We start from the raw sequence: 130974 nt of genomic DNA, 5'->3' as shown, positions 1-130974 counted from the left end.
CCCCCCCCCTCTCTGCAACAGTACCACCATCTTCTCCCCAAATCACTCCACCATCTTCTCCACAAATCACTCATCCAACACCATTCGAGCCATCATTCCCCTACTCCTCTAGCTTTCTATAACATCAATTCCTCGATCTTTTCCTCTCACAGGAACCCTAGGTTAGGGGTTGATGAAATAGATGAGCTAGAAAAGCAATTAGGGCATGGGAAGAACAAGAGAAGCATCAGGAGAAGGATTGGAGGCATGGGTCGACACTTTGGAGCAGTTGTCAGAGATTAGGTGAGTCAATTTTGGATATTTGGTAAACCCTAATTTTTCTGATTTGGGAACTTTTTGGGGAAATTGATTGTACGTCTAATTGAATCATGGGTTAGTCTATTAGGGTTGTTATCATAGTTAGGTAGGATCTTTTTTTGATTTATTTTGTATTTTTACCAACCCCTAATTGGACTGATGTGGTCCTGTTTTGGGGATTTTTCTTATATGTATAAATAAGGGATGTATGTGAAGAGGGGATGCTCTCTGGACTAGCCAGTAGAAACTTGAAACAAAATTTATGCAATTCCAAATTTCAGTCTTCTTATGCAGTTACAGTTGATTGTTGTGTGTATGTTATGTTTGAATTATTTTGCATGATGAATGCTTGTGTTTGTAACATGTGTAGTATGAGCTAATTAGCAACAAGCTGAGGCTCTGATGAAGCCTTGGTGCACTGTCAAATGGTAAATTGCTAGGATAGGATGCCATATGCTTGTTTTTCTTGTGCATTGGGAAGAAAGCAGTGCTATGATTGCTTGTGATTGATTGTGCTGTCAAAAGACAGTCAATACTAGGGGTATTTCTGTTAGCAAGCTGTTTTTCTTTCCTTTCTATTGTATGCATTGGACTCAACTCAACCTAGGAATATGCTATCTGATTAGGACACCAGGTGGAATCTAATCCTTAGCTTAGCCACAATTCCTTTTTTTTTTCCAGTCACTCAAGTTCAGTTCTGTGTGCTTTCAGTTCAGTTTATTTTCTTGCCTTTTTTTCTTGCATTTTGAAGCCTTTTGTGCACTGAAGTCAGTGCACAAACTCACCTCTGCCCTTGGCTTCCAAGCCTTGGTTCTTAGCTGCTCTACCTTGCTGTTTTCTTAGCTGTTTTCTTTGCTTTACCTTGCAGCCTTGGTTCATGCCATTTGCCTTCTTTGTTTCACTGCCACTATAACATTGTGAAATTGTATCTTGTTTTACATCATTTGCTAGCTTAGGAAAACTTCTTGTATGCTCCCACTCCCTGTGGACTTTCCCCTGCTTTCCTTCTATTCTATAAACTTGACCTTGTATACTTGCAAGCTTCTGTGTGTTTTCCATTGGCACACCAAGTTTTTGGCGCCGCTGCCGGGGAGTGGTGCTGCCATCTGCTGATTTCCTTTGCTGTCTTTCATCTACCACCGCATAATCTGCTGAAAGTGCATCTTACCTTGCTGTGCTTGAAGCTGTCTCCTGATATCATTGCACTCTTGTTCACTTGCAGGTGCCACTGAGTTGCTGCTGCTGTTGCTGAGTTGCTGCAGAGCTGTGTTGCTAGGCCACCTGAGCTGCTGCTGCTGCTGCCAAGCCTGCTGCCAAGCCAAAGCACCTGGGCTGCTACCTGCTGCTGCTGGGCTCTGTTCCAACCTTTGTTGCTGGGCTTCGCTGCAGATTCTGCTGGGCTTCGCTGCAGACTCTGCTGGGCCTGTGTTGCTGAGTCACTTCAATTGCTGCTGGGCTTGAGCGTGAGCTGCTTAGGACGATCCTAAAGCCCAACTGGGCTGTGCAACTAAAAGGGGACTAAAAGCCTATTTTTGGGCTTCCCTCCAAAAACCAAGTAAGCCTAACCCATGAGTTAACCCACTTGGGCCTCATTTAAATTCAAATTCGGGCTTGTAATAATTAATTTAATTATTTATCTGGGGATTGTAATAATTTTTATTTATTTTCTTTTTCTTTTTTTTTTTATATTTGGGACTGTAATTATTTTTTTGTTTTTTTATTTTTCTTTTATTTTTCTTTTTTCTTTTATGGGCTTGTCTTAGTTATTATTATTGTTTTTATTTTCTTTTATGAGTTATGCTAATTTATGCTAGATTTAGTTCAAAAAATTTTCCAAAGCCCAACTTTAAACCAAAAACCAAAATCCCTTGTTAGTCCAACACCCATTCAAAACCAAATCTTCATAACCCTTGTGGGCCAAAACTGTTTCCGATTGCTCTGACTAAAATGTTAGTTAAGGTACCTACTAGGACATGATTGTGACCTACAGAGACCAAACAAACAGACTTGTTAGAATTAACCCAGACGAACCTATCGAAATTCTAAGTTCTGAGGGAGACAGTCCAGATCAACCAGAAACAATGGGAGAACCCCGTACCCTCAAGGATTATATGTACCCAACTAGAGCCAGTCAACCTTCTTGTATTGTGCTACCCGAGGCTAATGGCCATTATGAGCTGAAATCAAGCACAATACAGATGCTTCCTATTTTTAGAGGTGTTGAGAATGAAAACCCGTACCACCACGTGAGAGAATTCGAGGAAATTTGTGGAACTCTGCGTTTCACTCAAATGTCCGACGAAACCCTAAAGTTAAGGCTTTTTCCTTTCTCCCTGAAAGATAAGGCAAAGGCCTGGCTCTATGCTTTACAGCCTCAATCCATCATGACATGGGATGACCTCATAAAGGAGTTTTTCAAAAAGTTTTTCCCGAATCACAAGACTGCGACAATTCGTTAAAGTCTGAATAGCTTTGTGCAATTAGAAGGTGAGACCTTAGCTAGATACTTGGAGAGATTCAATGAATTATTGCTCCAATGTCCCCATCATGGTTTTGAAAAATGGAGACTTGTGCAAATTTTGTATGAAGGTCTAGATGTGTCCACCCGAACAACGGTTGAGTCGATGTGTAATGGTTTATTCGTAGACAAAACTGCTGATGCGTCTTGGGACTTCTTGATTGAAGTAGCTGAAAAGACGCAACAGTGGGAATCCATCCGTGAACCCAGAAAGACTACATCCGAAGCGAAGGCTTTTAGGATTGAAGCGGATTTCGAGGGAAGAGCAAACATGGCATCAATAGTTAGGAGATTAGAAGAGTTAGAACTACATAAAAATTCAAAACCTTCCACCACTACTCTCCGAGAACATGTCGCTTCGTCTGTTTGTGCTGCTTGTAACGACCCCAACCATCAATTCCAAAATTGTCCCGATTTGCTTGCAGTCCAGGAATCTAGGCTTGAACAGGCACATGCCATGTTTCAAAAACCAGAGCATAACCCTTATTCACAGACCTACAATCCAGGATGGAGAAACCACCCTAACTTTTCATGGTCAAAAGGACCCACTCAGGGAGGACCATCTCAACCCAATCAGAGCTATCAAAACAATCAGGGATATCAGAACAATCAAGGTTATCAACACCCGAGAAACCCTCAACAACAATCAAACTCTCAACAACAATCATATCCTCAACACAATACCGACAAGAGATTATCCTCCCTAGAGGAAATGTTTCAGAGTTTGATGCAAAGTCAGAAAAATCTAGATCAAAAGATGGATCAAATGTGTGAGAGAGAAAAGGGTAAACTTCCGAGCCAACCCCAACAAAATCCAAAGAGGATATTTCAAACAGGCACAACATCCTGCACTGAAACCTCACCCGATCAAATCCATGCCATTACCACCCTCCGAAGTGGTAAAGTCATCGAGAACAACGTGGGCGAACCTAATGAATCTGATACAAATTCCACGCTGTCTCCACAACCCCAGAAAACCAAAGAACCTGAGCAAGTTGGAAAATCTGACAATTCTACTGCTGTGAATGTCCCTTTGCCAACTCATTCTCCTGTTGCCCCATTTCCTCAAAGATTGATCTATCAACAGAAAAGTACCCATTACAATGAGATGTTAGATCTGTTCAAGAGAGTCAACATCAACATTCCTTTTCTTGAAGCAATCAAGCAAATCCCTTCTTATGCCAAATTCCTCAAAGACTTGTGTACTCAAAAGCGCAAGCTCAATGTGCAAAAACGTGCTTTCTTAGCTGAGCAGGTGAGTTCCATCATTCTGAACAAAACTCCACCCAAATTTAGGGATCCAGGATGTCCAACAATTTCTTGCACTATAGGAGAACACACGGTCAATAAAGCGTTATTAGACCTAGGTGCAAGTGTTAACCTACTGCCATATTCTGTTTATGAGCAGTTAGGTCTTGGGGAGTTGAAACCAACATCTATCACTCTACAACTGGCAGCCCGATCTGTCAAGATTCCTCGTGGAGTGGTCGAAGACGTTTTGATCAAGGTTGACAAATTCTATTTTCCCGTAGACTTCATTGTCTTAGACACTCAACCTGTACAAAACCCAGACTGTCACATTCCTGTCATCTTAGGACGTCCTTTCTTGGCTACGTCCAACGCGATCATTAATTGTCGTAATGGAGTGTTGAAACTGTCTTTTGGTAACATGACGGTAGAATTGAATGTGTTCGATATTAGTCAACAACCTGTGAATCTTGATGATGATGATGTGCATGAAGTCAATATGATTGAAGGATTAATGCAAGATTCGTTGACTAACATTCTATCCGTCGACCCCTTTCAAGCATGTATGGAGAACTTTAACCCAGATTCCTATGATGATGCATACTGTAGTGACGTCCTATCTCTGCTCGAATCTGTACCTCAAATGGACATCACTGAAAGGAAATATGAAGTGGAACCACCCTTACTCTCTGTTGAGCCACCCAAGCTTGAATTGAAAACATTGCCTAGTACGTTGAAGTACGCATTCCTAGGTTCTTCTGATACTTTACCTGTCATTATTTCTTCATGTTTAGACACGGAACAGGAAAGTAAGCTTTTAGAAGTACTTAAGGAACACAGGGAGGCCTTAGGATGGACCATCTCAGATCTCAAAGGAATTAGTCCCACCATTTGCATGCACCACATTAACCTTGAAGAGAATGCCAAACCATCTAGGGAAATGCAAAGGATACTTAATCCTAACATGAGAGATGTAGTCAAAGGAGAGATCCTGAAACTACTTGATGCAGGTATCATATACCCAATTCCCGATAGCAAATGGGTTAGTCCCATTCAAGTTGTGCCTAAGAAGTCAGGCATTACTGTAGTTCAGAACGACAAGAATGAATTAGTCCCTACTCGTACAACCACAGGATGGCGAGTATGCATCGACTACAGGAAGTTGAACACAGTAACAAGGAAGGATCACTTCCCGCTCCCTTTCATTGACCAAATGCTAGAACGTGTGTCTGGACACAGTCACTACTGTTTTCTAGATGGCTTTTCCGGTTATAACCAAATTCACATTGCTCCGGAAGATCAGGAAAAAACTACATTCACGTGTCCATTTGGGACGTTTGCTTATAGACGTATGCCCTTCGGGTTGTGTAATGCACCTGCTACTTTTCAGCGTTGCATGATGAGCATTTTTTCTGACATGATAGATAGTTTTCTCGAGATCTTTATGGATGATTTCTCTGTTTTTGGTTCCTCGTTTGACGAATGTTTGAAGCATCTTGCCCTCGTGATATCCAGATGTAAAGAAAAGAACCTTGTTCTAAATTGGGAAAAATGCCATTTTATGGTGAATTCAGGAATAGTTCTAGGACACATCATCTCAGAAAAAGGAATTAAAGTGGATAAAGCTAAAGTTGACCTCATTCAACATCTACCACAACCTTGCTCTGTGAAGGAGATCAGATCATTTCTAGGTCATGCTGGTTTTTACCGGCGATTCATCAAAGATTTCAGCAAAATCTCCAGACCTCTGTGCAGTCTTCTCTCCAAAGATGTTGCCTTCAATTTCGATGCTGCTTGTGTGAAGGAATGGGAGGAATTAAATACCCTTCTCACCACCGCTCCTATAGTCCGACCACCCGATTGGAAGCTTCCATTCGAACTTATGTGTGATGCCTCTGATTATGCTGTTGGTGCTGTTTTAGGACAGCGAGTTGATAGACTGCCATATGTGATATACTATGCTAGCAAAACCCTTAATGATGCCCAACTCAATTATTCAACTACCGAGAAGGAATTGCTTGCCGTCGTTTTCGCATTAGACAAGTTTAGATCTTATCTGATAGGGTCTAAGATCATCATATACACAGACCATGCGGCTTTGAAGTATCTTCTTTCCAAGAAGGATGCTAAAGCTCGCCTTATTCGATGGATACTCTTATTACAGGAATTCGATCTCGAAATCCGTGATAAGAAAGGTTGTGAGAATGTGGTTGCTGATCATTTGTCTAGATTAACTTTAGAGTCTATTGATGAATGTGAGCTGATTAGAGAATCATTCCCAGATGAACAGCTGATGTCTATCTCATACCTCCCTTGGTTTGCTGATATTGTTAACTACCTCGTTACAGGTAGGATGCCCTCACGTTGGTCGAGACAAGACCGCTCTAAATTCCTGGCTGAAGTCAAACATTTCCTTTGGGATGACCCATATTTGTTTAAGTACTGCCCAGACCAAATCATTAGGAGATGTGTCCCCAACACTGAACAGAAAGATGTGATATCTTTCTGTCATGACCAAGCATGTGGAGGCCATTTCAGTGCCAAGAAAACCGCTGCAAAGATCTTGCAGTGTGGATTCTATTGGCCATCATTGTTCAAGGATTGCCATGATTATTGTGTTGCTTGTGAACGCTGTCAAAAGCTAGGAAGCATTTCGAGGAGAAACATGATGCCATTGAACCCCATTTTGATTGTGGAGATTTTTGATGTTTGGGGGATAGACTTCATGGGTCCATTCCCTATTTCTGACGGTAGATTGTACATCCTAGTCGCAGTTGATTACGTTTCTAAGTGGGTAGAAGCCATAGCAACCAGAACAAATGACCACAAGGTGGTCCTTTTATTTCTAAAGGAAAACATATTTGCACGTTTTGGTACCCCTAGAGCTATCATCAGTGACGGCGGTTCACATTTTCGTAACAAGTACTTTGAGTCTTTAGTACGCAAGTATGGCATAACTCACAAGGTTGCTACTCCGTACCACCCTCAGTCCAGTGGACAAGTAGAAGTTTCTAATAGGGAAATTAAGCACATTCTCGAGAAGACAGTTAACCCGTCCAGGAAAGATTGGTCATTGAGATTGAATGATGCTTTGTGGGCCTATAGAACAGCTTATAAGACACCAATTGGCATGTCCCCCTATCGTCTAGTGTATGTAAAGCCGTGCCATCTACCTGTGGAATTAGAACATCGTGCTTATTGGGCAATCAAGCAACTGAACTTTTCTCTGGACGAAGCTGGAATTCAAAGGAAACTTCAACTCAACGAGTTGGAAGAATTGAGAAATGAGGCTTATGATAGTGCCAAGTTATATAAGCAGAAGATGAAGATGTTTCATGACAAGCGTATTCTACGCAAATCCTTCACTCCTGGTCAGAAAGTCTTGCTGTATGACTCCCGATTACATCTTTTTCCAGGAAAACTGCGTTCCAGATGGAAGGGTCCGTACCTAGTACGCACAGTTTTTCCTCATGGAGCTGTAGAGCTGGAGGATGTCTCCAACAAGAACGTTTTCAAAGTCAACGGGCAGAGATTAAAGCCATTCCTTGAGCCATTTCCACCCGACATTGAAACAACCAACCTGGAGGACCCAGTCTATGTGGACTAAACTGGTCCACTCTTTCCCTAAATAACCAAAAAGTTTTCCAAATCTTTCCCTAAAAACCAAAAAATTTTCGTTTTCCCATCAAAACCAAATGTTTCCCAACAAAACCAAATTTTTTTCCAAAAAGTCCAATCCCATTAAAAACCAAATTTTCTTGTAGATAATGTGTTAGTTAAATTTCCTTTTGTATATATTTTGTGCTCATCCATTGTGACTCCTAATATGATGGATTTTTGCCTTGAATAACGGAGTTTTAATCGAGCTGCCGCCGTACAATCGGGTATTCTCTCTCCTTTTACTCTACTCAGCATGTTCCTCTTCATATATTGTTTTATAATTCTTTCCATATTTTGAAACATTGAGGACAATGTTTAGTTTAGGTTTGGGGGTATAGAGTAGATACCATGATAATTTTCCATAATTGAAAACGAACTCCTTCTTTTTTTGAAAAAATTGAAAAATTCGAAAAAAAAATTGAAAAATCAAAATTGAAAAAAAAAAAATAAAAAATGAAAAATCATAAAAATGGAGCTCATTTACCTTGAAATGTTGACTCTTGTGCAAATATGTATTTTATTTAGGAGTCTTAGTCTAGATATTTAGGCACCCTGATTCTAGCACAATTCACATTGTGATAAGAAATTTGCACGCGCACGATCTACCAATACATGTTTGGCCTCGATCTTCAAGGTGTTTGATAGGAAGTTACGATTGCCAATCACTTTAGAATACTGAACGAAACTTGACTAGCTTGTTCTTTGGTTGGTTGGGATAGAAGGTGGAGGTTACATTAAGAAAGACAACCATCGAATTTAACTGGGTGCATCAAAAAGGGCTACCTCTTGCAAAGTGTCATGTAATCTTTTGTTTCCTTTTGTATTTGTATCAAAAGTGTTTCCTTGTTCTTAAAAAAAAAACGATGTATACATTCAGAAAAATACAAAAAAAAATAAATAAATAAATAAAAAAAAATCAAGTATTTATCAATTCCATCCTCTCTTATTCCAAAAATAAAAAGAGAGTAATCAATGTAAATAAGAGTCATGTAAAGAGTCATTTTGTTGTTTCATTGTAATAAGCAAGGAGGGTGTATGCCGTTGATGTACAACGCGAGTAATTGTGAAATACCTCCAACTCATTCACAATTCTCGTAAAGTCCGGACAGCTAGCTAGATTTCGACCTTGGTTCTTAGCCTGAGAAACTATCTCTTGGTGATTAGTAGTCATAACTTCAGATCTTTCTTTACACATGTGTAGATACACTTTACACTCTTATCACATGTCTTTATTTGTTATCAGTGCTAGGATTGTGCCTTCGATAGCTAGATTGACATCTCCATTTTGCTGTGAGCTTAACTGACTTGCACATGTCACATTTGATGGAATCTGAGCTTATATTTTGACCTAGAACTTTGTAGGTACGTTCTAAGCAAACCTTCACGAGACTTCAACTCGTCCACTAGGGACACTTAGTGGTTTAAAAGGCTTAGTGCATACGCTAAATGCATTCGAGAGACCAGCGACAGTGGTATAGGTAGGATTTCCTTAGTTTTGTTTTACTTGAGGACAAGTAAAATTCAGGTTTGGGGGTATTTGATGAGTGCCAAATATTGTATATATTTATCCCTTTTTGTTGGCATTTAACTCATCTTTTGTGCAGTAATTCTACATTTTATCCCATATTCTGTATTTTCATTGTTTTCAAGAATAAATATTTTTCTTACTTAGTTTTGCATTTTTAGGTAATAAATAAAGTTTGGATGAATAGCAGAGCGGAAAAGAGCAGAAAAGTAGTGAAAAGCCGGGAGGAATTACACAAGGAAGTCGCGAAGAATGTTGTGCACAAGACCAAAAGGCTAGAAGTGGGCTTGAAGAAGAAGAATTGTCCTTAAAGAAGATATGGGCTTGGCATACCCAAGGCCCAAAACCCTTACTCAAACACATTTCCACTATCCAAGCCCGTCTCGGATTTCAGCCGTCAGATCGAAGCATTTCAGCATCCTACGGTCGCTCCATCATCGCACATCAAACTCCGAAGCCCCCGCTTTACATCACAACGCCCATCTCCATCTTGGGTCGTCCGTTTTGCTACATCCCTTCATCCGACGGTCGCTACACGCTTACCTCCGTATCGCCGTTGGATCCACCTACCATCTTCCCATCCATCGCTCCTTGTCGCAGATCATCAAACCTCGCTGAACCCGCTCAACACCCTAATACCCCATTCTATACCCATTAGCCAAACATGCCTTAACCCTAAAACCATCGACTCCATCTTCTCTTCCCCCCCCTCTCTGCAACAGTACCACCATCTTCTCCCCAAATCACTCCACCATCTTCTCCCCAAATCACTCATCCAACACCATTCGAGCCATCATTCCCCTACTCCTCTAGCTTTCTATAACATCAATTCCTCGATCTTTTCCTCTCACAGGAACCCTAGGTTAGGGGTTGATGAAATAGATGAGCTAGAAAAGCAATTAGGGCATGGGAAGAACAAGAGAAGCATCAGGAGAAGGATTGGAGGCATGGGTCGACACTTTGGAGCAGTTGTCAGAGATTAGGTGAGTCAATTTTGGATATTTGGTAAACCCTAATTTTTCTGATTTGGGAACTTTTTGGGGAAATTGATTGTACGTCTAATTGAAGCATGGGTTAGTCTATTAGGGTTGTTATCATAGTTAGGTAGGATCTTTTTTTGATTTATTTTGTATTTTTACCAACCCCTAATTGGACTGATGTGGTCCTGTTTTGGGGATTTTTCTTATATGTATAAATAGGGGATGTATGTGAAGAGGGGATGCTCTCTGGACTAGCCAGTAGAAACTTGAAACAAAATTTATGCAATTCCAAATTTCAGTCTTCTTATGCAGTTACAGTTGATTGTTGTGTGTATGTTATGTTTGAATTATTTTGCATGATGAATGCTTGTGTTTGTAACATGTGTAGTATGAGCTAATTAGCAACAAGCTGAGGCTCTGATGAAGCCTTGGTGCACTGTCAAATGGTAAATTGCTAGGATAGGATGCCATATGCTTGTTTTTCTTGTGCATTGGGAAGAAAGCAGTGCTATGATTGCTTGTGATTGATTGTGCTGTCAAAAGACAGTCAATACTAGGGGTATTTCTGTTAGCAAGCTGTTTTTCTTTCCTTTCTATTGTATGCATTGGACTCAACTCAACCTAGGAATATGCTATCTGATTAGGACACCAGGTGGAATCTAAGCCTTAGCTTAGCCACAATTCCTTTTTTTTTTCAGTCACTCAAGTTCAGTTCTGTGTGCTTTCAGTTCAGTTTATTTTCTTGCCTTTTTTTCTTGCATTTTGAAGCCTTTTGTGCACTGAAGTCAGTGCACAAACTCACCTCTGCCCTTGGCTTCCAAGCCTTGGTTCTTAGCTGCTCTACCTTGCTGTTTTCTTAGCTGTTTTCTTTGCTTTACCTTGCAGCCTTGGTTCATGCCATTTGCCTTCTTTGTTTCACTGCCACTATAACATTGTGAAATTGTATCTTGTTTTACATCAATTGCTAGCTTAGGAAAACTTCTTGTATGCTCCCACTCCCTGTGGACTTTCCCCTGCTTTCCTTCTATTCTATAAACTTGACCTTGTATACTTGCAAGCTTCTGTGTGTTTTCCATTGGCACACCAGACACTGATAGATGGAAATCTAGGTTCGAACCGTTACCAGTTTCTGAGACTACCTTAATTCCTTCTTTAGAAGATCCCCCAAAGTTGGACCTTAAACCACTACCCGATACTCTAAAGTATGTGTTTTTAGGCCCATCTGAGTCTTTACCTGTGATTGTAGCTTCCGATTTGGATAGTGATCAGGAAACTAGGCTAGTAAAAGTACTTCAAGACAATAAGGAAGCTTTAGGGTGGACTATAGAAGACATTAAGGTTATAAGTCCTACTGTGTGTATGTATCAGATTCATTTAGAGGAAGACTCCAAACCTTCTAGGGAAATGCAACGTCGACTGAACCCTAACATGAAAGAGGTAGTTCGAAAAGAGGTGCTTAAGTTGTTAGATGCGGGTATTATTTACCCAATTTCAGACAGTAAGTGGGTCAGCCCTGTTCAGGTTGTCCCCAAGAAATCAGGTATCACTGTAGTCCATAATGATAATAATGAATTAATCTCGAACCGAGTGACCACGGGATGGCGTGTGTGTATTGACTATAGGAAATTGAACAAGGTCACAAGGAAGGATCACTTTCTCGTTCCTTTTATCGACCAAATGCTAGAGCGATTAGTTGGACATAGTCACTATTGCTTCTTAGATGGCTACTCCGGTTATAATCAGATCGTTATTACCCTAGAAGACCAAGAGAAAACCACTTTTACCTCCCTTTGGTACCTTTGCGTATAGACGCATGCCTTTCAGGTTATGTAATGCCCTGCGACTTTTCAGCGTTGTATGATGAGCATATTTTCTGATATGGTAGAACGGTTTTTAGAGGTCTTTATGGATGATTTTTCAGTATTTGGTTCATCTTTTGATGAGTGCTTGCATCATTTGACATTAGTTTTGACTAGGTGTAAGGAAAAGAATTTAGTGCTTAATTGGGAAATGCCATTTCATGGTTGAATCAGGAATTTTCTTAGGGCACATCGTTTCTTCAAAGAGTATAGAGGTAGACAAAGCCAAAATTGACCTTATTAAGACTCTACAGGTCCCAAAAACCGTAAAAGATATTAGGTCATTCTTAAGGCATGCAGGTTTTTACCGTCGATTCATTAAGGATTTTAGATTGATTTTTAGACCTCTTTGCAACTTGCTTGCAAAAGATGTTAAGTTTGTCTTTGATGATGCTTGCTTAAACGCTTTTGATAAGCTTAAAACTTTACTCACTACTGCCCCGATAGTCCAGGCACCTAACTGGAACCTACCCTTTGAAATTATGTGTGATGCTTCAGATTATGCTATAGGCGTTGTGCTAGGTCAGCGAGAAAACAAATTACTCCATGTGATTTACTATGCTAGCAAAACTCCGAATGATGCCCAAATGAACTATACAACTACCGAGAAGGAATTGCTAGCCATCGTGTTTGCCTTGGATAAGTTTAGATCCTATTTATTAGGTTCTAAGATCGTACTCTATACTGATCATGCTGCTTTGAAATACCTTTTGTCTAAGAAGGATACCAAACCTATATTGATTAGATGGATCCTTTTGTTACAATAGGTACGCATACTGTGTTGTATCCAAACAACGTTTTTGTTCTAAACTCCTATTTCAATCATTGATAGATCTGATTGATTAGTTGCGTGAGATCTACATTCTCTATATTTCTCGTTGAGATCTATATTGATTGAGTGCCAATCTATACTTGACTATTTCGGTAGTTATTGTTTCGATTGATCTAACCAGAAAAAGGAGTTTATTATATTAAACATAAGAGTCTTTGTCAACGACTCATCTTATCTTGTAGCAAGATTGATTAGAGTGGTTACCAAACAGATTCTTCCTTTGTTGTTTGGAATACGATCCAAAGGACTTGCTATTCACGTGCGTGACTCTAGAAGTCGAAGGGGCAGGGATACTGAGGGAACTAAGTAACTAGGGGTAGTCTGCTTGGTCTCAACTATACGAAGTTGGTATTAGATTTTGTATAGCGGTTTAATTCTGAGAGTATTCAAAACTGGACCACGTCACGGGGTTCTTATGTATTTGTAGTTTCCTGGTTAACAAAATCTTGTTGTGCCATTTACTTTACTTTTCCACATTATAATTATTTTATTATAATTAAAGTAAATTGCATTTTATGTTAACTTAGTAATACTTGATAGTGATCCTATAGAGTTTCGGTTTTCGGAACCTATTATCAAGTACAAACTTTGTTGTCATATTGCCTCGATCTTGTAACCATTGTCAATTACAAAAGTTGTTTGTTGTTGTATTGTCTCGATCTTGTATCCATAGACGATCACATTCGGTATAGGACTTATAGGTTTAAATAAAAAGATTATGGTATATTTGGGTACCCTCGTCTTTTCACGGGACCTCATTTCTTTCCACCGAAACAACTTTCTACTTCTACACATGAGGGGACATCTTCCCCATTTTCCCACTAGACTTGTGAAAAGACGAGGGTGCCCAAAAACACCACAATCTTTTATTTCAACCTATAAGTCTGATACCAAGTGTGATCGTCTATGGACAAAGTCGAGACAATACGACAACTTGATATTCACTTGATAATAGTTACGGTACAAGACTGATTGACTATAAGATTAAATTCAAGTGATTCAGATTAACGCACAAATGTAATTTACTTTATTATAATAAGATAATTATAATGCGGAAGTAAAGTAAATGACACAACAATATTTTGTTAACGAGGAAACCGCAAATGCAGAAAACACTGGGACCTAGACCAGTTTTGAATATTCTCAGAATTAAGCCGCTATACAAAGAAGAAAAGCCAACTTAGTGTAGTTGAGACCAATTAAACTATCCCTAGTTACTTAGTTCCCTCATCATCCCCGCGTCTTCGACCTTTTGGTCACGCACTTGAATCTCAAGACAGAAGTCACTATCTCAAGTTGCTTTACCAAGTAAAGTCTTATGTACTCAACTCCTTTTGAGCGTATTTGATACATGTGTATCTTCCTCTTTCCGGGAACTAGTGATCCTCAAAACGGATTGAGGGAACAATCCTATATTAGGAAGGAATCCTTATTTGGGAAGAATTCCTAGTTAGGAAAGAGTTTTGTTTTAAGCAACACCCTTAGTTTAGGAAATAGATTCCTAAGAGGTATGGGAAACCAAACCAAAGTAAGGAAGTATACCTAGATAAGGAAATACTTCCTAGACAAGGTAATATACCTAGATAAGGAAATAAGGAAATATACCTAGAAAAGTTATTATTCCTAGATAAGGAAATAGATTCCTGGAAGGTTTTGGGAAACCGTTAAAGCTATATATAGAGATGTTTAGCTCATAGCTAAGACAATCTAGACAGTGTGGTTTGACACCTAGAAAAGGAAGTTTAACATACGTACCTATAGAGAAGTTTGTGAGGCAATTGATTATTACAAAATCAAGCTTAGAAAACAGCTTAAGGTTGATACACTGTTGTTGATGGTGGTTTTTAGTTCAAGGGATAAAATCGTAAACCCTATATTTAATGCGTTATCATCCTGCAAAGGAACATAAGCCATTTAAAAGAAATGACTGCTTAAGCCTCTTCGCTCACATATGTATTGGGCAATTCAATATATCTGTATATATAAAATTTACTCAGAATGGTGCGTGCAACATCAATACCAAAATATTCGGTGAATTTTACCTTCCACCTGCATTATTCACTAATGCATGACCTGCCTAGTATTTTCCTATGCTATGTTCCCAGCCTAAATCTCAATATTGACATGACATGACGATTGAATGTTCGCTCTCAGCAGAGTAGCACGAATCTCCCGAAGTGTTAGTATTGAGATCTGCATGGAAGTACTCACACAGGCTGCATCACTCTCTGACAAAGAGAATTTTGTATCGACGTGCTTTTAAGTTAGCTCGAACGAACATGCTTAAATTCCTTAAGGAAAATCTAGACTGTTAATATCAGTCTCAAAAATAATCACGGCCGCACGATTTGGCCGCGTGATTCAATAGGCCTAGCCTGCTCCTAACAAAATTAGACAATCATCACGATGATCACAGGAGGGCCCACTAACTCCCTAGCCGAATGGTTTTCGCCTAATACATCTGTAGCGCTTCGAACGATCAACCCTAACATGGGTGATCATGTTGTTTAAAAAGAGCTCAAACGAGCTGAGACCGACCAAAGCGGTCTCAATTGCATCACATCCGTCCAACTTCGCCAGCCTAGTTAGACGGCTTAGATCTTCCCTCGAATGATCAAAAGTGTACTAGCGTGATCACCAACGATCCAACTACATTCTTGGTCGATCGACCTTCCCACTGTAAACCAGAAACCCGTTGAATCACACGCCCAAAGAAGGGTGATCGTGTAGCCTTTAAAACCCTAAATTGAATAAGCGGCGTTATACAACTGTCGCAAATCAATCGTGTCCGTCCAACTTCGCCAGCCTAATTGGATGGCTTATATCGTGTTTCAAACGACCAAGGAGATGCCAACGTTTTCACCATCGAACCAACTCCACACGTGGTCGATCGACTTTCTCATAGCAAGACCAAAGCGCATCAAATCGCCGGCCCAAAGTAGGGTGCACGCGCTGTTCGAAAACCCTAAAAAACGCTTTGCGGAAACACACTTTTGTCGCAAATTGATCGTGATCACTCATCTTCGCCAGCCGATTTGAGTGGCTTAGATCTAACTTTAGACGGCCCGAGAGATGTCTGCATGCACACCGGTGGCTCGTCTTTGCACATGGCCAATCGGCCTGTTCGAATCAGCGCCCAGCGCTTTGATTCGACTAACCAAAATAGGGATGGTCGCATGGATTCCAAATACTAAATACGACAACGGCAATATACAACTGCCGCAAATCATCTCGTCCATCTAACTTCGCCAGCCTAGTTGGTTAGTGTAGATTTGTTTTCAGAAATCTAACAAAGTAGCATTGTGATCACCGGCCATCTCTTCCCCACAGGGAGCGATCGACCAAGTGATATCTCGCCCATAGGGTTCTCAAACGAACACCCAAAGAGGGCCGACCGTGTTGCTTTTAAGATGCTTGATTCGTGACTGAGTCGATCGAGCTCAAAAAACAACAATGCTTTTAGCACATCAATTATTTTAAGCTGCTTATTCGAAAGTGATGCTTCACATATATCGATTATAAGCAATGCTTTATAAATATCGGTTTTATGAATAATTTATTATTTAACCTAAAAGCACTACGTGCTTCTTTCAGCAACGAGTCCCACGACTCGACCCACTTACTCGAAACATCAAACATGTCACAAACTGGGGGATGCTCACTAGGGTATTGGTCTGGCGATTTACAATGTGCGGCGTGCAATGCGCCTATTACGAGAAAATGTCAGGAAATACGGACGGTTAACAGTAATGAGAGTAATGGGTGAACGTGTGATCAGTCTTCCCTCATAATGGAAACACGATGATCATTACCTTCCTCACAACTCCACTTCTCCATTACTAAACTTCCTCCACTTCCTATGTGAGCAGGGTGCGCTCAACGACTTGTATAAATATGTTTTCAATCTATTTCGACAAGAGGAGAACACAAGTGTTATCAACACAAGTATCCAGAAACCATTTTCTGATACACAAGTCATAAACAACCACACCTTCATAATTCTGATATAAAACACCTTCTTCGCTTCCCTCCCTAAGATAAAGCCTTCTCCTTCACCTTGTGACCGAATTGAATATGGAACGACCATTTCTTGGTTTAGGCCAGTGTCTTACAGATTGATCTCTCGAATATAAAAGTACTCCCGTGCAGTGCATTTGTTAAGGGTTTGAATTTGTTTCTCATCAACACATCCAAATTTACCAAAAACAATAGAATCAGTTTTTGCCCCCAAATAACTGGCGACCACAGTGGGAGATTAATCTCTCGGTTGCAAGATCATTTTTCAGTTTCATTTCAATTTTCTCAAAATTCAAGATGGTGGATCTTAGGTCTGAATCAATGATGAATCCCGACGTTACTGGCGCTGACAACACCCCCGGTGTCCACATTCCTGCCGGTGACACCAATGTACCGCCTACCAGCACGATCAACACATCTCGCGGTACTACATCCTCAACCAGCAACACCAGCGGCGCAGAAGACACTCCCTTAGGCGTGACACCTCCAATCACCTGAGCCAGAGTCGCTGCCGCCACCAATATCTCTCCGAGAGTAACGCCCCCGGTCGTTACTAGAGCTACTGCCACTTCCAATCAGGATGAGAGACCGGAGGAGATAGAGGAGGCTAACCCCCTATCACCATTGTTGATTTGATGGAAAGACGATAAGTTCTCGCTAAGGCTCAGACGGACATAGCTACAACTCAGAAAGAGGTACTCACTTTCCTCAAGACGCTAATGGAGCGACTATCACAGGAGCCACGTCAGCCCATAAACTAATGATGAGTACTTTCAACACTTTTGGCGCAAACACTTCAACAAGGCGTGCATTCATAGATGAAGAAGTTCGTGTTGCTCCTAATCGCTCAAGGGAAAGGAATCAGCCGTTCAATTTCATCACGCGTGAGGATCTAGAACGACTTCTCCAGCATCGAGGCAAGGAATACCCGGTAGACCTGCACCAGCATCAGTCTCCTTATCCTCCTGATGTGCAAAGAGTTCCACTTCCGAGAGGATACTCCTCTCCTCAATTTTCCCTTTATGGCGGAACTGGTGATGCTCGTGAACACATCTCTCGTTTTCTGGAGTCATTAGGAGAGCACGAGTACAATCATGTCCTCCGCTTGAAAGAGTTCCCAAAGTCACTTACCGGGAGAGCGTACACCTGGTACAACAACAATGCACCAAACAGCGTATCCAACTGGTATGAGATGGTAACCGCTTTCTACAAGAAGTATTTCTTTGTATCCGAGCAAATCACCTTTTCAGATTTTTGGGAGGATGTTCCAACGAAACAATGAGCATCCAAATGATTATGTCAAGAGGTTCAAAATCCAGGCACTGGATTGTCACGATCGAAATATGATTGAACAACGATTGGTGGAATTATGCATTAATAGGATGGTACCCATCTATCGTGTTATGCTAGAGAATCTGCAATTTCAGACATCCTCTGAACTTCGTGAAGCTGTTAAATGCTCGGCTACAACAGCACCTGCCCTGCTAGAAAGAACCAGGCCTGCCAGGAATGAAGAGCCTCATGATATTCGTGGAAGCATACATCTCACCAACAAGCAATATAACCTTAATCCCTATGTAAGCATCTTCACTGAAGCAGCAAGAGGAAAACCACCAAGATACAACATTCTACGCGTCCAAAACCGCCAACTCCAACCTCAGTACCACATGCACGACTATCACAATGATAAAACAACATCCGAGATATACCATATCTGGATTGACGGCAGCAAAATCGGTGAGAGGCGCTTTCAGAATTTCGTCTTCGTAGAAGAAGTAGTTGCATTACCGAAGGAGGTCGCACCCGGGACTTGAGAGGTACATACGAACTTTCCATGTCAAGATCTTTTTCATATTTGCACAACCTGTGAGTTAAGTCATCCGTATGAGGAAACTTCCCTACTCCTCAAAGACACGATCCAAAGATGATAAAGGCAAATGAGTGTAGTCGGGGACTGCTCAACACTACCCATCTCAAAGATGCAAGCAAGCTATCATTATGATTCCAAGATGTCCAAAAACGACGACATACTCAAGAGAGAATACGTATTGTAAAATACCAGCGATATGTCTGGACGTCTATGAAACGCAACGTAGACGCAAAGACGGTCTCATGATCAACAACCCGTACGATCTTCATCAACATTGGGTTCAACTCAAACTCTTTTCCAAAGTATTTCTTCAGAAACCCAACGCATCTATCAAGTTGAAAGCTCAATAGATACTCATGGGCAGGGGACTGTCTCCCTCTTCTCCATTCCATGAGAAAACTTCAAGAAAGCTATCGATTCCATCATCAGCTTCTCCCTCTAATAACGAGACGATATCTACCATTATATGAAGACTGCAAAGTTCGCGCAAGTAGCTACCACGCCTATCCTTGCCAGTTTCTTCTGATCATAGCTGCTGCCAAAACTCGTTGTTGCTCGCCAGATCTTAACCATAGCAACAACCACTACGGACAGAGAATCCATTCACTGTCAAGGAATTCTTCAACACAAGAGATACGGTCAATCAAGAAGCATGTAATTTGCAAAGGAAAATCAAACCAAAGGTCGGTCGAATCCTTAACCATTATTGTTATCTCCCCTATTTCGAATTACCGGAAGAGAGCGTTGCATGCGTTGAGATGTTATAATAGAAACGGTATTATTTCCCATGAGGAGAAAAGACGACTTGCCGGCCAGCACTATTTGTGTGTCGTCTTCCCATCTTCCATATCGTATCGCCTCAGAAGAATTGAAAGAACTCATTTTTCGAAATCAAGGGTTAAGGGCGCCCTCACTGGAGTTCTCTCCAGAAGCCGATTCAACGCACACTCTCTCCTGAAGCCGCTTCAACGCTCTCTCCAGAAGAAGCTGCTTCAATGCACGCTCTCTCCTGAAGCCGGTTCAACGCTCTCTCCAGAAGAGCCGCTTCAACGCACACTCCAGAAGCCGCTTCAACGCACGCTCTCTCCTGAAGCCGCTTCAACGCTCTCTCCAGAAGAAGCCGCTTCAACGCACGCTCCAAAAGACGCTTCAACGCACACTCCAGAAGCCGCTTCAATGCACGCTCTCTCCTGAAGCCGCTTCAACGCTCTCTCCAGAAGAAGCCGCTTCAACGCATGCTCCAGAAGCCTCTTCAACGCATGCTCTCTCCCGAAGCCGCTTCATCGCCCTCTCTCCCGAAGCCGCATCAACACTCTTTCCCGAAGCCACTTCAGCGCTCTCTTCAGAGGCCGAAGCCGCTTCAATACTTACCAGTAAATGCAATGGAAATACGTCTTTCAAGAGAAAATAAGCTCGGGATAATTACACCTGGGGACTGCTAGCACAGGATGACTTCACGTCCCTCAACCAGTTTATTTCTAATATCAGCAATCATCATTGTTGAAGCTTAACGAGCCGCAGAAAATTCTCAACATAAAGACGTACATATGCATCAAAGACTCCAAAGTACAAAACGGAGATGTTTTCACGTGTCCAGCCACGCCGTCGATTCTGAAGTGTAACTGGGGACTGATCATCGCATCTCATTCCATACAACCATCCAAGATTCAGAAGATGGTTCAAAAGATGTTGTTTGGAACGAAGTCCTTGAAGATTCGCGACACGGCGTCCATCCTTCTACCTACCTAGTCGGCACGCCCCAAATCTTCAAGAAGCGTGTAGTCTGTAAGGGTAATATCAAACAAAAGAATGGGAGAGATCATATTGCAAAATTATGTACAGAGGTTGTACTCCAACCTTATCTAGGAGCGCTACGTCTAAAGTTTCAAGCACGAATGAGGGATTTTTATTCGGTCAAGCCATGGCTCCAGCCACATGAAACAAAGACTACTAAACATCAAAGAAGTTTCATCAACGCCAGGTCCAATGGAACCTTCACTAGAGTATTCTCTGGATCTGCTTCAACATCCTCTCAAGAAGCCGTTTCAACATCCTCTCAAGCCGCTTCAACATCCTCTTGAGCTGCCTTCAACATCTTTTTCAGAAATTGCTTCAGCAGCCTTTTAAGGATATTCTTCATGATAGGGATCGTCCACATCAGTGTCAAGGATTATGACGTCATCATGAAAAGAGTATTCATGTTTATCTAGAAGTTCATGTTATGCTCCACCCTCCTTCACTTTATCCAGGCAGCAAACCTTTCAGCCCTAGCACTTGTTAGCTGAGATGCTTCATCGCGCCTCCACTTTTCCTCCATGATAACCGAATCCAAGAAAGTTTGGACGCGCTCTCGAACGAAACTCAGATGTACAAGGGACTTGGAATGCAGTTTGAGATCCCAACCAACATTATGCCTAATCTACCTGGGGCCAACCGATATCATGTTAGGGGAATGCTTACCTGGACGCCTCTTGAACGTGATATGTTCCAAGGATAGGCCGACCCATCTCTCCTGGTAACATCTAACTTTGTCTCATAAGTTTTACCTTTATTTGTCACCATCTAGTGCATACCCTGCAACAATGTCACTGTTACGTACTAAGAAGGGGACTTAATGTTGATGGTGGTTTTTAGTTCAAGGGATAAAATTGTAAACCCTGTATTTAATGAGCTGTCATCCTGCAAAGGAACATAATACATTTAAAATCAATGAGTGCTTAAGCCTCTTCGCTCATATATGTATTGAGCAATTCAATATATCTGTATATATGAAATTTACTCAAAATGGTGCGTGCAACAGCAATCCCAAAATATTCTGTGAATTTTACCTTCCACCAGCATTATTTACTAATGCATGACTTGCCTAGTATTTTCCTACGCTATGTTCCCAGCCGAACTCTCAATATTGACATGACATGACGATTGAATGTTCGCTCTCAGCAAAGTAACATGAATCTCCCGAAGTGTCAGTATTGAGACCCGCATGGATGTACTCACACAGGCTGCATCACTCTCTGACAAAGAGAATTTTGTATCGACGCGCTTTTAAGTTAGCTCGAACGAACACGCTTAAATTCCTTAAGGAAAATCTAGACTGTTAATATCAGTCTCAAAAATAATCACGGCCACACGATTTGGACGCGTGATTCAATAGGCCTATTATGCTCCTAACAGAATTAGGAAATCATCACGATGACCACAGGCGGGTCCACTAACTCCCTAGCCGAACGGTTTTCACCTAATACATCTGTAGCGCTTCGAACGATCAACCCTAACATGGGTGATCGCGCTGTTTAAGAAGAGCTCAAACGAGCTGAGACCGACCAAAGTGGTCTCAAATACATCACATCCGTCCAACTTCGCCAGCCCAGTTGGATGACTTAGATCTTCCCTCAAATGATCGAAAGGGTACCAGCGTGATCACCAACGACCCAACTACATTCTTGGTCGATCGACCTGTCCACTGCAAACCAGAAACGCATTGAATCACACGCCCAAAGAAGGGTGATCGCGCAGCCCTTAAAACCTTAAATTGAATAAGTGGCGTTATACAACTGTCGCAGATCAATCGTGTCCGTCCAACTTCGCCAGACTAGTTGGACGGCTTAGATCATGTTTCAAACGATCAAGAAGATGCCAACGCGTTCACCATCGAACCAAATCCACATGTGGTCGATCGACTTGCTTATAGCAAGACTAAAGCGCATCAAATCGTCAGACCAAAGTAGGGTGAATGCGTTGTTGGAAAAAACTAAAAAACGCTTTGCGGCAACACACTTCTGTCGCAAATTGATCGTGACCACTCATCTTCGTCGGCCGATTTGAGTGGCTTAGATCTAACTTTAGACGGCCTGAGAGATGTCCGCTTGCACACCGGTGGCTTGTCTTTGCATATGGCTAATTGGCCTGTTCGAATCAGCACCCAACGCTTTTATTAAACTAACCAAAACAGGGATGGCCGCACGGCTTCCAAACCCTAAATACGACAACGGCAATGTACAACTGCCGCAAATCATCTCGTCCATCTAACTTCGCCAGTCTAGTTGGATAGTGTAGATTTGTTTTCAGAAATCTAACAAAGTAGCATTGTGATCACCGGCCATCTCTTCCCCACAGGGAGCGATCGACCAAGTGATAGCTCGCCCATAGGGTTCTCAAACGAACACCCAAAGAGGGCCGACCGTGCTGCTTTTAAGACGCTTGATTCGTGACTGATTCGATCGATCTCAAAAAACAAAGATGCTTCTAGCGCATCAATTATTTTCAGCTGCTTATTCGAAAGTGATGCTTCACATACATCGATTATAAGCAATGCTTTATAAATATCGGTTTTACAGATAATTTGTTATTTGACCTAAAAGCATTATGTGATGCTTTCAGCAACGAGTCCCACGACTCGACCCACTTACTCGAAACATCAAACATGTCACAAACTGGGGGATGCTCACTAGGGTATTGGTCTGGCAGTTTATAACGTGCAGCGTGCAATGCGCCTATTACAAGAAAGTGTCAGGAAAGAAGGACGGTTAATAGTAATGAGAGTAGTGGGTGAACGTGTGATCATTCCTCCCTCATAAACGAAACATGATAATCATTACCTTCCGCAGAACTCCACTTATCCATTACTTAACTTCCTCCGCTTCCTATAAGATCAGGGTGCTCTCAACGACTCATATAAATATGTTTTCAATCTATTTCGATAAGAGGAGAACACAAGTGTTATCAACACAAGTAGCCCAGAAACCATTTTATGATACACAAGTCATAAACAGCCACAACTTCATAATTCTGATCTAAAACACCTTCTTAGATTCCCTCCCTAAGATCAACCCTTCTCATTCACCTTGTCACCGAATTGAATCTGGAACGACCATTTCTTAGTGTTAGGCCAGAGTCTTACCGATTGATCTCTCGAATCTAAAAGTACTCATGTGCAGTGCATTTGTTTAGGGTTAAATTTATCAAAAACAGCAGAATCAGTTTTTGCCCTCAAACAACTGTTTAGAGAGATTGTGAGCGTAACAAAGAGAGAATTATAATAGTTTTCTTATTCATAATCTAGAGAAGATATTTTTATTCAAATTACTTTCTTGTGTCTTTGTTTCCCAAGTCTTTTCGTCTATTATTATTATGAATTCCGCCTTTATAATAATAGTCACCAAGGTACAAAGATCATTCATATCAAGTTGGTATCAGAGCAAGGTTCATTTATTTAAGGAAGATTCCTGTGGTTTATGGTCTTCACTAGATCTCTCTACAAACAACTTGGTGAGTTACTCGAAAATTGGAATACGTTAGAAGAACAAGATGACCATGGTATGGTTGAAGTTATATAAGGAACGATCGAATGGGAAAAGAATGTTCTCGGTTATTGATGACTAACACTTGAAGTTGTTTGATCCACCGCTACAAGATGATGGTGAGGATGACAAGATGATTTTGCCACGTATAGGAGACTTGTGGTTTGATAGAGAAGAACCAATCAAAGAAGATTAAATTATGGAGCAAAGAGTGACTAAGAAAATAGGAGGGGATATGGACATTTTCCAAATTAGACGTCGAGGTCAAGTTTCTAGCAAAGAGAGATGGTTCAGCAGGGTGAAAGGAACTCTCGGATTCCCTAACCTCAAAATATAACTTTCAAAGGAGTTCAAGTTCTTAAGGGGGGAGGGGGGTGCATGATACATGTATCTTCCTCTCTCCAGGAACTAGTGATCCTCAAGACGGATTGAGGGAAGAATCCTATATTAGGAAGCAATCCTTATTTGGGCAGAATTCCTAGTTAGAAAAGTGTTTTGTTTTAAGCAGCACTCTTAGTTTAGGAAACAGATTCCTAGGAGGTTTGGGAAACCAAACCAAATTAAGGATGTATACCTAGATAAGGAAATACTTCCTAGACAAGGTAATATACCTAGATAGGGAAATATACCTAGAAAATGTATTATTCCTATATAAGGAAATAGATTCCTAGAAGGTTTTGGGAAACCGTTAAAGCTATAAATAGAGATGTTTAGCTCATAGCCAAGACAATCTACAGAGTGTGGTTTGACACCTAGAAAAGGACGTTTAACACACATACCTAGAGAGAAGTTTGTGAGGTAATTGATTATTGCAAAAGCAAGCTTAGAAAACAGTTTAAGGTTGATCCACTGTTTAGAGAGATTGTGAGCGTAACAAGAGAGAATTGTAATATTTTTCTTGTTCATAAAGATATTTTCTTTGAATCTGGTTTCTAGTGTGTTCTGTTTTCTAGTTTTTATCTATTATTATTCTGAATTCCGCTTATATAATAATAGTCGCCAAGGTACAGAGATCAACACATATCATTATTCCAAACAGTAAATGAACAAATCTGTTTGGTAACCATTCTATTTAATCTTTAAGAAAAGATATGTTGAGTCGTTGACAAAGGCTCTTATGTTTAATCTAATAAACTTTTTCTAGTTAGATCACTCTGAATCTTAATTACCGAAATAATGAATTTCTGATTTGCAATCAAATACCATAAAACTCAAAGAGAAACTATAAAGTGATGCCGATATTTTCAATTAGATAATCACAAGTCTATCAAAGATAAACAAGATCTAGTTGGATCCCAGCCGATCAAGATGTGTGCATAAATTCACCAGATACAAAAACTAATTAGATAAATCTTATTAGTTTTCAAATGTTCAATTGCCTTCTTAAATAAGTTGCACAACACAAACTTTAATCCTCTTGTGATTAATCACGCACAAAATGGAGTCTGTTAAGAATGGATTCTCACAAGATATCTTTAGATCTAAAAACAGTTCTAAAGATCTCGTCGATACTTTGATTTAGTTTGAGTGACCCTTATGACAGAAGATAAGTCTCTCAAGAATAATCAAACTAGGTGCAATCAAAGTTTCAACAATGGTAAGTCAATCAAATCAATAATCGAAAACTAAAATAACAATGTAATTATCTAGTTTCCCACCAATGGTACTCGTAGAGCTTCTTGATCCCGCAAAAGTCTTTAAACGAGCGATCATAGGAGATTTCACCTAATTAGGGTACTCTCCTCTCCAAATAGACGGCTCCACCAGAAACAACACGAATGAAGTTTGTGTGGATCTTAAGATAGTTTGCAAGAAATTAAAACTCAAGTACTTATAGACCAAGGTTGTTTGGACAACAAGAAAATTCCAAAGTCGAAAATATTCTCAAGATATGCAATAAAGTACTTAATTTCGGTTTTTCTGTTTCCAATTAATATTAAACAATATTTCTGAAATCTCTCTTAGAAAATTTATATTATTAGTTTAGCATATTAATTAATAATCCTTTTCTAGAGTATATGCTTTAATTATTGGTAATTAAAACATATAAAATCGAAAATCATAATTAAATGCTTTTCAATATTTCGATTTGGGATCACCTTGAGCATCAAGGAATATCTTTGAAAAATAAATGATAAGAGTTATGTACATGTTCAAATAATGTCGACATCTATAAGTTTTCTATCTTAGCAAACCCTAATTCCAAATTCACACACAACATAAAGAAATATGTGAATATTATAAACTCGGTTTTGCTCTTGGGACTGGTTCGACCATGAATCCCAAACAAAGTTAGGATCGGTTATACCATGACTCCCAGTATAGGTTATGCCTTGCTTCCCAAAACTAGTTAGGGTCGGTTATACCATGTCACTAGATATAGGTTATGGCCGGTTTTATCTTATCTCCCAAAACTAGTTAGGATCGGTTATACCTTGTCACACAATATATGCTATGACCTGTTCTACCTTGATTCTCAACATAAGTTAAGATAGGTTCAACCTTGTCATCTTGCATTGGTCATCCAAATATTCTTCAATGAAAAACCGGACAAACATACATATTGATTTTCCTTTGGATTATGAAACAAGTTCATACATCTACTTCCTTAACCAATGTAATAATGCATAGTTTTATAGGATGAAACTACACCTATATCCCACAAATAATCAAGAAACTAAATACATAGATTATGTTGATGTCGTATTTACTAAGTTCTAAAGATAAGTGTTATACTTCGTAATTCAATATAATTCCTTGATACTTCGATCATAATAACATTACCAAGTCTAATCACTAGAGTGTTATAAATATAGCTTCGCATGTTATGTTTTCAATATAAAGCGACTTGAAAGATACATTAGGAATGGAAACAAGTCAAGTCAGTTATATGAACCTCAAATGGAAGGATGATGTCTTCGTTATAGTCGTTACTTCTTCATATTCTTCAGGTCATCAAAGTAATACTTGTAAGTCTCAATATTCCTAGACTTTACAGTCTTACCTAAACGAAGTTGACTATATTAATTAATCAAGCGACTCTACATGAGTTTTGATACTAAAATATGACAACCAAACTTGACATACCAACGCTTGGTGGGTTCAACCGAGCAATGCTTTAACAACTTGGACGGCGCGGCATCGTCCTTCACTTTGAAACTATCACCCTCCTTTTCAGGGACATCATTTTTCTTCTTCATCGGCTCTTTTTGCTAGTCATCTTTGTAATCGATCAAATAACTCCATAAAGCCCTATCTGACGGCTTCATAGCTTTAAAAATGGTCGCCTCATGATAAAGAAGAGAACCATGAATCAAAAACTCCATAAGAGCGACAACATCTTCCAAAACAAGAAGTTGTTTCCCCCCACGCGAAGAAGAAGGTATGAACATGAGGTTCCCAGAGCGAATAAATCCGGAGAAGCTCAAGCTTACACATGGCTATATCACAATGAAGAGACGTGATCCCCAAATACTGAATTATAGCCGTGTGTCTAAGATTGAAAATAATGTACTCCACCCAACGTGGCCAGAGAGCATGAGTCTCCGTTGTGGAACATGAATCCACAATGAAGAGGTAGTAATTACCACGATGAATGGCTATGTGTGAAACTTTATTGAAAGAAAATAATTCAATTTCATATGGCTCGGGACACAGTAGCCATCCAGAACATGAATATGGTGGGATATACATATTAAGTAGATGATCTGCGAGATTGTCATCGGTACGAGGTATCCTATGACCGTTGTTAAGAGTCTCAGGTCTCAACGCGCGCTTTAAATATGGATTACTGGTGAAAGCAACTCCATCAGTAGAATCGGGTAGTGGCTCCTCGTCGGATTTACCGCTCGACTCTGCTTCACTTTCCGCTTTTTCTTCTTCTATTCTGACTTCTCTTTTAGCTCCTTATATTCTCACTTCTCCCTCCACTTTTTCTTCTACTTGTCCACTTATAGGTGAATTGGTCGAAATTGGAAGGGAAAGAGGTAAATACTTGGTAAAAGATTAAAACAGTAAAGAAATATCCTGGTATATATAGACGTTATTTGATAGAGGGTTGAAAGAAGTGGTTACGTAAAAAATATAACTGCAAAAATTTGAAAGGTCGTGGGACACGTAAAAGAAGGCCAGTCGTCCCAAGGGATGCACGTGATTAAAATGTGTTCTAGGGGCTTAGTTTGAAATATCAGAAAATGAGAGAAGTACATGAGTAAAACTAGGTGACTATTAGACCATCTGATGATTTACCCAATAGCCAGGGAACTAATGTAGATACCTAGAATATTATTACCCATTTATAGGGGAGACCATGCTTAGGAATGGTCCATACTCATGAATATATGGAGGGACAAAGTTGAAATTAGAGAGAAATCTAAGGTTATTTTGAAAGGAATGGCAGTATTGGTAATTAAAGGAATATCAAAAACATATATCATGATGTCATGAAAGGGAAGAGTTTTAGAAAAGTACATAAAAGAGAAAAAAAATAATACTATGGAAAAGGGCTTCTCTCACTCACTTCTTTAGGAAAAGGAGTAGTACTTGTTGCTACTAGGCTAGGTTAGCCTAATACAAAATTATACCTAAAACACATTTGAATAACTTGTCTGATAAATATTAGTGCTTTCTTCAAGTGAAATTAATTTTTGATAACAATAGGTCATTTGGTAGAAAAAAAATCATGTTTTAGCGATTGCAATGTTTGTTGACATTATGAGGCGTAATGAAGTGTTACATCAAGCGAAATATTTTAAGGTTATTGATAACATGGGAGTGAATGATGATTTTATTTATTGAATGAATAACATGTGTAGTGATTTTATGCCTTCACCAAACTTCTTCTTCCTATATATGTTCCTTACCCTCTTATGGAATGAACTTGTTGTTACTATTATACTTTAATCCATTTTTAAGTAAGAAATTTGATTAATATTGACCGGATATGGCACAAATGGTTTACCAACTTTGAACAATTGATTTTTTTTGAGGGGACATATCAAGTATTTTTTTTAATGGTTTTCCTAGCGTGACAATTGATTTTGAATCCTTGCTTGCTAGTGATATCTAGTGTGTTTCAACTTTGATAGTTGATACTTGTGCCGTAGTTTTCTATTAAATCCTAGTTTTTTGTTTATTCGGTGGATTGGGAATAAGTAAATGACAATAGTTCTTCATTCTTTGTGACTTGGTGAGAGTTTGTGAACTAATTAATAGTGGATTCGACATATCTTCATACAATAGGGTATACTTTCTTGGATCTCCCTTGAATTATCAAAAAGTAAACACTTGATTTTGTCACCAATACTGCATTGGATTTTTGATTCCAAGTATAATATTGGTTTGCTTACAAAATGCATCTTCTGGACTTAATGGAAAGAAAAAAGGGACGCAATAGTACAATCTCAATTAGGAGCCCTTGATAAGTTTATCGTTAGAAACCCGTCAACAGGGAATAAAAGGATTTATAATGTAGGTCATGAGAATGCTATATATGAAAATGAAGATGCTCAAGATGATGTATGCCACAGAGAAAATGAAAGGATTTTGATACTATGAGCAATAGATAAGGACATGAAGAACTACCAAGTCAATTTGTTCCTTATACCATGAATATTTATTACTCAAAAAATTGGGATAACCTTGACAAAAATCGATGGATATTCTAGCATATAAAAGTTTGTCTCGAAACTACTTGTTGAATAAAGGTCTCTATTAAAACATTGCTCGGTTGAACCCACCAAGCGTTGGTATGTCAAGGTTGGTTGTCATATTTTAGTACATTATATGCAACAGAGTGAAATTGACCCAATATTTGTACTTGTTAACGGTATTAAAAACCCTTAACAATTGAATATATTGAGCATTCACCTTGCTTCCAGTCAGTTCGGGAAACGTATCCCTGCCAAGAGTATATAACAAATACGCAGTTGCACTTTTCTTGACTTTTTCCTCGTCTGTTACTAACTCATCTTTTGCAAATTTCTCTTTTATATCACAAAATCCTTTTTCAAATTAGTAAACTTGAACTTGCTGAACTTCTTTGCTTTTTTACTGCTAACATGAAATCCTCACTTTTCATCTCTTTAGCGGCCCAATAGAACTCTAATTCGGTCTCCAACCAAGAGTTTCTTTAGATAATTTGTACATCTCTTCCCAAGTCATTTGATAAAACCCAACATCCACGCTTTTCACAGTCACTTTAAGGCCAGTAATCTACTTCGCATTATCAGGAGTGATTGTCATCCCGCCGAAGGGGAGATGAAATGTGTATGTCTCTGGAAAAAATCTTTCACCAAAGGTGAAGGTTATCACTTTAACTTATTCCTTATATCCGTGGTTAATCGCATGCCATAATCCAGAGGCTTGTACTAAAGCCTCCACCACATGGGCCTCTCTGAAAAAAGTCCAATGTGCAGCCCTCTGGTGTTTCAACACTCGGGTCGCATCCTTGTGATCAGGAGTCTTATAGATTGTATTTTTTGAAGAATTTTTGTAACCAATCAACACATTTTATATATCTTTTAGAAGACCATCGGGTTGGATATCCCCGGAGGAGGTATCATATTATCCTCACTCGGATTATGATAGCATGTTTTCCTAGGTGTAACAAGCTTCTTCTCTACCTGGGGGGTTGTTGTTGTTGTTGTTGTGGTTTTTATTCTTCTTCATTATCATTCTCCGCGTCTTCATCATCTCCGCCTCTCCTAATTCTCCTCGTTCTTCGTTTTTTTGTTCTTTTTTTCCCCTCCACCTCTTCATCTCTTTGTATATAAACCGGCGGTTCACGAATTACCAAGGAAGTTAAAGGGCCATCTTCGTTAATTCCCATGTTACCTGCTTCCAATTTTTTGGTGTCGCCTCCTCGAGGATCAAGAGTTTTAGAAGTATAAAACGTTACCTTCATGGTCATCCTTTTACCTTTACCCTTGTTTGTTCCTAAGACAAAGTCGAAAACTTAACTAATACTTCAAATTGCAAATATTTGGCTAAAAATCATAAAAAGTTTTCCCAAAAATATAAGTTCGGCTGAAAAATTTTAGCAACATCAAAATGTTTGGATGTCTCGAAATAAAAAATTTGAGTCGAACCTTATAACTTTCAGGGTATTGCTTTCAACAGAGAAAATTTCGACTACTGTTAGGAAAAATATTAGCAGCTGAACTTTACAACTTGTGTGTAGTGCTAGCAATATAGGAAAGTTCGGCTATTCTTCGAAAAAATATTATCATCCAAACTTCACAACTTTTGTGTAATGCTAGCAACAGAGAAAAATTTGACTATTATTTAAAAAACATTATCAACCGAACTTCATAAATTGTGTCATTTATGAATAAGAATCATAAAATTCTGATATTATTTATAAACGAATTTTCAGACGAACTGTTCATTATGAATAAGAACCATAAAATTCTGATATCATTTATAAAATGAAGAATAATAAACGAATTATTAGCCGACACAATCTTTAACTTCCCAAAACCCATAATTTTTCTGATTTGAACTCAATGTAACAATCAAACGGAACGAAATAAGAGACGAGTTTGTGGGATATACCTTCTAATGTACAATTGAGGAGTTGGTTCTTTACTCGATTGAATTTGCTTCAATTTAAGTTTCAACTGCTCCTCCTCCTTGTTTTTTTTTCTTCTTGTTGTTTTCCAATTGGCGGATTAGAACGTCTATCTTTTGCAAGAAGCTTGGTGCGAATCATTTTATGGTTGTGTTTAATGACGATCAAAGTTTTACGGACCGACGGTTAATTTTTGGCGATGAAAAATTAAATTCAACGATTTTGGAAGAGAAGTTCGGCCGAAAATGGAAAAGAAGGAAATAATGAAACTAATTTTGATTTTTTGGTTTAGATAAAGAGTATTATTACAAGAAACTAGTTGGAAGCCTGACAAGCTAAGATCCAACAACGTACTACTACATTAGTTGAACAGGTTGTCATGCTAGCATACCAGCGAGTCTCATGTGGAACCGTCCAAGGGAGCCGAAGCGGATAGTGGGGTTAATTATGTCGCAAATGGGGCAAGTTAACTCTACTTTCCATGTCAAATTTCTGTAATATTGCGCCATCGACAAATTTCTGTAATATTGCGCCATCGGGGACTCGAACCAGGGACCTCTTGGAGTGCATCAACTTTTGAGGAACGGAGATGACCAGCTGAGCTAGCTACCCGTTTTTATATTAGTGGAAAGACATTTTCGTAATTAGAAAAAAAAAGGATACCAAAATAATTTAACTACCCATTTGACACCCCTTATTACCCCGTACTAAGGTTATCACCGGGTATCCCTACTTAGCTCCTTACCTCTTTATGTAAGTAGGGCTGGTTATTTGTAATTCTAGCTTTGTTGCTTGAAAAAAAAAGGGTCATTATTAGGGGTGAGCATCGGTATGGACCGGTTTTCACCTCATCCGCATCCAATCCAATACACTACGGATTTCAAATTTAGCATCCGCATCCAATTCAATATCCAATGGATTTGCATCCAATGGATACACAGATGAACGGATTGGATATAGATAACAATGGATTTGTTTTAGTTAATATTTATGATAAAGAAATAAAGCCAACATAAGTAACTTCTTATAGAACATACATGTCCTATATATAAGTGCTACGGAAAACACCCCAAGTAAACATATTAAAAATTCCTAATTTATCTATAGTGTTTTCTAAAATTTATATATAAATCAACGGATATGGATGCCCGGCGGATTTTCAAGGTTGCATCCGGACCCCACCCGTCATCCGTTGGATTTCAAAAATTCTATCCGCGTCCAACCCATTAGCGAACGGTTCGGGTATCCGTCCGCAAATACACGGTTGGTCCCAGTTAAATCCACGGATTATGGGCCAAATTCTTTTATGCGTTGGAGTTTTATGTATACCTTAAGTTAGGGTTCTTTGTTTAACAACCATAAGAATAAAATTAGGGAAAATTAGGCATAGGCCCAAAAAAATAATATTCTCATTGTCAGGCCCACAATTAATTTTAGGTACCGTGACACCCATAATTATTTCCGCGACACCCATAATTATATGAAATTATTAAAAATGTCTGCATGACGGATTATGCACCCGCGTGACGGGTTATGCATCAGGGGTATAATTGACAATGCAACTTGGATATAACATATCTAAAAATCTGCGCCTTGGAATTTTACAAATTTTATATCGTTGGAAATCTTTTTAAGAGAGCTACGCAACGACTACAAACAAAAATATCAAATTTTTATTTTCCACGAAAAAATCGTAGGTGATCATCATTTTAGGCAAAATTTCAAAAACTGACTAAATAACCATTATGCAGCCACCAAAAAAGATGCATAACACATTCTGCAGACGCATAACGAATTATGCAACCATTTTCTCGACTGCATAACAAAGTTATGCATCTATAACAAGTTATGTAGCCATTGTTTTGGTTTATTTTAGTGCGTACATAAAAAATTGATGCATAAGGCATTATGCAAACATATTTTCGAATGCATAACAGGTTATGCATCAATTTTCTCGATGCATAAAAAATTGTGCAACAAATTTCTCGATGCATAATGCATTATGCAACCATATTTTCGGATGCATAATAGGTTATGCATCCATTTTCACGACTGCATAGCATGTTATGCAGATATTATTATAGATGCATGACAAGTTATGTAGTCTTTGTTTTTATTGGTTTCAATAGTGACGAAAAGGTTGATGCATAATGTGCTATGCAACCGTTTTCTTGACTGCATAACAAGTTATGCAACAAATTTTGTAGATGTATAATAGGTTATGCAACCATTGTTTCCTTCAAAAAAAAAAAAAATCAAGCACCAAGGACAGAAAACTACAAACCCAAACGAAAAACTTCTTGGATATGTTTCGTGGCACATGCATATGCACATGTGACATGCCAAAGAATAATAGACATGTCAAGTACCAAAAGTGTAAACTGCTCTCTCCCAACACCCCACTCAGTCTCTATCTTATCTTCTTATCACCATATCTCAAAGAAGCGTATAACAACCCTGACTACCACCAAACAAGGAGAAGTAATCGAGTGAACAATATCGCCGCCGCTACAGCTGTGTTTACCTCTCAGTCGACAACTTTCATGTAAACCCCAATTTCAAACCCTATTTATTTATTTCTCGATTGTCATTACATCTTATTTCTCTACATCAAATAGTGAATGAATTTTCTCTTCTCTCTTCCAAGACATAGAATTAGAGATCTTTTTTAAGAGAAGGACGATGGGATTCAAGCAGCTGCTGCGTTCTTGGCTGCAGAGATCGATTGGAGCAATTTTGGAGATGGTCACCACTGTCAATTAATTGAAGAAGACGTTGTTTTTGTGAGAATAAAAGGGATCTGAAGTTAATGACATGAGAAATATGAATCATACGGTAGATAAGATCCAGAAACAGCATCAACAGATCTAGAAGCACAGATCAAGGGAGCTGTTAATAATCTTTTTCTCCCCTATCACTATGATCTCTCAGTTACAAATTTCATATTCAGAAAATACTTAAGGGTTTCTCTCGACTATCTCTTGAAGAAAATCACCCGAAAAACATAACTAGAAAAGAGAAAAATCAACAATAGAAGGTTAGACCATTACGAGAAAACGAAAACAAAAAATTTAAAAATATGGGCCTGTGAATTATTTTTATCGAAGAAATGGGTGTGAGCATGAGTTTTCCCATCCGTGGGTTTCACGGTGGAAAAAAATGAAAAAACGGGTGTGACGGTAGTTTTCACGTAAAAATTACCAGGCCGTAAACTTCTTCAGAAAGTATCTGGCCCAGACATTGAAAGACTCCAATAAAGCCCAACAAGGATGCTTAACGACGCACAATAAGATGCATCGGAAACCTCAATATTATCTCAGTCAGCGTAGACGCTTCAATACACTAAACGACAAATATTTGATGAGATACAGACCGTTAGATCATCTCAATTGAAGAAGAAGCTCATGTTTAAAAGCCCTTTTTGTTCCCGAGGAAAAAGCTGTGACTTAATTATTTTTCTTTTTATTCTTCCTTGGTTTTGTTGGTGCTGCAGCAGTAAACCAGTGGGAAGACGAATTCTAAAGGAAAGTTTTGTATCTGTGAGAAGAAGGATAAACCCTAAAAATGTCAGGTGTTACAAACCAACAAGAGGAAGAGAAGAAACCCAATGATGCCGCTGGAGGAGCACACATCAACCTTAAGGTCAAGGGTCAGGTCTGTATTTCTCCGTCGTCTTCTTCTCCTGTTCTCTGTTTTTGATCCTGTATCTACTGCTATGTTGTTTGATTTTTAGGGTTTTTCCGTCCACGTATTTTAGCCTTTTTTTCTATTTTCTATTTTGATTTCATGATGATTTAGGGTTTCTGAAGTTTGATTACCTAGTTGGTTTTTGCCTGTAGTTATGGGGTTGTACGGATATCTAGGGTTTACTGGATTTTGAGTGTTTGTGGTTAATGGTGTTTTTAGATTACTTTACTTTTATAACTTAAAGAGTCTAGCTACTACTATGTCCGGTCTGTTGAATGCAAGTTGGGTTGTAGGGCTGCTGTGAAACGTCAAAGGTGGATCCACAATGTTCTTGGGTGCTCGTTTGTTTTATGATATAGGATCTTCCTCAAATTTGGTGTGTCTAAGAAGGTTAAGCTGTGTCACTTAATTTTAAGTTTTATTATCTGTAGCTTCATTTGCTATATTTTGGTATTGTTATAGATCGTCACGTAGTTGTTGTACTTTTGTTATCTTCATTGGAGGTGTTTGACTTTGAATTGAGAAATTGCTTTCTAGTTGCTGCTTTTAGTTTATTTATGGTCAGTTCTGTGGTTCATATCCAAATGTCACTTGTATGCTATCCTTTGTGTTACTTTTGGCCTAGATTTCTCGAGGCTAGCATGTTATTAATCATGTTTTGGAACAGGGAACTGCCACATGTATCTATTTTTTCTTGAGTTTAAAAGCAACATAACCTCTCTATAGTAATTTTAATGGTTCTCACTCTGCTATTTTTCTCTTTTAAGTAAGTTAGCTTATTTTTCGAGGGAGTATGCAAATTGGGTAATTGTAGGTTATGGATACAATTATAACTGTGTCTTCTAGTGAGAGTAGTGTTTCTTCTTTTTTATCATGTTATATTTACCCATAGTAGGTGGTTAAATAAATGAGTTGCTTACTCCACTGAAAGGGAATGTACCCTCTCCCTGGAGAGGGTGATATCGCTGAAACTTCATGCGAATGGGACAGCATACAACTGTACCCTATGTTTGACACTGATATTTAGATGTGGTTAGAAGAAAACTTGCATCTAGAGTGAAAAAGATAAGTTAAGTCTAGCAGCATAGTTATGTCTCTTGTACTTGTTTTTGATTATTTGAAACAGCAGATCAAGTTTTGGAGTTTGCAATTGATTTTTTTACCAAAACATCCATCATATTTTTGTTCTTGTTTGCATTCTAAATACCCAAGTTTTTGTTGCTGTTTTTGTATTATAGGATGGAAATGAAGTGTTTTTCAGGATCAAGAGAAGCACTCAATTGAGGAAGCTCATGAATGCTTATTGTGATCGCCAGTCTGTGGATTTTAACTCGATTGCCTTTCTCTTTGATGGGCGCCGTCTCCGAGGGGAGCAGACTCCTGATGAAGTACTCTCTCCCTCTATCTATCTCTATCTCTATCTCTCTCCCTCTCCCTCTCCCTCTCCCTCTCTTTGTTATAACATTATTCTTTTGATAGTTTCTAATTCTATCTCACACTTTACAGCTTGAAATGGAGGATGGGGATGAAATTGATGCTATGCTGCACCAAACTGGTGGCAGCCCTTTCTAGTTCCGACTGTAACTGTAAAAAAGAAGAGCGAAGCTGAAAGTCGTACCTTGATGGCTCTACTAGGTTTGGAGATAGAATTATATATGTAGGATTATGAGAAATATTTTCCTTGTCTTTAACATCAGATTGTGGCCCTGACAGACTATATAATACCTGGATTGGGCAAATGCTGGTTCCCTAAATGTATTAGAATGTTTGCAATCTCTCTTTTCTTGGATTTACAAATTAGTGTTTTAGATTTATGAAGCAGTCATATCCTCATCACTGTTCATAGATTTCTTTTTTAGCAGTTTGTTATAGATTTCTTTTTATCTACTATTATAGCTGCAGTTCTGAATTGCCATCCCCACCCTGGTGGATGTTGTTATAACAAGTCCCAAAGTATTTGCTGTTTTTTTTGTCTAATAACAGCTGCTGTGTTTGCACGTTAAAGACTTGAAGTATGGCAGACAGAGAACTTCCTGTTCTTGCTGTGGAAATTGGGAGATTGGCATGATGTTTCTTCGGTGTTCTGTTTGTTGTGCATCTGACAGTGCAGAAACTCGTATCTTTTTAAGCTCTGAAAAAAATCGGTGCAGAGACCATTACTAAACAAAGCCAAAGACTTGAGAGAAGGGGTGAGGATTGGAGTTTTACAAACTGTAACTTAAATATTTACAGTTAAACAAAGAAAAGGGAAAAGAAGGGTCATAGCTTAAATATTTACAGTTAAGTGAAAGAAAAGGGAAAAGAAGGGTCGAAAGAGCTGTGAAGAAGATTGAGTCTAACTCATCTATCCTCGATCCCGGTATCCTAGTTGTCTTTTGAAAAATTTCTTGTTGCGTCTCGTATCTGTGTATCTATATAATCCTATTAGGTTCTCTTTATGTACACTTAGTTGCACTGTCACTACAGTTTCCATTGAAAACTCGAACTGAAGAATACCATCCACAACACCTAATCATCATGAGCTTTTCTGTTATATTCCAACTGTCCAGTCTGCAAACATGACCAACGAGGCTTGTAACTATATAAACAAGCAAACATGACCAAAACAGATGAAATGTCTATAAGCTGCATTTCTGATATGAATTTCTAGTTATAGTTTATACGAGGCTGACCAGAATCAGTAAATACACTAGGCACAATGAATGAAACATACCACACTTTCAACTCTGCTTCTTCTGCTGCAATTACCAGAATCCTGTGAAAGCGTTGTGGCGGAAGGGTAGGATACCCGTCTCAAGTACTGTTGTGTGTGATTATAAATGCTGCATACCACCATTTTCAACAAAGATGCGAGTTACTATTAAATAGTCTTGGCTAAACCTATTAGGCAAACAACAGAATGCATGAAAGAAAAAATATCCATGATCAACCTTCCATCCTGACACATCCTCCAGGCAAGTTCACAACAGTTAGATTGATCAGTTTGATTAGTTCAACAGTTGGATCTTTAAAGTATGCACATGAGGGCAGACATACATGTTCATATAAATACCTTAGACGATGTCGGTTGCAGGCTGCAAAGAAGGCAACAAATCCGTGTATAATACTTTTTGTCGCACGGAAAATCTGCAAGAAAGGATGTATGATTATGATTAAAATAGGACAAATAATCAAGTAAATTTCTGTCATGTAAAGTACGTGCAGAAGGAAACCTGCGAGAAAAGGTCATTCCAGAGCGAACGCCACATTGAAACTTCATAGGTACTTATTGTAGACTCTGAAGCTGATGCTAACTGGATCATACTACTAACAGACAACCAAATCTCTCTCAGCACTTCAAATGTAGAGGAGAATGCACTAGCTGAGAATTTTGCAAATGCAAGAACCACGCGAAGAGGAGCATATAGTATTTCATAGAGTGCCACAAATATTGGCCATATAACAGATGATGCTGGGGGACAGAAAGGGTGATACACAATGTCAAACAACACTAATAACGCAAGAGATGACTCGTACATGATTTGGGCAGCTACATTATTTTAAATGAACTGCGGGATCACAATGACACATACCTGTGCTCCATATAATGGAAAGGATAGACCACATCGGCATGAAAACAACTTCTAAAAGATTTACAATTAGGCTATATGAAGAGTCAATTGCCAGCCAAATAACTGAATAGATGCCTTCCCCTGTTTGCATAAATGTATTCCAAAAGGGAAAAAAGATGTCCAAAATCTCCAGCACAGGTCCTGCCATTGGCTGGGTAAGAACTGAAATGAACGATCTTATAGCACGAGTGAATATCAGGAACCACTTCACGGCTATTTCAAAGTTATGCAGAAAAAGCATTGTCCCCAAGTACTTTATCCTGGATATCATCTCCCAAGTTTCTATCCAGTCAAAAAGGGGTCCACAAAGACGTGATGCGGTTGCCTTTAGAACAGGAACATTCTTGTATAGATCATAAAACCCAATCATAACAGTGACTATTGAGATCAGCACATATAGTGTCCTTACTAGAGGGCACATCCAAGGCCGATATAGATGACAAAATAATGGGTATGATTGCAGAAAAATAACCCAAGATGGAAGCCCCGCCTCTAACAGCGTAAGTAGTCGTAGGTTATGCATAATTATATCTCTCAGCTTAAACGGAAGGTCACGGTCGTTGAACCTAAACAAAATCAAGACATCTTTGTAATGGGCAGGTTCAACAATATTTTGAGCTTCAGTTGTGCAGGCAGAAGCCACATTTTCTGAATATCTCGGTGTCCCAAAAGTTTCGTTAACAGTGTCATCGGAAGATGCACCATTTTCACCTCCAAAACTTAGGGACTTCCGTAGTATCCTTTCATAGACACCATTTGAAGGAGGTGGGTTGTGCAACAAACTCTTGTACTCCATTCCTGCAGAATATTCAGAGAAGTTGCAAGGAACGCTACTATCGTGTTTATCTTCCATACCCTCGTCACTGCTACATGCAGTTTCACCATCACCAGTACTATCACTTATTGGGAAATCTTCATCAGCATCGTAGAAAACTTCACCTGGATTTATTGCGTGGAGAACTGTCAGTCACTAAATCCAAAAACATGATGCCTAACAATCAAATGCATAGAAAATTCCAGAATGAGGAAGAAAATGTACCTTCTATTAGATCCAAACACTCTTGGAAGATTACATGCTCGTTTTTGGTCCCCGAAAACCATGAAGAAATGCCGCTTGAAGCTTCTTCTATGCTCTCAAATTCCCATCTTTTCATAAATTTAGTCTCTAGTGCAAAAGATGTATCCGTCTGCATATAACATAGAATTTAAATGTTAAAACTCTTTGAGGAAACAAACAAAACAAAGTATGCAGCTTAGAGAAGATGGAGATACCTGGAGCTCATTAAGATAATTGATTCCCCGGACATCATTCCATGCAACTTCAAACACAATAAACCCATACAAGGTCCGACGCAACTCAATGATCAAGAGCATTGATTTCTTTAAATTCTTTACATCGAGTAACGCTTTCTTCTGAGATAATGCCGCAACGTTAACCAATGTAGTCCATCTCTTAGACTTGTTCGGTTTACTAATATCAGGTGACGTAGTATTCGAAGTATCTTTTGAATCAAGTTTCTTTTCACCATCCTTCTTTTCTCGTCTACTTCTAGTGTTAGCAAAAGGAGACAACCTGGACTGCAGGGTATCCAAATGAATGTTGTAATGTCGAAAATATCATCTTAAAAGCTATTAACTTGACAATAGAAAGACAACTTCTCACCTTGGTAATCATCAAGTGCCATAGGTGCGCCACCCGTGAATCCAAGTCTATCAACCAAGGCCGATTATCCACCAAAATAAACAGTTTGTTACTCTCACAAGCCAAAAAAAGGCTTAGAGATGATCGATATGATTGCAAATCCCTGCACAATATGAAATCAGTTTATGTATGAAACTAGCATGTAACACAAAATAACGACTAACAAACAACACCCACCCGACAATTTCTAGGACCTTGTAAAGGGTTTATCTCTGAAGATGAATCCTAATATTCATGTAATTACAATCTCCTAATCTCAAAGATACCACTAAATTCAACAACCTTCATAATCCCATAACTACCAATTCTGAGTCCAAGGATCATGACTTTGCAATGAATGTCATAACCAATTTGATATCACATTTTCAATTAAAATGACATTTTTTTCATGATCAACTAATCATAATTTAATTTTACCAATTCCATGAAAAAATTCGATTACAGAAAAGGTCACCCTTGAAATTTTGTTAATGTTTGAAATTTCACTTACCCAATTTGCAAACTTGTTAGAGGGAAGAAACATTGATGGGTTTCACCAGTCCCCATTATAATTCCGTCGAGCACTGCACAAACTTGAATTATCTGCAAAAAATCAATCGGAAGAACCAATACGAATAAAAAATTACAATATCATGAAAAAGTAAGCACTTTTTGTATTCGAAATTTTAATGAGACCAAGTAATAAAGAATTTAAATTACAATTACATACCGTTGAACTTCATAACAAAATCGTTTCAGTTTTCTTGAAAAGACACGTCAAAAGAAATGGATTTCTATTGTAAATGAAAAAAAAAACGAAACTGAAAGAATTAGGTTTGGTGGTTTTGCTTAATTCGTAAGGAATATATATAATTAAAACGTCATTAATAACAACAATTTACAGCTTTTATTAATCTCTCTCTCTTTAACAATTTAGAGGGGGGAACAACAGAGACAGCGATGGTGAAGAAAGAAGGAAGGGTAAAATCGTGAAAAAAATTACTCTCTCTCTATAAATGGTTATCCAAGGATTCTAAAGAGATCTTCTGATTATGCTTTCCGAAATTGTTGTGTTTCTATTTTACAAGACAAAGATTAACGCGGGAAGGAATTTTCTTTTACATTACTTCTTTTGATCAGAGCCGTTGATCAGATATCTACGGTTTTCTATTCTAATTTCTTTTTACTTGGATGGACTAATGATGAGGATAACGTATTCAATTTACCAGATTTGATGTGGGACCCGTCAATCATTTATTTTGTGGGGACCGGCTGTGGGCCTACCGACGCCGTATCTGTGAGCTATATGACGAAGGAATAAGACAGACTAGACTAGATAATTGATGATTGATGAAGGTTTTTGGACTCGGGACAAATGCACATGAACAAGATGGAAGATGCAATAATGCAGAAAATCTCACAAATGGATGTCAGTACTCTGAACTCGGAAATACATCAAAGAGTTGGCTCCGGATCTTCTACACCAAATTTCCTCCCCAACTTTGCACCAGCAAATAAATAGCTGCCACGTGTTCACTTTTAATATACCAAATCGTGATTTTTCGAGCTATACTATAAAAAAGGAAAACGTTTAAATTGAAAGATTTTCAAAGAGATAAAAAAGAAAAACGTTTGCCCTCCCTTACTTATCTCCTCACAGGCTCCCACTCATGGCTATTGTACCGTAGTCATTAGACTCATTACAAATTAGACTGTTGACCAAGACTTTCAATTCTCTCTTATAATTGTGGCATGAAGTTTGGATGCATTAATAATGAAAATTATGTTAATAACATTGAATGCTTGCATGGTATAAATCTTTCTTTTATGGTATGAGTTATGGATGCTTTATTAATGACTTCACATACTAAATGCTTGCCTGATAGAAATCGGTTACTATATCTATCAATAATTTCTACATCTACAGAGATCGATGGTCATGCATATAATAGTCGATTTCACCGCCTCTTTCATGGTAGGTATTACAACAGTTGGCTTACGTTGGTCGACACAACTTGACAGAAGTCGAAATTCAAAACATCCGTTAAGATAAAAACACTTGCAGAAAAAAAAAATTAGTGCAAAGACTACGATACATTACAGGGAATATGGTTTGAGTTGGAAGAAATAATTAAGGGAGATTAAAAAATTTCTTTTTTTATCTCTATGAAAATCTTTTAATTTAACCAACTCCATAAATCTGATTTTGGTATATTGAGAATGAACACATGGCAGCTATTTATTGGCTGTTGTAGAGGTGTAGAGGAAATTTTGGTGTAGACGATCCGGAGCCCAAAGAGTTCAGACTTCAAAGATAAGTGATTTTGAGTTGCCCAAGTTGGCAATGGATAAATCACATTACAGAACTATAAGGTATGACAAAGCATATATGGGTAATTTGATACACGACTCTAACGGCGGAAGATGCCCAAGCGGCCAAGCCTGCTTTACTACCACCACGTGGGGACCAAAGGAATAAAGGTGCCCCACGAGACCCGGGTCACTGCTAAAATGCTGCATTAGGTGACCAACCGAGGGGGTTTACACAGTCCTGAGGTACAAAATCAAAGGACAGGGAAGAAGGTTTCAACTTGGAGAAATTGTTTGAAGGACAAGCGTGGGCTAGGTAAAGCTTTTGAGCTAGGTAGCTTAGCTTGTGCGGGTTTTCTGAATGCTTCTATGTTTAGGTAGATGTAATGAAATAGAGAGATGGATTATTTTAAAATCACAAACACGAGACATCGCATGGAAGAGGTCTACTATCCCGGACATGATTAGAATTTTTGGGCGGATTGTTAACTTTGTTATTGTAGGCTTCTAGCTATGGTAGACTCACATGCAAGTGTCGTATTAGACCATAATGGATGAGTGGAAACATAAGTAAAAATTGTTTGTATTTGGGTTAATATTAGAAATCATGGTAACGGGATCTCAAGTCATTTTGATTAATTTTTTCTTGTATATCCATTGCATCACTCGCATCCAATCCGTCGTATGTTGGATAAAATGCCAATATCAAAATTAAAATCCGACATATATGGATTGGATATAGATGAGGTGAAAACCAGACCAATATGTATCATGCTCACCCCTCTAGTTTAGGCCTTTGGGACAGATTTTGGATCAGCAAACCATTTTCGAGTCACAAGCCAAATTTTGGATCATGTTGAACCATAAAATTGATTTTAGTCATTTGGCACATTTTGGGTCACAGTACCCCGTATAGTGTGGGTTTCAGCAGCATAATACTTGACACATCCAGGTGTTTTAAGGATTCGAAGTAATCTTTGAAATGGCTACATGTCACTGTCTTGTGGTTCATGGCTCGTTTCTGTGGTGGCCTGCAACCAGCAGAAGGATGTATTTATATTTTTGTTTAACTAATTAATTGTGTCTTAGCAGTTAACCCTGTTTTAAGTTACTGTCAGGATGAACATTGACATCTCGACCAGTGTAAGGTCAGTGTCGATTAGGGTTCACTGTTAGGTCTTCTTCATCCTTAAATACATCGGTACTTGCATTTAGAGCTTATCATGAAATTAAAGTTAATGGAGGCAGTACAGAGGTACTGAGTTACTTTGAATACTAGTTTCTCATCTATAATATCTCATCGAATATCACAGTACATCACATTTGGTATCACCCAGTCGAATCATTTTATCCCTCTTCTCCTACACCATGACTGGTCCAACCATCAAAGATGTGGATTCTACCACCCGTAAACTGTCACAACTTATCAGAAATCTCACAGATTTACACACTCATGAAGCAGCAGAACGTACTGCAACTGCTCAAGATAAGATACCTTGCTTGCTTTTTTGGTTAAAATTTCTGAAGCCACTCTCTTATTCAGGTTCTTTCTAGAACTCAACCAGAACCACAAGGCTCTCACACTCCTTTTGTTGAGAGTTCCAACCACATACATCTAAAGAGTAATTTCAGTAACTTCTCTAAAGCTCTAAAACTTGATTTTCCTAGATTTACTGGTGACAATCCTCGCAGTTGGATTCGTAAGTGTGACAGATACTTTCAGATCAACTCAATTCTTGAAGAGCAGAAGACAAAAATTGCTTCTTTGTACTTGGAGGGTAAAGCTGATTCTTAGTCTCTTGATTTCCTTACTGGTAAAACATCCATCTAGAGCTGTCAAACGGGGCAAGCTAGGGCCAACCCGACCCTAGCTTGCCAACCCGTGGTAGGGTTAGGGTCAGCCCTAGCCCTAGTACTATTCATGGACAAGCCAAAAAACCCAACCCTAACCCTAGGCGGGTCAGCCCTGACGGGTCGACGGGTTGGCTGGTCACTGTTCGAAATTTTTTAAAAAAAATGAGCTGTGAATGTGGAGATTCGAACCCAGGTCAATTAGGTGGTCACATAGCATACAAACCACTGGACTATGAAAGCGGCTTTGCCCATTTTTCCGTCAATCACATATATGATCTATTTACACGGTATTTTTTTTCACCAAAAATAAAGAGTTAAAAACCCTACAGCAAACCTTTCTCATTTCTTATGCCGCATCACTGTATCCTTCCTTCCTCGGCTCCTCCACCTCCCTCCTTAGTCCTTCCTCTATTTTTAATTTTTTCTTACTTTGCTTCTTTACCTTTTTAGATCAAGATTCTCCGCCTTTCACTTTGCTTAGACCTAGATTTTTCTAGGAATTTGATAATCAGTTGATTATCATTTTTTATTTATTCAATGAGTTGATTAATATTTGTATGGGAAAAATCGTATACAAACCAACATATTTATCCTCTCCTTATATGTCTGTTTCTCTCTTTCTTTGGATTTAATATAATGGTTGCCTGATTTGAATGGATTAAAAGAATGGGTATTCACTGGATCTTCAAATTCTAGACTTGTTCTATTGTGCATCTTATTTGATAGATATATGTTTGTTACCAGCTTGTTTGTGTATACTTAAAGTTAATAAAGATTTAGATATATATGATTTAACATCTTGAAAGTAAGAAATGAACTGATTGTAAGAAATATCAAGGCCAAGTTTTCTATATTTCGTCAAAGTAACATAATTTAACGGGTTGGCGGGTAACCCGCGGGTTGACCCTAACCCGGCTTGTTTTCTAGTAGGGCTATATATGGCAACCCTAACCCGGCCCGTTTAGACAACAAGCCAAGCCGATCCGGGTTGAACAAGCCGGGTTAGGGTCAACCCGCGGGCCGGGTTATTAATTGACAGCTCTACATCCATCTCTTGGCCTGTTTTTGTTAAAGCTATCTGTAATCGTTGTAAAGATCTAGCAAATGATAATTATGTGGATTGTTTTAACAAGCTGTCTCAACTCACATCTGTTGAGGAATATTTTAATCAGTTTGAACAATTAAAAGCGTTAATGCTTAGTAAAAACCCTCATCTTACTAAGGAATACTTTGTATTGAACTTTATTAGTGGATTGAAAGAAGTTCTTAAGAGCTCAGTTCAGATACACAGGCCTACAACTCTCTCTCAAGCCTTCTTTTTAGCTAGATTGCAGGAAGTGGCACTTGCTTCTCAACACCAACCTTCAAAACCCATTCCACTTAAACCTCTTACAACTACTTTTAACTTCAGTAGATTTTCTACCCCCAAACCACTTCCTACAACTTCCACTGTTGAAGCTTCTACATCAAATTCTTCAGCTCCTCCAAACCCACCACCTAAAACTCCTTATATTACATCCATAAGAAGACTCTCTTATGAGAAAATGAGTAAAAGAAGAGCCCAAAGGATTTGTTTCAATTGTGATTAAAAATACCAACCATGCCATAGATGTAAATCACAAAAGTTGTTTATGATGGTAGCTGATGAAGTAGAGCCCCCACCTACACAAGTCCCTCTTGAAGATCACTTAGTTGAATCAGATATGGATATTTCTCTTCATGCCCTTACTGGAAATGTCAATCCTGATACCATTAGAATACCAGGATTCATTAAAAAGCAAGCTATCATTGTGCTGATTGACACCGGAAGTACTCATAGCTTCATTGACTCTGCTCTTGCAACTCAAGTGGGGTGTGAGGTCCACCCTACTGCTCACATGATAGTTATTGTGGATAATGGAGCTAAAACTACAAGCATCGGGGTCTTCCAGCAGCTACAATGGACAATGCAAAACCATCAATTTGTTGTTAATTTGCTCCTCTAGGTGGTTGTGATTTAGTTTTGGGGGCTGACTGGTTAAGAACATTAAGTGACGTCACCTTCAGTTTAGCTAACCTATCCATTTACTTCTTACACAATGGTCAGGTGATCACTCTACATGGTACTTCTTCTAAGCCAACTCTTTTGATGCTTAGTAGCAATGCCATGAAATTTTTTATCAAAAAGAACACTCTAGCCTTAATTGGTCAATTTTTCTCTATCTCTGTATCTCCTATACCAGCTGACATACCACTACCAATGCAAGAATTACTCAACACCTTCACTGATGTTTTTGAGGAGCCAATATAGCTACCACCAGAAAGAGTTTTGGACCACAAAATCACCCTCAAACCTGACTCACAACCAATCAATCTCAGACCCTATAGGTGCCCTTATATCTACAAGTCAGTGGTGGAGTCATTGGTTCAATAAATGCTTAAAAATAGCATTATTCAAGATAGTCATAGCCTTTTTGCATCTTCTATACTTCTTGTGAAGAAGAAAGACAACACTTGGAGATTATGTGTTGATTACAGGAAGCTCAATGCCTTTACCATCAAAGATAAGTTTCATATTCCAGTTATTGATGAGCTCTTAGATGAACTGCATGAATCTAGAGTATTTACTAAGTTAGATTTAAGGGCTAGCTATCATCTAATCAGAGTGCATTTGCCTGACATTCATAAAACAACATTTAGAACCCACCATGGTCATTATGAGTTCAAGGTCATTCCATTTGGCCTCATTAATGCTCCTGCAACTTTCCAGGCACTTATGAGTTCTGTTTGTGGTCCATATTTAAGAAAATTTGTTCTTGTTTTTTTTTTATGACATCCTATAGTGTATAGCCTTACCATCCAAGAGCATGTGCATCACCTCTCCGTAGTTCTTTGACTTCTTAGAGAAAACCAATTATATGTCAAATATTCCAAATGTTTCTTTGCACAATCTTCTTTAGAATATTTAGGACATGTCATTACAGCTGATGGGGTGGTAGCTGACCTAGAAAAGATTACCCGCATGAAGTATTGGCCTATTCCCACAAATATTAAGCAATTAAGAGGCTTTTTGGGTCTTACATGCTACTACATAAAGTTTGTTAAGGGCTATGGTTCTATTTCTAAACCACTTACAGATATTTTGAAGAATAATGCTTTCTTATGGTCACCTTTGGTAGAAGAATCTTTGAATACACTTAAGCACGTTATGTGCACCACTCCTGTACGTGCCCTTCCTGACTTCGCCAAGCACTTTGTAGTGGAAAAAGATGCATGTTCTAGAGGCATTGAAGATGTATTCATGCAGGAGGGGAGAGCCATTGCCTTCTACAGCAAACCACTAGGTCCCAAAGCCTTGGGTCTCTCTACTTATGAAAAAGAGGTACTGGCTGTAGTCAATGCAGTCACCAGATAGAGGCATTATATCACTAGCCATCATTTCATTATTAATAATGATCAGTAAAGCATCAGGTACTTCATGGAGCATAAGATTACAACATTATTGCAGCAGAGATGGCTCATTAAACTTCTTGGGTTTGATTATACCATTCACTACAAGAAGCGCCTAGAAAACAAAGTTGCAGATGCACTTTCAAGATTGCCTTTTACTAGCTCAACCTCCACTTGCAGTGCTCTTGCTTTATAAACTCCAACATGGACTCGGGACATCATTAACAGTTATACAAATGATGTTGTAGCATCTAAGATCATTCCACAGCTGTTAATTAATGCTACTGCAATTCCTCACTTCACTTATTTGGAGGGCATTCTGATGTTCAAGGGTAGGATTTATGTGGGCACTACTACCAATCTGAGGCAACATATCCTACAGTCCATACACTTATCTGCAATTGGGGGTCATTCAGGTATTCATCGCATCTACCTTAGAGCCAAAGCTTATTTTATTGGAAAGGCTTGAAACAAGATAATTTGCTCCTAGTCAGCCAATGTGACACTTTCCAAAGGAATAAGCTAGAGCATCACCACCCTCCTGGTCTTTTACAACCACTTCCAGTACCAGATCAAGCCTGACAACACATCAGCATGGACTTTATTGAAGGTCTTCTTAAGTCACACAATAAGGATGTTATCCTGGTGGTAGTGGACAGATTCACCAAGTATAGTCACTTTATAGGGCTGACTCATCCTTACACAGCACTTACAGTGGCTCAGGAGTTCTTGAATAACATTTTCAAGTTACATCGTATACCAGTTTCCATTGTTTCTGACAGAGACAAAGTCTTTACCAACAAGTTTTGGCAAGAACTCTTTAGAATATTGGGCACACATCTCAACATGAGCATTGCTTACCATCCTCAGTCAGATGGCCAACCTGAAAGAGTTAATGCTCGTCTGGAGGTTACTTGAGGTGTATGACAGGCCATAAACCTAAGCATTGGTTTAACTAGATCCCATTAGAAGAATGGTGGTACAATACCAACTTCCACAGCGGCCTAAAAATGTCTCCATTTCAAGCTCTGTGTGGATATGTCCCTCCTCACTTAGCTTTTCCTACTGTTGCCAATACCGCAGTAGCTTCTGTTGGAGAATACCTCCAAAGAAGAGATGCAGTCATTGACCTTTTGAAGGAAAATCTACACAAGGCACAAAAAAGAATGAAGAGGTTTGCTTACAAGAAAAGAACAAAAAAGTCATTTGTTGTGGGAGATATGGTCTACTTGAAGTTACAGCCATACAGACAAACGTCGGCCTTGCGCAAAAATTTCAAGTTATCTGCCAGATATTATGGGCCATTCCCTGTGATTCAGAAGGTAGGTCAAGTGGGTTACAAACTAGAGCTACCTCCCAGATCAAAGATTCACCTTGTCTTCCATGTCTCTCAGTTAAAGAAAAAGCTCGGTGATGTTGCTTCCACAATACCTTCATTACCCTTGGCTGACTCATATGGAGAGATCATTCTGAAACCCTTAGCTACTCTGTGTTCACGTCAGGTTTTTCGTCAAGGCAAAGATGTACATCAACTTTTGATTCAGTGATCACACATCACACCAGCTGATGCCACTTGGGAGGACTTGACTGATGTTCGAGCTCATTTTCCTAAATACCATCCTTGAGGACAAGGATATTCTGAAGGGGGAGTATTGTCATGGTCCAGTGGTTCATGGCTCGTTTCTGTGGTGGCCTGCAACCAGCAGAAGGATGTATTTATATTTCTATTTAACTAATTAATTGTGTCTTAGCAGTTAATCCTGTTTTAAGTTACTGTCAGGATGAATGTCGACATCTCCACCACGTGTAAGGTCAGTGTCGATTAGGGTTCAGTGTTAGGTCTTCTTCATCCTTAAATACATACGTACTTGCATTTAGAGCTTATAATGAAATTAACGTTAATGGGGGCAGTACAGTGGTACTGAGTTACTTTGAATACTAGTTTATCATCTATAATATCTCATTTAATATCACAGTACATCACGCTATAGTGGCAACTGTCAATGCGTACTCACAAAAAAGTAATGTAGATGCTTGATTTCTTCAATTCAGCAGACCAATATGTGTATAGCGGAAATGATTTCCAATCAAAAACACAATAGTCCCAACGCTTTCAACATGATCAATTGTTGTGTTCTGAAGGTCAGAGAGTTTCTTCTCTCACGTTCTAGATGGAAGGAAACGCAAACACATAAGAGGGAAAAAAAAATGTAAATTCTTCACTGCAAAATTACGTTACCGCACTCACCAGCCATACAGAGCTTTAACACTATTAGTGATCCTTTTACTAATTGATGATGACGAGCCGACAACTACAACATATCCATAGTCATGATTATGTGAACTAAACTTGGTTGACGGATATAAGAGGTTCTTTGTTAGAGTCTATATCTGCAGCATCTGCTACATCCATACTAGACGATTTTTCTGTTAGCTTCTCTTTGGCAGCAGCAACATCTGCTGCATTGGCAACGGAAGTGTGTGCTGTTAGCTTCTCTTTCGCAGTAGCAATAGCTGCATCATTTTCCATCAAAGCCTGCTCTTGCATGGCTTTCATCATTCTTTTCATCCTACTGTCTTCTCCTTCAAGTTGCATGTTCATTATGAGCTCCGCTTGATTGTCAATCGGCTTCAAAAAATCCTCAATGGCAGTTTCCTGCGAGCAAACAAATGAAACATCTTCTTTATCAGATCTGGTTGGAATAAACACCAACGCATTTTCGTGTCAAGCAAAAACACAAAAGCATTCATCTGGCATGTCATGCTGCCACAAGAAAACAGAAGTAAAGAATCCTATTTCCTAAGCAGTGAGATTTTTGGCTTATCATTGACAAGAACTAAAGTTCGACAATTTATTTCTCAAACAGTTAAAACAAGCTCCAACATGCAAATTTTGCAGATGATCTACATCTGTTCTTGGCAGGAAAATGGAGAGTTATTGAGGATCGGTACTACGAGATACAGGATTCCATGTTACATTCAGAAGGCAAAAAAATGTGACTGACATGGTTGTTCTCCTTCGCTGGAGAGCTTGGTTTTATATCACAGAGGAATACTGAAGCTATTTTGGGAACTAGAGTAGAAAGTAGAAACACCGCAATTTGACGAAGTCAAAATCCAAGAACCTAAATCTGCCTAAAACTGAATAAAATAAAAACGATGGCACTATGGAGATATACTTACTGTTTCCTCCAACTTCTTGTTCAATGCCTGCATCTCTTCCACCATTCTTCGGACCTCTGATAAAATAACCTGTTCAGGAATCTTTTTTAAGCATGCCTTCTTTTCATTTGCCTGGTATAAAGAGAACATCACAAGAAGATTACATCCTATATATAGCGCAACGAATCTGTAATTATCAGGCGACTCTAACAATATTAAATTAATTCTTACAAGAAAACGGATGCCAACCATGCTTCATGGAGGTTTACAATGTAACTAGTCAGTTCCTAGAATGGTAGATAGCAAATTTAAAAAGGTTTTATAAGCAGACATGAAATGGAAGTATCAAGTCATCATACATTTGGACCATCATTTCGTGCATATGTATTAACAGATCTACACATCATAAATATGGAATGTTTTAGCAGGAAATAGTACAGTCCAGATTAGTCTCGTAAACATAACATACTTTTGAATGAAACTTCATAAATAAGTGTACAGGTCTACACCTAGTGAGTACTGAGTGTTTTTCAACCAAGAAACGATCAATTTCGGCCAGCCTTCAGATTAGTCTCGTAAACATAACATACTTTTGAATTACATTGAGTCGGAATCAATGAACCTAACCTAAGTTCTTAAGGTTACCCTGTTAGTCATACAATGAGAAATATTGATATGAAAGCAATGCCCCTACCAAGATAGGTTGGTGTATCAAATGAGGCCCTTAAAAGGTATCGAACAAAATATAAATATAGATCTAAAAAGGATGATTTTTGTAATTAATTGCTCCAGGGTTATTTAGGGTTGATTTCTAAATAATCGCATCTAGTAGTAATGAGAAGATATACATATACCTCTCAATTGAACCCATGGAGATCATTCTCTTTTGTATCCTATATGTCTCCATCTGCCTATCTATCTCTAACCTCTACCTACTTATTTCCTACCGAAGAAACACATGAAGGGCTAAAATAGAACCTAGAAAAAAGATAATGACGTGTATCACAGTTTTACTTCTCGAAATGGAGAGTTTTTAGTGTTATTTTAACAAACATTACATCAGAATTACTAATCTATTACAAAGTAGTCTCGGAACTTTGAAAAACAAGACTATAGGGTCAAGTTACATATCACTGATTACTAATCTATTACAAAGAATTACTAATGGTAATAGATTAGTAATTCTGTGTTATATCATCCTTTTACATCAGAATTACTAATCTATTACAAAGAATGAGGTAGCTAGACAGACTTAACCAAGAAACTTTTCTTTATTAGTAGCCATCGATATGGCAACTGTATGCTGCATACATTAGAAGTTCTTTCTTTAAGTTCGACAGCGGAGAAAAAAGGATGATATAACACAAACATATTACGTTCCAACCTGGGTACCGATCTTCTATTCCCAAGTGTTACATTTTGTAAGCATGGAAATTATACCAACACTACTTTTCTACTAACTTCTTAGGAGAAGTAGAATTGTTGAACAAAGCAATGGCAACAATAAGCAAAAATAAGAAGAAAATGGTCTACCTCTTGAATTTGCTTTTGGAGCTTTAATCTGAATGCCTTAATACTTCTCTCTTCATATCCAGACATAACTCTGACAAAGAATACAGCTTTCCTTCCAAAATCCAATAATTTATTCATGGTAATAACAATTAGCCTCCCAGTTATTTCTTTGAATACCCGCTGAAATACCTAGAAATGAAAACAACATGTGAAGAAATGTAAGATTTTGCACAATTTTTTAAATAAACTGGTTGACCGCTTGCACGGTAGGGGGTGACAGAAGTTTTAAGCTAACATCAACGAAATCATGAAGCATCATATCAAACACCTTAACTGCAATGAATTAAGTTGCAGGTTTACCATGTGGACGATTTAATATGTGCCCTAGGAGATGGTAGCAAAAGATCTCAACTGTAACAAAGGGTTCTGAGCCAAAAATTCAATATTTGACTGTTCTCATGAATTAAGAATTTACACTTAAATCAACTGTAACAGATACTGCAAATCTAAATAGGTGTTGAGTCATCGTGATGCCTACAATATCGTTCCCCTAAATGGACTCTGATTTTTGTAAGGCATGTGATTCACTATCTCAACCAAACCTTAAGAACAAATCCAGTCCCAGGGATTTGACAAAATAGAATTTCATTAAGTTACCTGTAGAAGGGTGCTACATACAGCTTAGCTCGACTAAGTCTACTATGATACTGAGACGTTCCCTTCATGAATTTTCTCAAACATTATGAAAGCAACTTCTACACTATATATTACATGATAAAACCAGCAAAATGAAATTAGAGGCTGTGGACCTGTGGTTTTGAGTTCCAACACTACAGAATCAGAATAAAATAACCATATCAACAGTTTTGGGTTAAATAACAACAGGAAACTGGAAACTTAGACGATGCAAATTGAGATGATTCTCTGTAACCCAGCCTATCCAAGAAGTTCTATTAGCAAGCAAGTTACCACAAAATTAAACACATGGATTCAAATAACTCTAAAAACTCTGATTTCAACTGTTATTGGTGTTAGCAAATCAACGATCATGAGATTGTATATGGGTTAAAACAACAATTCGTTTCTGACCCATTGGAATTAAAGCCTTATACTTACCTATCGTTTCAGAAAAGAAATCGCTTGTTGTTTTTCATTGAATTGTTGAATCAGGCCCTAGGCGTATAATATTTGGGGAGTACTTGAAGAACTTCGGGAGTGAAAATGTTCGGTTCAAAGAGAAAATGCGGATGGACGGTGGAAATAAACATTTACGAAGAGCTGAAAACAATATGGGTGGAACTGACTGGGTAGAAAATAGAAATACGGTTAACTGGGTCGGACACTGGATCAGAAAAGAAAAGTCAGCTATCCCCACCGTAAAGAACCCGGAACGTCTATAAGACTGGGTCCAGCGGATGTTACCAAGCTATTCCCGGCAGCAAAAAACCGTGGCGTCAATGGGGATTGCCGCAGGAAGAGTTACCACACGGATAACCATTGTCCGCCTTTAAAAAGTTAAAAACAACTAATGATTCGTTGAAGTGTGCGGCGCATTTATATCTAATGAATAAGATCTCTTTCTTCTCTATATTTATCCTTCAACACGTTATCAGCACGACTGCACCAACGTGCAATTTTCTTCTTCGTTTAATATTGATTATGGATTATTTCTTGAAGATTAGCGTGGTTATGAGCCTACTTGTTTATCATCATGGATGCGTTACCAGGTTGTTGTTTTTTGAACAAAGAAATTTCGTTTTCATAGTATAATATTAGGGTTCCACGAATGTATGACTATCAAACATAGAAATCTAACCGATAGATTTTTATGAATTTTAATATGTTCAACCCAGTTAGGTATTACATATTCATTTAAAATTTCAATCAAATTGGAATATGATGCAATCTCAAAAACTTGATTTTAATGAATATGTGTATGTTCAGAAAAACCCTAATTTATAACAACATAGTAAAACCTAATATTGAAGAATTTCAACCGTTGGATTATGCTTTATTTTTGTTATGTTTTATTGATTGTTCCTGTGGAGCTACTGTAAAAAATTCATAAAGATCCAACCATGGAAGTACTCCAAACGTGATATTTCATGTTGTGTCCATGGAAACATTAATTGGAACAATCATACGGCGCCATGAATATCTTTTTATCTAGCCGTTGGATGTCTTTGAAATTTTATTGTGTTTGTCTAAACGTTATGATGAATATACTGTATAAATTCCATCATCATCGGATATGTTTACAATTGGTTTTTGATCACTACAGTTGGATGATGAAATTTCCAATTTTAAGGTTAACTATATTTGGGAAAGTTTATTATCAATGGGCCTAAGTACTTCATATATAATGGACCATATATTGTTAACCATGACCAAGTCAACCCATTTGACCGGGCGTCGACTAAACAATTCACCGGGTTTTGACTAAACCAACTCGATTCGAAATTGACCTTTTGGACTCAGAAGTACTTGAGCGCCATTAAAAATTTTCTGGTAAGAAGTCATTTGTGTATACAAGGGTTATACTCCCATCATAATAATATTCAATTCAACCGATGGCGATGCACTATTCAAAAGATGAAGGCATAGCTTTTATATTTTCAAGGCAGCATATTGACTTCAGGCGATGAAATGCTCTTAAAGAAGTTTTTGAAACATTCATGAAATTTTTTCCCCGAAAATTTGAATGTTCAGTGGGACGAATTCCACTTGTTAGACTATAATCAATAACTTCAATAAAGATAGGTTGCAAATTAGTACGTCAGATTTTGAGAAAAGATATTTACTCAGAAAGGTCTTTCCATTTTTATCTTTTCAACTTCATTCATTTATACTAAAGTACCAATAGATGCTGAAGTATGATAACAAGAGATTCACGATCTTTTGTAAGATAAATGGTTGAGAGGCATGTTAGATTATCTTGAACAACAATATGTATACCTGTTGGGATAAAGAAATTTCTCAATTTAATTAAGGTAATTGTGGCAAGGATAAATATGGAAAGAACCTCGAAGAACAGAGGGTTAGACGTGCTGAATCATACCAACATTGGTATACTAGAACATGTGAAAGAGTACACATAAAATTATGGTAGAAGATATAAGTCTTTTATAAAAAAAGGATCAGAGATGTGATTCTGGCTCAAGTAATAACGATACAAAGTAAATGTATTTATTGTGCATGAGACAGAGATGTAATTCTGACTCGTTTAAATGAGAGTTGGAAACTTGGTATAAACATTTAACTGAGAATGGTACAAACAATGGAATGCATGTAGCATATAATAGCAACCAATCACAAGATATATAGAGGGTTTAATGGACAACAAACTCACTATATGTTAAAACAAGGTCATACCCCTTCTTGTCAACTTCAGTGGAAATAATAAATTTTCCCAGATAATAAGAATTAAATTCATTGTCAGCACTTATGGAATAAAAAGTATGTCATTTCCATGAGATTGAAATACTCTAAGACACTTGAGATATACTCAAAAGTAATTGAGTTATAAGGATGAAAAGTATCTCATCTTCATGAACGGTAACACTCTAAAGTAAGTGAGGTATTTTTTTTTTGTAATTAATAAGGCCACACCACTTATTACACGAAACTCTTAAGGAAATATATTAAATTGATCATTGAATTGTTTCCTTATATAACACCATGCGATGATTGGATAATTACAGGTAATAGCAGAGGGAAGAAATGTCCAATCTTTGTTGCCTAATTGGTATAAAGATTAAAAGTTACATGATCTCTGTAAGAACCAAGAGCTCATCACACTTTGTTAAATTTCTACGAAGTCTGTGCAAACGATTATTGTATGAAAACTAATTGTGAGAATGGGAATGCATCTATAAATTACCTCAGATAAATGTGAAAGGAATCACAGTTTAGATAAAATAATGAGCGATTTAGTCTATTGAACTATAAATCACTAATATTTGGATAATTAAATCATATCGTCATCGACAATGTAATGTTGGGAATTGACTCATTCAGGTTTTGACATAACCACAAAGAGACTTTGGTTGTGATATGATATTATGTTTTAAAAGAACACAAATGGACATCCTTTTATTTGAGTGAACAAGAAAATGAGAATTACAAAGTTTGAAAGAATGCAAAGTGACGGCATTTCTCACAACCAACTGTTTCTAAAGTACTAGAAACACCACCTCCCCTCACTATGCTTATAATGTAATAAAGCATCTAACTCATTTTACAAAGTCATTCTTTAGTAAAAAGGATTGAGACCGTCCTAAGATGCAAATTGAAAAAGCGGGGTCTAACCACCACACCCAATATTTCGGTTCGATAATCTGTATGGACTAACTCCAATATACTTTCAAGAGAATCAACTAGACGGTCAGACTCAATCTTTAGAAAAGTACATCAAAGAGTTATATCTTTTTTTCTCAACTTAATCAGCAAATCGAACAGGTAGAAATCAGTGAGCCTGATTAATATAAGAAACAACTTGGACGGTGTCAAAAACCAATATCCAAGTGTCAATCAATTCAATCAACAACCCATAGGCCGAATTCAAGAACTGATTGAACTTACCGCACAACCTGTGATATTTCAACTATTTATAAAATATAATGCGGAAAAAAAATAACACATGCACCAGAATTTTGTTAACGAGGGAGCCGTAAATGCAGAAAAACCCCGGGACCTAGTACAACTTTGAACACCACATTGTATTAAGCCGCTACAGACACTAGCCTACTACAAGTTAACTACGGACTGGAATGTAGTTGAGCCCTAACCAATCTCACATTGATCAAGGTATAGTTGTGCTCCTTACGTCTCTGAATCCCAGCAGGACTCTACGCACTTGATTCCCTTAGCTGATCTCACCCACAACTAAGAGTTGTTACGACCCAAAGTCGAAGTTTTGACAAACAAATCTGTATCACATCGAAAAGTCTATTGAAATAGATAAATCTATCTCCCATGGAAATACCTACGAGTTTTGTTACGTCTTTTAATAAATCAAGGTGCACAGGAACCAATTGATATACCGGACTTATATTCCCGAAAAACATCCTAGTAATATCAATCACCTCACAATAATCTTAATCGTATGAAAGCGAAATAAGATATTGTGGAATCACAAACGATGAGACGAAGATGTTTGTGACTTCTTTTTATCTTCCCTATCGGAGATAAATATCGAGTAAATCTTAGAAAATATAGTACTCAATCACGACAGTATAAATTAAGATCAGAACGCGCAGCTACAGAAAAAATAGTTGGGTCTGGATTCACAATACCAATGAAGTCTTCAAGTCGTTAACCTATGAGGGTTTTAGGAAAAACCTAGGTCAAAGGAGAATCGAATCCTGTCGCAACTAGTATCATACAGGAGGTGTGGGGATTAGGTTTCCCAGTTGCTAGATATCTCCCTAATGTAGTCTTCAAATCAGGGTTTGATAGCTTTAAAATAAAGCAATCAATATTCACCATTAGATGGATACATGAATAGATTCAAGCTAATATCTTTCAACCGTTAGATCGAACTTAGCTTGTTACACACAAATGAAATGTACCTTCATTTAGATATGGGTAACCATACCTAAACGTGTACACCAAGTTGGTTCAGCAATATTTAACCGAAGTTATCCATATGAACACTTTCATATCAACCTTATTCATCTTAACCACAACTAGTTCAAATAACTCCAATGAAACTAGTTATAGAGTTGTTCAATTGTTTATATTCTCATAGAAGTGTTTGCACCCAGAAATATTTCCAGGCACTAAACACGATGATTTTGGTGTTGTTGATGAAAACAGGGTTAAAACATAAAATAGCATAAAGATGAGAGACACGAGTTTAACGTGGTTCGGCATGGTTTGCCTACATCCACGGACGAATCCCCTTGGAAAATGATATTTTATTGATATTTAGAATTACAGTGGATTTCTTTTCCGTATTCGCTACCTCACTACCTCCTTTTTACCTCTACCAGGGCGTCCCTATTTATACAGTTGAACACATCCTTTTGAGATAAACTTAAATGGCATTAATATGCCCTGCATGCCTTCAGGCATTAATCTCCCTGCATGCCTCCTGGAATCAATTCTGTATGAAACTGCCATGCATGCCTCCATGTCATAATTTTGCATGGAACAACTTTCCTGTTTTAATTCTGCACTTGCTGGCTTTTGCATGCCTCCTGGCATTAATCCGCATGAAACTGCCCTTGCATGCCTTTTTGTATTAATTTTGCATAATGGATTGATTGGATGATATCCATAACGGGCTGGCAGACTGGATTGACTAGCTAACATGCATAATGAGATGGAAGACTGGATTGACTGGTTGACAGCATAATGGGATGGCAGACTGGATTGACTGCTTGACAGCATAATGGGCTGGCAGACTGGATTGACTAGTTCACAGCATAATGGGCTGGCAGACTGGATGGGGATTCCGCCTGTGGACAGTGCTGAGCAACCTGGCCAAGGGACATGTACGGGAACTAGTTGGCAGCATCGCTGAAAATTTGGCTGGAAACTGCATGGCATCACCATCGACAATATGGATGGAAACTGCATGGCTTCTCATTTGACTGATGGTTGACTTTGACCGTTGACCGGTAGTTGACTTTGACCATTGACCAATCATTGAATTTATACAATCTAAGCAGGTTGGTGGGCTCCATCGGTTGACTGGTTAGCATGCTCGGATGACAGATAAACAATGGCCCATGTAACATTGTGGCCCAATATGCGACAATTTTACTCATGGTACAAACATCGCCCCCTCTTAACCACCAACTTGTTGGGGGTTAAGAAAATTTCTTTTTCCATAGTCAATGATGAAACTCGCCCCCAAGTGTGGATTATTGATACTGAGGTGATTGACAAACTTCTCTTGTTGTTTGCGAAAATCACAATCAAGACGCCCCCAAGTGAGGCTATTATGACTGGGAGATCGGCGGGCAACAGTTGAGCATGTACCATTGTTGTATGCAAAAACTGGACTGAAGGTTGAACTAGTCTGCAACGGAAGCGCGATACTGGAGCAGAGTGGTGTTAAAAGTGAGCTGTAACTGTTGATGTAAAATTAAACTATGGCAGTTGTGTGCGAAAGGGTGTGATCCTTCAATATTTGAGATGGTAACAGACTTTGTGTATTGTTGGACCTCCAATGGTCTTGGTTGTGCTACTGGATAGGATATCGATCTTTATATGTCGTCAATAGTTATATGAATCAGGATAGCAGCAGCGATGTGGACTAGATCGCTATAGTTGTTACGAAACTGAGCTGCAATGACTGTGGTAAACTGGACTGCGACGACCAAAAAAAAAAAATACTGTCCTCTGCAGTAAAGAGAAAAACTGGGTAGTAACAACATTGAGCAAAGATGGTCTGCATCAGCTGCGATCAGCTGGACTGCAGGAGCTACGAATAGAGATGGACTTCAGTAGCTTCGATTAGCTGGACTGCAATAGCAACGAGTAAAGCTGCACTGCAGCAGCTGCGATCAGCTGGAATGCATCAGCGACGAGCAAAGTTGCATTGCAGCAGCTGCGATCATCTTGACTGCAGAAGCTGCGAACATAGCTGGACTGCAGTAGCTGCGATCAGCTGGAATGCAGCAGCGACGAGCAAAGTTGCACTACAGCAGCTGCGATCAGATGGACTGCAGGAGCTGCGAACATAGCTGGACTGCAGCAGATGCGATCAGCTGGAATGCAGCAACGACGAGCAAAGTTTCACTGCAGCATCTGCGATCAGCTGGACTGCAGGAGCTGTGAACATAGCTAGACTACAATAGCTTCGATCAGCTGAAACTACAGCAGCGAAGAACAAGACTTCACTGCAGCAGCTGCGGTTAGCTGGACTGCTAGAGGAGTGAAGAACGCTGCACTGCAGCAGCTGCGATAATCTGGACTGCAGAAGCGACGAGCAGGACTGCACTGCAGCAGCTGCGGTCAGCTGGACTGACAGAGGAGTGAGAAACTCTGCACTGCAGCAACTGCAATAAGATGGACTGCAGGAGCGACAAGCATAGCTGGATTGCAGCAGCTTCGATCAGCTGGACTGCAGCAGCTGCTGAGAGACTAAACTTAAACAGTTCGATAAACCTGAGTGTAACAGTTATAAATAAAACCAGACTACATCAGTTGCGTCCAATTGAGTACAGACTTGATGAACAAAACTGGACTGCATCAATTGTGTCCAACTGAGTGCAGCAGTTGCTTAGGAACTGGACTACAGCAGTTCGATCAATTTAATTGTAGCAGTTTAACATTACTGATTGCAATAATTGCGTCAAAATATTAGGATGTATGCTCGCCCCCTCTTAATCCTGTAACTCGTTGGAGGATTAAGAAGTTTGGGTTACCTTTTGTTTCGATTTCCAGAAGTTGAATTCCGCATTGCATTTAGGTGTTATATAACTCGCCCCCAAGCTTATGGAGTGTTACGCGGCTTGCCTCAAAAGAGTTACTTAAGACCATGAGGTGTTACATATCTCGCCCCCAAGTGATGGTCATCCATGTTGAAGTGATATGCAACTCGCCCTCATAAGATAGTGATTGTCATGCTGCTCAATGCTTGCACAAGGGTGCACAACCCTGCTGCATCTTGCTCGCGCATGGAATGAGGTTGAAAGATTTTCTGCTATCTGGAATTCGCGCAGGGGTCCAATCCCACCATTCCAGATTCGCGCAGAATTGAGATGTGTGCATCTTCACATGCCTTGGCATATGAAAACGCTCGCCACATTGCAGGTGTCCCAGTGAACAAAAGTATGCATGATTATATGAAATGATACAAAAATATTTTATTTGTATTCGTACCTTATGATAAGTGGTATTGCGACTTTGTGTATATGTGGCAGTTAGGATGTCCACTGAATATGATATGTAGTTTTCACTTGATGGTGGTCGTTGACCGTGTGTGATGGCGTCGCTCGAAACCTCAAAAAATAAATTTTTTTCAAAGTCATGATTTTTCACCTCCAATTTGTAGGGAATTGAAATACGATTCCAACGAGCCAAAAATCACTCGATTCGGACTTTAAACGAAGAAGTTATTGCCGAAACAAGATATTCACTTAGCACGCGCGCTATAGCTAGCGTGGCACTGCTGACGGGATCACTTTTCTGACGTGGCACTACTGACTGGACCACTTTGATGACGTGTCAAACATGACTGGATCGCTTCACTGACTAGACCAGGTTGCTGACATGGAAGGTGTTGACTGGATCTGGCTGCTGACGTGGCACACTGACTAAACCATTTTGCTGACGTGGTGGTCACTGACTGGACCAAGCTACTGACGTGGCACGCTGACTGAAACGGGTTGCTAACGCGGCGGTTGCTGATTGATGACGTGGCGGTCGATGACTGGATTGGATGCTGACGTGGCAGAAAGTATTGGTGACGTGCCGCGATACTTTGTTGACGTGCCAGATGACGTGGCGATGTAATTGCTAACGTGGTAGCTGATGTGTCAGATGACGAGCGTGATCAAGACGCTCACGTGGGTGGCAAACAGTTAGCGTGGGTGGAAGCTACCTTTGACATGGGTGAACAAAAGCAAACGTGGGTGATGAGCATAGTTGACGTGGGTGAACGGAGATACTGAAGTAAACTTGACGTGGGTGAACTGAACCCCTAACGTGTGAGAAGATGTTTGGCCGCCGTCCTTTGCCGCCGGCTTTCTCATGATTTGGAACTTTTCGCCACGGTTTTCACGAACTGTGATCTTTCCTATCGAACTTTTTGTAACAGTTTTGTGAACTGTTGTATTTTTTTTTATCTTGCAACGGTTGGTGTAACAGTTTAGGCAACTGTTGTCCTTTCTCCTTGAACTTTTTGCAACAGTTTTGGGAACTCCTTGGACTTTCTGCAACAGTTTCCTGTAACGGTTATTTGAGAAGTCTTTGTGGTCTCTTTTAGGAAACTTTTGTGATAGTTTTCTGGAAGTTTTCCCCAGGTTTGCAAGCGCATAGAGATGCGGGCAACTAGACAAACTTGGACTTGAATATGTTGTGGATCGAACATCCTACCAACATTTTTAGCGATCTTTGCAGTGAGTCAATATTGGTGGCTTCCGACTGTGAAGCTGGACTGCAGTAGTTGCGATCAACTGGACTGTTGTAACTGTGATTAACTGGACTGCAGTAGCTGTGATCAGCTGGACTGCAGCTACTGAAATCAAAACTGGAACCAATCATGTTGTGGATCGAATATACTACAACAACTTTGATGATATTTTTACGCCATCTTTTACCGTTGACCGAACGTCCCGGGGGCGGTTTCATCGGTCTTTGTAATGATGCAGTTTTAGTGGTTTCCGAAGGTAATAGTTTCTGCAAATCTGGAACAACAAATCTGGACTGCAGCAGTTGCGACCATCTGGACTGCAGTAACTGCGAATATCTGGTATGCAGCAGCTGCGATCAGCTGTACTGCAACAATTGCGATCAAACTGGACTGCAGCAGTTACGATCAAACTGGACTGCAGCAGTTACGATCAAACTGGACTGCAGCAGTGGTTTTTGACGGTGTCCAGACTGCTTTTTCACGAACACGATTTTGAAGCTTTCTGAACTACTTTTCTCAACGGTGAAACACGATCCTTTTTTTCGTATTCCCCTTAGTCGGCGCCAATGTTTGCACCCAGAAATATTTCCAGGCACTAAACACGATGGTTTTAGTGTTGTTGATGAAAATAGGGTTAAAAACATAAAATATCATAAAGATGAGAGACACGAGTTTAACGTGGTTTGGCATGGTTTTCCTACATCCACGGATGAATACCCTTGGGAAGTGATATTTTATTGATATTTAGAATTACAGTGGATTTCTTTTCCGTATTCGCTACCTCGATACCTCCTTTTTTCCTCTACCAGGGCGTCCCTATTTGTACAGTTGAACACATCCTTTTGAGATAAACTTAAATGGCATTAATATGCCTGCATGCCTCCTGGAATCAATTCTGTATGAAACTGCCATGCATGCCTCCATGTACTAATTTTGCATGAAACTGCTTTCCTGTTTTAATTCTGCACTTGCTGGCTTTTGCATGCCTTCTGGAATTAATCCGCATGAAACTTCCATTGCATGCCTCCTGGCATTAATCCACATGAAACTGCCCTTGCATGCCTCTTTGTATTAATTCTGCATAATGGATTGATTGGTTGATATCCATAACGGGCTGGCAGACTGGATTGACTGGCTGACATGCATAATGAGATGGCATACTGGATTAACTGGTTAAAAGCATAATGGGCTGGCAGACTGGATTGACTGCTTGACAACATAATGGGCTGGCATACTGGATTGACTGGTTGACAGCATAATGGGATGGCAGATTGGATGGGGGATTCCGCCTGTGGACAGCGCTGAGAAACCTGACCGGGGGACATGCACAGGAACTAGTTGGCAGCATCGCTGAAAATTTGGCTGAAAACTGCATGGCAGCACCATCGGCAATATGGATGGAAACTGCATGGCTTCTCATTTGACTGATGGTTGACTTTGACCATTGACCGGTAGTTGACTTTGACCATTGACCGATCATTGAATTTATACAATACTGGGCAGGTTGGTGGGATCTGTCGGTTGACTGGTTAGCATGCTCAGATGACAGCTGAACAGTGGCACAGGTAACATTCTGGCCCAATATGCGGCAATTTTACTCATGGTACAAACAAGAAGTATACAAGACACAATTGAAGCAAAATCAGTTTGATTCACTCAAATCAATTCATGAACATTATAGCCCCAGTTTGCAAAAGATCGCATTCCTCTTATTATATAAATGTATTAGTTCATGACACAACCGAGTAACATAACCCACTCAAGTATGCAAACGGGTACGCATACCTAAGTAGTCGTACTTGGACTGTGTTCGCCAGTATGCAAACGGGTACGCATAATGTCGTACACTTCAAAACTTTAGTTGAAACCAGTACGCGTAAAGTCACGCATACTCTAGTACCTGGACTTCAACTGACTTCGCCAGTACGGTACATGTACACATACTCTAGCTCCCTGACTTTACCTGACCAACTAGTCCGTATACGGGTATGCATACTAAGTTCCTGTCTTGGATCCACACATATGCAAGTACGCATACTCTGCTTATAATCCAATCATGGTTAAGTGTTATAAACTCCCATTTAAATCATTGAAACATTCTTAGAAGACGACAATAGCTGTCTCACATAAATTATTAGCTTCAAAGAAATTTTCACGTGATCGAATGATCAATACAAAACATTCTGAGTCTACATCAAATGACTGTCTCACACAAATCATGTAAGATGTTACCAGACGATTTTCACATGATCATCTTTTGACTTTTGTCAAGAATATAAGATGAACTTTGTTAAAGCAAAAGCTTACCAACACATATTTCGAGAAATATGTAAGCGAGTTAAACTCAACTCGAAATATCAAATGTGTATAAAATGAAGTCTATATAGCTATACGACTTTTGTCTCAAACAGCAGATAGAGTAGAAATAGACTTCTGAGTGATATATGAGTTTCAGTCTCCACATACCTTTTGTTGATGAAGTTCCACAAGCTCCCCTTAGTAGTTCTTCGTCTGTAATTGATGAACGTCGTGAAGTCTAAAGCTCAACTCCACATTTTATCCTAGTCCGAGACATAAGTTTTGATCACTAAACTTGACAAACAAGCTTGAGATAGAACCGCTTGCGAGTTTGACCGAGCAGTGCTCTAACAATCTCCCCTTTTGTCAATTTTAGTGGAAAAACTATCAATACATATGGATTACAAAATAAATAAACTTTGTAGCTTCTCATTCAAATGCTTGATCTCCTTGGTTCTTAAACATTACTCAAAATCTTCGTCACTTCCAAGTACTCTAGTGATTCCGAACGTGTTCAACTCAGCATCGTAGTTGTTGAAGATCCGTAGCCAAAACAATGAGATAATGGTTGCTCTCAATCATTGTTATACAGTGTCATAGTATTATTACACAACATCAAAGTTCAATTATATAACAACTTTGACAATAATACTACAATGATATGTATCACCCCCCCTTAGTCAATACTTCATCTCACAATGAAAACCACTCCCCCTTACATAATGATCCGTAAACCATATGTATTTGTAGTGTGAACTACACATTAATTCTTCCCCTTTTTGTCAATATAAATTGGCAAAGGTACGAAAACTAGTGGGATCATAATGAAATTTCCATAGAGATACTCCATAACCAAAAGAGAACGTATCAACTTTGTTTCGATGATTTCACATAGTCGAAACTTAGTGTATTCATCAAGGAGTTTATAAAGATACAAGAAAACTCATATAATATTCCACAGCCGCACTCCCCACAAAGATTTGGCAATTAAGAACAAGTTCATTTAAGAATCTCCCCCATAAAATAAAATGCCATTCCCGAAAGAACAACAAGAGCGACCTTACTTTTACAAGAAAAGAAGGATTTCTTTGGACATTAACAAATCATATGAGACGTGAATTTGTATCCAAAAATCTCAATTAAATTAACCACAAAGGAAATGATTAATTTAATCGGAAGTGCTGAACATAAGAAAACTTACGGAGCCACGCAGTACTTTCACAAAGATGTGGATCAGGGAAAGACCAATACTGCGTAATATACAAAGATTCATTCTATTTTTCATCGATATTTGCATAATGACATATAATAGACTTAATCTTCGTTGTCAAAAGTTCATTCTATCTTTCATCAATATTTGCATAAAGATATACGATAGACTTAACTTTTGAACATATATGGGACAAACATAGTCATGAACCTAAATACACATATCCCATAACAAGTTTTGCAATATGTGAAGCCAATAAAGATTAATACTGCAAAATCATCTTCCAAATAACTTAGAATTTAAATAAATAAATCTAAAACATTGCAAGATGAAAATCGTTGGCAATAGCTATGTGTAATCACAATAATTGTTATTCCAAACCCTATTTATCCTTCTTAAAACACATGAATAAATTCTCATAAGAAGTTTCCTAGACAAAATAATTTAAAGATATCTTTAAAAAAACCGAAAGATTCAGGCATAGTCAGCGACCAGATAACGGACAAGAGCGAGTTCATTAGTTGCTTTCTTTAGTTCAGATTTCAGAAAAATAAGGTTCCTTGTTGCAATTTCAAGTTTTTCACGCACGACCCCAAAATCTTGAAGAAGATTTCCAACCAATTGAAGAGACATCTGAATTGGAAGATCTTTTTCATAATCAACTATATGAAAGCAGGTGATGGAAAGAGGGTTTTTGTGAAACTCAATAGTTTGACAGCATCAACTTTGTCTTCCTTTTTGCAACCCTCCATTGTGCACACCATAATTACAAGCAGGGACTTGACGTTACTGAACGAGCATATATCAAAAAGAATTCTTGATATATATATATATGATATTTTCATAGGGAAACCCTAGTGTTACTCATTTACGTTCGGTAACGGGTCGGGTGCACATGGTTCATGGTTATGACCCAAAAATCAAAAACCAGGGAACCAATGGAGCTTAATTTTAGAAACATGTTTTGAAGAAAGTCAAAAACAAGTTATGAACATATGACAGGAAACCTTGGCTCATAAAGAGCACAAAGCAAAAGTTGAAAAATCAACTGTCATCAAAGAAGAACAAAATGAAGTTTTTTCGAAGAAAACAACAAGGAGAAATTTCCCCAAAAAAAGTCACTAAAGAAAGATGATCAACCTAAATATGAAACCAAAGACATATACAGTCTAGACCATTTTGTCAAGAAGAGCGGCTTCTTGAGAGTTATGTGCATCCTCAAATGGTCCCAACGAGGATACACATGATAAGGTGGTCCAGTTGTAATTTGACGAGCATGTAACTCATCAAAGGTGTTGACATTTTCCCTTTTTCTTTCTAGACAAATGTCGTCACAAGATTTTTCTAGAGAATTAATAAGAGAAGGACAAGAATTACCTGAAGCAACTGATTTTCTTGCCTTCTTTATCTTGCACTTGAGACTATTGATACTAGTCTTGAGTTCTGAGACACGATTGTTGATGTGGATATATTCAGGAGTAGGCACTTTGGAATCAGTATTATCTCTGGTGAGAAGAGGGGAGTTTGAAGATTTTCTCTTTCTTTGAAAACTTTTTCTCTTCACAAACTTTTCTGAAAAATCAGTTGTCCATATAACATTATTATTTTTTCGATTGTAAGTAAAGATGATGTTATGTTTACAACCAAGAATTGGCCCATCACAACAATTCTCTTGATTGGGAAATGGATTTTTAACACCGACACACTGAGAAGCAGGTTTGATCACTTCTTTAGACATCCAAACAAGAATGTTACAAAGTTTTTGATTCCGTAATCAAAATCAACATCTCCTCTCAAGGTGACCTTTGTTTCCACAATAATAACAATTGGGAATGTTTTTAGTCGTTCTCAGATGACCAGTCTTTGAAGGTTGACAATCATTAGAAACTTTTGCTGCTGAAGGTAGATTTTCACTTTCAATATCGGCGACATTTTTATCTTGAAATGTGTCATAAGCATGTACAATATTGAACTTTCCAGTACTTGGAGCGTCTATTCCTTTATAGCCCAGACCACGTGTATCACGGTGTTCTTTACATGCTCCGATCATGATAGATAATTTTGTAGAGCTAGTATTAAATATTTTCAGATTCTCTTCCACTGATTTAACCTTGTTGAGAGCAGCAAAGAGATACTCTTTCAATGGTTTTTCTCTCTGTCATTGAAACATTTTTGTTGAGAGTCATATCTTGCTTCAGATTATGCAAGCCTTCCTTTCAACACGAAGAGATTTCGACGAAGATTTTCACATTCAGAATTTTTTGAACGTACATCTTGCTTACGATCTTCAAGAAGAGATTGTAGGATATTATATTGTAGTATTGCTCGGTTGAACCCACCACGCGTTGGTATGTCAAGCTTGGTTGTCATATTTTAGTGAACCAAAAATTATTTAAAGAGTCGCTTGATTATTTACTAAAGTCAACTTCGTATAGGTTAGCTAGAAAGTTATTAGGATATGAGACTTACAAGTATTACTCGAAGACTTGAAGAATGTGAAGAAGTAAAGAGCTACATCGACGACATCATCCTTCCTCTTAAGGTTAGTAATATTTTGACTTGAACCGTTTCATTCCTAACGTATCTTTTAAGTCGTGCTATATTTAAAACATAACTGCGAAGCTGTGAATGATTATACTCTAGTTAGACGTAGTATTAAGGAATTATGATACGAAGTATAACGCCTATCTTTTGAACTCCTTATATAAGACATCGACATATTCGTATGAATGCTATTGTGATTATGTATGGGTATGGGTGAAGATTTCGTCCTAGGAAACAATGTTCTACATTCGTTTAAAGGAATTAAAATTCATAAATTAGTTTTGTGAATCGAAAAGGAAATCGCTAGGCTTATTGGTATTGGCATTCATTGCAAAACTTTGGATTACCAATATGTGTGTTTAGTATAACCGCTCATAACTTGTTTATGTATCTTGGTAAAACTATTTGCAATGCCTGACTTACGTATCGGTATGACTTTTATTAGTGAAACCAATCTTGAGTAATCACCTGAGACGGTATGATCGATATTTGTAATTGGTGTGACCATTCCTAGTCATTGGGTAACTGATCCTAAAACTTGGTGGGACTAATCATAAGATGTTTAATCAATCCTTGTAGTAGGTTAACAAGTTTTAGTAATTGGTGTAACCGATCTTATAACTTGTGCAACCGATCACAAGTAATACCGTGAGATAGTGGTAATCGATCCTGGTACTTAGTTATCCATTTTATGGAAACTAGTGTAACGATCCTAGTAGCCACTTGAAGGTGGAACAGAACTTTGTGTTTGGTAGAACCGTTAAACCCACGAATGATGATTGAATGTTTTTGATCAATCACATAGTTCTTGGAAATCAGATGAACCAATTCTAAACTTGCTTGGAAGTGTGGAAAATCGGTTCCAAGATTGTAAATATGAAAACGGATTTACAAAGTAAAGATGTCGACATACTTTGAACATTTGCAGTAATTCTTATCGATTATTGTTCAAATATATTCCTTAATAACTAGAGGAGAATCCCGGATCGAAATAAATTTGGAATCTTTTAATTAAGGTTTTTAATTTTATATGCTTTTAATTTCCAGCAATTAAATGCATATCTTTAGAAAATTAAAATTGATAATGTGCATTTACTAATTGGAGATTTTCTACTAAGGTTTCGGTCAATATTTGGACAGAGCATTTCCAGGAATTATGAAAACCGATTTTGGCTTTATTGCATATCTTTGAGAATACTTGGTTTTGGAAATTCCTTGGTGTCCAAACTTCCTTGGTCTATAAATATTGAAGTTTGCATTTCAAGCAAACTAATCCTCAGAGCCAGCAAAACTACCTAGTTGTGTTTTTACTGGTGGAGCCGTCTATTCGGAGAGGAAAGTACCCTAATTAGGCGAAATATCTTACGACCGCTCGTTTTAAAGATTTCTTTGTGATTGATAAGATCTACGAGTACCGTTGGTGGGAAACTAGATAATTACAGTTTATTATTAGTTTTTGATTGATTTGATTGACTAACGGTTGTTGAACTTTGATTGCACCTAGTTTGTTTATGCTTGAGAATCTTCTTTTCTGATATAAGATTCACTCAAACTAGATCGAAGTGTCGATGGGGATCTTTAGACTGTTTGTAGATCTAAAGATATTTTGTGATAATCCATCGTTAACAGACTCCGTTCTGTGTGTGATTGGTCACAAGAGATTCAAGTTGTTTGTGTACAGGTGTTTATTGAAGATCTAAGAAGATTTGAAAACAAAGAAGATTTCTTATTTGAGTTCATAATCTTTGGTGTGCACAAAACTTGATCGGGTGGGGATCCAACTATAATCGATTTATCTTTTGATATATTGGATTGATTAGTTGCGTAGATCGGCATCAATACATTTCTTTGTGACTAATAGTATTGATTGCATAGTCTAAACAATTACTTTGGTAGTTGTTAAATAGATTTATCTAAGAACCCGACAAAGGATTTTATTGGTTAAACGGAAGAGAATTTTGTCAAACTCATATCACGTTGATTGAAAAGAGTTGTTACCGAAAAGATTTGTTGTTCCTTTACTGTTTGGAATACGAACTAAAGGAATTGTTCCAAGTGCATGACTTATTGCAAGTTGGAGGCGCAGGGATACTAAGGAAACTAGGTGAACTATAGGTTTAGTTTCTTAGTCTCAACTATACGAAGTTGGTTTAGATTTTATATAGCGGATTAATTCTGAGAGTATTCAATTATGTACAAGGTCCCGGGGTTTTTCTGCATTTGCGGTTTCCTCGTTAACAAAATCTTATTGTGCCTTTTACTTTTCTATTTTCGCAATTATAATTGATTTATTATAATTAGAAGTAAAATACACAAATGTTAATTCCTAAATAATTGATAGCAATCCTATAGTGTTTGGTTAAGTCTGAAACTATTATCAAGTAATCATACTTCGTTGTTGTGTTGTATCGATCTTGTATCCATAGTCAATCACGCAAGTTATCTTGTTGTCGTATTGTATGGATCTCGTATCCATAGACGATCACACGAAGTGTGAACCGATTCGTTGCATTATCTCGACTAATTCCATAGACAATCACTTTCGGAGAAAGGACTTTATAGGTGGAAAAGTTTTAGATTGAGGTAAATTTTGGTACCCTCGTCTTTTCAATTGGTATCAGAGCGGGAAAACACGAAAATATCTAACAATCTATGTTTGGTGTGATCCAACCTATAAGAAATGAATCTTATGTATGATTCAGTTAACGTACCACCAAGATTTAATGGGATGAATTACCCATTTTGGAAATCTTTTATGAAAACTTTTCTTCAATCCCGAGATTTTAGTACTTGGTTGTTAATCGAAGACGGATATGAAAGACCAAGAGTAGAATATCCAGAAGCAGAGTTTAAACGCTTAGCATTCTACAGTTATGAAGAAAGAGCTCTTGCAAAGCAGAACTCTGATGGTATAAATGCCATCATACACGCAGTAAGTGTTGATCTTCTTCATCATGTTATGTCATGTGAAACTTCTAAGGAGGCGTGGGATACTCTTGAGACTGTATTCGAAGGAAATGATTCCGGAAAAAAAAAAACGCGACTTCTGTCTCTTTCTTCTGAATGGGAATACCTTAAAATGGATGATAACGATGCATTTGAGGAGTTTAACTCCAAACTTTATGAGATTGTCAATGCTTCTTTCTTACTTGGAAAGATTATACCTGAAAAGGAAATAGTATGCAAAATACTCATATCATTACCATCCAAATACGAGTCTAAGAAACATACCATAATAGAAGGAAATGATCTTTTTATACTTTCTCGAAGCTCTCTTGTAGGAAAGTTAAAGATATTTGATAGAGAAATTCTGCTGAAGAATCAAACTGAGAAACGCGGTCAAGATGACAAGGTACTTGTTGAAAAGGAGCTTGACTCAACAATTGTGCTTCTAGCGCAACGAATTAATGACATCTTATCTAATGATAAATATGATCCTGATACATTATCTTTTTGTCATAAAAAAGGTAGTGAATCCAATGCTTCAAGTGTCGTAGTTTCGGACATATGGCAAAACACTGTTCAAGAAGAAATGCTCAGAAACACAATAGGGCTTAAGTCTCTATTCTATATGATATCCCTGAGGATAAACCCTATGAAGGAATATCTAGGTGTAATGCACTTTTTGCTAATTCTAACAGTAATAAATCTTATGAGTCTAATCAACTCCTGACAGACTGTTTAGAAAAACTTGAATGGGGATTAAGGAAAACAAAAAATTAAGTCTAGAATTTAAAAATCTTATGATACCCCTGTCAGATAAAACTCAGGATGTGAAATTTGAGCAAACGAAATTGGTCAACAAATCAAAGATTTCAGAAGATAATTCTGATAATATGACAAGTTCTTTATATAGTCATACTGCAATGCTCCATGAGAATTCCCAACAAAACAAATTCATCATAGCTCTTCGCAAGGGAATACAGATGTCGAAGGGGGAAGAGTTTATTAGAACTCAAAAGGGAGCGGTAGACTCTTGCAATAACAAGAGAAAGAAATAACACAAGGAAACACAATCTATTGTGTTTATAAATCATCCCAAGGATGTATTTGTTGGCTCTGATGAGATTAATCCTCACCACAACACATGATAATTATGTTGAAATATACATCCTCACTTGTTGCCCAAAATTTTGTTTGTGAGGAGGCATAAAACTGGGCAGAATGTACAAAACCGTGCATCAGGTAACAATAATCGGTATCTTTTACATTTGGGTTAAATATATTCGGTTTCCATAAATCAAATTATATCACCCTTTGATTTTATCCTATCATATATTTATATATATTATTCTTTTCTGGAAGAAGACATCTTGCATCAATGGAGAAATCAGTAAAAGAAGGATCATCTCTTGATAATTTAGCACTCTGTGCATCAGTCATAACTGAAACTCAAGATGTCTCACAACCTGATGATCTTCGAGATTCTATGAGAAGACAGATTCTTACTGTTATAAGTTGTATTAGACATCATGAGATAATGATAAAGGATTCAAAATAAGTACTAGCCGATCCTCATTCTCAACTACTTGAGATGATCAAAACCTCTACTGGAAAGAAAGTGCTCAGAAGAATTTGAATCCAGTATTCGAAAGCGAGCTTCACAAGACTCGCAAAACTCGCAATTGTATAAGGTCTATTTTGAATAGAGCTATCTATTATTTATGAATAAAATTATTAATTTATAATTTTTTGTGTGATAGTTTTCAATTACATAGCCTGCGCTTGAATGCTTTATATTATTGCTATGTATTTATGGGATGTTTGATTTCGGTTTTCATAATCTAAATATTCGATCTCATATTGTGTGTGAACCCTTATGGTTTGGGTGACTTTTTGATTTAGCGGGATTGAGTTCTAGCCCACGTTGGTAGGCTTTATCAAAGTATCATAAGGGGTTCCGATTGAAACTCATGTGTGAAAAAGTCACAATATTTTGAATCTTTTTTGGTTTAGCATAAAAGCATATGTGTTTCGGGTTTTCAACTTTTGCATCGCATTAGTTAAAACCGATTTTCAACCTTTCTCTGGTAAAGGTTGCCTTTTGTTGTTGTTCTTTTGTCTTGCGAGAAGATGGCAACACAACGGGGGAGAGTTCTATGTGAACTTGCACTTAATGATACATATTTCTGGGGTGAAGAGGATGCGGAGCTTGAGGTAACGAAATTGTTAGTTAATCGTTTTCCTGTTTAAGAAAAGCCTGATTGTATTGCATATATTTTTCTTTTGCTTAACAAAATTTTTGTACAATTGATGTTTATTCTATTATTTTTGTATGGATGTGTGTGTAATTCAATTGTTTTCGGTTGAGAAAAACTATTGTTATCTTGCTTTATTGTTTGGTATCAATTGTTTAGGCTTAACGAAATTTCGGTGCAATTGCGGTGCTTTAATGTCTATGTTTGTTTCAATTGCTTCCAGTTAAGATAAATAATTATGCAAGTTGATTTATTTGGTTTGTATGAATTGTTTATGTCTTAACAAAAAAAAATCGGGATCATTTGTTTAGTCCAATTCGATTCCGGATAAGAGAAACTAAGTCAATTATGATCTTAGTTACACTTATCAAAGTGGAGGATTCAGTTATTCAAGTCTAATCGAATGCCTTAACAAGAAGTACTAGGTAACTAACCTAGTACTTGTCTTGTTTAAAGTGAAATGTTTCGAATAATTAGAACCTGGTGAGAAAAATAAAGTTAATTCTGCTCTTTATTTTGGTCTTATCAAACAAGCGATTGTATTTGTACGATCGGTTTAGCAAAAGAACTAAGGTGCTTAGTGAATTTTTAATTTGCTAAACTATTAGGGAAAATTGCTTCCTTGATAACATATCAAAATAAAATTACTCTGTAATTTCGGTTCTGATATTGGTTATCTAAAATGGTATGTGAAACCTTCGTGCTTAACTCTTATAGGTTATGCAAGTCTTTTAGATTTGTAAGATCCTTTTGGTTTGTCCTTTATTTGCTCGTACCTTTGTCATTTTGTGACTAAAAGATGGAGAAATATATGGAGTAAACAAGTGATGTGATTCACTAAGAAAAGGACAATGGTGTTAAAACGTTATATCTAACGACAAAGTAAAGCACTGACTAAGGGGAAGAAACATATCATATAATGATTTGTATTTATATGGACTACAAGAGGAAATAATTGCGGATTGAAAATCTACTTATCTCACCTTTAGGGGGAGTATTAGCTTTGTTATTATGATGTCAACAGCGGTATTTGTGGATTAAATATATGCAGGTTATTGTGTCGTTGAAACTTGGAATCAAGCGTATGTATAATGAATTCTTGTAATTTGTTTATCCATATGATGTAAGACTTTTGTCACTAAAATTGACAAAGGAGGAGATTGTTAGAGCATTGCTCGGTTGAACCCACCAAGCGTTGGTATGTCAAGTATCGTACTTCAGTGAACCAAAACTCATTTCTAGAGTCGCTTGATTATTTATTAGAGTCAACTTCGTATAGGTTAGCTAGAAAGTTATTAGGATATGAGACTTACAAGTATTACTCGAAGACTTGAAGAATATGAAAAAGTAAAGAGCTACATCGATGACATCATCCTTCCTATCGAGGTTAGTAATATTTTGAAAACATAACTGTTTCATTCCTAACGTATCTTTCAACTCGTGCTATATTGAAAACATAACTGCGAAGCTGTGAATGATTATACTCTAGTTAGATGTAGTATTGAGGAATTATAATACGAAGTATAACGCCTATGTTTTGAACTTCGTATATAAGACATCGACATAATCGTATGAATGCTATTGTGATTATGTATGGGTATGGGTGAAATTTCGTCCTAGGAAACAATGTTTTAAATTCGTTTAATGGAAGTAAAATTCATAAACTTGTTTTGTGAATCGAAAGAGAAATCTCTAGGCTTATTGGTATTGGTATTCATTGGAATTCTTTGGATTAACAATATGTGTGTTTAGTATAACCGCTCATAACTTGTTTATGTATCTTGGTAAAACTATTCACAATGCCTGATTTATGTATCATTATGACTTTTATTAGTGAAACCAATCTTGAGTAATCACCTGGGATGGTATGATCGATATTTGTAATTGTTGTGACCATTCCTAGTCATTGGGTAACCGATCCTAGAACTTGGTGGGACTAATCACAAGATATGTAACTGATCCTTGTAGTAGGTTAACAAGTTTTAGTAATTGGTGTAACCGATCCTATAACTTGTGCAACCGATCACAAGTAATACCATGAGATAGTGGTAACATATCCTGGTACTTAGTTAACCATTTTAAGGAAATTAGTGTTACCGATCCTAGTAGCCACTTGGAGGTAGAACTGAAATTTGTGTTTGGTAGAACCGAACTTTGTGTTTGGTATAACCGTTAAACCCATGAATGGTGATTGAATGTTTTTGATCAATCACATCGTTCTCGGAAATCAGATGAACCAATTCTAAACTTGCTTGGAAGTGTGGAAAATCGGTTCAAAGATTGTAAATATGAAAAAGTATTTACAAAGTAAAGATGTCGACATACTTTGAACGTGTGCAGTAATTCTTATCTATTATTGTTCAATCATATTCCTTAATAACTAAAGAAGAATCCCAAATCGAAATAAATTGAGAATCCTTTAATTAAGGTTTTTAATATTACATGATTTTAATTTCCAACAATTAAATACATATCTTTAGAAAATAAAAATTGTTAATGTGGATTTACTAATTGGAGATTTTCTACTGAGATTTCGGTCAATATTTGGACAGATCATTTCCAGGAATCATGAAAACCGATTTTGGATTTATCGCATATCTTTGAGAATATTCGGTTTTGGAAATTCCTTGGTGCCAGACTTCCTTGGTCTATAAATATTGAAGTTTTCATTTCGATAAAACTAATCCTCAGAGCCAGCAAAACTACCTAGTTGTGTTGTTACTGGTGGAGTCGTCTTTTCGGAGAGGAAAGTACCCTAATTAGGCGAAATCTCTTACGACCGCTCGTTTAAAGACTTATTTGGTATTGAGAAGCTCTACGAGTACCGTTGGTGGGAAACTAGATAATTACAGTTTATAATTAGTTTTTAATTGATTTGATTGACTAACGGTTGTTGAACTTTGATTGCACCTAGTTTGTTAATGCTTGAGAATATTCTCTTCTGATGTAAGATTCACTCAAACCAGATCGAAGTATCGACGGGGATCTTTAGACTGTTTATGGATCTAAAGACGTCTTGTGATACTCCATCGTTAACAGACTCCGTTCTGTGTGTGATTGATCACAAGAGATTCAAGTTGTTTGTGTTCAGGTGTTTATTAAAGACCTAAGAAGATTTTAAGACAAAGAAGATTTCTTATTTGAGTTCATAATCTTTGGTGTGCACAAAACTTGATCAGCTGGGGATCCAACTATAATCGATTTATCTTTTGATATATTGGATTGATTAGTTGCGTAGATCGGCATCAATACATTTCTTTGTGACTAATAGTATTGATTGCATAGTCTAAACAATTACTTTGGTAGTTGTTAAATAGATTGATCTAAGAACCAAACAAAGGATTTTATTGGTTAAACGGAAGAGCCTTTTGTCAAACTCATATCACGTTGATTGAAAATAGTTGTTACCGAAAAGATTTGTTGTTCCTTTACTGTTTGGAATACGAACTAAAGGAATTGTTCCAAGTGCATGACTTATTGCAAGTTGGAGGCGCAGGGATACTGAGGAAACTAGGTGAACTATAGGTTTAGTTGCTTAGTCTCAACTATACAAAGTTGATTTATATTTTTCATAGCGGATTAATTCTGAGAGTATTCAATTCTGTACAAGGTCCCTGGTTTTTCTGCATTTGCGGTTTCCTTGTTAACAAAAACTTGTTGTGTCTTTTACTTTTTTATTTCCGTAATTATAATTAGAAGTAAAATACACAAACGTTAATTCCTAATTACTTGATAGGAATCCTATAGTGTTTGGTTAAGTCTGAACCTATTATCAAGTAATCATACTTCGTTGTTTTATTGTCTTGATCTTATATCCATAGTCAATCACGCAAGTTATCTTGTTGTCGTATTGTCTCGATCTCGTATCCATAGACGATCACACGAAGTGTGAACCGATTCGTTGCATTGTCTTGACTCAGTCCATATACAATCACTTTCGGACAAACGACTTATAGGTGTAAAAGTTTTAGATTGGGGTATATTTGGGTACCCTCGTCTTTTCTGTATCTCTTAAAGAGTTTTCTCATTTTACTGTTTTCTAAATAGAGATGAGTCAGAAACTCAGCCAAACAAGATGTTTACTTTTTTTTTGTTTATGAGATGGTCAAAAAGCTTGATGTACTGTGAGACTTCCTCATCAACATCTTGTCCCTCTTCTGAATCACTTTCATCAAAAAGATCATCCAACTGTTCATCTAGGCGCGCTTCCCAGTCATACACAGTTTTAGACGACGGAAGAGATTTCACAGGAGAAACAAGACTTTGGACCAAGTCAGAATGTTTATGAACTGGTGGTGCATTGTCAGAGATATCACTATTGTCCATAGAGTCAGATTGCTACAAACACAGACTTATGAGGTTTTAAACGTGCCTGCACTGATACCAATTGAAAAAGCGGGGGTCTAACAACCACACCCAATATTTCGTTTCGGTAATACGTATGGACTAACTCCAATATACTTTCAAGATAATCAACTAGACAGTCAGATTCAATCTTTGGAAAAGTATATCAAAGAGTTATATCTTTGTTTCTTAACTTAATCAGCAAATCGAAAAGATATAAATCCATGAGCCTGATTAATATAAGAAAAAACTTGGACGGTATCAAAAACCAATATCCAAGTGTCAATCAATTCAATCAACAACCCAAAGGCCGGATTCAAGAACTGATTGAACTTAACACACAACACGTGATATTTCTATTATATAACAAAATATAATGCGGAAAAGAAACAAGACAGACACCAGAAATTTTCTTAACGAGGAAACCGCAAATGCAGAAAAACCCCGGGACCTAGTCAAGCTTTGAATACCACACTGTATTAAGCCGCTATAGACACTAGCCTACTACAAGTTAACTTCGGACTGGAATGTAGTTGAGCCCTCACCAATCTCACACTGATCAAGGTACAGTTGCGCTCCTCACGTCTCTGAATCCTAGCATGACTCTACACACTTGATTCCCTTAGATGATCTCACCCACAACTAAGAGTTGCTACGATCCAAAGTCGATGACTTGATAAACAAATCTGTCTCACACAAAAAAATCTATTGAAATAAATAAATCTGTCTCCCATAGAAATACCTACGAGTTTTGTTCCATCTTTTGATAAATCAAGGTGCACAAGAACCAATTGATATACTGGACTTATACTCCCGAAGAACAGCCTAGTAATATCAATCACCTCACAATAATCTTAATTGTATGGAAGCGAAACAAGATATTGTGGAATCAAAAATGATGAGACGAAGATGTTTGTGACTTCTTTTTATCTTACCTATCGGAGATAAATCTCGAGCAAATCTTAGAGAAGATAGTACTCAATCACGATAGTATAAAGTAAGATCAGAATACGCAACTACAGATAAAATAGTTGGGTTTGGATTCACAATCCCAATGAAGTCTTCAACTCGTTAACTTATGAGGGTTTTAGGAAAAATCTAGGTTGAAGGAGAATTGACTCTAGTCATAACTAGTAACACACAACAGGTGCGGGGATTAGGTTTCCCAGTTGCTAGAGTTCTCCCTTATATAGTCTTCAAATCAGGGTTTGATAGCCTTGGAACAAAGCAATCAATATTCACTTTTAGATGAATACCTGAGTAGATTGAAGCTAATATCTTTCAACAGTTATATCGAACTTAGCTTGTTAAGCACAAATGGAATGTACCTTCATTTAGATATGGGTAACCGTACCTAAATGTGTACACCAAGTTGGCTCAACAATAGTTAACCGAAATTAGCCATATGAACACTTTCATATCAACCTTATTCATCTTAACCACAACTAGTTCAAATGAGTCAAATGAAACTAGTTATAGAGTTGTCCAATTGTTTACATTGTCATAGAAGTATACAAGACACAATTGAAGCGCAATTTTTTTGATTCTCTCGAATCAATTCATGAACATTATACCCACGGTTTGCAAAAGATTGCATTCCTTTTTTTATAAGTATTAGTTCATGACATAACCGATTCTAGAACATAACCCACTCAAGTATGCAGACGGGTACGCATACCTAAGTAGCCGAACTTGGACTGCGTTATCCAGTATGCAAACGGGTACGCATACTGTTGTACACTTCCAAATTTCAGTTGAAACCAGCACGAGTACATGTATGCATACTCTAGTACTCAGGACTTCAACTGACTTCTCCAGTACCTGTACAGGTACGCATATTCTAGCTCCTGGATTTTACCTGACCAACCAGTACGCACACGGGTATGCATACTAAGTTCCAGTCTTGGATTAACACATATGCAAGTACGCATATTGTGCTTATAATACAATCATGGTTAAGTTTTCTAAACTCCCATTTCAATCATTAAAACATTTTTACAAGATGATAATATCTGGCTCACACAAACTATTAGATTCAAAGCAATTTTCACGTGATCGAATGATCAATACGAAACATTCCGAGTCTACATCAAATGACTGTCTCACACAAATCATATAAGATGTTACCAGGAGATTTTCACATGATCATATTTTGACTTTCTTCAAGAATATAAGATGAACTTGGTTAAAGCGAAAGCTTACCAACACATATTTCGAAAAATATGTAAGCGGGTTAAACTCAGCTCGAAATATCAAATGTGTATAAAATGAAGTCTATATAGCTATACGACTTTTGTCTCAAATAGGAGATAGAGTAGAAATAGACTTCTGGGTGATAGATGAGTTTCAGTCTCCACATACCTTTTGTTGATGAAGTTCCACAAGATCCCCTTAGTAGTTCTTCGTCTTCAATTGATGAACATCGTGAAGTCTAAAGCTCAACTCCACATTATATCCTAGTCCGAAACATAGTTATAAGTAGACTAGAAATCAAGAATTGTAGTTTTGATCACTAAACTTGACAAACAATCTTGAGATAGCAACGCTTGCGAGTTTGACCGAGCAGTGCTCTAACAAAAACGGTAACCAACTCATTCTTCCAAAAGAAATAAGGTGATATTTGTCAACATATCCATGCAGAATGCGGACCATTCAAGCGATTTATGCCTCTGGTGGATGATTTTAAGTGTTGAATTATTTATTGATCACAAAAAATAACTCATTTTTGAAACAATTCTAGCACATATTATATAATTTAAGGACTCACCAACCTTGTCAATGTTATATATTTACATCAAAAGGACTTGATGAATATTGCATGTTTAATAGGATTTGTGCAGAACATCCCCACCCCATGGACTCGCAGAGGATACCATCAAAGGTTACAGGTGGTGTCTAAGGATAAGTTATGCGTAACAACCTTCCTATAAATTCTTGGGGGATATGCAATATTACTCGCATATTCACTTATTCATTTTAGAATCCACAATTAGTTAATCTTTTCTGCGTACCAGCTGGTAACTGGATATAATCCTGGCATTTATATTCTTACGCATTTTTGGTTGTGTTATATATGTGCCATTACGACTCCACATCGTATTATAGTTGGTAATCATAACAATTAAGTAGTTACGTTGGATATGAATTCCAAAAAATTATCCTCATTTGAAACCTTTAACAAGTAATCTCTGATTCGCTATATTTACATATCTTCATTTCAATGAGACAGTCTTCCAGTTGCTAGGGGGAGATAAGAGAGGAATTTCCTAAGAGAACGACCGGATTTTTCATGGTGTGTTACCACTCAGTCTCATATTGATTCTCGTACTCTACAAATGTAAATGTGAAGTGAAAAGAATTATCGATTTCAGAAAGTGCACTGACATTGGCAACGTGAAAAGATCACACATACCAGCTGAAAATGTGCCTGCAAGGTTAGAAATCCTCGGTATGGGGTACACCATAAACTAAGGTGTTTCAACTACACTTGGTGGAAGTGTATTTAAGGTCGTGGATCCATAAAGGAATATGGAGAGACCACCAGGTTCGATCAATGCTCACATAGAAACGAAGTAGATGAGTAAGGCACAACCTAATTTGCATCATTAATGAAATCATCTCATTTGATTGTCTCATTTGAATCAATATTGGAGGACGCTTCGAAGTTTAATGCATTTTCATGTGGTCATTACTTATCTCTATAAGGATTAAGAGAGAATCATATTTACAAAAGTGTTTGATAATCTTTTGTCGCGCAAATCAATTGAATATGGACCATGGAGTACGTTTTCAATTAGATTGGAACCTTCACTTGTGTATTGAAACAATCAGGCGGATTTGGTATACTCGTCTAAGTGACTATTTGATTGGGAAGGGATAAACAAGTAAGGTATTTTGCCTTGAGTACTCACAAAGAAAATTACTGATTTGGAATTATAACTATCTAAGTCGATGGTATAGACATGGTATGCGCTCTTAATGAAATAAGAGATTTTACAAGCTACTTGAAATTCGAATTTGGGATGAAAATCTGGGAAGAGATCGGTCTGACACCAAGCTTGTGGTATATTATTCCACAAGTTTGCATATGTCCAAAGTTGTCAGGTAATTTAACAAGGACATGCATCATGTTAGCACTCCCATGATTAGTTGAGGTACAAATGTAAGTAAATGACCATTTCGTATAAAGGAAGATGACGAAGATGTGCCGGGAGATGAAATTCCCCTATCTAAGGGAAATAAACGCATTGTTGTACTTACCATAATGTACTCGACCAAATATTTCATCCTCAGTGAACTTGTTAGCTAGATATAGCTTAGCGCCGCCACAACGTCTTTGGAATGGTATAATAAATGTAACAATATACTTAAAAAGGAACCATTTACATGAGTTTTTTTAATCCCTACAAAGACATAAAGATGAATGGACCTTAGCTTCCCAGGAAATAATCGAAGACGATTATTGAATAAAATAACTTTTTGACCCACAACAAAACTATTTCGAGAAATCACCTTATCATGGAAAAGTTTCTTCTTTTCCTTGTATATACGAGAACTCTTGTAAGCATCATTATGTATATCTTCTAGCTTGTTAAGTTGTATCTTCCTTTTTTTATCGCGTTTTCATAATCCATGTTGCACATCTTTATCGCCCAATAAGCCTTGTGTTTAAGTTCAACCGGAAGATTACAAGCTTTACCATAAACCAACCGACATGGAGACATACCAATCGGTGTTTTGTAGGTCGTCCTATATGCCCAAAGTGCACCGTTAAGCCTAAAGTTCCAATCATTCCAAGTGGTATTAACGATTTTCTCAAGGATGGATTTAATCTCTCGGTGTGAGATTTCTCTTGGTTTGGATTTAATCTCTCGCTTGCCCAGTAGTTGGTGGGTGGTATGGCGTACCAACCTTGTGTTTTATGTTGTATTTCTTGAGTAAGGCATGAAAGGATTTTTTAAAATGTGAACCTCCGTCACTAATAACCACTCTTGGTGTACCATGTCTATAGAAGATATATCCCTTCACAAACTCACAAACAACTTGAGAATCATTAGTATGGGTGGCTTTAGCTTCCACCCATTTCGAAACATAATCCACAACAAGAAGTATATAAAAATTTCCATTAGATTTGACAAAAGGACACATAAAATCAATTCCCCACACATCAAATACTTATGCGGCAATAATAGATGTGAGTGGCATTTGATTTCTAGCACCTAGATTGCCTGTTTTTTGACATCTATCACAAGATTTGCAAAAAATATATGCATCCTCAAATAGGGTAGGCCAATAAAAGCCACTTCCAAGCACTTTGAAGCGGTACGTTTAGAACCAAAGTGACCACCATAAGTATGACAAAAAGTAAGAATATATTGAAATTCAAAATTAGGTACGCACCTGTGGATGATTTGATCAGAACCGTATTTCCACGGGTAGGGCTCATCCCACACATACTGCTTGGCTATTTCTTAAGCTTGAGTTTTGAAAATTAGATATTGTACTAGGTACTTGTATTGTAACCAAGTAATTCATTGTATCCGCGTACCAAGGTGTTGAATCGTCAATCAAGAAAAGTTATTCGTCTGGAAAATAATCTTGTAAAGAAAGTTTTTCTTAGGAAACAACAAGTCTACTAAAGTTATCCTCCACGGTATTTTCAACACGTCTTTTATCCTTGATTTCGTAATCAATTTCTTGCAATAGTAGTATCCACCGTATAAGTCTTGGCTTAGCTTCTTTCTTCTTTAACATGTACCTAAGTGTTGCGTGATCGGAATATACAATCACTTTTGTACCCACTAAGTATGATCTAAATTTTTCTAGTGCAAACAATATATCAAATTTTTTTTTCTCGGTGGTAGAAAAGTTGATTTGCGCATCGTTTAGGGTCCTAAATGCATAATAAATCACATGAGACAACTTGCCTACTCTTTGACCCAAAACGACTCCAACTGCATAGTCACTTACATCACACATTAATTCAAACAACAAACTCCAATTCGGTGACTTGGTAATTGGTGCAGTTGTCAACAATTCTTATAATATATCAAAGGCATCCTTACACTCCTCGTTGAAGTCAAAAACTACCTCTTTTGCAATAATTTTCACATCAGCATCGAGATTTTGGAAAAATCTTTGATAAACCTCCTGTAAAAACCTGCATGACCAAGAAACGAGCGAATTTCCCTCACCGAAGTGGGGTATTGTAAGTTTCTTATTAAGTCTATCTTCGTTTTTTCAACTTCGATCCCTCGAGAGGACACGGTGTGACCGAGCACTATTCCATGGTTTGCCATAAAATGACATTTCTCCCAACTAAGAACAAGGTTAGTATATATGCATCTTTTTAGCACAAGTTCAAGATTTTGTAAAAAAAAATCAAATTAACTTCCATAAAAACTAAAATCATCCATAAATACCTCAACGATGCGTTTCACGTAGTCAGAAAATATGCTAACCATACACCTCTGAAAAGTGGCAGGCGCATTGTAAAGCCAAACGACATCTGTCTATAGGCAAATGTAGCAAAAGGACAAGTATAAAAAGTTTTCTCTTGATCCTCCGGTGCAATAACAATCTGATTATAGCCTAAATAATCGTCCAAAAAGCAATAATGTGAATGTCCCGCTGATCTCTCTAACATTTGATCAATGAAAGGCAAAGGAAAGCGATCCTTCCAGTTTGCGGAATTAAGATTTTTGTAGTATATGCACACTCTCCATCCTGTTTGAACTCTTGTAGGAACAAGTATGTCATCTTGATTCCTAAAAACAGTGACACCTGATTTCTTAGGCACCACTTGAACCGGGCTAACCCATCTGTTGTCAAACATTGGGTAAATCACCCCCACACTTAATAGTTTGAGGATCTCTTTCTTCACGACATCCATCATTGGGGGGTTAAGCCTACGTTGAGCATCACGTACCGGATTAATATCATCTTCCATTAGGATTTTATGCATGCACATGGATGGATTAATTCCTTTTATATCAACAATTGTCCAACCAATAGTCGTTTTGTGCTCTTTCAGAACCCTAAGTAGACGTTCTTCTTGTATTGGGGTGAGATTCTTTGCAATAATCACCGGAAGTTCTTCTTTATCACCCAAGTACGCATACCTTAAGTGGTCCGAAAGTGGATTCAATTCTAGTTTTGGTGCCTACACAATAGAAGGTAACGATACCTCATTAGTTACGCATAAATAAATATAAGAGATATTACCCGGTTTAGTTTCTTGTAATGCCGTTAAAGCGCCACATATCTCCACCAGTTCTTTGGATAAGTCGACATCCAGAGTCAGCTGTACGTGAATGTCCAAATCAATGCTATTACGTAACACAACTCCAAGTTCATATTCACCGTTCAACTCAAACATTTGTTGTGCTAACGAACCAATAATGTGGAGAAAACAAAGTGAACATCACTAGGATAATGCATGGCCTCAAATATGTTGAGGCAAATGATCTCCGTATCATATTCCGTAGTGAGTGTACCATTGTCAACATCAATCTTCGTCTTTGCAGTTTTAATGAACGGTTTCCCAAGAAGTAACGAAGTAGATGAAATTATCTCCATTTTGCATATTCACAATATAAAAATCAACTGGAAAGATTAAATGATTCACTTGAACTAACACGTCCTCCACGACTCTCTTAGAATATATATTGGACTTTCTAGCCAGTTGAATAGTAATCCTTGTCTCTTTTAAAGGTCCAAGATTCAAAGAATCATAAACACCAGTTGACATAACACTTCTGGAAGCTCCCCAATCAAGTAAAGCACGCTCGAGTCATCGGTTACCAATAGTAACAGAAACTGTGAAACCACCAGGGTCTTTAAACTTAGAAGACATCTTTTTTAGTAACATAGTTGTAGCACTTTCGCAGTAATTTCATTAGCAATCAACTTATCCTTCCTTGTATACAAATCCTTCAAAACCTTGGCATACCTGGGTATGGTTTTGATGTCCTCAACAAATGGAATATCGATTTGTATTATGCTGAAAATATCCGTGATCACCTTGTCTTGATCTTCTTTCTTGGATTTGGCGAAACGACTAGGAAAAGGAGGTGGTATAGTAAAATCGAGTACCATGTCCTTAGGTTGGCCAGTTGAGGTTGGATTTTCCTTAGGTATGGTTTCCGCCTCTACTTCCTTCTCAATATCGTCACTAGGTACATGTATTTATCCTGTATCCATATTAGAATATGCTACTTGCCTTCAATTTCTTAAGGTTACTGCCTTGACGTGCTTTCTTGGGTTCAGAAAAGGATGAGATGGCAATTGTATTGATGCTTGTGATTTCATGATATTCATGTCTGTTGCCAATTTCCCAACTTGAGTTTGCAATTCTTTGATAGCCGCATCATTCTTCCGTTGATTCTGTTGCAACATAGATGTGAGACTCTGCATCATGGTAATCATCTTCTCTGAGGCGTCTGAGCTTGGTGTTGTGGTTGTTGCAAATCACCTTTTCTAACATACGGATTTGGAGATGCTGCTTGCTTGTTGGCATAACTGAATTAGGATGATCTTTCCAACCATGGTTATAAGTATTATAATAAGGATCATACCTTGGCCTCTGATTATGAAATATGGCATTTACCTCGGCTTCATATTCGTATGAAGGAATGATTATTGCTTCCATTCTTTGGACTACCTTCTCTATGTTGTTCATCCGTTTCTCTGACTCTGAAGTTTCATCTATCTCGCTAACTCTTCTGATATTTGAGTTGTTCCTAGCGTAGAACTGTTAAGCATTCAAAGTCATACTCTCAATCAAACTAGTTGTATGTGAGATTATCTTTTCAGTAATTGAACCACCAGCGGCTGCATCAATCAAATTCCATTGCTCTATAAGTAATCCTTCGTAGAAATATTGAATAATGAGTCTTGGAGATATGTTGTGGTGAGGGCAACTCGCCACTAATCTTTTGTACCTCTCCCGATATTCATAAAGAGACTTCCCAGTAATTTGTAGAATACCATTAATCTCTTTACGAACATAGGTTGCTTTAGAAGCAGGAAAATTCTTCTATAGAAATAACTTTTTCATCTCAGTTCATGTTGCAACGCTTCCTGGAGGAAGGTAATACAACCATTCTTCTGCTTGATCTATCAAAGAGAATGGGAAAGCTTACAATATTGTTGTATCACTGTCCTCGGTACCTTACCTAAGACTTGTCATTTTGTGCTGGAATTTTTGAAGATAACGGTTCGGATCTTCACCTGGAAGTCCCTTGAACTTCAGTAAATGGTGTATAATATTCGACTTCAGCTTCACTGTCTCAGATAGAGTAATACACAATGGTTGTGAATCTAAGCATGAAGATGTCAACTCTCGCAGCTTCTTCTTCTCTGGAGGAGGAGGTGGGGGCGGTGGTGGAGCTGCACCGTTTGTCATATCCTCTGATGTAAACGACCCTTCTTGTTGTTGATTTTCTTGTAACATCGTTCCTTTATGGTTTTTAATTCTGCACCTCTGGTAATCCCAATCTTTCGGTGCCAGAGATTAAGTACCTGGAACCAAAAATCTAGAAAAACGAAAAAAAAACTAACAAAATAAAGCAATTGAAAATATTAAGTTGTAAGCAACATAGAGAGATATGATCGAGGAATCCTTCTTCGTTAATAAATATTCATTGAAGTAGTATATTCATCTATTCGTCATTACTCGTAGATTATCACCAACCGTAGAATAACAGGTATGCTTAGCTATTCTCAAAATTCCTTAAATCACTGGATGACAGGTACACTTAGTCACCAGATTTTATACGCCTGGACCACCTTTAGGTACGCTTACAAGATGTAATTCAGTCGAATGCGTTAGGGTTTGTGAATTTAGTTTTTATCCTAGTAGTTAGACTCAGTACGCTTGATCTACTTGCTAAGGTTGTGTTCACACACGATTGCTTTACAGAATCCCTCTGCAAAGTCTCACGTTCTCTACTTGTGTAAGGAATTATTCAACAATTATAGATATCCTAACCCTTACTAGCAATAGATTAGATCAACAAATACATTTAGTTGTCCACCTAAACAATCTATTAATCAATCATAAATATTTTTATTAGTAAACACAAACGATAATCATATGAAGAAACCAAAATAGATTCATGTACTAAATCAAATCTTACTTACAACTTAGAATTCGTCCTCAAACAATAGGTGTTTATCTACTCATGTATGTAGAAAAATCCATGATATACGTATAAGAAAAGTCTAGAAATATTATTACGATTAATGAACCGCTCTGAAACCCTAGCTTTCGCTCCGGGTGTAGTTACTTCTCTCCAAGACTTACAATTTCGTGGTGTATTGATTTCTACTTTCACATGACCTAATACCTCTTTATATGGGTTTACATTGCTTTTACTTCAAGTATCTAAGTTGGTTCAAGAACCTGACCCTAAACTACGAAAGAAAGACCCTAAAAATAGTTCGTGATTTTTGGCCTTCATGGTTTGCGAATGAAATTTTGCCATAAAATCCAGGGACTCTCGTTTGCGAACCCAATATGCGAACGAGATTTTCAGTTACGCCCATTTGCGAACGAACTTGTCTTCGGTATTCGATAAAATTGGTTTTGGCCGTAAATGACCTTGGTCTTTGGCCCGTCTCTTGGTCTTTGGGCTTTGGCCCGTCTCTTTATTTTGAGCAATTTGCTCCTTTTGTCGCACTTCTTCCACTTCTTTTGGACCTGGGCACTTGGATATTTGGATTACTTATTTTCTTGGCTCCTATTGGCAACTTTCCGTTCTTCTTGAGATGATTCACCTAATAGAAACAAATAAATAAAACCAAAGTAATAATTCGAAAATATGCAAGAATAATAACTAAAACAAGCATGGAATAGTCATTAAAATCATATGAAATATGCACTTATCACAATACAAAGCAACAAACACAATAATCCTAGATAACCTCAAGAAAGCTCTGAATATGATAAAACAAATGGAAGGTGGACAATTTTTACAAGGAGTCCTCTAGGCATATAGGACGGCACCAAGACGGTTAACAAAAAGTGGCACCATTTATGTTAGCCTATGGTGTATAGCCTATGATCCCCATATAGCTACTACTACCAACCACAAGAACTCTTGCATAACGTTCAAGGCAATATTCTAAAATCTCTTAAAGGATAAAGAGTTTTTGGAAGATGTTAGGGACAAAACGTCAAGAAAACTAACGATCTACTAGCAATCCAACAAAGTTTCCAACAAAAAAGTGTTGCGAACGAATTTTCCTTCCAAGTGAACAAGTGAGAAGAAAGACAGGGAAAAAAATGGTAGATCCATAAAAACCAAAATTACGAGTAAATTGGGGATGCCCTTCAAATGTCGGTTTTTCTCATCAGAATGATAGTAAATAGAGGCGAGCATTTGGGATCGAATCCACGGATTCTAGCCGGCCCATCCCTTTTTTCACGTGTAGGTGTTTGTCCCGAACACCAACAGATTGAATGTAGGTACAGAATAAGAATCCATTGGACATCCACACCCAAGTTAATTGATATTCCTTTTCAGTATGTTATCTTGTTCACTAATATTGATGCCAGTTGCTTAGTTAAAGCACTAATAAACAATTTTCCTCATATTATTATATTAGATAAAAATGTTATAATCATATAAAATTGATGATTTTCTTTTCTAGCATTTGACGGGAAATGAATGTTTTTTCCAGAATTTGATGGGCGAGTAAAAAAAACACTAGTAAAAGTTTTGCATATCATCCATATCTAGGGCTGTTAACGGGTCCGGGTCCTCCCGGGTAGTACATGGCCCAGAACCGGACCCGACATATCAGCGTCGGTTCCGGTTCCTAACGGTTCCGGGGCCGGTTCCATAATGTGTTGGCCCAGAACCGGACCCGATAAAGGTCACGGGTAATCATCGGGTCCGGGTACCCATCGGGTAAAAACACAAACTTATATCAGTTATATGACTTCCCAATTTTATGGCTCCTGAGTACTGAAAAAGGATTATTCAACACCTGAAAAGTGACCATCTTTAACATACATACAAAAGTAGAGTAAACTTGAGCTTAGAATCCTTAGATTAGGAAAATCAAAGTTACTTTCCTAGCTATAAGTAAGAATCTACCATTATATATGATAAATATTAAATACAAAAGTTGGCAGACATTTTTTTAGCCGATAACTACAAGTAACGCCATCCCTAATGGCTAATATAGTCTGTCGTATTATAACCACAAAAGTTGACAGACATATCATTCTATAAAGTGTAGAAGCCCCAAAAGATAAATGCGTTTCCTTCACAAGTACATATACAAAAAAGAAGGATGTAGTTCGCACTTCGCATGTTCTTTGGCTATGCCTATATAATATATATATACCAAAAAGAAGTTCCAACCAGTTCACTAAAGATTTCACCATCATATTTCCAATTGTTCCTGCAAGAGAAACAAAAACAGTTGATCATATTCCCAATTTTTCCCAATTCAGAAACCACCTCAAAATTATTATCACTACCACATTCTCTACCAAGTTTAAGGAAATACATTACGTAAATACAATGTGCTACGAGTAAAAAACTACAAATCTTGCATCTTCAACCAAACAACGTGTACAAGTAACCATATCACAATCAAATACCTTGCTTGTGATGAAGCAAGAGTTGCTTCCGTGATTGCACTCACAAAATATACAACTAGCTAGGGCCAGGACCACAAGCAAACATTACAATTCCCAAATATACAACTAGCTAGGACAAATATTGTATAGACATACACAAGTCAAACTTTCTTATACTGTACTACTAATCACATTTCGACAAAGTTTAAGGAAATACAAATTTGTGCGTTCCAAGGTTAGCTGGTTATTTTACCTTAAATTGATAGTCAGTCAGTTAGACAATGTGCGATGTTGCATCATCATCGTCTGACTCGAGCTCCTCCATTGCCTCCAAAAGAGTCTGAAGTGAAGTACTACCTAACCCAAATCCCTCATCTAACACAATAAAATAGTTAGTTGACGTACAAGAACCATAGTAAATGAATCACTAACTAAAATTGATATAATAGCAAACATGAAATGAATATGTTACTTACTCTTCAGCGCACTTCTTATCCAATCTTGTGTGCATATCAGAGCTTCAATTGTTTCTGGAAGCATTGAAGAACGAAATTTATCTACAACTCTACCACTGGTGCTGAAAACAGATTCAGAAGCCACCGATGATGCGGGAATTGTTAATATATCACGAGCTATCACTGCTACAATTGGATACATTGGTCCATGAAATTTCCACCACCCCAAAACATCAAAACTAGAATCATTCAGATCAATACCACTTCCTTTTCTAATAGGGTGAACATCAGCTGATAGGTATTGCTCTAGATCTGTGCGAACAACGTCATGTTGTGAACTTTCTTCCAGAAATGCCGTCAAACCTTTCCTTCTAAAAGTAAAAGAACTTTGAGAAGATGAAGTACTACCACTACTACCAACTGAATCTTCCATGTTCACTTGATTTGTCGAAATGTTTGCTGAGTATACATGAGCTGAAGAAGCATAATGTGTTGCATATTCATTATACAATCTTTTCAAGACTTCCATAACTTCTAACTTCTTCTCCTCGCTGTTACCAGGATATATTAATGGGAAATAGTAATCCAATAATTTCATTTTAAACCGAGGATCTAAAATGGAATCTATTGCAAATGTTTTACTAGTAAGTTGCCAATATCTTTCAAACTTTTTCATCATATACACTGCCATTTTTGAGATTAATGCATCATCGGAATCACACCACTCACGAAGTTCTAAATACAAAGAACAAGCAGTATCAAAATAACGATTAACTGTCACGTATGACGTACCTGAAAAGAGAATGGTGACTTCATAAAAGAACTTCAAGCAAATTGAAAGACTACTTGCATCCTTCCAGTCTTCACTCGTTGGAGCAACATTAAGAAAATCAGGTTCAATCTTCCCGAACCGGTTAAATGCTTCCCGAAATAGAAGTGTTGTTTCAAGCATCAGATAGGTAGAATTCCACCTTGTATCAACGTCTTGAATCAACTTTTTATCAGGAGCATTGACTTGCAAGCAAACTTCTTTAAATTTTTGTTGTCTTTGTGGTGAACCTCTAATAAATTTCACTGAATTTCTAATTTTCTGTATTTCTTCTTTAATTTGCAGCATCCCATGATCAACAATAATGGAAACTACATGAGCAGAACATCGAACATGAAATAATTCCCCATCCAAAAGTAATCCATTATCTGGTTTTAGCCGAGCAAGAAGTTCACTTACCACGACTTTGTTAGTTGAAGCATTATCCAGCGTAATTGAAGCTATCTTCCTATCTATATTCCACTTGTACAACTGCTCCATCAGTACCTTTGCAATGTTAACTCCAGTGTGTTGCACATCCACATCGTTAAAAGATAAAATTCTCTTCTGAATCTTCCATTCTTCATCAACATAGTGAGCTGTCAAAGCCATATATCCTCTATTCTGAGTGGTACAAGTCCACATATCAGTAGTAAGGCTTATGCGACTCTGTATCTTACTAAAAATCTCGTACAAATGCTTCTTTTCCATTTGATAAATCTTTATGCAGTCTGACTTCGTAGTGTTCCGCTTCACAAGTTTAATATTGGGTTGTAATGAAGTCAGCACCCTTCTAAAACCAATGTACTCTACAAATGAGAAAGGGAGTTCATGCAAGATAATCATTCTTGCAATACAATCACGAGTTACTTCTTGGTTAAACTTAAATTTGTAAGCAGCCACTGACCCATCTTGTGTTTCACTAGCTTTCAAGAACATTTGGTTAATTTGCTGTTGTGCTCCTTTGTACGCCATACAACTATTTAGATGTTTCCTCAAACTGCTTGTCCCATTTTTGCTCTCCGCACCAATATTCCTCTTGCAGTGCTTGAATTCTCCGTGTGTTTTCCCTTTTATCAATACCTCTTGAAATTCAGCCCAATACTTTGAGGTTCTTTTGCGTTTACGTGTAGGTGACGAAACCACATATGTTGTTGCCGCTTCTATATGATCAGAATCAGAATCACAAGAATCACTTGACTCACTGGCTACAGTTTCTACTTCTTTTGACTCTGCTGAGTTTACAACTTTACTCTTCTTTGCAGCCTTCGAAACGGTAACTTTAGTCTTCTTTACAGGAACACAATGATCACCAACACTACTTCCTGTTTGACTTTTCATGTTGCCTCTGCAAGGAAAAACCAACAAACATCTGTATCAGCCTATCAGGTGTCATAAAGTATAAACGATAATAAATTTAACAAGCATATACAGTAAGGAAAAGACAAATGTTCCAAGCATATACGTATAAACAGCATACGCATCAACCACACACAAGGAATTAGTAGTTTATGACTTAATTGCCAAAATGGCAGTAGAAGACTTGCTCTTGTGCATGTTTGCTGCAAGCTACTGAAAACGCCCAACCTTCGAGCTATCATTGATTTCTCACAAAAACAACCATAGAGTTCACATATCATTGAGATTACAGGGATACCCATTCAAGCATAATAAGTTTGCCTTGTCTGTGCAAGAGAAATCATCAAGAACAAGGAAAAAAAATTGATACAAAATGAAAGAAATTAAACAGTAGACTAATAAGAGATGAGCGATTCATTTCAACTAGACAATTACTAGATAAGAAATAGTATAATAACTAGACACAGCAACAAATCTAGGCCGGCCTGTTTGACAACTCTACCCACAAATCTAACTTCACTAGCATCAACAATTAGAGCCATAAGTTCAATTATTGAATTTAGAGAAATTGAGCACACCAAATACTGATTAAAATTGAGAAATTGAAAGATACCCACTGATTAAAATTGAGAAATTGAAAGATACCCACTGATTAACCTTTAAGAATTTGTAGAGTAGCATATCATACTTTTCTTTCAGTGAAAGAATTTGAGAAACAAAGGATTTCCACTTCCACTGTGTAGAAGTAGTTGCAGGCAGAGGCAGGAGAAGAAAGTAGATCGGAATGGGTGGTGAGCTTCTCATCCTTTCCTTTATATATGACCTAATTTTCGCTGAGAATTTTACACAATTAGCCTTTATGAAATACCCGAATACCCGCGGGTACCCGACGGAGTAGGATCCGGATGGACCCGTTCATAAACGGGTATATATGGGTAACTATCCGCCGGGTCCAAGATGGTTAATGGGTCCAATTTAAGGACCCGAAACCGGACCTGAATCCATCGGTTCCGGTTCCGGACCCGGTTAATGGGTACCCATTGACAGCCCTATCCATATCTAATCCATCACATGTTGTTTAGGATATTATTAATGTGATGCCACCGGACCAATCCACACCATGCTCACCTGTTGCTTATCTCAGTGGACAGACACACTGCTATCGGGCATGGTTGTCCCAGCCCAAGTGTACTCAAGAATCAAGTTCAGTCCAAGATGCATAATAGTCAAGTCAAGTAGTCAACTACCTATCAGTATCAAGAATTAGGGTTAGGGTTTTATTGACAGGATCGGCCGTCTTAGGTTTTAGAGCTGCACGCTATATAAAGAACCTCACTCCATAATCTCAATATCGTTCTCAGTTCTCCTTCTACTACATCCTATATATCGTCTTAGTTAGGGCTGTATGTTTGATTTCCATTATACTGTTCTTATTTTCATTCTTAGGGTTTATGTTTTTTGATTTATCATTAGAAATCCCAATGAGGAAGCGAACCCAAAAGATAGGAAGTGCCGTATGACACTTAAACCCAGCAGTTGATATCGTTTCTTCCTATTAAACCAAGAAAGTTCTTAGAGGTCTTCTGATTTTGTTTTGTTTCCATTAGAATTTCCAAAGAATTCTTTTGATCTCACTTCACTATCAGGCTAAAGGTCTCTTAAGATAGTACTGGCGGTGGTGGATGTATTCGTTTCTTCTGCTGTGTGTATGATTTGGAAAGGGAATCTGAGGGTATATGTTTCTAATCAAATATTGTAATTTTTTTATGTGTGAAATTTGTCCGAGCCACGTTAAATAGACAATGACCATCAATGCTATGATTGGACCTATATAAATTCCATATTTCGCATCTTGATAGGAATCTGTACACTGATTTACCATTCATTTGCAGAGCCGTTTTGTGCGATTACAACCTTTATATTTCTTAAATAAATTAGGATTGAAATAAGTTGTGGATATATTGATTGCCTGTGATGATCAAACTTATTTGGAATTACCGTCTGAATTATTTGATGTTAACCTTTGGCTGTTTTTCTGAGGCATTCTTAATTATATCTTAGGTTAGTGTTTTTGATTTGGTCAGTTTGTAATGTTATTTTTGACGGGGATGGCTTTCTGGCAGAAAGACTCCTAACTTGTTGAAGCGAACAAAATCCGTGTTCGTAAAATTCATAGTAAACGTCGGAAATTAAGTTCTGTTGACGTTGTTGGTCCTCTTCGGAGTTCCACCGTTGTTTGAACGGTCTCATATTCCATCGCCTTGGGGAGCTGCGTTGTGGCCATTACCTCTTGGGACTGGCCATGAGACAGATATTCTATTCAAGTTAACTCATCATGTTAGTTGTCTCTTGTTGTTTATGTTGATTACTGATGATAGGTTTGGAAAATTGCACCATTTTGGATGAGAGGAAGAGTCGGTATGATTTGTGGATGCATCTAGTTTAATTTTTAGGGTTTTACCATGTTTTTGTATTCACAGGCCATTTCGACTTTCTTCTCATCTTTTTTTTGGCTGCGTTTCAAGCTTGTCTTAGTTTTTACTGTTATGGAACGCATGTTTGTCTTTTGATGGGGGAGGTTTTGGCAAAAATTCTCTCTTTCACTGATAGGAGCAAACCAGTTATGTTTGTAAATTCCTATGTAAACTTTGCACACAAAGCTTGATATGTCAGCCGGTTGAAAAATCTCCATATTGGGCGGTCTCATATTCCATTGCCTCGGGGAGCTGCGTTGTGGCCATTACCTCTTGGGACTGGCCATGAGACATATATTTTTTATTTCTGTTATCTTGATTTATGTTTTGAATTTGAGCCTATGAGGATATCTGATATAAAGAACACCATCTTTCGGGACTGACTGGCTTAACGCCTTGGTGACAAATTCTGCAATTCTGAGGCTTATAATCTTAGTTTCATTACTATGTTAACAATTATAGTTGTTGCTTGCTTGTTGCTTGTGTATATATTTGCAGGTGCAGGCTGTCCAGATATGGAACTGGGTTTTCTGTATAAAAATGCTGCCTCTGTTTGAAGATTATGAAAATTATGTATTAGATGGGTCTCACACTCTGTGTGTCTGGCTGTACTGTGTATAGTTCGTAAAATTGATCTGATGATATGATTTGTATCATAGTAATTTAAGAAGTGTTTTTTCTATTCCATTTATCTTTGAATTTTTTGGCATAATTTTTTATTATGCCTGTTTTTCTAAGGTTAGAATTGGTAGATTCGACTCTGACCATATCATTCTACACTGCCATTTCTCTAAGGTTAGAATTGGTAGTCATATGACTCATATCCTGCATTATTATTACTCTGCAATCTTCTAGCTAGCAACCTCACAACTGAAGTTATGCACGGTGCAATAACACTTTTCAAAATCAAAATAAAAATAAAAGAGTCTACGGTTAGACAAACTAAGGCAGTCAATAAAAAATACCACTGTACTAAATCAAAATAAAAGAGGGTGACAAACTAAGCCAGTCAATAAAAAAACCACTGTACTACGCGGACGAAGCCCAAAGTCTGCTGAATATTGACTGCAACCAACGTCGTATAATGACTGCTAACAAAGTCAGAGATTGATTGAGTTGCTTAAGTACACATACCCATACGGCTGCAACAAGCTAAGTTCGATCTAACGGTTGAAAGATATTAGCTTGGTTGAATCAGGTTTTTTATCTAGCATAGAAGAAAAGAATGCCTTCCATTTTCCTTTATTCTATAAGATATCTTAACAAAGTGTACCAGTTCATGATTCCTAACTTCCTTTAAGAATTAAGAATATTGGAAGGAACTTAAGCTTTGTCCGGCTTCAGCCCTTAAAAATGATAAATTAGGGTTTTAAAGGGATCTACATGGAAAACAAAATTGTAGCTACTTTCTTAAAAGCAAAATAGAAAGAAATAAGTTAAATCCTTAGCAGATCAATTAGTTTCGTTTTTAGGTTTTGTGCTACTTTCTTAAAAGCAAAATAGAAAGAAATAAGTTAAATCCTTAGCAGATCAATTAGTTTCGTTTTTAGGTTTTGTGTATGTAGTCAAGAGAGCATTTTTAAGGGATCTATATGCAAGCTCCCAGTTTTTTAATTCCCACAATCGCTCTTGACCTATGATATATGTAATAGCAACCGATGATATATGTAATAGCAATAACTCTGTAGTCTTTTCTGCTGATGTTAATCCAAGAAATTCAGTCATTGGAAGAACAACTACTCACGAGTATGTCTCTGAAGAGACTGAATCCGCAGATTAACGGAGGCCCGGTAATATATGTCTTATTTAAAAGAAAAATAGAAAGAAAGAAAACAGTCCTATCTAATTCTAGGTGTTTCATTCGTGACAACAGTTTCCTCTTGTCTCTTCACAAGTTTACATAAGAAAAAGCTGCATGCGGTTCAACTGCATTCTGGAACTCTGCAGAGAAATTAGTATGGAGTTGGTTTTTAAGTCTCATGGTCTTATGAACTCAATTTTCATTACTGGAATTTCTGAATCAATCTTCTATCAACAACACTCATTCTGAATGTCAGGTTACAAGTATTGAATGTCAGGTTACAAGTATTTGTGATTCATTGTACAAGTATCTTTGAGGCCTGACACGATAGAGTCACTTCAAGCAATGATCTTCAAGGCCTGATACGATAATGATCTTCAAGGCTTGATACGAATTGTCGTTGACAATCAGCATTTTCACCTCTAAATGATGAATCTTACTATAAATGGATGACTGTTTTGTTTTAAGGTCAAAACAGCAGGAAAATCTGCAGTACGTTAAGGCACAGCTGCCATGGAGACCTCAACCCTGCTTGCCTAAGCAAAGATAAGAAAATGGCCAGTCACCTACAACTGAGTTGAGCAAAATTGCACAAAACCTGATTAGCAAAGAACACAATCTCGGCCAACAAAGGGCATCACCCCTCAGGTGTAAACACTATATGTCTGTAAAAAGAATAAATCATGTTGTACCTGTTTCATTCAATTTCTTTCTCGGGTCCAAAGCATATTGTGCAACATACTGAAACTAAAATAAGCAAGCAACCGACGAGTCTTCCAAATGATGGTGTTAGCCTTGACAAACCCATCCCCAATAGTTGCAACAAGAGAGGCTGTAACCATGAAAAGTTTTAGTCACTATTTTCTGGAGGGAAGAAATTAAGCACCTACAAAAAATAGCTACTGCACAAGTGAAACAGCCATTATGACTGTTCAATTACTTTCTGTTTGAATATTCAAGAAGCTAGAACAATTGGGAATACCTCGATGTAATGCATATTTGCAACTTTGCTGGTTTTTTCAAGCTGAAGACCACGTGCTAAAAGCACCTGCAAGTGATAGAAAGTTAAGACATTCGGTTATGCTAAGTAGTTTTTGAGTCTTTAGATGTCTTATATATGTAGAAAAAAAAGTTTTGATTCATACGACATGGATCTGCTCAGATTAAGCTAATTTGAGCTAATAACGCAAGATTACCTCCGCAAAGAAGGCAAATGTACCAAGGACTACCATGAGAAAAATCGAAGAGAAACTAGGCAGGACGTAACTCTGTAGAAATTGAATAACATTTAACACATGATCATCATATAGTTTAAAGAATTTAGAGAAAGTCTCAACTATGTTTCTCAATGTTACCTGCAAGAGGAAAGTAGATACTGCTGCAGCAGGACAAGCCACTAGACTAAACGAAAACACGGTAACACTGCGACAGGAGAGGATCTTACACTAAGAAAATAGCTTTTACAAATTCAAGTATTTGACTATTTAAAATTCTGAATAGAAATAAACTTAAATGCAAGTTACATGATCAGTATCTTACACAGGTTGATCAGATGCCTTCGCTCCAGCTCGGATGAGGCAGTAGCTGATCCCACCAGTAATTGATGACAATAAACCGACTAGCACAGCAAAAAACGGGTGGTTTACCCTAACAATGTAACTATTGCCTAACTCTGTCGTTTGAGCTATCCCTCCTGTGTATAAAAACAGAAACAAGCTTTTCATCTCAAGTGTAAAAAGTGTCAACTTTGCATCTGTCTTTAAGGCACAATCTAAAATTAAGTTGAAGCATGCTCATGTCAGATAAGCTTCAGCCATGAAAGCCATTTGCCAGTAGGCAGTACGTTCCCATCCAAGGGACCAACTCCGAACCTTATGATAATAATGCAAACAAGTCCGCCACTATGTGGGAATTTTCGACTCGTAAGAAGAAAATCATCTCAGGCAGGTGCGACACCCTTATGTTATCATGCAAATGTAGGTCCCAATTCAATAATTTTGCTCTTAAAAAAAGTGGAGTATCACATCCATCCTAGTTCCTAGCAGAAGAGAGAGAGAGGTGTAACTCTATTTACAATCCAAACCTTACAATAATAATGCAAACAAGTTCGCCACTTTGTGGGAATTTTCAACCCCTGAGAAGAAAAATCATCTCAGGCAGGTGACACACCCTATGTTATCATGCAAATGTAGGTCCCAGTTCCGCTTTTAAAAATAGTGGAGTATCACATCCTTCCTAGTTCCTAGCAGAAGAGAGGTATAAATCTATTTATAATGAGAACAGTCTTTGAGAGAAGCACATAAAACAGACATTTATATAAGAAGTACCATAGAGCTGAACCAAGCAACACAATCTTCGTACAAGTTAAGAGCTGTACATTCCCATGAACCATACCTTGCGCTATAAGCATCGGTCTGAAAATAAAAAGCAGGCCGAAGAAACTGCATGCTGGACCTGACAAGTGGACCAGATATATCAGAAATTATCACTTCATGAGTGTTGACAAACAGTTCTTTATAAAGCAAAAAGAAATATAGCTCCTGCACCAATTATTAACAAGCAAGTGATCCACATACAATTTTTTTGAATTTACCGAAGGACTGTATTTCTATTGAACATTGTGGACAACAGAGACAAGTTTTACCTGGATACACTGGTATATCTAGTTAGCTAAAGACTAGTGTCACTACTAGGGACCCATAGTTTCAAGAATAGTAGAGTGATATCAAATTTTAGTACTGGCAGTCCAAATGTTGGAGCAGGTAGTAACCTATGGATCTAGGAAGCTCAATATCATGACCCATACCTCCAATATCTGCGAATTTCAACTTCTCTTGCAGAAATATTCTCGCTGCAATTGAAGCCATAACTGGAGTTGTGAAGTTCAGCACTATAGCTCGAGACAGAGGAAGGTTTTGTACACTGAAAGACGTAACAAAGAGAAAGGCCAAAATAAGGTTGAATTGTCATCTCCATTTTAATTTATTGTGAGTGTGGCATGGTACATTTTGTCTAACAAAAATAAGTGCAAAAACAGTCCCCCCAGAAAAGCTTCTGCCAAAAGTAAAGGAACTACAAAAAAAAAAAAATTCTTTTAATATCCAAGTCAGACTAGTAAATCACTCACCTATATATAAAACTGAACAACGATAGAAATCCTATCAGGGCTCTTGAAGCCAGAAGATGCCTTACATTTGCTGGTCCGAAAATTGGTTGTCCAGTCTTTCTCAACCATACTAATGACAAGATCATAACAATTGTACATCTTGCAAATATAGTTTCAAACAAAGGAATTGCTTCAACTGCCAATTCAGAATCATCAAAAACGCATCAGTATAAAAATCAATATCTCACTCGAATAACAAGAAACAGCTCATTATCCATATTTGAATGAAATTATTTTCTGTCTACCCTCTTTATAAGCAGTTAGTAATAAGTTTCCTAACCTGTGAAAATATCTGATAGGATATCCATGACACAATATACCAAGGAAGATAATGCCATGCACAATAAACCCGAGTACTTGGATCCACTCCATGCCCAAGAAACAAATTGATTAAACAATGCTACCTCCACCTCCCCAGATTTCACCACTCTCTCCTGCACAGCAATTACACCTAAAATTGAACAATGATCCAATACTATTTCTATTTCAAAATCAAATACTAGCATCAAGAAATTCTCTTATTAAAGAGGCGAAAATAGATAAAAATGAAGTAACTTTTGATTCAGGAAGAGATTGATTGATTGATTACCTTACTTTGTTTTCTACGAGGATATGAGAGAGTAAAGATATTGATCTTAGATTTGTCAACTTGTGGTAAAAGAGGCGCAATTTCATCAGTTAAGGATGAAATTTCTGCATCGGTACTATTATTAACCAGCTCAATAACATGCTCTTCTCCTCCTCCTCCACCACCACCACCACCATTACTCATTTCTACAGACGACGATATCGATGATGGTGACGATATCTCCATACCCTTCTTACTCACCAACCAAAACCCCTAATTCTAAATTACAATGGCTGAATCGAAAATTCAAGCATTCATTGGTCTTACAGAAGTTAATTTTGAGAAGACGACTCCAATGAAGTCTGAATCTCTCTATTCTCTCTCTAGTTGTATGAAGTGGACATCTGAACGGTTGTTGAGTTGATGATCTCTCTGAGACGAAGACTAACCTCGTGCTTATTGTGGACGGTTGATATCATGTCTCATGCAGCAAGTTTTGTATCCCTCAACATGCAACGAAATTGTAGTGGCCAGGTATGACCAGTCCCAACAGTGAAGCGCAAACATTGCGCAATATTGAAGTTGTGGTCTGCTGATAGAGCTGCACAGTCCAACGATGTGGCGCCAAGATGGCTGAAACAAGAAAGGCTATTTGACACATCCAATATTACGCGATAGTGTTGCATATCCTTATTCAAAGTTACCCAGTTCAAGGAAGGAATAAAGGATGAAATGCAAGTCATGGAATGATTTTGGCATTGTCCCAAGCATTGGCCAAAGCTTGGACAATGCATATGCAACAATGGCGTTTTCAATTGCTCGGGCAAAAAGAATGCAAGTGATGCATATGAAGTATGAAGTTGAACTAAGCAAGTCAAGACTCAATTGACATGGTATTTGGATGTTGGCATCCAAATAAGCTAAGTACGTGGCCGGGATAAATGCAACGCAACCATTGACGAATACTTGGCAGAGGCCAAGTTGAATGAAGCGCAATTGTTGTCAGATACTTGGCAGAGGCCAAGTTGTGTAAAGCACAACCATTGTCGAATATTGGCAGGGCCAAGTTTAGTGCAGTGCAATGATTGCTGGATTTAAGTTCAAGCTGTCAGTTACGAGTGTGTGTGCATCACACGCATGCCATAGCAAGAGAGCAAGTTAGAGACGGTTATAAAGGAGATTTTTTTACCGAGTTTGGCATATCCAAACTTTCTCAAACAAGTATGGCGCCATTCTGCAAGCCAGCAAGAAAGGTAGCAGTTAAAAAGGCATTGTGGCGGTTACGGGAAATGCCTATGGACAGATGGATGTTCATAGGGCGTGCAACTGAGCTGCATACGGATTGGCCTAGTTCTTGGCAGTATAAATAGGCCAGAGAACCTTTGCAAGTGCAAGTCTTCATGTGTAGAGGAACCACATTGCACTAGAGAGTATTTTTGTTGTAGGCTTAGAGAATAAGCTTGTAAGTCCACTGGTTGGACATGATTTTGTAATCTTTCCCTTAATCTAATGAAAGAGAGTTTGTTGGCTTAGAATTATCTATGTGTTCTGTTGATTCGAAAATATTCCCCAAGTTCTGTGTTATATAATCATGGCATTAACCCTTCCTTGTAGTATGGGTTGCAAGTGAAGGAAAACAGAAAATCTAAGTAAGTATTCCGTTGCATAACTCAGTGAAGTTGGATGTTTGCATAGGTGCAAACTTATAAGGCTGAAATACAAGTGGGTGATAAGAGATCACTAAACCACTGTATTGTCGGGTTATAGTTGCACAAAAATTTGCTTAGAGCATTTGCAGGTGTGACAGTTCTGTATCAGAGCACATATTGTTATGTTTTGGATTTGTTTTGGAAGACTTTCTCTGTTTCGCTCGAGTTTTAGTTGTTGAAATTGTTAGATCATAATGGCTAGTAAGAAGAGTTCAACGGATACTTTAACTGATAGGGTAGTGGACTTGAAAGACATGATTGGTGATGAGGTGCGCCATCCTAATGATGCTAATGGTGCTATAGTAATGGCTCGCATTCAAGCATTGGACACTTACGCTGCTGATATGCTTGTTGCAAGCCAGGATGCAACTAAGAAGCATGACGATTTGGAAGGCCAAATCGCTTCTGTTAATACCACGTTCACAGATTCCTTGGAAGAGCTAACTGATGAGTTACGCCTCTTAAGGTGAATGGTGGGTATGATGATTTCGGATCATGTTGCTATGGGTGGTAGTAGTAATGAAGACTTTACAAATATTAAATTCCCTAAATCTAAGGCTTTTTCTAGCGTAGAGATGCAGATGCATTGGATAATTTCATGTGGGACATGGACCAATAATTCAAGGCTGCCAGAACCCCGGAAGAGCAAAAAGTCACTCTCGTTAGCATGCACCAGGAAGGTGATGCAAAGTTGTAGTGGAGGACTAGAACTGATGATGACCTTACTGCTGGTCTTCCAGGCATCGTGACATGGGATGTCATGAAAGAAGAATTGAAGGATCAATTATTACCAAGCAATGCTGCTTGGCTAGCTAGAATGAACCTGAGTAAGCTGCGGCATACTGGCACACAACGGGAATACGTCAAAGAATTTTAGTCTCTTATGCTAGATAGTCAAAGAGTTTTCGAAAATTCAGGCATTCATTGATCTTACAGAAGTTAATTTTGAGAAGGCGACTCTAATGAAGTCTGAATCTCTCTTTTCTATCTCTAGTTGTATGAAGTGGACATCTGAACGGTTGTTGAGTTGATCTCTCTCAGAAGAATTCTAACCTCGTGCTTATTGTGGACGGTTGATATTATGTCTCATCTAGCAAGTTTTGTATACATACAACGGAATTGTAGTGTCTAGGTTTCACAGGTTCACAACACCCAAATGCAGTACCAACTTGATAATGGGAACTATGCTCCGCAGCACAATCTCATCCAACTCGCACTTAGCCAATACTTCAACTTCTTGACTAAATCTCTATTCAACCCATACTAAATATAGGTTCCGCTCACAAATCTTCCAAGCCTTCAATCAAATACACACACTCCGCTTGATGCATAAACAGTAAGCCAAAACAAGGGACAAATGCACCAACAAAACTTATCTTTAAACTAGGCCATAACCTTTTATTTATTGCATACTTAGGATTACACACTCTTATTGTTCCGGATTACCCAATACCTTCACAAGATCAGGCTTATATAGCCTTACAAAAGCTATGTACAAGTAACTGTCAGGCAGTTACAGATTTACTTTATGCCAGGCAGTTAGCCAACCGTGCCAACTGATGCCACTACACTCTAAAGCTAAACAAACATGTCCGAGCCTTCAGAAATACATAAACAAAGCAACTTCCATGTAACCAACTCGAAACCCTCAAGGCCATGTGCCCGACACATGTCATCCAGCCTTGTTTGCACAATGATTGCGTCTGCCAACCAAAGTCGCGCAATCATTGCTGAGCATCATTCTCCCAATGATGCAAGTGTTCCAATGAAAGTCTTACTTGCATGCCTGCACGCCTCATGCATACAGTTTACTTTCCAAACTCATTTTGCATCTCTTGATGCTAATATCATATCATTGGCCATGTCCAAACCCTGTTTGGCACATACCATTGTCTAGCTGCAACTCAGACATGCACTCCGCATATCTGGCCTTGGCCAAGCCACTGATAATGCGCAAATATTGTGCATTATCACTTGGCCACTTGACAGCCATGTCATAGACCTCCCCGACCAGCTGAACGCGACGCCCTCGTCGATTCTTTTTGTTGTAGGTAAGACTGAATGTGTTCTTCAAATTGCCACAATGTAGTATCCTTTTCCAAAGAATCTTCGGAGTCTGTCAACCCTTGACTCTTAATTAGAAAATAATTTCTCATATTCTTCTTGCTTTTCTCGTCAACTCGATCATCAAGTATAGCCTCAACTTGCTTGTCGAATTGTGATCTGATTACTGGTGGTGCACGCTTCGCTTGTTGTCTCGAAGTGTCCAGCAAATCAGGATGGTACTTCTTTAAGAAGATGACATGAAATGTGGGATACACTTTCAACCTTTCCGGCAACTCAAGTCTGTAATCCACCTTACCAACTCTTTTTATCACTTCAAACGGACCATCATATCTTGGAATTAGGCATCTATGCACTGTCTTGCTAGAAATCTTCTTCAAAATTTGGGGCGTTAGCTTTAGCAACTTCATATCTCCCACCTCAAATTCCATACCTCTGCGATGAAAATAAGCATACTTCTTCATTCGTCTATGCGCTTTGGATAAACTATCACGCGCCTGCTCAGTCATCTCAGTTTTTGACCTTGCATAACGATAAGCTACTGGACATGAACCTTGCTTCTTAGACTTTGTCACCTCACGAGGGGTTAATGGTTTCTGGCCTGTTGCTTACTCAAAAGGACTCAACTCCGTTGATGAACTATTGTGAAAATTGTAGCAAAATTTGGCCGTATCCATCAACGCCACCCAATTTCCCTGGTTTGCTATCACATAATAACGCAAGTACTCTTCTAGCAATGCATTTATCCTCTCCGTTTGACCATTGGGGGTGATTGCTAGTAGAAAACTTCATTTTGGAACCAAGTATTCCAAACCAGGCGGTCCAAAACCTGCCTGTAAACCGTGATTCTCTATCACTCATAATATCTCGAGGAAATCCCCAATACTTCACTACATTCTTGAAGAACAGATCCGCTGCAACGTATGCATTGCAAGAATGGTAACAAGGAATGAATGTAGCATACTTCAAAAAGCGATCAACGACGACCATTATCGAGCTAAAGCCGTGCACCTTTGGCATCCCGTTAATAAAGTCCATCGAAAAGCACTGCCATGGCTTGTCTGGAATCGACAAAGGTTGTAGCAATCCCGTTACGCTTATCCTTTCCGTCTTATCCAGTTGACACACTAAGCATGTCTTCACATACAACTCAACATCTTCTTCCATCTTAGGCCAGTAATAGGAACGAGCTATCAAAGCATGCGTTCGTTCCATGCCTGGATGACCAGCCCAAATGGAATCATGCGTCTCTCGTAAGAGTTACCTTCTCAGTCTACCTGAATTAGGTACATATATTCTTCCTACTTTGGCATAAATGACTCCATCATCTAGCCAATATTGACGAACGATCCCATCATGAGAATGCGGGGGTCTAACAACCACACCCAACAATTCGTTTGGTAATATGAGAGGACTTACTCCAATATACTTTCTAGAGAATCAACTAGACAGTCAGACTCAATCTAGAGAAAAGTATATCAAAGAGTTTATATCTCTAACTCTTAATTCAATCTGCAATCAGCAAATAGATATGTGCGATCCCGATTAAATATAAGAGGAGTAACCTAAACGGTACCAAAGACTAATGGTCAAGTGTAAATCAATTTAAATCAACAACCAAAGGTTGGATTATCTAATTAATTGATCTTAATACACAACCTGTGATATTTCAATTATATACCAAAATATAACGCGGAAAAGAAATAACACAGACACCAGAATTTTGTTAACAAGGAAAACCGCAAATGCAGAAAAACCCCGGGACCTAGTCCAGTTTGAACACCATACTGTACTAAGCCGCTATAAACACTAGCCTACTACCAATGAACTTCGGACTGAACTGTAGTTGAACCCTAATCAATCTCACATTGATTTAAGGTACAGTTGCGTTCCTTATTTCTCTGAGCAGGATACTATGAACTTGATTCCCTTAGATGATCTCACCCACAACTAAGAGTTGCTACAAACAAAGTCGAAGACTTGATAAACAAATCTGTCTCACACAGAAAAGTCCATAGAATGAATAAATCTGTCTCCCACATAAATACCCAAGAGTTTATGTTCCGTCTTTTGATAAATCAAGGTGAACAAGAACCAATTGATAACCCGGACTTATATTCCCGAAGAACAACCTAATATTATCAATCACCTTACAATAATCTGAATCGTATGATGGCAAAACTAGATATTGTGGAATCACAAACGATGAGACGAAGGTGTTTTTGATTACTTTTTATCTTGCCTACCGGAGATTAAATCTCGAGCAAATCTTAGAGAAGATAATACTCAAACGATGGAATCGGGAAAGATCAGAACACGCAACTACAAAGAAAATAGGTTGGTCTGGCTTCACAATCCCAATGAAAGTTTTTGAAGGCGTTAACCTACATGGTATCGATGAAAACATAAGGTTAAAGGAGAATCGACTCTAGTTGATGCAACTAGTAACACACAAGAGGTGTGGGGATTAGGTTTCCCAGTTACTAGAGTTCTCCTTTATATAGTTTTCAAATCAGGGTTTGCAATCCAAGTTACCTTGGTAACAAAGCATTCAATATTCACCGTTAGATGAAAAACCTGATTCAACCAAGCTAATATCTTTCAAACGTTAGATCGAACTTAAGTTGTACACACAAATGAAATGTATACTCATTTAGGTTTATGTAACCGTACCCAAACGTGTACACCATGTTGGCTCAACAATAGTTAATCGAAGTTATCCATATGATTACTCACATATCAACCTTATTCATCTTAACCATAAATAGTTCAAATGACTCAAATGAAACTAGTTAAAGAGCCGTTCAATTGTTATATTCTCATAGAAGTATACAAGAAAACAATTGAAGAAAAATCAGTTTGATTCACTCCAATCAGTTCATGTACATTATAGCCACGGTTTTCAAAGATTGTATTCCTTATTTTATAAATGTTTAAGTTCATGTACAACCGATTTTAGAAAGTAACCAACTCAAGTATGCAAACGGGTACGCATACTTAAGTAGCCGAACCGAGTTTGGTTACGCCAGTACGTGTACGAGTGGGCATATCTATTCACACTTCCAAACTCCAGCAGGAATTCATGGACGTGAGACTTCTGCCAGTATGCTTACGGGTACGCATACTTGCCCAGACATCCAACAACCGCCAGTACGCGTACGGGTACGCATACTTCAGGTTCCCGGTTTTGGAATTATACACAAATGTGAGAACACACTATGTTTATATACAAACATGGTTACTTGATTCTAAACTCTTTATTTCAATCATTGAAACTTTCTTAGAGGATGACAATGGTCGTTTTCACACATTATTAGCATCAAAGCAATTTTCAAGATATTGAAATAATCATAACGAAACATTCCAAGTCTATACCAAATGATTGTATCGCACAAACCATGTAAGATATTACTCGGCAATTTTCACATGATCATATTCTAACATTCGTCAAGAATATAAGATGAACTTGGTCGAAACGAAAGCTTGCCAACATATATTTCGATAAATATGTAAGCGAGATAAACTCAGCTCGAAATCTCAAATGTGTATAATTGAAAACTATATCGTAATACTACTTATGTCTCAATATAGGAGATATAGTAGAAATAGACTTTCCAAGTGATAGATGAGTTTCAGTCTCCACATACCTTTTGTTGATGAAGTTCACAAGCTCCCCTTAGTAGTTCTCCGTCTTCAAATGATGAACACCGTGAAGTCTAATGCTCAACTACACAATCTATGTCCTAGTCCGAGACATCTATAATAGGCTAGAAATCAAGACTTATAGTTTTGATCACTAACATTCACAAACATGCATGAGATAGCAACACATGCGAGTTCGACCGAGAAGTGCTCTAACAATCTCCCCCTTTGTCAATTTTAGTGACAAAACTATCAATACATATGGATTACAAAATAAATAAAACTTTGTAGCTTCTCATCCAAATGTTTGATCTCCTTGGCATCTTCAACACGACTCGAAATCTTCGTCACTTCCAAGTACTCTATGATTCTAAATGTGTTCAACTCAACATCATAGTTGTTGAAGATCCGTAGCGATAATAATGAGAAAACAAATGCTCTCGATCATTGTTATACAGTGTCATATTATCATTACACAGGATCAAAGTTCAATTGTATCACAACTTTGAAAAAAATACTATGGTGATATGTATCACCCCCCCTTAGTCAATACTTCATCTCGACATGAAAACCACTCCCCCTTACATAATGATCCGTAAACCATGTGTATTTGTAGTCTGAAACTACACATTAATTCTCCCCATGTTTTTCAATATAAATTGGCAAAGGTACAAAAACTAGTGGAATCCTCATGCAATTTTCAAAGAGATACTTCATGACCAAAAGAGAATAACATACCAACTTATTTAGATGCAATCATAAAGCCGAAAATAAATGCATTCATCAAGGATTTTATAAAGATACAAGATAGCCCCTATAATATTCCACAGCCGCACTCCCCACAAAGTTTGGAAATAAAGCACAAGTTCAAAAAGAACTCTCCCCCATAAAATGTCATTCCCGAAAGAACAACAAAGGCGACCTTGCTTTTAAAACAAAAGAAGGATTTCTTTGGATATAACCAAATCACATGAAAACATGGATTTGAATCCAAAAATATCAACTGAATCAACCAAAAAAATGATCAATTCAATTGGCCATGCTCAACATAAGAGAACTTACGGAGCAACACAGTATATGCACAAAAATGTGGATCCGAGATAGACCAATACTGCGGAATAAACAAGGATTAGTTCTATTTTTCATCATATTATTTGCATAATTTTTTTTTTGCTCGATAATAAGAATTTTATTTAAAACCAAAATAAGAATTCACAATACAAAACTGCCCATTTGGGCCTCATGCTGATTTTAGAAAAAAGCAAAGAAAACAAACCCAACTGGGCCTCAGACTGAAAAGAAAATCAGGCAAAATCCTTTATAAGGTAGGCTACAAGTGAGAAATTTTGCAGAACCTATAATATCCTAAGAAAGGAATTTAAATTTTCTTGAGGAAAGGTGGTCTTCCTGTAAACACTACACAATCCCCTTTATTCATTCCTGCACCTTTTTCGGCCAAAGAATCAGCTGAGAAGTTGACTTCTCTAAAGCTATGTATAAACTCCCATTTTATTTTACTACAAATTTTCTTCCATCTTGTGATAACAATCCAAGGAAGCTTCCCATTCCTAAAAGCTGATATGGCTGCACTTGAGTCAGTTTTAAAACAAACATCTAGAAAGTTGTTAGCACTTCCCACTCACCTGCAAATAGTATTGCCATTATCTCAGCCAAGAAGTTTGTTGCAATCCCCAAACCACCAGTGGCAACAACTTTAACATCACCAGTCCAATCTCTTCCTATGAAACCAAATCCAGAATCTCCAGGGTTCCCTCTTGCAGCACCATCACAACACATCAGAATTTGATTCCTCCTGAGGAGATGAAAAAAACATTCCTGGACCTGAAGATATCTGACTTTCCTACATCTTAGATTAATTTTTTTTTATAATCTGAAGATCATAGGATGAGTTCCACATGTATGCAGACATTCTAACATCACTGTCAGCTGTGAACTTCAATATTCTTTTCTTGATAATCTCTAAATTATATTCTTCATCTTCATATACTGCTCTATTTCTGGAGAACCAAATTTCTTTCAAAGTAATGAAAAACAGCATTTCTCCAAATCTCCTTTACTGCATGACTTTTTGTTTTTGCTGCTGAGAAGATATCTTCAAAGGTAATTGGGTTTATAAATTGAAAAACACCTTCAAGCCATTTCCAAATAATTTCACTATAATCACAGAACCACAAAATATGTTCTAGTTTTTCCTCTGATTGTTTGCAAAAAGGGCATCTTGAAGCCATATGAAACTTCCTCTTTTTCATGGCATCATCAGATGGTACCACGTTCCTAACTATCTTCCATACATTACTAGAAATACTAGGGTGCACACTATTATGCCATACTTGTTTGGTCCACTGCAGTGCTAGATATTTCATTCTAATTACTTCACAAGCAGATGCCACAAGAAAAAATACCTGTAGAAGAGCCACACTAAATTCTTTTATCACTTGTGCTGTCAGCTACAGAAAAAATACTTTCATAATGACATATAATAGACTTAATCCTTGTAAACAAGAGTTTTATCCTTTCTTCCATCAAAAATGACATAAAAGGCTTTAACTTTTGTTTATCAAAAGTTCATTCTATCTTTTATAAATACTTTCATACCGACATAATAGAGATAACTTTTGAACAAGTTTATCTGTACATCTTATGAACTCAGCACAATTAGTAATTTAATTGAAAAAAATTCAAGGCTAAGGTGCCATTAAAGTTATTACACCATGACATTAATTTAAGTTCAACAAGAAGTTTTAAACAGATAACATAAGTAGTTCAACATGCCAGGAAAAGAAAGTAATAGAATTACTAGAGCAGAGATCAATCACTTATCCCATAATAATCTCTAGAAATTTCATAGAACTTCTCGATTATATCATGATGTTCTGATTCAGCATAATCCAATTTCTCTTTCATGCAATTGACTTCATCTTGAAGACGAACAAGTTCAGCATTTGCAGCTGCAGAAGTACTTGCTGAGACACTGGTTGAAGATTGCTTCATATTTCCGATGCTTGCCATACTCAAACCTTTGGACCACCACTCTCAGACCCAAAAGGAGTAATGTTAAAGTGACTTCAAATCCTTGAGATGAGACAAGGAAATCCTGAAGTTTTCTTTGAAGTCTGTTTCACACTTATCATATGATTGATAATAAGTCCACATAAATCAATGTCTCTCCCTTCAACAATATAGCAGACCAATTCAGCAAGCGACCTGGTCCATAAGTTGTTGTCAATAGTGCTAGGCATCATGTTGGCCACAATAAGTTTTGCAGCAACTTTGAGAAACAAACCAGCACCGCCAACATAGATCTTGCCATCTCTCCGAGAAACATCTCGATCAAAGAGACGATTTGACACCATTTGTGGAGACAATCTTTCATTCTCAGGAGGAGGAAATCGAGCATTACCAATATGAGAAACATTCAGCAGGTAAGCAATAATATTACGATCCACAGTAAAATAAATCCCTCATACCATAGTTTTGAACATGCAATTGGAAGGTCTGGATCATGAATATTTGCATAAAACTGTGCAGTCATCTTAATATGAGCAGTTCCCAGTGGTTTATGAATGATGCCCCATGAGTGATTTTTGAAAAAATCAGTTAAACCTTGTACCACAACTTCTGACTAATTATAGTACCTTTCAAAAATTGGTTGTTTGTTCATATACTCCAAGTACAGAACCCGAGAAGCAGGGTTAACAAACCTAGCACGAATACTGGGGTCGTAGAAAGAATCATCCCTAGCATGACCACTTGGACTTCCGACATGACTAGTTCTTCTATGTGCCATTGTTGAAAAAGAATTCTCAAGGAAGAGTTGAGAAACTTACTTGGTTTGTGAACAATTGATAATGGTGGAAATCAAAAACGTTGATAAACACGAAAACAACTCTTAACCCAACGTACAAGAGCTTCTCCTGAGTTTAATGAACAAAATCAAACACAAAAAGGTGATGAAACGAGTTAAAGGAAAGGAATATTCATGAACCAGTGGTTTTTCTTCTTCGTACACGAACAGAAGAGATGAAGGACAAGGAGAAGAAAACGAAGAGGTTATTCCCTCTTTTATTGTGTCAATCGGTGAAAAAGAACTGGTCCAGGAACGTTCTGGAAAAAGATCCAAACCCGTAATGGAACAAGATTCAAAAGTGTGAGAAACGTACGTGTGCGACTTAGGGCCCGTTTGGAAAGGCACTAAATAAGAAGATTGGAGTAACAACTCAACAAATGATTCCTTAAGTAATTTTCGTATGGTCAAAGTGACCAACCAAAATTATGCACACCATGACACCAAGAAAGAGTTTCTTTCCAGCAACTCTTATATCTTGTAGTGTTGAGAAACACCCACAAAATTGTTTTTATAAGTCTATCAAAGAACTTCAAGAGAACCCAAAGAAAATTGTGTTTCTGATTCCCCGTTTTCCAACTTATAAAGAGCAGTTACCGCAAATAGTTTTTAGTACTGTGACGGGAAATTCTTTTAAAAAGAGACGTCCTAGATTCTTCATAAGACAAGACAATACTACTATCTTGATTGGGAGTATCAGGAATTGAGCAATGAATCGATCCATGCTTTGAGGTGGTATACGCAGATGACTGAGATTCGAACTCTTCTTGTAATACGTTTAGTTTGCTACAACTAATTTGATTACACGTAGGAGGAGCATTGCTCTTACTGATTAACAAATCAATATCAATCTCAACATAAATATTATTCATCATAACTTGATTTAGCCTGTCAAGAGATTCTTGTTCATTCTGGAGATATAGATCAACATCAGAATTTAGGCTTTCAATTTTTTCTTCAATTCCTGAAAAAACTTCAAGAGATTTTAAACCTGGTGGAGGTTTAGATAGAATTTCTTCTACAGATTTTTTTAAATCAGTTACGGAAGAGAATTTTGGAATCCCTGGATCTGGTGGTGCATTTATTGAGTTAACTCTTCTGTCCATATCAGATCGCTACAAACACAGACTTATGAGGTCTTTAATGTGTTTTCCTGCTCTGATACCAATTAAAAATGCGGGGGTCTAACAACCACACCCAACAATTCGTTTGGAAATCTGAGAGGACTTACTCCAATATATTTTCTAGAGAATCAACTAGACAGTCAGACTCAATCTAGAGAAACGTATATCAGAGAGTTTATATCTCTAACTTTTAATTCAATCTGCAATCAGCAAATAGAAATCTGCGAGCCCGAAATATAAGAGGAGTAACTTGAACGGTAACAAAGACCAACGTTCAAGTGTCAATCAAATTAAATCAACAAACAAAGGTTGGATTTTCTAATTGATTGATTTTAACGCACAACCTCTGATATTTCAATTATATACCAAAATATAATGCGGAAAAGAAATAACACAGACACCAGAATTTTAATAACGAGGAAAACTGCAAATGCAAAAAAACCATGGGTCCTAGTCCAGTTTGAACACCACGCTGTATTAAGCCGCTACAGACACTAGCCTAATACCAATGACTTCAGACTGGACTGTAGTTGAACCCTAATCAATCTCACACTGATTCAGGGTACAGTTGCGTTCCTTGCGTCTCTGATCCCAGCAGGGTACTATGCACTTGATTCCCTTAGCTGATCTCACCCACAACTAAGAGTTGCTACGACCCAAAGTCGAAGAATTGATAAACAAATCTGTCTCACACAGAAAAATCTATAAAATTAATAAATCTGTCTCTCACGGAAATACCCAAGACTTTTTGTTCCGTCTTTTGATAAATCAAGGTGAACAGGACCAATTGATCACCCAGACTTATATTCCTGAAGAACATCCTAGTATTATCAATCACCTCACAATAATATAAATCGTGTGATGACAAAACTAGATATTGTGGAATCACAAACGATGAGACGAAGGTGTTTGTGATTACTTTTTATCTTGCCTATCGGAGATTAAATCTCGATCAAATCTAGAGAAGATAGTACTCAAACGATAGAATAGGGCAAGATTAGAACACGCAACTACAAAGAAAATAGTTGGGTCTGGCTTCACAATCCCAATGAAATCTTTGGAGTCGTTAACGTACAGGGTCTCGATAGAAACCTAAGGTTAAAGGAGAATCGACTCTAGTTGATGCAACTAGAAACACACAGGAGGTGTGGGGATTAGATTTCCCAGTTGCTAGAGTTTTCCTTTATATAGTTTTCAAATAAGGGTTTGCAATCCAAGTTACCTTGGTAACAAAGCATTCAATATTCACCGTTAGATGAAAAATCTGATTCAACCAAGATAATCTCTTACAAACGTTAGATCGAACTTATCTTGTTACACACAAATGAAATGTACCGTCATTTAGGTTTATGTAACCATACCCAAACGTGTACACCATGTTGACTCAACAATAATTAACCAAAGTTATCCATATGATTACTCACATATCAACCTTTTTAATCTTAACCATAATTAGTTCAAATGACTCAAAGTAAACTAGTTAAAGAGCCGTTCAATTGCTATATTCTCATAGAAGTATACAAGAACACAATTGAAGCAAAATCGGTTTGATTCACTCGAATCAGTTCATGTACATTATAGCCACGGTTTGCAAAGATTGCATTCCTTATTTTATAAATGTTTAAGTTCATGTACAACCGATTTTAGAAAGTAACCAACTCAAGTATGCAAACGGGTATGCATACTTAAGTAGCTGGACCGAGTTTGGTTACGCCAGTATGCGTACGGTGCGCATACCTATTCACACTTCCAAACTCCAGCAGAAATTCACGGACGTCAGACTTCCGCCAGTATGTGTATGGGTACGCATACTTGCCCATACATCCAACAACCGCCAGTACGCATACGAGTACGCATACTTCAGGTCCCCGGTTTGGGACTTATACACAAATGTGAGAACACACTATGTTTGTATCCAAACATGGTTACTTGATTCTAAACTCTTTATTTCAATCATTGAAACTTTCTTAGAGGATGACAATAGCCGTTTTCACACACTATTAGCATCAAAGCAATTTTCAAGATATTGAAATAATCATAACAAAACATTCCAAGTCTACACCAAATGATTGTATCACACAAACCATGTAAGATGTTACTCGGCAATTTTCACATGATCATATTCTGATATTCGTCAAGAATATAAGATGCACTTGGTCGAAGCGAAAGATTGCCAACACGTATTTCGAGAAATATGTAAGCGAGATAAACTCAACTCGAAATATCAAATGTGTATAATAGAAAACTATATCGTAATACTACTTATGTCTCAATATAGGAGATAGAGTAGAAATAGACTTTCCAAGTGACAAATGATTTTCAGTCTCCACATACCTTTTGTTGATGAAGTTCCACAAGCTCCCCTTAGTAGTTCTTTGTCTTCAAATGATGAACGTCGTGAAGTCTAATACAATCTATGTCCTAGTCCGAGACATCTATAGTTTTGATCACTAACATTGAAAAACATGATTGAGATAGAAACGCATGCGAGTTCGACCGAGCAGTGCTCTAACACATCACAAATCTGCCTAGTCAGGCGCACACATGCCTATTCATTGTTCATATCTTCTTTGATTCGAGACAACAACTCTGCCTCAGTCGTGATCAGTGCCGCAACATATTCTGCCACCAACTTTCCTCTCAACGCATTTGGCATAGAATTAAGCCTTCCTCGCTTATGCTCGAACTCTTAGTCGAACTCGCTCAAAAAGTCAAACCACCTTGCTTGTTTTGGCGATATCTTCTTCTGGATGGAAAAGAACGTAATGGCCACATTATCCGTCCTTATGATGAAATAAGTTCCCAAAAAACAATGGTGTCACGTTCTTCGGCAATGAATCACTACCAAATATGTTTCTCATGCTCAGTGTATCTCCATTCAGCAGCGTTAAGCTTACGACTCTCATAAGCTACCGGATGACCATCTTGCACCAAGACTCCCCCTAGAGTCCTGTCTGAAGCATCAGTGTGCACCTCAAATGGTAAATCAAAGCTAGGCAAGCGAAATACTGGTTCTGTCGAGACCGCTTCCTTTAATGCATCGAATGACCGATAACACTTGTCAGTCCATGCCCATGATTTGTCCTTCCTCAACAAGTCTGTCAATGGGGCTACTTTATTTGAATAGACAACTATGAAGCGCCAATAATAGTTAGATAAACCCAAGAAAGAACGAAGCTCTCCAAGCTTCTTTGGCTCAGGACAATCCATAATGGCCTCCACCTTTTTCTGGTCCATATGCACGCACCCTTGTGATATCATATGGCCAAGGAAAGTAATTGTGGTTTGGGAAAACTCACACTTTTCCTTCTTCACATATAAACTTGCTTCCCTAAGCTTTGCAAACACTTTGCAAAGCTTTATCGCATGCTCTTCCAAAGTCTCACTGTAAATGACTATGTCATCCAAGTATACCACAACAAAGCGGTGATGTACTCAGCAAACACATCATTCATCAGATTGAAAAACGTTGCAGGTGCATTCGTCAAGCCGAATGGCATAACACGATACTCAAACGAGCCATACCTTGTTACCATTGCAGTCTTTGTTTAATCTCCTTCTGCTGTGCGCACTTGGTAATAACCTGAGCGCAAATCCAACTTGGTGAAGAATTTGGCCTTGGCTAATCGATCAAACAAGTCTTCCACTAGAGGAATTGGGTACTTGTTCTTTACAGTTGGCTTGTTCAAAGCCCTATAATCAACACACATACGAAGTGAGCCATCTTGCTTCTTTTGGAACAGAACCGGAGCACCAAATGGAGCTTTAGACGATTGTATATAGCCTGCCTCCAGCAGTTCATAAATTTTCTTGCGCATCTCCTAAATTTCTAGCAGTTACATACGATATGGTGCTTGCGCAGGCGGTCTCGCCCCTGGCACCAACTCTATCATATGGTCGATCCTACGCCGCGGTGGTAGCGTCTTAGGCAGTTCCGCATGCATCGTGTCTACAAACTCTTCTTAGATCTCAGCTATTCCATCCTCAACTTCTACTACCTTTCCTGGTTTGATCTCAACCAACACGCCTAGGAAAGTAGACAAACCTTGGATCATACCTTCTTTCACCTTAAAAGCAGACAAATATGGCTTAAGTATCTCGTCTGGTTCACTTTGGCTCACCATAGAGACAAAACATGGGTATTGAGGGTGTTGTATCAATGTCCCATTCTTGTGAGGTAATTGCGACGCCTTCGCCGCGCAAAAGAAATCCATGCCCAAAATCAGGTCATAATCATCCATGACCATCACTAGAAAATCTAGTTTTCCTTTCGATTCTCCAACTTGCACATCAGCATTGCGAACATTCCCTCTACTGACTTTTGGTTATGCGTTCCTTCCATGTCTTCTCCAGCTTCAAAGCATATAACAAGCCTACTCTTATGCTCGAACTCATCATAGCAGCGCCACTGCTAACACCATCGTCACAAGCATCATCCTCTCCATCTCCGAGTATACTGCTGGGAATGGAAGCAGCCATGTCCACGGCCAAGCTCCATTCTTATGTTCTGTTCACAGCTCGATCCCATCATTCGCGATAATCATGAACAACACCATCTTTGTCTCATCACGTCTCCTGCTGTTGACTCGAGCTCCTTCACAGCCCACAACTCCCATTCATAAAGAACCTGCCATGAACTGAAACAAGAGTTGGGTCTTCTCCTGCTCTCCACAAATTGTTTCTAATGAAGCCTGAGTACTGCACATGTGCGATTCCTAGGTGGTGAAGTCCACTGACATATAAAGGCCTTTACTTTCCTTCTAGCCACGTACAAAGTCTCATGGCCAAGCCCATGAAATGATGATGTCTTCTATTTCAGCTAGTTGCTTCTTAACGCTCACACAACCACCGGTAGTTGTTTCCCATGCAATGATAATTCTACCTCTTTTTTGGCCAATTGGATGATTTTTTTGTTCTTATCGGGAATAAACTACAAAATTACCATAAAATATAAAAGAAACTAATAATACAATTTAAGAAGAAAACTAGCTAAGAAAGCGTAATCAATGGATACTTAGAGAGGTGTTTTTAAACACCTATCAAATTCCCCCACACCTAGACTTTGCTAGTCCTCGAGAAAACAAAATAAAACGAAACTAAAATACAACAACTCCTTGTCGTCGAGGCTACGGTTACTCTTAGTATAAATAAAAAGCCTTTAAACCCTTAGGTGTACCTAGTGGACGAGTTATAGTCTCTTGAGGTCTTACGAGAGATATACCCACAAAACCTTTAAGCCAAAACAAATAACAAATCAATTAGCAATTACTCCCCGACAACGGCACCAATTTTGACGAGCGTCGTTTACTCAACAAAAGAATAAGATGTTTTCCACTGATTAAATAATAATATAACGGTAGTAAGGATCGTTCCCACGAGGAATAATGCAATTGATATGTTATCTAAATCAGCGAGAATATAAAAGAAGGATAAAAAGGATAATAAGATAAAGAGGATGAAGAAACCCTTCGCTGTTACTAACCGTTAACTCAACATTGTACCCGTTTATCTCTTGTTAGAATCAATTGTCACCAACCGTAGAATAGCAATTACACTTAGCTATCCCCAAAACTCCTTGTATCACCGGATACGGAAGCGCTCGACTATCAGATTCTATTCAACTGAGCCGCCCTGAGGTACGCTTACAAGGTGTAACTCAACCGAATGCTTTAGGGTTTGTGAATTTAGATTTGATCCCAGCAGTTAAACTCGGTACGCTCAGTCCACTTACTGGTGTTGTCTTTACTCGCAATTGGTCCACGGAATACCTCCGCAAGGTCTTGCGATTTCTACTTATGTAGGAGGTAAGCGACAATTACGGATCGACTCAACTCTCTACTAGCATTAGAATGATTAATAGACTAATCTAGTTGGCCACCCAAACCAATCTAAGAATCAATCAAAAACCTTCGATATAGTAAAAACAATCCACAATGATTAACTTTAAAACTTGAAACAAACTTGTAAATAATTGATCTTCACAATCAGAACTTTGAATTCATCATTAACAATAAAAATAACATAGAAAAGAGATAGTTGTCCCCCTTAGGGGGAGAAAAACGGTGAAAAGAAGATCTCAAATTGTATCTAGGCTACTCTATATATAGAGCTTTGTAACCTCTTCTTGAAGAAACTAGAAAACCTAGCAAAAATAGGGGAGTGCACCTCCTTAAGAATCGTGTCCCGCGCATCACTTCCCGTGCAAAAAGGGTTGCCAAATATCGCCAGAATTCTCAAAATAAGTCACCGCCATGTCCTGCTCGTGATATCCTCCAAACAGTCCAATGGTCCTGCACCAATCCAACCCATTCCTTATCAGTGGCTTGTCAGTTCCGTGGAACTGACAACTTTATCTTCAGTTTACTTCACGGACAACCGTATCTCATAGTTCCATTCCATACATAACTCATCCGTAGCTTTCCCTGAGTTTATGGTCGCTGCACAACCCATCTCCGGCTTCACACGATAATGGCATCACCTCCATCACAAGCTCCCAATGATCCAGACTCCATCAAACTACCATCATCTTTTTTGCAGCATCATTTTGTTGCCATCACCATTAATCCGTCTGTTAGTGACAACTCCGATCACTACCAATAATCACTGATTTATCACAGCCATCATATATTGCAGCAAACTGCATCAGTCACTCGAGTTCCTAACTGCCTTATTCTTCTCATCCGTCACCATCATCAGCTCAAGCTCGGCTGCTATCTCTGCCAACTCCTTCCTTGCTTCCATAACTGCCTTGTCACTGCCAAACTTGGTTCCTTGAGTTCTTCGAAATCTTCTTCATCGCTGCCAGTGACGGCAACAAAGACCCGAGCTCATCTCTTGTTTTCACCACTTCATCATCGACTGCCAATAATGGCAGCGGCTCCATTCAAACTCTGTCCGTTCCAGCTGCAGACTCCAAACTCCCTCGGTCTTCTCGTCAGCCACCATTCACGTCTTCATTTACTATCATACACACCTCCATCGAGACAACATCATTATCATCCAACATCAATCGTCCCTTCCATGCCATCTCTATCTCGTTCAATCTTCCAATTCCCATCACAGCAGCAACATAGTCGAGCTCCATCTTCTCTGTTTTGTCAGTCCAACAACCCACCTTCGTTAGCTGCAAACCAACAACAGCAGCTTTCGTTCTCGTCTCCCTGTTCATCAACCAGCTCCACATTACAGCCATTACCGTTCTTAGCAATCATTCCCATCAATATCGATCCATTGTTACTGCCAAGCCTTGTACAAGTTAACTTAAACCACCTTCATCGTTATCGGCAAGCCAAGGCTCAACTCCATCAGATTCAGTGTCATTAATCTCTGGCATCAAACCACAGTTCAGGCCATCTCCTTCTTAGTCACGTCATTGTCAATGGCAGTACCTACAGCTCCTTCCATGTCTTCTCCAGTTTCGAAGAATATAACAAGCCTACTCTTACGCTCGAACTCATCATAGCAGCGCCACTGCTAACACCATCGTCACGGGCATCATCCTCTCCATCTCCGAGTATACTGCTGGGAATGGAAGCAGCCATGTCCACGGCCAAGCTCCATTCTTATGTTCTGTTCACAGCTCGATCCCATCATTCGCGATAATCATGAACAACACCATCTTTGTCTCATCACGGCCCCTGCTGTTGACTCGAGCTCCTTCACAGCCCACAGCTCCCATTCGTAAAGAACCTGCCATGAACTGAAACAAGAGCTGGGTCTTCTCCTGCTCGCCACAAATTGTTTCTAATGAAGCCTGAGTACTGCACATGTGCGATTCCTAGGTGGTGAAGTCCACTGACATATAAATGCCTTTACTTTCCTTCTAGCCACGTACAAAGTCTCATGGCCAAGCCCATGAAATGATGATCTCTTCTATTTCAGCTAGTAGCTTCTTAACGCTCACACAACCGCCGGTAGTTGTTTCCCATGCAATGATAATTCGATCTCTTTTTTGGCCAATTGGACGATTTTTTTTGTTCTTCTCGGGAATAAGCTCCAAAATTCCCATAAAATATAAAAGAAAACTAATAATACAATTTAACAAGAAAACTAGCTAAGAAAGCGTAATCAATCGATACTTAGGGAGGTGTTTTTAAACACCTATCATCGCGCTAGTAACTGTTAACTTCAATGCCATGGCAACGTCTGGATGAATGAAAGACTTGGTAATACCGGTATCAGCCATCCTAATACCCACTCTCCATTGATCTTCATATCAATATACATCAGTCCAGAAGACATCTTCTTCTTGGTGTGTGCTTTGCTCCCTAGCAAACGACTGATGTTGCGATGTTAGCCCCTGCCAACATCATGCTGAGCCTTCCCAGCATCGTGCTGTTTCTCATCAGCACTTGCAGCGTCTCCGGTACCCTTAGTGCAGTTCTGATATGTAGAACAACTTGTTTCATCCTCATCAAGTTGTTCTGAGGACATCCTTCGTGCATGATTATCACTTGCAGATTCTTGGATTAAGGTTTCACATACCTTTAATGCCAACCTTTGGTCTGATCTTCGCCCCATCCTTTGCATGTCTTGTACTTTCTGTGCGGATCCTTCACTTCAAATAGAATTCACGACCAAACTCAAGAACAACAACAAATTCACCCAGCCTCCTATAATCCAATGTGAACAGAGAGACCCTTAACTAGGGCTCTGATACCCGAATTGTCACAGGTTCGCAACACCCAAATGCAATACCAACTTGACAATGGCAATTATGCTCTGCAACACAATCTCAGTCAACTCGCACTTAGCCAATACTTCAACTTCTTGACTAAATCTCTATTCAACCCATACTAAATAGAGGTTCTGCTCACAAATCTTCCAAGCCTTCAATCAAATACACACACTCCGCTTGATGCATAAACAATAAGCCAAAACATGGGACAAATGCACCAATATAACTTAGCTTTAAACTAGGCCGTAGCCGTTTATTTATTGCACACTTAGGGTTACACACTCTTCTTGTTCCGGATTACCCAATCCCTTCACAAGATCAGGCTTATATAGCCTTACAAAAGCTATGTACAAGTAACTGTCAGGCAGTTACAAATTTACTTTATGCTAGGCAGTTAGCTAACTGTGCCGTTGATGCCACTACATTCTAAGCTAAACAAACAGGTCCTAGCCTTCATAAACACATAGAGCAAAGCAACTTCCGTGTAACCAACTCGAAACTGTCAAGGCCATGTGCCCGGCACATGTCATCCAGCCTTGTTTGCACAATGATTGCGTCTGCCAGCCAAAGTCGCGCAATCATTGCTGAGCATCATTCGGAGAATGATGCAAGTGTGCCAATGCAAGTCTTGCTTGCATGCCTGCACGCCTCATGCATACAGTTTACTTGCCAAACTCATTTGGCATCTCTTGATGCTAATCTCGCATCATTGGCCATGTCCAAACCCTGTTTCGCACATGCCATTGTCTAGCTGCAACTCAGACTACTAGGACAACACCCTGGGGAATGGGGTTCACGATGACTGACAACTGATGAGATCCGACTAACCTAATAACCGACCATGAAATTGTTGATTCAAGAAGCCGGTATATCCTCATTTCTTATTATATCTGTTTCAGGAAGAGTGATACTTTCGCTTCATAAAATAAGATGCGCTTAGCTGCACATATAGAAGTTATACAACATGCTAATTGCAACCATTCAAGTCTTTAGACATTTTCATGCTTTTAAGACGAAAAGACCTATAGTTAAAAGACTTTAGGACTTTAAAGACGAACGGCAACTGATCTGAGTGTGGCTTGTGAAAGCCTCAGACCTTTTTAAGCAACTCATTGGTAGTGGTCTGGAAATGAGTTATTTATTTTTAGTTCGGATGATGGGTTTTAGAGACAATTCTATTTCCTCGAGAGATCTTCCTCTTGTTTCGACTATAAAGTAGTAGCAAAATACTGCGGACAACAAGGAAACCCCACCAAAGCTTGCATAAATGGGTGCAACTCCGAATCTATCCACTAGTTCCAGAAAGAATAGACCAACCATGAAATTACAGACCTGAAACATATGAAAGACGTATAAGACAGTAGACAAAGCAATCCAGTCAATATTGCGTGCAGAGATCTTGAAGAAAGAATAAGTAATGAGCATAAGCTTAAGTAACTGTTTAATTTTCTTGTAGAAAAATTTAAAAACAAACCTTATAATGGAACTTACCCAGTGTACAGAGAGGCTGAAGCTCATGATCTTCCCACGTGTCCTATTGCTGCTTAATTCCGGTAAAACAAGACCAGTTATAGGACCCGCACCGATTGCAAAGTTAAATATGTACCTGGAAAAAAAATATCAGCTTAAATTTTTATAACGCTGTGTATTCTTCACATTACTCGTTTATATGACATGGAGTCTGCTACAAGATGTTAAAAACAATTTTTAAAGAGAACAGAATGAGGAACAGCTACATACAAGAGACTTCCAACTATTGATAAGCTCTGACTAAGTTGTTCGTCCAATGGGGAACTGATACCATAAACCAAGAGGTACATCGAAGATGCCTGCAAAGAAATTAAGGAATAAAATGAGGACTACATCAAAGATTAACGCTTAAAATCTTTGAAATTAGATGCATAAATAATAAGTTGATATAGCTCCATATTCCTACACGAAGTTTGTGTGATCAGTCGTTTTCTAATATGTTTGCATGTAGTAGGCAACTTAAAGTGCTGATATAAACACGTATGCTAATGAGTTCCAATTGTTAACATTATTTACCATTCCCAAATAGCTTCCTATTAAAAGCTTTTGTCTCCCATGCTTATCAACTAAATTCAAAGCCAATACTGCACCTGGAGAGAAGAATGAGCACGAATAAGAATGTTTCTGGAACCATAGACACACTATATTTATTCACGAACAACTTTAGGCTGCAAGGCTGCAAACCTGCAAAATTGGTGAGTCCAATATACAAACTAGCTAAACCACCACTTTCAATGCCAACGTCTTTAAACGTCAAGGATGAAAAATAAAGAACTCCATTTATTCCGGCAAATTGCTGAAGTACAAAAAGAGCCCCACCGATGAGAGCAACTGTGGGCATACATGAAAACTGGTATTTCAGAATCTGTATGTGAATAATGCATTTATTTTTTCCATTGCGGAGCATGAAATGTCTAGCAGAAATGCCAAAGACTTGTACTAAATGTTGGACTACCTCTACTGTGGGGTTCTCTGAGAAGTTCCAACCAGCTAGCTTCAGAATCACTACCATTATTGTTAATCACTGACTTAAATTCTTCGATTGATTTTTTGACTTCAACCTCACCCCATAAGTTGCTGATAACATTTTTTGCAGCATCCCATCTTCCCACCTACACCAAAGAAAGAGTGATACTTCCAATTTGTACCGTTACTTCTACCCACCAAGCAAAATCTGAAACCACTGTTTAGGGTAAAATGAGCGCATACTTTACACAGCCAGCGAGGACTGTCAACTGTAAACTGCATGCCAAGTGCAAGAATGAAACCAGGTGCACTTGCAATGTACAACAGTGTCCTCCACCTGAATGAAAATCATTTGGTTAACTCTTTAACCAAAGGATCAAAGCTAATTTTGCTGGCAATATCTGAAAGTTTATTTACACCAAGTAAAATGATTTAAGAAAGATCTGGAACAGAAATGAGAAGGAAACATGGAAGCCTCATGATCGCGCCTTAATCTTTGACAATTCAATGAAAGGAAGAATCTCACCAATGTGGATCATTCTCAGAAGCAATTCCTAAAGACAATGATGTAATGATCCCTAGGCATGTCCCAATCTGGCATAAAGATCCTAGTGAACCTCTATATCTCGTTGGAGCGATCTACAACACAAGGGTATGGAGTTAAACAGAATTCTTTTTCTCACAAGACTTTTAGAATAAACAAAATGTTGAATACTCCGGAGGACAGACATTTGCAAGATTTTTAGTATGAAATGATACCTCTGAAATATAAATTGGAACGAGAACAGTGTTAACACCAATTCCAAGGCCAACTAGAAATCTTCCCAGTAGTATTTCATCCAACGAATGTGCTTGAGCACTGTTACGTTAAAGAAAAACTAGCTTAGCCTCAAAACTTCAAATAATTTCAGCTAGTTTAGCAAAAAACAATTAAAAATACGAAGAAAACTACCTTATATTTTCAGTTTTGGTAGAAAACTACCTTATTATTGCACCAAGAATCAAAGGTATAGTATCAAACTGAAGTGTACGACGACACCCAAGTTTATCAACCAATGATCCAGAGCTTATACTTCCAATGAACGCACCAGCTATAAATATACTAACTACAAGACCTTCAAGAAGAGAATTCCCTTCAAAACCGAGCTCGTGGGCTATAGATACAATTGGCCCGTTCATTACCCTGTATAAATCAAACTATTTCAATATTTCATGACAATCAACAACCTAATTCACTATTCAAGTATAATTTCACAAAATTTTCCGGATTAAAAAACAAAAATTTATCATAAAGCTCCAGTACACAATTATACCCATCTTTTTCAGCTAAATACCAACAATCCACCATCTAAAAAATCCAAAAAAAAAAAAAAAAGTCCCTCTTTTGTTTTTATCTTGTCTGCTTGATATGATGAAAGATACAGGAAGATAAAATTCACTTACCCAATGTGATATCCAAAGAGGAAATTAGACATGGAAGCTAATAGTACATGAGGAAAAGCTGGTAGCCAACCCAAATCAACCCCTCCATCGTCACCGTCATCATCAGCTACTTTCTTTGCTTTCACTTGATCAAGAAAACAACGAATTTGAGTACAAAAATATTACACAAATGTGGAAAGAAATAATTACAGAACGAAAATAAAAGAAATAAGAACCTGGGTTTTGAATCCTGGATGGAGAATGATGTTTCTTAGATGATGAAATCGAGTATTGAAGTTTAATGGGTGAAAGATGAATCGAGGAAGAAGCTAAAGAAGATGAAACTGGGTATAGAGAATTGAAACTTTTAATAAATGATGGAACTGTGGTGATCGTTAAAAATGGTGGTGACTGATGAAGCAGTGAAACAGTAGTAGCTTTAGCAGTCCACATGGTCTTTTCTGTTCTGGGGAGTTGACAAAGGAGAAGGTACGGATAGAGTAGTAAAATAAGAGTCTTATAAGACGGAAACGAAATATAACACCGTCTGTTTAATAAGATAATTTTTAGGGGGAAAGCTATTTTTACTAGAGGGAAACCCGATTTTTGGGCGGATTTCATAAAAAGAAAAAACACTTCCTCCCTGTTAATAATATTTTCTGATTTTGATTATATCTAACTATAATCCTACCGATCATTGGTTTCCAAAGAATCTCAATATTTTCCACCGGTCACTCTATGTTGGAATAATTGTCGATTTCAAACCTGCAAAACAAAAGTTAAACACAAAAACAAGATAATGGTTGAGTCACGACCAGGTCGCTCTCTTTAAGACATTTCGTGGCTCTGCCTTGAGTTTTGTGCAAGCAGTTCGTTCTTCGTCACAACGCCCCAAGGATAAAACAGCCGAGATAAAAACTCTCTTCAATCCCTCACGCACACAATGAGAGATTGCTCACTTTCACTCTTTCTTATCTTGCTCAGAAAAACTAGTCTCTTGATTCTAGAAAAAAAACAGTGGTATTGAAAACTTGTTTTGCTTCTGCTTCCAAAACTGATTTTTATAGCCCTAAGCAATGAATACGAATTAATGCAAAATAAATTTAATTTATTACAAACATTATAAATTTCATAACAGTATAAAACGGGTAATTAAGGACAGTAAAACTGGGTTGAAAATTCTTTTCAAAATCAGCAAAAATAACTTTCCAAATTCAAGAGACCTCCAAAGGGAGGGATTTGATCCTGAGACCTCACCCTCAAGACCCAAAATGCTTAACCACTGGACCAAGCTCACATTGTTGATAAAATATATAAAAGAATTATTTTAAAATATATATCCCAACACTCCACGATGTTATTGTTAATTGAAACGAATGTCGTTTCATTTCATTTTCTTTCTATTTTGTTTTCATACGTATGTTTCTGTCTTCCCTGTTATCTTCTTCATTTATCTACTTATCTATGGCTGGAGTTTCTTCTTCTTCTTGGTACCTTGAGGCTATATATCTGCCACTGGTGCATGACAGAGTGGCAACATGGAGTTGTTGGTTTTGGAGTGTTGGTGCAAAACCGATAGTAATTCTGATAGTTGATATTTCCCAACAAAAAATGAATTGAAGCAAACAAATTTGATACACTAATTAACTGAAAAGATCAAATATCACAGTTCAATTAGATATGTAATGGATTCAAATAAAACTTGGTTTTTTCTTTGTTGCAGTTGGTTGCCGATGTGATTTAATGTCTCTGTTGAAGCTCCCTCGGGCTGTTGTACACGAAAGTGTACATCACTGCGTCAGTTGAACTCGACTCCTACTTTCAGATTTTTCGCACTTGGAGTTATATTCAGCAGTTATAGGCATGATACAACAGTTTGTTTGTTTTTTTTTTTCTTTTTGATCAATGAAACGAAAGAGTATATCACTACGTCGGTTATTCATTTCATGTAATGTTTCCATAAGCTTGGGTACAGTGTAGTTTTTCAACTACAATATGCATAATTTCTCACGATAATGAATTTAATGAATCTATAATTTGATATGAAAAATCAAACTAATTAATGATTATTAATAAGGGAGGTTTTTACTAAATTCTCCCGGAGGTCAGCTTTCCTTATAATAAAAATGGCTTTCCCCATAACAACTATCTTTAATAATGAAATGGTTCTAACCCATTTGGTCACCAGAGCTATTTAATTTGAACTTATACATGGACCAAAATATATAGTACAACTGTGTACTAATATGGGGAGCAAATTAATCACTACTAACTAACTAAGAACATGATGTAGGGATAATGAAACGATGTTATTGCTCTTAAGTGTTTCCAGGGCCATTCCTGAAAATAATTTGCCCGGAAATGAACAATTTTTTTTTGCCCCTATACAGACCATGATTTTTTCTTGTCTACAACTAGAATTTCACTAGTGTTTCTGCGGCTGAAGGCCGCGGAGAATTTTTTTGAACCAGTGGCATAGTTAATTTGTAATTCTGATTTATAAATAGAAGATTACTACAAAAATAGACAATTTGAAGAAGAAAAATCAACAATAAAAAAATGATCATGAAGAAAATTTGTATAGTTTATGGGAGAAAAATGGAAGATAATTAATCTTTTGCTTTTAAATAAAAATCTTTGGTAAGTAGTCCAACATACGATGGTTATTAGTAAACTAACATATCGATGGTTAGTGATGGGAAAAAAATGAGAATGCATGACCAGGAAAGAGAATGAAAGGATGAAAAAAACTAAAATGGTTTCTATTATAGTTAAATTATTTACATAAATCACGTTTAGCCCTTCAAATTTATATAAGTAATAATTTAGTCCATCTGTTATTTTATTTGATGAAACCCTATCAATGGGCTTTTTGTTACCCCTGGGCCTGTGTTGCCTGCAGGTGGGGCTTACCCTGCTTGCCTATCAGGACCGGCCCTGGTGTTTCTTACATTACAAAGTGTAAATGAAATGGCTATTTATAGCCAGAGGATACAAGAGTCGGTAGGATACAAGAGTCAGTATGAGGTTACGTGTCCAAGACTTGAAATGTCAACAATTCTTAAAGGCCAAGTAATATTGGATAATCTTTATCCTGATCGGTTGTGGAGGTGCGGGAATTGTTTGGGAAAATCTCGACTCTACTGGAGTAAGAATGGTGGGCCATCCCACAGTCGTATACACATAACACTCCCCCTTGAACCACCATTCTTAAAATGTCGCCTCATTAAAACCTTGACAGAAAAATCCGAGTCTTGAGTTTTAGAACGGTGTTGATCACCATAAATTTCTCTCTTCGCCAAAAAAAATTGAGCCAGGAAAGCCTCTTGGGACAAAAGTTGAACGCCTGTGCCAGGAAAATCACTTGGGACAAAACCTGAGCGCTGCATCTCAAGAACCACTATGGATATGCATCTTGTTAGATGCTGATCACCGTTCTAAGATTGTTATCTCATTATAAACCTCGTTAGGAAAACCCAGAGGGACAAAACCTGAACGTAGGAAAATATGAGTCCTCAGAACAATGATAAATCCGCAAATGTTGCCTCGTTAAAACCTTGTCTGGAAAAACCCAAAGGGGCAAAAACCGGGACGAAGGAAAAAGAGTACAACAATGCGAAATGCGGATGGCAGTGAACTCACATGCCTCGTTAAAACCTTGACAAGGAAAAACCCAGTGGGACAAAACCTTGACTAAGGAAAAAGAGTGCACGACGTAATGTCCAACATGCCCAATATCCATAGTCTTTTATGGCTTTACTCCCCCTGATGAGTAGCCGTTTCAGTTGATCATTCTATTCGTTACAATTGCATACAGATCACGAGCCATCTTCTAATGTATTCATCAGTTTCAGTTTCCTTTAGTTGAGAAAGTCAATCTGATTTTCTTTTGTGCAATTTCTTAATGATCTTCTTGTTGTGTCAGCCTTTTATTCTCCACTAGATTTGTCTGAACAATCGTAATAGATCGGAGGATGAACAATTATGCTCTACTACCAGACTATTAGCTAGGAAAATCTTTAGCTGCGTAAATCTGCCAAAATCAAAACTTAAACAATCTGATTAGCTTTTCTCTGTGGGAGATATATAGCGATCTTTCATGCAGAAGATCAAGCTTAATGGTACCACGAAGATGAGGGGGGGGGG

The 130974-nt window shown here is 37.9% G+C and overlaps 5 protein-coding genes, 1 long non-coding RNA gene, 3 other non-coding genes and 1 pseudogene across 13 annotated transcripts; 5 read left to right on the top strand and 5 right to left on the bottom strand.

Moving 5' to 3' along the window:
• Positions 1-35103: 35103 nt before the first annotated feature.
• Positions 35104-37224, top strand: LOC113288041 (small ubiquitin-related modifier 1-like). Its single transcript, XM_026536981.1, has 3 exons — positions 35104-35330; positions 36602-36751; positions 36870-37224. The coding sequence occupies exons 1-3, from the start codon at positions 35241-35243 to the stop codon at positions 36933-36935; spliced, it is 306 nt and encodes a 101-aa protein (XP_026392766.1). The 5' UTR covers positions 35104-35240; the 3' UTR covers positions 36936-37224.
• A 269-nt stretch (positions 37225-37493) lies between these two features.
• On the bottom strand, positions 37494-41706 carry LOC113288040. 2 transcript variants are annotated; one of them, XM_026536979.1, is made up of 10 exons: positions 41386-41706; positions 41167-41258; positions 40638-40779; positions 40247-40552; positions 40014-40161; positions 38936-39913; positions 38576-38814; positions 38416-38489; positions 38077-38185; positions 37494-37913 (listed from the first exon to the last, which is right to left on the bottom strand). In XM_026536979.1, the coding sequence occupies exons 2-10, from the start codon at positions 41220-41222 to the stop codon at positions 37872-37874; spliced, it is 2094 nt and encodes a 697-aa protein (XP_026392764.1). In that variant the 5' UTR covers positions 41223-41258; positions 41386-41706; the 3' UTR covers positions 37494-37871. The 2 variants fall into 2 exon arrangements, with proteins under 2 accessions (XP_026392764.1, XP_026392765.1); XM_026536980.1 differs by lacking the exons at positions 41167-41258; positions 41386-41706 and having other exon boundaries at positions 40247-40547.
• An 8550-nt stretch (positions 41707-50256) lies between these two features.
• On the bottom strand, positions 50257-54174 carry LOC113288039. Of its 3 annotated transcripts, none has more exons than XM_026536976.1 (4): positions 54039-54174; positions 52944-53111; positions 51432-51542; positions 50257-50904 (listed from the first exon to the last, which is right to left on the bottom strand). In XM_026536976.1, exons 2-4 carry the CDS (start codon positions 53058-53060, stop codon positions 50593-50595), a joined length of 540 nt encoding a protein of 179 aa, XP_026392761.1. In that variant the 5' UTR covers positions 53061-53111; positions 54039-54174; the 3' UTR covers positions 50257-50592. The 3 variants fall into 3 exon arrangements, with proteins under 3 accessions (XP_026392761.1, XP_026392763.1, XP_026392762.1); XM_026536978.1 differs by having other exon boundaries at positions 52944-53102; positions 54039-54152; XM_026536977.1 differs by lacking the exon at positions 54039-54174 and adding an exon at positions 53580-53948.
• Positions 54175-90820: 36646 nt separating this feature from the next.
• LOC113285773 lies at positions 90821-91795 on the bottom strand. Its single transcript, XR_003328930.1, has 3 exons — positions 91675-91795; positions 91452-91573; positions 90821-91017 (listed from the first exon to the last, which is right to left on the bottom strand). It is a non-coding gene; the product is annotated as an uncharacterized LOC113285773 (long non-coding RNA).
• A 3501-nt stretch (positions 91796-95296) lies between these two features.
• Positions 95297-95363, top strand: LOC113292289. The gene has a single exon (XR_003331772.1). It is a non-coding gene; the product is annotated as a small nucleolar RNA U49 (small nucleolar RNA).
• Positions 95364-95598: 235 nt separating this feature from the next.
• On the top strand, positions 95599-95735 carry LOC113292288 (annotated as a pseudogene).
• Positions 95736-95785: 50 nt separating this feature from the next.
• LOC113292271 lies at positions 95786-95867 on the top strand. The gene has a single exon (XR_003331755.1). It is a non-coding gene; the product is annotated as a small nucleolar RNA snoR77Y (small nucleolar RNA).
• A 762-nt stretch (positions 95868-96629) lies between these two features.
• On the top strand, positions 96630-96720 carry LOC113291993. Its single transcript, XR_003331684.1, has one exon. It is a non-coding gene; the product is annotated as a small nucleolar RNA SNORD96 family (small nucleolar RNA).
• Positions 96721-98276: 1556 nt separating this feature from the next.
• Positions 98277-102228, bottom strand: LOC113288038 (uncharacterized transporter jhp_1155-like). Of its 2 annotated transcripts, none has more exons than XM_026536975.1 (11): positions 101851-102228; positions 101542-101695; positions 101223-101397; positions 100902-101017; positions 100490-100549; positions 99635-99788; positions 99451-99517; positions 99292-99363; positions 99078-99143; positions 98788-98927; positions 98277-98631 (listed from the first exon to the last, which is right to left on the bottom strand). In XM_026536975.1, exons 1-10 carry the CDS (start codon positions 102073-102075, stop codon positions 98793-98795), a joined length of 1224 nt encoding a protein of 407 aa, XP_026392760.1. In that variant the 5' UTR covers positions 102076-102228; the 3' UTR covers positions 98277-98631; positions 98788-98792. The 2 variants fall into 2 exon arrangements, with proteins under 2 accessions (XP_026392760.1, XP_026392759.1); XM_026536974.1 differs by having other exon boundaries at positions 98277-98667; positions 101851-102227.
• A 21575-nt stretch (positions 102229-123803) lies between these two features.
• Positions 123804-127329, bottom strand: LOC113288036 (probable plastidic glucose transporter 1). The gene is made up of 12 exons (XM_026536973.1): positions 127065-127329; positions 126850-126973; positions 126389-126589; positions 126166-126265; positions 125933-126045; positions 125650-125743; positions 125396-125552; positions 125125-125271; positions 124957-125030; positions 124651-124739; positions 124402-124516; positions 123804-124242 (listed from the first exon to the last, which is right to left on the bottom strand). The coding sequence occupies exons 1-12, from the start codon at positions 127279-127281 to the stop codon at positions 124045-124047; spliced, it is 1629 nt and encodes a 542-aa protein (XP_026392758.1). The 5' UTR covers positions 127282-127329; the 3' UTR covers positions 123804-124044.
• Between the last annotated feature and the right edge of the window lie 3645 nt (positions 127330-130974).

The sequence above is a fragment of the Papaver somniferum genome, chromosome 6 (genome assembly GCF_003573695.1).
Source record: "Papaver somniferum cultivar HN1 chromosome 6, ASM357369v1, whole genome shotgun sequence".
NCBI classification, from domain to species: domain Eukaryota; kingdom Viridiplantae; phylum Streptophyta; class Magnoliopsida; order Ranunculales; family Papaveraceae; genus Papaver; species Papaver somniferum.
This window is presented reverse-complemented; position numbering and strand designations above follow the sequence as displayed.

Excerpts from the sequence above, each read along its gene's own strand:
- LOC113288041 (XM_026536981.1), top strand. The coding sequence starts at position 35,241 with ATGTCAGGTGTTACAAACCAACAAGAGGAAGAGAAGAAACCCAATGAT. Across the intron at positions 35,331-36,601 it reads ACCTTAAGGTCAAGGGTCAG|GATGGAAATGAAGTGTTTTT; the intron begins GTCTGTATTTCT and ends TTTGTATTATAG. Across the intron at positions 36,752-36,869 it reads GGGAGCAGACTCCTGATGAA|CTTGAAATGGAGGATGGGGA; the intron begins GTACTCTCTCCC and ends CACACTTTACAG.
- LOC113288040 (XM_026536979.1), bottom strand. The coding sequence starts at position 41,222 with ATGGGGACTGGTGAAACCCATCAATGTTTCTTCCCTCTAACAAGTTTG. Across the intron at positions 40,780-41,166 it reads CTAACAAGTTTGCAAATTGG|GGATTTGCAATCATATCGAT; the intron begins GTAAGTGAAATT and ends CATATTGTGCAG. Across the intron at positions 40,162-40,246 it reads ATTATCTTAATGAGCTCCAG|ACGGATACATCTTTTGCACT; the intron begins GTATCTCCATCT and ends TGTTATATGCAG.
- LOC113288039 (XM_026536976.1), bottom strand. The coding sequence starts at position 53,060 with ATGAATAAATTATTGGATTTTGGAAGGAAAGCTGTATTCTTTGTCAGA. Across the intron at positions 51,543-52,943 it reads TCCAAAAGCAAATTCAAGAG|GCAAATGAAAAGAAGGCATG; the intron begins GTAGACCATTTT and ends TCTTTATACCAG. Across the intron at positions 50,905-51,431 it reads ACAAGAAGTTGGAGGAAACA|GAAACTGCCATTGAGGATTT; the intron begins GTAAGTATATCT and ends GTTTGCTCGCAG.
- LOC113288038 (XM_026536975.1), bottom strand. The coding sequence starts at position 102,075 with ATGGAGATATCGTCACCATCATCGATATCGTCGTCTGTAGAAATGAGT. Across the intron at positions 100,550-100,901 it reads GAAATTCGCAGATATTGGAG|GTCCAGCATGCAGTTTCTTC; the intron begins GTATGGGTCATG and ends TCCACTTGTCAG. Across the intron at positions 98,928-99,077 it reads CAAATATGCATTACATCGAG|CCTCTCTTGTTGCAACTATT; the intron begins GTATTCCCAATT and ends TCATGGTTACAG.
- LOC113288036 (XM_026536973.1), bottom strand. The coding sequence starts at position 127,281 with ATGTGGACTGCTAAAGCTACTACTGTTTCACTGCTTCATCAGTCACCA. Across the intron at positions 125,744-125,932 it reads TCTGAGAATGATCCACATTG|GTGGAGGACACTGTTGTACA; the intron begins GTGAGATTCTTC and ends ATTTTCATTCAG. Across the intron at positions 125,272-125,395 it reads CAGAGAACCCCACAGTAGAG|TTGCTCTCATCGGTGGGGCT; the intron begins GTAGTCCAACAT and ends GTATGCCCACAG.